Here is a 110,390-nt window from a genome sequence, read left to right as displayed (position 1 = left end):
GTTTTGTTTTGTTATTCTGGCTGTGGGGAAGGAAATGTCATTTCGGTCCCATCATTTTCCAGAATCTCATTTTATCTTTTCCTAATAAACCAGGACTTTTCACATTCAGGAATAACACATATGATTTCTGCCCACAGAGAAAGATTGTTTTATCATGGTGGTACAGGCATCTTTCTGAATTTTGACTCCTCTCTGTCCCCAAACATCTTGAATGACAGTGTTAAACAAAATGCAGGACCGATCTGCTTTTGGCCAACTTCATTTATGTGATTCGGTGCTGACAGGGCTTGCCTCTTTGGTGTGGTAGTGCAAAACCCATGTGGTCTCTTGTTCAGGATCCCCTTCCCCCTCCAGTGGCGGAAGGGCAGAGTGTTTCATTAGTTTAAAAGAAGAGACAGTTTCTTGCTTCTTTTATTCTTTTGTAGCAAGTAGTACTCTTCATCACTAGACCCAGTGTCTCAGCAAGACAATAATCATAATATAGATGATAATTGTCAAAATGCCTATGTGGTTCTATATTGCAAAATATATGAGACTCTTCACATAGCAGGTAGAAGAAGTAAACCATTTATTCAGACACCAAATAACCAGATCCCAAAACCAATATGTCCACAACATCACAGCAGAGAACTATTCCATCCCACAACCTTTTACCTCCTGCTGGGGCCTTGCTACCAAAAAGCAAACTCACAGCACAGCTATCACATGTCTGCTCTCTTTCCCTCAGCTCTAACTGTAGTAACTACTCTCTCAGCATTTCCTGTGACACAATTTCCTTTTCCTTTCAGCAAGCTCCTCCTACCAGATGTTACTTAGGCTTTCTGTGACATATGCAGGTCATATGGCCTAGTAACGAATGGGAAAGATCTTCAAATCTAAATTGCTATTAAATTTGGCCCAAAGATCTTTCTTATCCATTACATAGGGCAATGGGAGTTTTGGGATAACTGGTGTCAACAGAACTTTACACAACAATATAACAGGGATAACACAAGATAAGCATATAAAACAATGTCATCATCCCCCCCCTCCCTGAATGAATGGGGCTCAAAATCTTGGGGTAAGGAATGAAGGTCTAGGCTGGTTAAGTCCTGGGGATAGCTTGTATACATGAGCCCTGACTGCTTTCTCTGCTTTGTGTTACCTTTCCTGAACAGGTGACCAAGCACAGGCTTTGAGAGGGATGTATCTAGGCTTGGAGGTGATCTTTTGAGTTCAAGATGTTAGAGGTCCATTGCCAACTGGAGGCAGGAGGAAGTGTCTCCATTGGAGAAAATGAGTACCAGAGGAAAATATGGAATAAGATTGTTTGGAGTGAAGACATGAGGTCTGAGGGGCATCAGCTCCTTGTGTGCAGGCCTTTTTATGCTGTAAGTCACTGGGAAACCCACTGAAGTCTTGACCCTTGGCCCAATCAAGTTTTAGTGACAGCCTACGTGGCAGGGCCTTGAGTGAATGAGATATTATGCCATTAGCTCAAGTCATAGTCACCTAGTCATGAGGAAAGATATTAACTTAGCATGCCACATATGTGGATAAAAGATTAAATTCCACCAAGGTGGGAATTATTTGCCATTCTCAAAACAGGACAATAAAAAGAAGCACTTCCTATTATTGGTAATTCTTAATGTTATACAACATTTGTTGTCACTGTGGCACACAACAGGGTCTGTGTTTTCCTCTCTTTCCCATGTCATCCAGAAAGAAGTCAAGTCAGAGTCCTTATACCTACTAAGTTGAGAGGTGGGACCATCTCCTCTAGTTCCTCCTGGCTCTTCCCTACCTTCAGAAATGGAATTTAGTCTCAAGGACATGGTCAGCTGTACAATGAGCCTCAATCATCTCAGTCTTCTAGGGGAAATCTAAGTGAACCTTGAGTTCAAGTTTTAGTGTTCTGCTTGGGAATGTTATAGTTTCATCCATAAAACTAAACTGACCCAGATAGCCCCCTATGCTTCTTAACACTGATAATCTGTGAAATACCAAAGTCCTCTGAGTCATACCCCTGCGCACACTCTGATCTCCAGTAATAATATGCCCACAGACAAGGGGAGCAAACTCATTTACAAATAAAGAATGAAGTATCCACAGTGGTAGATAGGAAGATAGGACGCAGTTGGGGTTTTGTCACCTCTATTTAAAGGAAGGGAAGAAGTAGAGGCAGAAGGATAAAGAAGACACACCTCAGCCACTGTGTCTCACAGCCAATGGATTTGGGGGAAGTCCTCTACTTATTAGGCCTTTCCTCCAGTTGGGTTACTGTAGACACTGGTCATCTCTGGAGGTGCCCAGTTGCTTTTTACCCTGTTGAACAGTCTCTGCCCTGTCTCCTGGTCTCTGTGGTCAGAGTTCCTGTTTCTCTCCTCTCCATGCTGCCTGTCCTCATACACTGACATCCCATATTCTCATGTAAACCCTAAATAGCCATACTGCTTCCACCCTGGAGCTGTTTCATTAGTCCCTTGGGGGGGGTTGCAGGAGGGACTCGAGTTATTTATGTATACATATGGACAAATAATGACAATTCCTATTTTAGTAGAATTAAATCATGTTCTCTACATATGTGGCATGCTAAGTTTATACCTTTCGTCATGGTTAGGGTAACTATGACTTGAGCCAATGACACGATTTTCCCATTCGCCTAAGGCCCTGTCGCATAGGCTGTCCCTATATATGCTATACTAGTATATCTGTATCTCTATATATGAGTTTATAAATAGGTATGTATATGTATATGCATATGTATATTGAAAAATAGTTAGCCTGGACAATAACATTTTTGGAAATATCCTAACAAAAATCAGAACAATATTTATATATGATATATAATTAACACCAGACCCATCATCCTAAGATAATTACAGAAAGTTAAATACTTCCTTATCAAAAAGGAGAAAGAGGGTTGATAGATTTTCCAAGTATACACAGTATTAAAATACACAGGTTAAAACATACAAAAATACTTTTAGAACAACCAGACATCATTTTCACCAAGTAGAGGCTGACAATAGGTAAACACCCCTGGATTCATTGAAGCATATGAAAATGCGAAGATCCAAGAGTGGAATCAAAATGCCCTCCATGGGTAACATTTCAGTGAAATAAAAATATCTGCCATGTGTATAGAAATTTTTTCAGATTTACAAAGTGTTTTACAAATAATATTTCATTTTATCATCACAATAACCCTGGGAGGCAGGTGCTATTATGGGAGAAATGAAGCAGAGCTTAGCTGACTTGTCCAGGATCACACAACTAATAAGGGTCTGAAGATGAATTTGAGCTCAGGTCTACCTAACTCTGGGTCTAGTGCTCTATCCATCCCCTTACTACGTGAATTCAAACAAAAAGAAGCATCAAACAAATGGCCAATTCCATCGGAAAACTCCAATGACTAGTTTATAGAAACTTAAATTTATCATAGCAATTCAGACTCAGGTTATTGCTACCAGAAATTATGGAAATAAAATGACCTTTAATGACTCCAGACTTATTGATTAAATGATAAGAACAATAACTGTTATGTGCTACTGGAGATTGTGAAAACTGAGTAATTATAGAAAACCTAGAAAGACAGGATCATGTGGCACACTATCCTTCACAAACAAACAGATCCCCACACTACAAACACAGACCACAAACTATCCTTAAGAACCAATAAGCTATACTGGAACAGGAGTATTATCAAAGATAAAACCACTGCCCACAGTGACTCAGACATCTAATTAATTCATAACAATTTAAAAACAACTGTTCTCCTAGCTTTCTGTTGTAGTGAAGGACTAGAAACAAAGTGGGGAATGGATGCACATATCTTGGTATGTAAATGTAATGGAATATTATTCTATTAAAATAAATGTGATGGATTCAGAGAAACTTGGAAAGACTTCTCATTGTAAGACCTGAAACTGAGTGAAGTAGGATCAGAAGAACAACTGATGCAGTGACTACAATCATGTAAAAGAAAATGACTTTGAAAGAATACAGACTGCTGATCGAGGCAGGGGTCAGTCATGGCTGCAGAAGACTGATGATGAAGCATGCCATCCACCTCTTGATTGAAAGGTGATGTACTAGAAGTACAGAGCGAGATACATATTGTTAGACACAACCAATGCATTGTTGCTTTGTTTTACTTAGAGAAGTGGGGTGGGGGTGGGGATGTAGCAATGCAAAAAAGAAAAGGAAAAAGAGAACCAATGAAATATTTTAAAAATAAATAGAAGAGATGATTTCAGAAAAATCTGGGAAGTGTTATATGAACTGATGCCAAGTGAAGAAAGCAGAAGCAGAAGAACATTGTGTATAGTAGCAGCAATATTGTAACAATGATCAGCTGAGAAAGACAGCTCCTCTGATCAATATAATGATCCACGACAATTCCAAAGGATGCATTTTTTAAAAAAAAATCCTCTGGCTTTTTAATCTTATTTTTTCTCAATTACATATAAACCAAATTAACATTTTTTTAAAAAATTTTGTGTTCCAAATTCCCTCCCTCTCTCTCTCTCCCCTCCTTAAGAAGGCAAGTAATTTGATACAGATTATACATGTGCAGTCATGAAAAACATTTCCATATTAGCTATGTTTCAAAAACTAAGAATAATAAAGTTTTTTTAATGTACTTCAATATGCATTCAGATTCCATCAGTTCTTTCTCTGGAGGTGAATAGCATTTTTCATCATAACATTTCTTCAGAATTGTCTTGGATCATTGTATTGCTGAGAATAGTTAAGTCATTCACAGATGATCATCATTACAATATTGCTGTTAATGCGTACAATGTTTTCCTGGTTCTGCTCATTTCACTTTGCATCAGTTCATGTAAGCCTTCCCAGGTTTTTCTGAAAACATCCTGCTCGTCATTTCTATAGAATACAATAATATTCCATTATAATCATATATCACAATTTCAAAGGACTTGTGAGAAAAAAAAATGCTAAAAATGCTCCAAAGAGAGAACTGATGAACTCTGAATGCAGATTATTCTTTTCACTTAAAATTTTTTTTCTTGCTTTTTTTTTGCAACATGGCTAATATGGAAATATGTTTTGCATGACTTCACATATATAATCAAGGAATGGGAGAGGGCAGAGGGAGGCAGAGAATTTAGAACTCAAAATTTTAAAAAATGAATGTTAAAAAACATTTAAATGTAATTGGGAAATAGTTAAATAAATAAAATATATTTAAAATACATAGAAGAGCAGCAGGAAGTTAAGAAGAAGGCAAAGATAAGCAAGACAGTTTCGTTACCGTTGTGTTAAATTTCATATGTGCTTCTAAAAAACACCAAACTTTTCACAGTTGCATATGCAATCTTCTTTGATGTTCTTTGGGTAATGTGGGCACTGACCAACGAGGACCAAATCTTTAAAGCATATGCATTATACTCTTCCTGTTGCCAATCTTGCAAGCTCTGAGCTCCTTTTTCCCAAACTTCTACTCATCCTGACAGGTTGAACTACCAAAAGGAGGCTGAATACTTTTCCCCTCAGAGATCTAGGGGTAACCCTGAGGATCCAAGAGGTTTTCTAGTACTATGTTATCCCCAATATCAAATGACCCATTAACATCTCCCTCGTGTCAATTAACCAGTCAACATCACAGCTTTTCTGAAAGAGACATTTACCAAGAAGTTAGAGGAAGAACCAAAGCTCACATAAACAGTGAGCATATTCTCCCACTACACACATTTGTCCCTGAGAAGAGGAGTCTTGAGCTTGATGTGGTTACTACAAAACATTCCCCTTCACCATGAGGATGAGGGGTAGTATTTCCTTCCTGACCTTGACAATTCTTTTTTCCATTCTAGGAGTCCCAACCAAATTCACTTCTAGGTGTGGCATAAACGTTGGACGCATTGCCGCTTGGTTCCACAAACATGGTATCTTGGCTGCCAGGTCAATTCACTCTTGTTAATGTTCAGTCATTTTCAGTCCTTTCTCATTCTTCATGACCCCATTTGGGGTTTTCTTGGCAAAGATCCTGGAGCAGTTTGCCATTTCCTTCCCCAGCTCATTTCACAGATGAGGAAACTCAAGCAAACAGGGTTAAGTGACCTACTCAGTCATACAACTAATAAATGCCTGAAGCCAGATTTGAACTCAGGTCTTCCTGACTCCAGGCTTGCCATTCTGTCTACTGTGCCACTGTTTGGCTGGTTCAAATGGGTTATTATCCAGGGCTGGATCCTCACTGGATTTGACTACTATTGCCATCAACTCTGGTTACTGAGGGGATATATGATGGCTTTTCTGACCTTTCAAAGTTTACAAGGTCCTAACCTGGGCTATTCGGCATACCCATTCACTTAAGATCAAGAACGAATGATATACAAGAAACAGAAGAAATAGAGGAGTTATGTGTTCATAGATACATGGTGGTTGGGTGGCAGAGCAGAATTAAAAACTCCTCCTCCCCTGAAGGCCTACAGGCATTCTTGCTTCCCTTGCCACCAGACGAGAAAGAACAAGTTTATCCGTTTGAACCTTCTATGTATTGCACATTCAGTTCAGGCTTGGCAGCTAATTAAGATGCTTTTGTCACCGTGCAGTAAGTCAATAGGAAAGAGTTAGAGGATGCTTGTGCGTGCTCGGAAGCAGAGAGGGAAAGGACCCCTCGAACATTCATTTTCAGAAGTTGGCTCTCCAAGCCTCCACATAAATTGGCACGAGTCAGAGGATGTCGTATGTGATCTAAGGCCATCAAGGCTAGTCCACCCAATATTTGTCTTACAGTTACAACTGCTAAGTGGGCTGAGTGGGCCCACTAGGTTACAGCAATGCACCCTCTCCACAAAAGGACAGCTTTCAGCTCTGGACCCACAAACACAGCGGACTGGATTCAGTCCTGGAGAAGCCTAGACCTCTAGAAAAAAGGTCAGATCCTTTTCATTTCCCTTTGAGAAAACTTTAACCATAAGATAAAACCTAAAGTCTTCTCAAGTGGGAGAATAGAAAGGTACACAACATACAATGGAAATTGGGTATGAGGTCGGTATTTATTTCTTAAACAAAAGAAGTGCTTAATATAAAAGGCTCTGGAAAGTATGCATTGACTATAGACTTAAGCAATCACTAATTTATAACTTATAATGACCGCTATACTCTCTAGAGAATCTGAGACTTAAAGAGTATAAATATAAAATATACATATATTTTAGAATGTAAAGAATATAAATACAAAGCATTTGGCATGACTGTGGAATAGGCACTTTCGATTTCTCCTTGGCTTTACCTTGTTCTAATAATTCCCTCTAGATTCATGTGTTCTTGCAAGCCAGGCCAAGACTTGGGCTCCACCTCTTGTCAGTGGCTGTCTTCTCTGATGCAGAAACTCCCCTTGCTGCCAGTCAGCTCTGACTGAAGGACTCAGGATTTCCAACCTCTTGATCTCATAATGATGTCTCAAGACTGGACAGACCTCTTCAGATTGCTGCATTGTCACCTATGGTCTGGCACACACACCAAGATTGGTTGAGTCCCCCCACTCTAGCTGTATCACGGGAGTAGTCATTATGTTGCCAAAGTGAGAGAAGATGTCTACAGCATTCCTTACCCTTCTCAGGATAGATTCAAATAGTCCAGACACGATATGTAACTAGGAACTGGAGAGAGACTGGAGTGGGGGGGGGCGGGAGTGGGCGGTCCACTTCCTTTTAAAAAATCCATTGTATCAATGATTATTCTTGCACTGTGGCCAGTGAGGGGATTGCTTTGACATCTCAAACCACAAACCTTTCAGTGCTGAGTTCCATTTCTCTCTGCAGTTCCCAGAAGTTTCCAGCAGAGATCTGGCATACATCTCTTGTGATTGCCCCTAAAGGCCAATTCAAACCCCACTTCATTTGTATATGCAAATGTTCATACTGATGTTTGTCAAGTTCACAATTAAAAAAATTAATTTTTTGAAAAAAAATTAAATATAGACATCTAGCCGAAGAAACAAAAATCATGTGGAAACAGAATGAGCTAGATAGAATTCCTGTCATCTTGTCTGGATGTCTTATCTCATCTTATCATCTTATTGGAGTTATCTCAAAGTTGCTTTCAGCAAGCCTGGTACAGAGTGAGTTTACATATAAATAACTTTTATTCAATTACAAAAAAGCTCCCATTTCATCAACTTGTATAATGGTCCACAGAATATTAAATATAAGAAAAATTAGAAGGATAATGACTTGCTCTAGGATCATTTTTATTTCAACTCCAAAGAAAGATGAGAATGAGACAACAGTAAAAAATGTCATCATCATTTTATTACCATATATGATAAAAATGTTAAAATTAGAAATCTTTCTGATGAGCAGACATAACTTCACAAAGCAACAGAAAAGGCTGGCAATTAAGTATAGGCTCCCAGATTTGTTGAATGCAATTGAAAGTGCTTTACCTTCAGGTAAAGGTAGAGACACCTTCATAGGTGGAGCCAATAAAACATCTAAGATCGAAGAGGCAACTAGGTGGCACAGTGGTTAGAGTGGCACAATGGACCTGGCATCAGGAAGACTCATCTTTTTGAGTTCAATTCCAGCCTCAGACACTTACTATCTGTGTGACCCTGGGCAAGTCATTTAACCCTATTTACCTCAGTTTCCTCATCTTAGAAGGAAATGGCAAACTACTCCAGTGTCTTTGCCAAGGAAACCCTAAATGGAGTCACAAACAGTTGGACGTGACTGAACAAGACGAAAAGATCTAAGAGCAGATTCAAAAGATACTCTATGACTAAAATCCCGTGAATGGATTAATAGACTGGTTTGTACAATGGCAATTCAGGCTCAGGCCATTGTCACAAGAAATTATGGAAAAGTTATTCTTAATGAGTCCAGATATGTGAATCCATGCAGATTATACAATGAAACAATAGAAACTGGGCTAAAATTGAACAATTACAAAATACATAGAGAGACTTGCTCTTGTGGCCAAAATTATGCATCAGAAGTTCAGTCTCTTTAATAGACTAACAGACAGTAAATCCCCTTGTTACAAATGAGGACCTCAAAATATACTTCAGGATTCGACAAATACATTGAGAATAATACATAATGAAACTTCAGCATTATTATAGATAAAACCATTGTTTGTACGCACCCAGACAACAGAAGCCATAAAACATTAAAACAATATTTTTAATAGATGTTGACACACTGAATATCATAATCTCTAAACAACATAGAATGAAAAACATTGATAATATGGCGACCTAGTGACAGAAATCAAAACAGGGGGCACACTATGAGATATGTGTCCCAGCGTCCTTTCTGATCTTGGAATTGTCCTGAAGATGCTTCTTTCAGTGATCCTACAGAATATGAAATTACAGTCCAATACTTTTCCTCAATTACAAAATGCAATTGTGGATGAAAATCTACTCAGGCAGTCATCCATAAAACATTAAATATAAAAGAATAATAGGAAGGTAATAACTTGTTGCAGAACAATTTCTATCCGAATGCCCATGAGAAGAATAAGATAAAAATAGTTAGCAAGCGTTTCTTAAGCAGTTACTGTGTGCCAGGCACTGTGCTAAGGACTGGGGACACAAAGAAAGGGGAAAAAATGGTCTCTGCCCTTAAGGAACTCACATTCTAAAAGCAGACAACATATAAATTTTATGTGTGTGTGTGTGTGTGTGTGTGTGTATACATAGATGTGGATGCAGATGTGTGTGTATAGGACATATATCTATATGCCTATCTATTGATCTATCTTTTATCTATCTATCTATAGAGTGTAGGTGGAAGACTGTTGTTTGTCCTTCATTCTCAAGGAGGACTATGACGCTAGGAAGGTGATGCCATGAATGACTTGCAAGTAAATTGGATTTAAGTGAGACAGTGCCGTGCAAAGTCACCAGCCTCACTTTTCGCTCTGGAGCCATCTGGGTCCAGTGACAAGACATGAGTTAAGACAACTGGAGATGGAGGACAACCTCTAAGGGTATGCGCTGTGAGAGTATTAAGGGAGACTGCAAAAAGCTTTCTACAGAAGGTGGGATTTGACCCAAGTCTTAAAGGAAGCCAGGGAAGTCAGGAGATGGAGATGATGAGGTAGTGAAGGAAACATTCCAAATATGGGGAATAACCTTTGCAAAGGTGCAGGGTTGGGAAGTGGAGGGCACAGCTGGGTTGTGGGCTATATAGAAGGGAGTAAAGAGGGAGAAGACTGGAAAGGTAGGAAACAGCCAGGTTGGGAAGGTCTTTAAAAGCCAGAGGACTTTACATTTGATCCTAGAATAGGAAACCCCTGGAGTTTGTTGAGTAGGGGTGGTTGTTGGGGTGGTAGTTGTTGTTGTCGTTCGGTGTCGTTCGTCCTTCGTTCTTGAAGAAGACCAATGGCATCGGGAAAGTGATGCCTTGACTTACAAGTGAATTGGATTTAAATGAGGCATAGCTATGCAGAGTCATCAGCCTCACTCTCTCCTCCAGAGTCATTGGAGTCCAGGCAAGACAAAACTCAAGATGACTGGTGATGGCCCAGGAAACAAGTTTTACAGAACAAATCCTTTTATTAAGGGGATTTGTTCTGTGCAGTTTGGATTCAGCCAAAGAGCCACACTTGAGGACCTAGAGGGCCATATGAGGCCTTGAGGCCACAGGTTCCCCACCCCTACACCTAAACAATAACAGGGAAGTTGAGAAAAGGAAACAGTTTTGGGGGAAATGTGTATTTACATAGTTCTTCAAAGTTTGCGAAATTCTTAATATATATTATCTCATTTCCAACTAACAGCTACCCTGGGAAGTAGGTTCTATGAGTATACTGATGCTCAGTATACTTAGGTGACTCACTCATGATCACAATGACAGTAGTTTTTAGTAAGTCAGTCAATTAGCATTTATTAAGTAACTACTGTGTGCCAGGAAAGAGGAGGGGAAATAGTCCCTGCTCTCACAGTCTAATAGGAGAGACAACGTATAAATAACTATGTACAAAAAAGCTATATACAGGAGGAAACACTTAACAGAGGAAAGGTAGGAGAACTGGAGGGCTTGGGAAAGGCTCTTTGTAGAAGGGGGGATTTTAGCTTGGACTTAAAGCATACCAGGGAAGCATGGAGGTAGAGATGAGGAGAAATAGCATTTTAGGCGTGGGGCACAGCTGGTAAAAATGTTGCTAAAGGAACAGCGAGGAGATCGGTGTCATTAGGTCACAGAGTATGTTAAGAATAAGGGCACTGACGTGGCTGCCATTGGAAGCCTCCATCTTGCGGGAGCGAAACCAAAGCCACTCATGGGTGAGGAGGTTGGAGGCTCCTCAGGAGCGAGGACGTTCCCTTTGCCAATGTTCGACACATCACACTTGGAACATGGGGAATATATATTGCTAACTTCTTCAAGGGGCTCTTGGGCCAAAAAAATGTTAAAACAGATTCTAACGGTTGGTCTGGATGTTGCATTCCAGACAACTATTTTGTACAAACTGAAGCTGGGTGAAATAGTAACCACTATTATAGTTTCAAAGTAGAAATTGTAGAATACAAAAACATTAGATTCGTGGTGTGGGATGTAGGTGGCTGGGACAAGATTCCACGCCTATGGTGCCATTACTTCCAGAACACAAAGACAGATCTTTGTGGTTGACAGTAATGACAGAGAATGAGTGAATGGGGCCCGGGAAGAGCTGATGAGAATATTGGCAGAGGTTGAGCTTAGAGATGCCGTCTTATTAGTGTTTGCTAACAAACAGTATCTTCTCAATGCCATGAATGCAGCTGAAATCACAGACAAACTTGTACTGCATTCTTTTCCTCACAGATACTTGTACATCCAAGCAACCTGTGCCTCTGGTGGGGATGGACTCTATGAAGGCTGGACTGGTTGTCCAATCAGTTCTAAAACCAGAAATGAATCAACAAAAGTTCCTCCTCCCTCTTTCCTTCTCTCCCTCTTATTTCCTCCCTTTTCCCCTTTGCTTTACTTTCATGGGGCAAACTGTGCTTTGTGGTGTTGAGTTGAAGCTTTTTTTTTTTCCTATCCCTTGTCACAACTTGTATTATACCATGCTGTAAATGTGCTGTAAAAGGCCGGAAAACAGGTTTCCTATTTAATGTAAATAGTTTTTGTTTCCAATGGGGGCGGTTTCTGGCACTCCTATGTAATATTATTCAGTTTTTTCTATTGTAAAAAAAACTCACCATTTAGTACTGGGAAGGGATATTAAACACATGGGCACTTGGGTTATTCGGGGTTAATGTGCAGCAAGCACAGCTGAATGCTGCTCCTACTGGCTTGTGAGATCTGCATTGAGATCCATTTTGATGGTTGGTTTTTCAGTGTATTTTTTCAACGGTAAAAAATTTTCAAAAGACAAATAAAACACTTGAACACACAGAACAGAGAAATATGCTTAGTGTAGGTTTTGCAGTAACAACTTGAGTACCAGACCATCATAATTGTCTGCAGTTTCTCTTTTGAACATTGAGAAATGAAGACAAAAATCAAACAAGTGACAGATTTTGCATAGTTAAAATGGAATTCCAGGTAACGCTGTCTTTGGATATCTGTGTATTTCATAGAGTCTGTGCTTATATTTGTGCTTACGTGTATACTTATCAGGAAAAAAAACTCTGAGATTGTGGTTCAGAGAAGACTGCGCATTAGATCTTCAATCATAAACCGTTTATAACTAGACTCCCCCTTACTGCCCCCCCCCCCATAGTTCAGGTCAGGCTGTACTTAGTTCTCCATCACACTTGAATAACTTAGGAAGGGCACAATGATGGCTGGTTATAAACACTAAGAAGAGCTTTCTGACATATTTAGACAACAAAAAAGCCTTTTAATTTTGGTGAAGTGTGTGGTGCTTCTGTTTGAAACCTCTCCACAGTAAGAACAGCCTACATTAGCCCCAAAGCTTGGCTGGAGATATTTCAAAAACACAGTCGAGAACACCAGGCATTTCTCTATGGTGTCTAGGTTTTGAAAGAAAATAAATTGAGAATGAAAGCTTGGGGAGTCATTTCATTCTAGAAGTATTCAGGCCCATTTTGGACTGATCCCTCTATCTGTATACGTGTGAAATGTCCTTTACTACCCCTCATTACTGCAAGGCTCAGATTTGCCATCTGAAAAAAAAAGATCTTTACTTTTTTTCCCTTTTGTATTTTGATAAACACTGGAGAAGCTGGAGCTGTTAAACTTCATCTCAGGAAAAACTCGGAACTGGTTTGTTTGGTCTTGTGGAAACTTATTGCTTTCAATACACAATTAGTAATAAACTGTTTTGTATACTTGTTTTCTGTTTTCATCTTGACAAGCTCTGTCGTTAAACTATTAGAATGAAATCTCTGAACTATTAAAAAGAATGGAAGAATAAGAGCTTGGAAGAGAGTAAGGCACAAGAAGACTAGAGGATAGAAAGGGGCCAAGTTATAAAGGGCAGAATTTCAGAGGCAAGATTCCCATTATACTTTCCTACTTATACGTAAAAGTATCTATTTTTTAGAAATGGTAAGCATCTTTTATGATTCTCATTTAAATGAGGAAACTGAAGCCCAGAGAGATAAAATAACTTCCTCAAAATAATACAGTTAGTTTGTGGCAGAGACTCCCGGCTCAGGGCTTTTTGTCTCCATTTGAGAGCTGAATAAAGCACAGTATTAACTGGTTCACCATGAGGTTGAGAATGTACTAATCTCCAATGTCAATTCATAACTATTTATCATGCTTCCAGCTGGACTAAAGTATGACCTCTAGAAATAAGAGAAATCCACTACAGCTAGATTTGAGAAACAAGGAGTTAGTCATGTTCCCGTCGGTACGGAGGTATTTGATGTCTGAGGGTAAGGGGTATTTATATCTCTCTATATGCTTTCATTCATTCAGCAAATGTTTGGGTAACTACTCTGTGCTACAAAGATGATTAGATTGACAGATCCCTGCCTCCAAGGGCTTCTAATCTATATACTCATATCTATTCTAGGGAGGAACATCTAGATCGAAACCCTGACCATTTAGGGAAGGGGGGAGGGAATAAATATTTGTTAAGTGCCTGCTGTGTACCAAGCACTATGCTAAGTGCTTTATAAATAACTCATTTAATCCTCGAGACAATCCTGTGGGGTAGATGCTGTTATTATCCCTATTTTACAGAGGAGGAAACTAAGGCAGACAGAGGTTAAGTGACTTGCCTAGGGTCACACAGTCAGGAAGTGTCTGAAGCCATATTTGAACAAATCGTCTGCCTCCAGGCCCTTGATCCACTGTTCTACCTATCTGCCTAGGTCCATTAATGGCCACAAGCTGGACAGCAGCTGTGGACTGGATGTAGCACCCAACTTGGAATCAGGAAAATCTGGGCTCAGATCTCATCTCCAATACTTACTTATCTAAGTGGTCATGGAGTTAGCCTCTGTGAGCATCAGTTTTCTCATCTATAAAATGGGAAGAATACCTATAGCATCAACCTCGAAAGGGTCCATGTGAGGTTCAAATGAGACAATCTATGTAAAATGTTTTATAAATCTTAAAGCCTGTATAAATGTCTATTGTTATTACCTTTGTTGTGATTATTAGGGAGGGAAGGCAATAAGTGGCATGACAGGGTTGATGAAGCCTTTATTGGAAAGGAGGGGGAGAAGCCAAATCTAATCTCCCTTTCCCTTACTAACCTGTCCAGAAACCCAGCCGTGTTGTCATGACAACTCCCAACAGGCTCAAGCTGACTCCATAGCACCACAATTAATACAGACAGGAAGGGGCTGAACCCAGTAATATGGAACCCAGACCTAGGAACGGGGAGAAGTTGGTGCTCCACCACAGCAGTAAAAATCCACAGACCAACACCGAACGCGGTCCAAGTCGCCCAGAAAACTGTGGTGCACAAAACAGTAGAGAATTGTAATATATTGTGGATAACCTCATATTTGGAAAATGATGGCTTGGCCCATTCTATTTCATTACTGATTCTCCTCACCCTCTGTCTTAATCACTTTCTAGAAGGGCTGGATTACTCCCCTCCCCCATGCCCTCCTCCGCCTTCGCCCCCCACCCCCCCACTACTCTACTCCCACTGCTGATTCCTACCTGAAATCTTAATCTTGTGCAGAGAGGAGACAACTGAGCTGGTTGCCATGGGGACGCCAAGGCTATCACATAATACACAGAATGTTTTATGGCATATGGAGAATGAGCAGAGGGAGCTGGGCAACTCCCGAGAAACAATGAGCCCCAGCTTCTGCTGGCACATCCCCTGGCAGAAAATCAATTTAGGTTATGGGGAGATCTGGGGAGGTTGGACCAAAAGCTAAAGAGAAACAAATGTTTTCAAATGGGTTTCCATGGAGTAGAGGAAGGGAAGTCGTGGTCAACTTCAATATATCACCAACTGCCCCTGTTCTTTTTTTTTTTTGGCAGTAGCTGGGGTCCGGGATGGGGGGTAGGGGGAGAGGACAGCCAGATAAGGAGAGATCTGAGATACAATGGGGAGTCAAGGATTTTAAATAGTCACAGTGCCAATTTACTTTGAAGCATCTCTAATGGGGCAACTTTTAAGCATCTTTTTTTAACTTAAGCATCTTTTATTTTCTCTCTCTCTCTCTGTCTCTCTGTCTCTCTCTCTCTCTCTGTCTCTCTCTCTCTCTCTCTCTCTCTCTCTCTCTCTCTCTCTCTCACACACACACACACACACACACACACACACACACACACACACACACGCACGCACCATAGCTAAGCCGGGCACTTGGGTTTAGAACTGTGAGTCAGGGAGGTAGCGTGTGGGAGAGTGAAGGAGGTGCCCCTCACTTGCACACACACGGAGAGCTGTCATCACGGTCTATGTTCATTCAGTGAAGTGTACCCGAAGCAGGCTGAGAGGAGGAGGAAAAATGGAAGAGGAAGAATAGGAGAAAGAGGATAGGAGAGGATTACTGGGGGATGGGCAGAAGGGAAAGAGTAGTACCGTTAAAAGGAAAAGGATAGGCTCATATTTCAATTCCGGGAAAGATAATAACGATAGGTCATATTCGTATAGAGATTTTAAGGTTTCAAAGTGCATTAGATGTTATCTCATTTGATTTAAACAATCCTTTGAGACAGGGACTATGAGGAAGCTGAATACAGCATAGAGGGACAAGCACACCAGGTTTGGAGAAAGAGGACCCAGGTCAAAATCCCTGTTCTACACCTTACTCCCGGTGTGACCTTGAGCAAGATATTTAGCTATCGGGGCCTCAGTTCCTCCTACATGAGATGAAGGTGTTGGACTGGATGGCTTTGAAAGGGTGTGCCCTATTTATACTTCAACAAAGTTAAAGTTCTTAGGATCAAAGATAGGGACAATGATGCATAAAGATGAGGCCCTTTCAGGTCTAAACTAAGCGTTCCACACCTTGAAAGAGGTATGAGGCTTTGGCTATCCCCATGCATATGAAAAGACCAGAAAAGAAAATGATCTGCAACAGAGCCCAGAGTACCTTAACATCTTTGTCCCCAGACACTAATTTTCATAAGATCCCAGAAGAAATATGTGAGATGTAACTATGGTCACCATAAGCAAGCATGGGGTCCCTCAGTGAGGGAAACTTGCTATAAACCAGGAATAATTCTTGAAAAGGAGAGGCCATATCTATTCTATCCCTACTTGCCGGTGAGGGAAAAGCCTCGAGCCAAGATCCTGAGATCTCAGAGGAGAGTCTTCTGCCAATCCTAGGCTCTGAAAAAGTATGATAGTGCTCCCTATAAAAACGAAATGAAACATGGTAGCACAGAAAAAGTACAGTCACACCCAGCAGAGCCAGAGACTGGAGGTGTAGATACTGTAGCTCTCCCTGAAGAGTAAGCCAGGAAGTCTAGCAAGGTTGACCTGTCTACCAGAGACCTTGCACCCTATGAAGAGCCAAGCCAGTGGCCAAGTAACTCACTGGCCCACCAGTCAACCATTTCTGCAGCATCTGTGCCCAGTGAGTAGTTGTCTTTTGGCCAAAAGACCAGCTTAGCCCAGGGGATTGACCACAGTAGAGATTCCATGCCTTCTCTGTAAAGAGAAAGCCCAACTCAGATACTTGCCCATGTGAAACTCCATGCCCTATTCGGAACCCGTCCAGCTTAGTAGCAGAGTGACTCATCCTTCACTGATATCATGCTTCACAATGAAATTTGTAAGGAGAAAGAAAAGACAAGGCTCTCTAATTTCAGAGTTGTGAGTTACCTGGGCTCCCAGGTACTCCCTACAAGTATGCCTCATTACTATAGTACTTTACCCTTGTGCCCACTTAACTCAATATGGGTGTATTTGTAGGAGAGTGCACTTCAGGTGAGGGTGAGTAAATGCCTTCCCTAAGTTTGGGCAGCTAGGTGGCACAGTGGATAGAGCACTGGGCTTGGGATCAGGAAGACTCATCTTCATTTTCAAATCCAGCCTGACGCTAGCTGTGTGACTCTGGGAAAGTCACTTAAACCTGTTTGCCTCAGTTTCCTCATATGTAAAATGAGCTGGAGAAGGAAAGAGCAAACCACTCCAGTATCTCTGCCAAGAAACTCCTAATGGACTCACAAAAAATCAGACACAACTGAAATGATTTAACAATAAAAAAGCTTATTTAATAAGAGTTAATGGGAGGTACACTCATGAGGGCTCACAAGCTACACAGTGTTAGGACAATGCCCAATCGCAGGGATGCCCCTATATAACCTGAGGCAGCAGTTTCTGAATTAATCTCACTTAGGGCACCAATTTGAATTAGGGCTATTTCTTTGGGTTTTGCAGGACTCTTCTTAAAATGAAAAGAACTGACAAAGTTTTCCTACCCATTTTAATTCTGGTATTAAGCAACAAACACCTCTCCAAATGAATAATTCTTTGGTAAATCATGTACACACTAGCAAGGGGAAAAAATAGCCCCAACACAAAACATCCAAATGATATTTATTGAAGTTCAATAAGGATAAGGCAAATCTCTAAGTCTAGAAGTAGTACAATTCACTTTTGAAATAAAATTTTATTTCTTTCCAGTTACATGTAAAACAATTTTTAACATTCATTTTTAAAAATTTTGAGTTCCAAATTCTTTTCCTTCCCCCCCCCCAAAAGATGGTAAGAATTTGATATAGGTTATACATATGGAATCATGCAAAAACATATTTCTATATTAGTCACCTTGTGAAAGAAGACACAGACCAAAAAAACCCACAAAAAAATAAGAAAGTAAAAAATAGTATGCTTCAATCTGCATTCAGACTGCATCAGTTCTTTCTCTGGACGTGGATAGCATTTTTCATCATGAGTCCTTTGGAATCGTCTTGGATCATTGTGTTGCTGAGAAGAGCTAAATCATTCACAGGGGACCATTACTGTTACTGTGTACAGTAACAGTTCTGCTCACTTCACTTTGCTAGTATCAGTTCATATAAGTATTTCCAAGTTTTATGAAAGCATACTTATCGTCATTTCTTATAGCACAATAATATTCCTTTACAATCATATACCACAACTTGTTCAGCCATTCCCCAATTGATGGGCATCCCCTCAATTTCTGATTCTTTGTCACCAAAAAAGAGCTGCTATAAATAATATTGTATGAATAGGATCCCCCACCACACACACCTTTTTAAATCCCTTTGGAATACAGACCTAATAATGGTATTGCCAGATCAAAGGGTATGCAAAGTTTTATAGTCCTTTGGTCATAGTTCCAAATTACCTTCCAGAATGGTTGGATTAGCTCGCAACTCCACTCACAACAGTGCATTAGTGTCCTAATTTTCCTACATCTCCAACATTTATCATTTTCCTTTTCTGTCATATTAGCCAATCTGTTAAATGTGAGGTAGTGCCTCCCATTTTAATTTGCATTTCTCTAATCAGTAGCGATTAAGAGCATTTTTTCATATGACTATTGATAGCTTTAATTTCTTCATCTGAAAACTGCCTGTTCATATACTTTCACCATTTATCAATTGGGGAATGACTTGTATTCTTATAAATTTGACTCAGTTCTCTATATTTGAAAAATGAACTTTAACCAGAGACACTTGCTGTAAAATCTCTCCCTTCACCCCATTTTCTGCTTTCCTTCCAATCTTGGTTGCATTGATTTTGTTTGTATAAAACCTTTTTAATATAATCAAAATTATCCATTTTGCATACTGTAATGCTCTCTATCTCTTGTTTGGTCCTAAATTCTTCCTTTATCTATAGAGTCTAAATCATGCGCCCATTTTGACCTTATCTTGTTATGTGGTATAAGATGTTAGTCTATTCCTAGTTTTTGTCATACTGTTTTCTATTTTCCCGATACTTATTGTCAGATAGAGGGTTCTGGTCCAAAAAGCTTGAGTTTATCAAACACTAGATTACTATGATCTTTTATTACTGAGTATTGCATACCTAATTTGTTCCAGTGATTCACCACTCTATTTCTTAGCTAGTATCACCATTTTATAAGACAGTTTGAGATCTGGTATAGCTAGGCCACCTTCACATTTTTTGCATTAATTCCCTTGATATTTGTAACAACAATGTTGCTAGCAGCTGTTTTGTGGGTGAAGGACCTCCAGCACACAGAAGGGCTGCCAACACAGGTTCTCTGATCTGCTTTTCTAAGGAAAATAACTTTAAGGGGTTAACAATCTCACTTTAATTAAACATACATATATCATTCACTTAGTTCAGGGGGAAAAGATCAGCCCCCTGAACTTCAGAACAAATACAAACAGAAATTACAAACATACATTATAAACAGAGCAAATAACACAAGCCAGTCTATGTATATTGTTAAACCTGAAAGTTTGGTTGAAAGAGGCAAACAAGCTAGGTGATAGAAAAATCCACATTGTTTATTATTTTCCCTTAAAGCATAGCTAAGCTAGCTTACTTGTATGTACAAGGAGTCAGAGCATAAGCTCTGGCTGTCTGAAAAAAGCAATGAGAAAACTTTTATGCATTATTTTAGCAGACCCAGCAAGCCTGTGTTACCTTATTTTTATGACCCCCATGTATGTTTAACCATGATACAAGAAGAGGATTTTCCTTAATGGAATAGGTTTGTAAAGACAAGAGTGTTGACAAACGTCAGTTAAAGTATATACCCATAGAATATTAAGTGAGGTGGTCTTCTCAGGATTGGGGTCTCATTCCTTAATGGCTAACAGGGGAAAAAATGTCCTTAGTTCAGTCTGATCAGACCTTGTTGACAGAGGTAGAGGTATTTCCTGAGCAAACTTTTAGAGAACAAAGAAGCCTAGGTCCTGGATCTTCTTCCAGTTACTCATTAATTCAGGCTCTGGGTCTGGTTGAAATTAAAAATGATATAAAATGGTATAAAATGTTCCACAATAGCAATACAGAGTTACCAGAGAAGCACCAATATCTGGGTTATCAAAGCTGAGGGCATGGCTTCAATGGCTTGTCCAGAGTCTTCTTTCAATGAGTGTGACCCCAAAAGCAAAATGCCAACCTCAGAGCTCTTGTACTGTGTTCAGGACCTTGAGGGCTGGGGCCAACTTAGCATTTAGGGTGTGGGAAATCACTAACACCAGGGTGAGGGAAAATTCCTCAGCCACCAGCACCACATCATATACAAACCAATGATTCTCAACCTCCCCAGTGCTGAGAAGCATTCCAAGACAAAAGATCCCACTTTGCTTGCCCCATTCAAACAAAGGCCAGTCTCAACAAAGTCACTTGGTTGCCTTATGGGATCCCAAAAGAGAAGAACAGCAAAAAATCCTGCCCTGATTACCATTACAATATTCTTGATCTTTTGTTCGTCAAATGAATTTTGTTATTATTTTTTCTACCTCTATAAAATAATTCTTTGGTATTTTGATTTATATAGAACTGAATAAGTAAATTAATTTAGGTAGAATTGTCATTTTTTAATTTTAGCTCAACCTACCCATGAGGAATTAATATTTTTCCAATTGTTTAGTTCTGACTTTATTAGTGAGAAAAGTGTTTTGTAATTGTGTCCATATAGTTCCTAGATTGGTCTTGGCAGGTAGATTCTCAAGTATTTTATGTTGTCTGTAGTCACTCTAAATGGAATTTCTCTTTTTAGCTCTTGTTGCTGGACTTTGTTAGTAATATATAGAAATGTTAATGGTTTATGAGGGTTTATTTTATATCTTCCAATTTTAGTAAAGTTGTTCATTATTTCAACTAGTCTTTTTAGTTGATTCTCTAAGCATACCATCCTATCATCATCAAAGAGTGATATTTTGTTTCTCATTACCTCTTCTAATTCCTTCAATTTCTTTTTCTTCTCTTATTGCTATAGCTAGCATTTCTAGTACAATATTGAATAATAATGGTGGTAATGGGCATCCTTGCTTCAGCCATGATCTTGTTGCCCAATTCATTTTCTGGGAGGTAGGAGGAGAGGATGAGGAGAGACTGATAGTTTACCAAAATGGATTCCCAATTTTCTCCTTTTGCACAAGAAAAGTCCTGTCTCTGACCTTAGACTGTGCATTCCTCTGGGATAAGGACTGTCTTTTACCTTTCTTTGTATCCCCAGTACTTAGCACATATCCCCAGCACTTGGCATATAGTATGGGGTACTTGTAGGCAGTGTTTGCTCACTTCCCAGAGTTTCTAGGGCAGTGGTTGGTGAGGAAGCAAAGTGTTATCTGTTACCTCTACTCCTCCAGATCCATACTTTGGGATCTCTGAGCAATATAATTGGTTGTGAAGGCAAAGTGGGGAAAAAGGGAAGGTGGGGGTAGGAGGTGGAGAAAAAGTCTGACTCATTCCATGTCTGATTTTGGGGCTGTTCTCATAGAGATGGAAGTTTGCTCTTCATGGCCTTGGCTGGATTCTGAGAAACTCTCTTCTCATGGATGAGTCACCAGCTCATACAAAGAACAAAGCTGCCGAAGTTTGTTCATTGACTGAATTGCTGATTTGACTCAACCCTCCTGAATCTGTCTCTAAACCCTTAAGATTGCTATGCGTATAGTGAAAAGGTTAACATCCATTCAGGGCTTTAGGCCAAGTAGTTCATATCCTAAGGTTTATTACATTGCTGAGATGGGCCAGCAGGTAATTTTCTCAGAGGTATAAAGGGCTCTGATAAACACAGTTCTGTGAATATGATCATTGTGGTAGAAACAATATCTACTGGGGTCCCTGCTATGTAGGCTAGGCTAATCCTTTTCCTTAAAGGCAGGAAAGTTGTCTGAGGGATTTATTTGGTCTATAGGGCTAAGCTGTTGATGTAGAACTAGGTCCTGCCACATAGAATGGACTCATTTTGTCTAAGACCCTGCTCTATAGGCTGGGCTATTTTTCCCTAAAAGGCAGAGAAGTTTGTGTGCGTGTGTGTGTGTGTGTGTGTGTGTGTGTGTGTCTACACAAGGCCTACAGAGCCATTGTGCGGACCTCATTGTTGTATGCATGTGAAACCTGAACAGTCTACCAGCACCATGCCAGGAAACTGACTCGTTTCCATTTGAATTGTCTAAGGAAGATTCTGCAGATCACTTGGCAAGATAAGGTATCAGACACTGAGGTCCTTTCTCCAGCTGAACTGCTAAACATTCAATCTCTACTGCAGAGAGTGCAACTCCGATGAACTAGCCATGTTGTTTGAATGCCTAAAAGACTATTTTATGGAGAACTCACATAAGGTGAGAAGTCACACAGAGGTCAGAGGAAGCTATACAAGGACACTCTCAAGGACTCTGAAGAACTGTGTAATCAATTGCATGACATGGGAGACACTGGCAAAGGACTGCCCCGCACGGCGCGCCCACATCAAAGAGGGCATTGTGCTCTACAAGCAAAGCAAATTGAAGTAACTCCAAAGACATGGGAGATGCAAAAGATGTGTTCCTTGAGGACAAGGATGTGTTTGGCCTTTCTTTGTATCCCCAGTGCTTAGCACATAGTAAGAGGTGTTTGCTGGGCAGTCTGCTCACTTCCAAGAGTTTCTAGGGCACTGATTGATGAGGAAGCAAAGTGTTGTTACTTCTACTCTCCCAGATCTATACTTTGGGATCTTTGAGCAACGCATCCACACCCAGTCTTCTGAGCTCATATTGTTCTGATCAGCCACAGTGGGACACATGGTACCTTGACCCCAACATAGTGATGTCATTTTGCTCCTCTTCTAAAATGAAAGACAACAACCAATCAACCATTCATACATTCACATACACAAAAATATTGAAAAACAGTCAGCGCATATATATGCACATATAATTTATCTAAGACCTTTGCCATGTAGGAAAAAATGTTATCACAAACTGTTAGTTGCTTTAAATGCATTCTTCCCACTGAGCTTTGATTTTGGATTTGCCAGTGGGCCTTTTGACATACAAAAGGATAGTTTTTCCTTGATGGTTTTATGCTCGATATACCTTGCCTGGACCTTTGAATTCAAGGTCAAAGGTTTCAGTCTCAATTTTTCATTGGCATAAATTAATAATTTTATACTTGCCATTACAAATGACATTTTTATAACACTGAAGAGTCATGAGATGAAGGAACTATTTCATGTGTTTTATCTAAATTTCTTTTTTTATTATGCGCTTGGCAAAACTGAGTATTTCAATGTACAAAGAACAGAAAGAGAATACTGTCTATGAAGCCGGACTTCTGTTATGTCTAGTTTTCAAAAGTATATATTAAATATAACACTATAGTAATTTGTTTCATGTATTTTTTGATGGAGCCATATCACTTGGTATCCTTTATGTGCATGAAGTGATTCATAAGATATTTTGGTATGACTCCCTCTTTAACTTAGAAACCTTACCCAGTTCTATTTAGGAAAGAGGATAATGTGTCTAAGGCTAGACAGAACTGTAATATGGTTGAACTGTCTTTCTGTAAAATGCTACTTTTTATATCTGTAGCACTCCATTTAGGCTACCTTGCCACTCACAGGTCATTTTCCCCTGGGGACATCTACTCTATCACTGTACGCTCTATCCACCAGAGATTTTAATGCACTCACTAGTGCATTTTTCCATTACTCTAGCCAGTCAGCAGACAGAATTAACATAAGGCAAAAGCTCTTACTGAAATGGCATAACAAAAACAAAAACCCGGTAAAAAAACATGTCTCCCATGAATATGGTGAATGCTCTCCCACGAATACAGAGTCAGTGGCAAGATGTAACTGTAGCCAAGGCACAAAAGATGAGGGACAGGTCATTCCTCTAATGATGTGGGTTTGCTCATGTCTTCATAGTGCTCCTGCAGAACTTTCATCTGAGGGGAAGCTGATGAAGTATTTTGCCAGTGGATGTTGCTACAAAGGGGCGGTTTGGCTGAAGAGAGTTTACCTGTCCGTGCAGAACGGGCACAGACCATGCTTGACTCTACCCTCAGGACTGGGCCTTGGGCAATATCTTCCTTCTGATTATGCCTCCTACTTCCCTCTTCCTTCCTCAGCCTCAGGTATACATGTTCAAAGTGAACCTGCCAGTTGGAGATAAAGAGATAAGCTGGAGATTTGTATTTCCCTGCTACTTTGGGGAAGCAAATTAACACAGGTTATTCACGAAATTTGTAAAAGCTCTGAGTCCACAGGTGACTAGACAGTCACTAGACTAGAGAGGAGGCTCCCATCCAGTAACATTCTATAAAGTCAAATAGCTACTTTTTTGTTGTTGTTTAATCATTTTTAAGTTGTGTCCAACTCTCCATGACCCATTTGGGGTTTTCTTGGCAAAGATACTGCAGTGGTTATTTCCTTCTCCAGCTCATTTTACATATGAGGAAATTGAGGCAAACAGGGTTAAGTGACTTGCCCAAGGTCACACAGCTAGTTTGTAGCCAGATTTTAACTCAGGAAGATGAGTCTTTCTGACTCCAGGCCTGACACTATCCACTGCACCACCTAACTGCCCTTCCATTAACTACAGGCTATAAATTTCCCCTCACTTCCTTAAAAGTAAAATAAAGGAGTTGAACTAGTGATTCCTTCCCTGGAACCACAATTTTAGGAAGGTCTCCAGACCTGTTTCATCTCATTCATGCCTAGATTCACTCCCCAGACTCCTCCTCTTTTTCCTGACTTGCTACTTTGCCCTTCAAGGGTCCCCTTACTCCTTCCTTCTCCTACATGCTATCTTACCTTATTAGGATATAAGCTCCCTGAAGAGAGAGGGACCATTGGTTTGCTTGTATTTGTATCCCCAATTCTTAGCCTAGTGCCTGGCATGTGGGAAGCATTTAATAAATGATCTATGTGTCTTTGTGTCTGTGTGTCTATTTGTCTATCTATCTATCTGTCTGTCTTGTTGTTGTGTTTGTCCTTCTTTTTCAAAGAGGACCACAGCATCAGGGAAATGATGACATGACTTGCAGTTGACTTTGATTTGAGGGAGGGAGGGCTGTGCAAGGTCACCAGCCTCACTTTCTCCTTCAGAGCCATCTGGATCCAGTGACCTGATATTCACCAGGATGACTGGAGATGGCCCTGGATGCACTGGGAGTCCCTAGCCATTTTAGTCAAAGGCCTTTTCATGTACTCACTTAGAGTGAGGTAATGCCCATTCAGTGAATAGGCCTCTTTAAGAAGTGAGTCAAGGGATAGCCCCTTTAATTAGAAAAAAAAGGAAAAAAAATCAAGCTGGTAGGGCAAGACTCTCAGGGTTGTTGTTTCAAAGAGAAACAATTACCATTGACATTCACTGTAAGCCAGGAGGGCCCAAAATGCAGCCATTAAGTGGAGCTTGGGCAGGGACCTATTCATGAGCTTCACGATAAAGTGGGTTTACCAGATCACTGGATCCAGATGGCTCTGGAGTAGAAAGTGAGGCTTGTGACCTTGCACAGCCCTCCCTCACTCAAATCAAAGTCAACTGCAAGTCATGTCATCATTTCCCTGATGTCATGGTCCTCTTTGAAAATGAAGGACAAACACAACCTGTGAGCAGATCGAGCTGCCTGAAAGGGGACCCAGTTAGTTGGGTAACTCAGCTCATCCTGTCCCTCTCCCTCTCCCTTTCCTTCTCCTCCTCTCCAGAGAAAGGTAAATTTTCATCTGTCTGTCTAACCACTTACAGATGGTAATAGAACTGAAAGAGAAACAGAAAGTGGTGTAAATTCATCATTTTCCTAGCAGTTTCTCAGGATAGGGGTAGTTCAGTAACTCCCTGCTGGATCACCCCATAGCCCATAAGCAAGGCAGTGATCAAGCAAAAGAAAGATTCCAGCTATTGGAATTCTTACAGTCAGGTCTCATGCAAAGCTTTCTCCATTGCTGTAACCTCTCTCTCTCTCTCTCTCCCCCCCTCTCCCTCTCTCTCCCCCTCCCTCCCTTCCTCAGTTCCTCCCTATGACATTCAGACTTCCCCAGACAAGCATAATCCCATATAGACCCAATCATGATATAAAGTATTCTGTTTCTTCTTGAGCTGAAAAGAAACATCCTTCATGTCCCAGGAGATCTAAATGAACCCAGGGGGGAATTCATCTGAACCTGACCAAACATCCCATTTCACTAGTATTTCATGAGTGACTATGAAATGTTTGAGTCAATAACTATGGATCTTGTCTGGTCCTGCCATTTTATGTTTTACAGAGGAGTTAGAGTGTCTATGCTTTATTTAATGTAACTTTTCCCCTCTCATTATGTTAATGGTGTGCAAATTTTTATGTTTCTTAATTGATCCAACCTGGTTTTTTTGTTATTGTTGAACTTCTAGCAGTCATATAGATCACCAGAAATTTTTTACATTTTCCTCTTTTGAGGGATTTCCCTCTCACCTAATTTCTTTGCTTCTTAAGCTTCTGTAGCAAAGTTTTTGATTGACATTTAATGGATTATTTTGTTCTTTGCACTTCTTTGACTACTCATGTCACCTTTACCTTTTGCACTTTGCTTTTAATTGCCCATTAAGGAGAATTTCTAATACACTTTTATTTTCCAGATTCCCTTTCCAATGTTTCTTTTTTGTCAGCTTTAATCGGATGCTATAACATTCAAGTTGTCCACTACCCATACCAGCTCTTGTAATCTTCCATTGTCTTTCCACAGATCTTCGAGAGCTCTCTTCAATGGCTTCTGCCATTAGAGTGTATGAAACCTGTTCTTAAGATTATTCCTTGATACCCTCACATTTCTTCCTATGGTCCTAATTGTGGTGGCAGCAATTGCATGGTTTTCTTTATGTGTACAAGTCCTGAAGTACAGGATGTCCCAAAAGGATTAGTTCTGTTTTAAGCTTTAATAACTTAGCGTTTAAGCTTCAACAGCTTAAAACTTCCCTAAGACTTTTGGAACATGCTGCATCTTCATACTTTAGGTCAAATATTATGGGAAAATATGTTTATGAGGATTATAGCAAATGGCAACTTAAAAAATAATTCTTATAGTTGGACTCATGCCATCCAACCTAAAAAAAAAGAGCTTTAAAAAATTCTTAAAGTGCACGTCTTTTCAAATTCATTGGAGATCTGTTTTTGTCATGTGTTCAATTTTTTAAGAAAAGATTATTGCTATTTTGTTTTTACATTACTTACATTTCCATATATATACACATATACATGTATTCCATATACATATATACACACATATACATATATTTAATATGTATCTTCCCCTTCTCACTCCATTATAGCAAAGAATAAAAAGGAGAAGAAAAAAGTTCATCAAAACTAAACAACACTTTGATGCAGTGCTCCTCACAGATAGTCCCTATCCCCTGCAAAGAAGGGGTAGAAGTCCCTTCTCAACTCTTTTTATTTAGACTTCCTTTCTATCATTATGAGCTTGAAGACATCGACAAACAGGAACATTTGTCTAAAGAAAGAACAGAAAATGAGGACTACATATAAAGTTGTGAATCTCTACTATAAAATTTTTTTTAATTTACAGTTTAACATTGTACCTCCAATACATTCATAATTTACATTTGTAAGTCATAATTTTTAAGTCATCTCCTAATCCTTGGATACCTGCTGCAAAAAGTGATAGTATAAATTTTTTTGGCACAAGTCTTTTGATTTCTTTGCAGTATATGCAGATATAAGAGGCAACACAGGTTCAAAGGGTATACATAGTTTAGTGGCTTTTGGGGGACAATTCCAAAGTCATTTCTCAGATGATTGGGTCAATTCATAGCTCCACCAACAATGCCTTAGTGTGTCTGTCCTCCCACAGCCCCTTCCACATTGTCATTTTTTGGTATCTTTGTTAATCTGATGAGTATGAGGTGAAATCTCAGACTTGTTTTAATTTTCCTTTTTCTCATTATGAGCGATTTGGTATTTTTCATATGGTTGTTGAAAGGTTGACCTTATTCTTTTGAGATCTTCCTATTCATATCCTTTGACATTTATCTATTATGAAATAGTTCTTTTTTGAATGTTAGTATTGATTTCCCAGATATTGGATAATAGAGATATATCAAAGAAATGGGATATAGATATTCTTCTCAGTTAACTGTTTCCCTTCTTTTCTCTTCTGATTCTTAACTGCATTGATTTTGTTTGTGCAAAAATTTTTCAATTTTATGTAATCAAAATTGCCCATTTTAACTCCTGTGATTCTCTATATCAACTGGTTGGTCAATAACTCTTCACCTATCCATAGTTGTAAAAGGTAGCCCCTTCCAAAAACCTATTAATCTAACCTATTTATCGTATGAACTTTTATATGTAGGTCATTTATCCATCTGGAGCTTATTTTGGTATATAATCTGACATGTTTGTCTAACTAAAATTTCTGCCAGCAGGTTTCCCAGGAGTTTTTGTTAAATAATGAGTTCTTACTCAAATAGTTGGAGTTCTCAAGCTTGTTGAGCACTATTTTAATAGCCAGAAGAGTCTTTGGCTCAACTCTTCTAGTCCCATCACTTGTAACATGATTCTGATACACTTAAGGTTTAAATTGCCTCAGTTCTAATTATAGGGCAGCTAGATGGCACACTGGATAGAGTGCAGGGACTAGAGTCAGAAAGATCTGAGTTCAAATCCAGCTTCACACACTAACTAGCTATGTGACCCCGATCAAGTCACTTAATCCTGTTTGCCTCAGTTTCCTCATCTGTAAAATGAGCTGGAGAAGGAAATGGCAAACCACTACAGGATCTTTACCAAGAAAACCCCAGATGGGGTCATGAAGAGTTGGACACAACTAAAATGATTAAACAATTCTAGTTAGAGCTGGCTATTGAAACTTTCCAACAAGCTTCATGGAGATGTAGTTCTACCTTCCTCATCCTGAATAGGCCTTCCTGGCTAATGTTAGAACCCCCACTTTTTACTAGTGGTCCATGTTCCTTGACCTAATTGCACCCCCCATCTCCCACCCCAACCCCCAGTGATGTGACAGCTGCCATGGCAGGCGCATTGTCTGAAAACCCAGGGTGGCTCTAGGCCAGGCCTGTATAACATATGGCATGCCAATGGATTTTGAGTGACCCATGAAAAATGTAAAAGAAAGTAAAGATGTAAGGAGTGCTTTGTCTGTGCCCTGCTTACTAGCCTTTCAATAGTCACTTTTGTGCCTGTCATGTAACTTGGCGGGTGAGTCGCCACTGTGCACTTGTGACCCCTGGCAACCAACCATCGTCAGTCTGTCTGTCTGTAGTCTGAGAGAAGGGAATGTTGTATCTTGTCACTGTGTGTTCAGTCGTTACTGGCACTAGACAAGGACAAAGTGAGTGCAGCCATGTGTTAATGCACCTGATTCCCACTATGTGATGAGTGGCAACTACATGAGAGCTTTTTACCCTCCCTCACTGCACAACTGCCCTCCAGGCTGCATGAGTGTCTGGTGCTCCCTCCAAGGTCAGACACTCAGTTCAGTACTTCTTTGTACATGAGCAGTTGCTGTGGAGATTTTCTGGTTGTAACATTAAAGATTTTGGGGTGACTTTGTAAAATGAGCAATAAAAAGAAACAGAAGATCGAGTCAGAATGTAGAGTGTTTTATTTGGAATGGACAAATAGATGCTTGTTTACTTACACGAGAAACAAAACATTGTGCTTTGTTCGCTGACAAGTAATAGCTGTTCAGAAGGAATACAATCTTTGACACCATTTTGAATCAAAACATCCTGACTTAAGCAAATTTGACACCAATGAAAAACAAATTAAAGTGTCCAAATTGTTGAAAAATCTCAGTGGCAAACAATGGTTTTTCAAGAAAGTAAACTCAGAAAATGAGTTAGTTTTTAGATTCCTAATGAAATAGATTTCAAACATGATTCCAGAGTACAATGAACTGATTGCTAACAAGAAGTGTAATACGTCCCGTTGATTAAATGTAAACCATAAGAAAACCTGAAAAAATGTATTAAAACTTGTACCATTTAACAAAGTAATTTTTTATGTTAATGTGATTTCATGATGAATAAAAATCTTAAGTAATAAGTGTAATTCATTAGCATGAACTGAAATTTCCCTTTTTTATAATAAGTTAATTTATTTATTTTTAACTTTCAACATTCACTTCCCTAAGTTTTAAATTTTCTCTCCCTCCCTCCCCCCTCCCCAGGACGGCATGTAATCGAATATAGGCTCTACATATACATTCCTATTAAACATATTTTCACATTAATCATGTTGTATAAAAGAATTAGAATAAATGGGAGGAACTATGAGGAAGAAAAAAAGAAAATAGTCTGCTTTAATTTGCATTCAGACTCCATATTTTTTTCTCTGGATGTTGATGGCATTTTCTATCATTTGGAATTGTTGGAACTCCAGTCTTTTAGAATTGTTTTAGGTCCTTGCATTGCTGAGAAGAGCTAAGGCTATCAAAGTCAGTCATGAAACACTGTGGCTGTTACTATTTATAATGTTCTCCTGGTTCTGCTTACTTCACTCAGCATCAGTTCATATAAATCTTTACAGATTTTTTTCTGAAGTCTGCCTAGTCATCATTTCTTATAGCACAATAGTATTCCATTACGTTCATATACCACATCTTGTTCAGCCATTCCCCAATTGATGAATATCTCTTCAGTTTCCAGTTCTTGGCCACCACAAAAAGAGCTGCTATAAATATTTTCATACATGTGAGTCCTTTACCCATTTTTATGATCTCTTTGGGATACAGCCCTAGAAGTGGTATTACTGGGTCAAAGCATATGTACATTTTTATAGCCCTTTGATCATAGTTTCAAATTGCTCTCCAGAATGGTTGGATTAGTTCACAACTCCACCAAAAATTCAATTTTCCCACACCTTCTCCAACATTTATCATTTTCCTGTTCTGTCTTGTTAGCAAAATTTCCCTTTTTAAAAAATAGGGTTTATTAGTGGTCTCATGTCTCTGTGCTCCCCAAGCAATGCTGTCCTTATGTACTTACATCTATGTTATTGTGTATGCCTGAATTTTATGGTGGGTCCTCTTCCCTTCCCCTACATCATCATTGCTTGCAATAAAGCTTTGCATTAAACTGACTCCTTTCATTTTACATGTTATTCTCAGCACCCAAATTCATTAAGGGGTGGTTTTCCTCAATGTTTCTGGCTAGCCCATGAGCCTTTCATTAGACATAAACTGGGTACCCTAATTAGGACTTAATCTATTGATAGCCACCTACACTGGGGGAGTATGACACTGTTAGCCGACTTGTAGAAAGCAAGGGTCAATAAGGGGAACCCTATGTTCTCCCAGGAGAGACTCTTTTATGCCAGAAAGTGTTTATGCCAAAATTGACATGTTGGGGATTTTTTTTATTTGTAGCTTTTCTAGTTATTTTGTTTGCATACCTAATTCATTGATTTTTTCCTTTTTATCCTTTCCTGTTTAGTATTTAGAGACATAAATTTTCCTTTGGCTGCAGCCCAAAAGTTTTGATATACTGTCTCATTTTTGTCATTTTGTCATTTTCTATGGTTTATATGATTTGTTCTTTAATCCACTAAATTCTTTAGGATTAAATTATTTAGTCACTATTTAAATTTGAATCCTTTCTTCAAATATATTTATTAATTATAATTTTATTGCATTGTGTTCAGTAAAAGATATGTATAATACTTCTGCTTTTCTGCATTTGTTTTTAAAGCATTTTTGTTCTATGGTTAGTTTTTTACAGGTACCATAAATAGCTGATAGCTATGTATATTCTTTTTTATTCCTTTCTATAAGTGCCAGAGATCTATCATATCTAACTTGTAAAAGTTCACTCAGGTTCTTTCACATCTATATCTATATCTATATCTATATCTATATCTATATCTATATCTATATCTATATCTATATCTATCCATACCTAGATTTAGGTCTATAGATATAGATATATGTGCATATATACACATATATACAAACACATACATAGACACGTATATGTATGTATGTGTATATGTATGTATGTTATATAGCATTTTAAGGTTTGTAAAGCACTTTATAAATATTATCTCATTTTTTCCTCACAACAAATCTAGGAGGTAGGTGCTATTAATATCCCCATTTTACAGATAAGGAAACTAAGGCAAACAGAGGTTAAGTGACTTTCACAGGATCACAAAGCTGATAAATGTCTGAGGCTGGTTTTGAATTTAGAGCTTCCTGAATCCAGGTCTGGCATTGTACCCACCAAGCTTTCTAGCTGTCTTACTTTGATGCTATGCTATTTGGTATATGTATACTATATTAAATATTAATATTATTTCATTATCTTTGGTGTCTTTAAGTATAATGTTGTTTCTCTGCTTATCTCTTTCAACCAAGTCCGTTATTCTTGTCTGAGATCCTGATTAATATCCCTACTGTAAAAATTTATCTGAAGCATAGTAAATTCTGTTCCAGTCCCTCAATTTAGCTGTTAGAATCTTTATGTTTCAAGTGTGTTTCCTGTAAACAGGCTATTGCTAGATTTTGCTTTCTAATCCATTTTGCTATTCTCCAATTTATGGGTGAATTCATCCCATTCACATTTACTGTTATGTTTTCTAATTGCATATTTACTTCCATTATAACTTCTTATATTTTCACTCTTTTCCTCCAGGTGGCTGCTGCTTCTTCTTTTGCTCCTCCTTCTCTTCCTCCTCTTCCTTTTCCTTCTTCTTCTTTCAAAAAAGGAAGGACATGAAGAAAGAGAAGGAATTTGATCAACTCTAGTAATCTGTAACTGAAGTGTTCTCTTCCTACTCCTCTACCCCTCCTCTTATCACAACGCCCAAATCCTGATTTCTGGTTAATAAGAACCAGAACTTTCCTTTCCTTTTAATTCCTTTTTTATGATCAACTATCTAAAGCTGAAGTTTGTTTTGTTTATGACTATTCCCTTCCTGACTATTCTCTCTATTGTATTCTCTTCCACTCTTTCTTTATACTTGCCTACTTCCTTGTTGAGTTTGATGCATCTCTACATCAAATTCTTTGTTTATTTGTTTGTGTTCCACCCTCTTTTATCTGATTCAGACAAGAAGGAGATCATTAGATGCTTACTTCTCACACTCTTTATCTGTGTTTGTGTACTTACACAATTTATGCAAAATAACAAGCTCTTTCAGATGCTTCTTCATCTCTTCTCCAGTGTATTCCCTCTATCCTATATTTTATTTCTTCTCTTTAAATACACACAGCATAACATTACCATATTCAATTCCTGTTCTTATCTAATTTAAGTCCTTCTATGACCCTTGAAGACATTAGGATTTTGAAGCAACTCTTGTCTCTTTTCCTTCTATTAGAATGTAAGCATTTCATCATTGCTTAGTCCCTTCCAATTGGCTATATGGATTTGCCTTCCTGGTTTCCTCTTGAATCCTTTCTTTGCATTTCAAAGTTTTGGCTTAGCTCTGGTCTTTTCATAAGGAATGCTTAAAAGTCTCCTTTTTAATAAAAGGCTTATTTTTTAATTCTTGTAGAAGTACACTCATTTTTGCAGAGTAAGTTATTCTTTGTTGTGGGTCTTTATCTTTTGCCTTTTGGAATAGCATATTCCAAGTTTTTCTCTTCTATATCATTGTAGCTGTTAAGTCTTGTGTGATACTATGGTTCCTCATGACTTGAACTCATTCTTTCTAACTGCTTTTTTATCTCTTTATTTTATTTGTCCTTTTACTTGTTATCCTTTGTTCTTGATGAGGACCAAAATGACATCACTATGTTGGAGTCAAGCTATAATGTGTCCAACTATGGCTGATCAGATCAGTATGAGCTTGGAAGTCTCTACCACAAGTTGGGCACAATAGTCCATATGAACATTTGGGTTGAAGATGTCTCTAAATTTGTGCATCTCACATTTCTTTTAAGTTACTGCAATTCTGCTTTGCTGATAGGGCACAGCACCTTCTTTGATGCAGGTGTGCCATTCTGGGCAGTCCTTTGCCAGTGTCTCCCATGTCATGCAATCAATTCCAAAGTTCTTCAGAGAAATCTTGAGAGTGTCCTTGCATCACTTCTTCTGACTACTGTGTGAGTGCCTTCATTGTGTGAGTTCTTTTGTTGGTTTGGGTTTCTTTCAAAAGATGATCGGTGAATTCTAATTTCATGTGGCATAGAGCCAGGTAGACCTGAGCTCAAATCTGTACTCAGACATTTACTAGCTGTGTGACCTTGGGCAAGTCACTTCTGTTTGCCTCAGTTTCCTCATCTGTGAAATGGGGATGACAATAATAGCACATATCTCCTAGAGTTGTTATGAGGATCAAATGACATAATGATTGTAAAGCATTTAGCACAATGCCTAGCATAGAGTAAAAGCTATATTTAAGTTAGTTATTACTATTATTATTATAAAGATTTATCCAGCCTTCTCTTATGATTTCTTGAAATGAGATGTATTGATGGTAGCAGAAAAAAATACAACCAAGCTTTACCCCACAACTCTTCCACACAGATTTAGAAAATACACCACATAGAATGCTGATTGGGAAATCCAAGAAAAAAAATCATAGTCATTTTTCCAGCCCAAGTTGGCAAAAGGAGGCAGTAGATAATGGGGGTGGAATCTAGTCAGAAATAACTATGTAGAGCATTTCAACATAGGGAGAGGAAAAAGGGAAACTTCCTTTTTCAAGGGAAAAAGTAAGTTTCAGATCCAGGATAGAGGGTTCTGATCTTGTGTGGAGTCAAAAAATAGGTGCCAACTAGTTGCTCTGTCTCTTACTACCCAGTTCCAGGTCAGAAATTCAGAGCTAATACCAAAAAGGTAAGTCAGTGATTAAACCTTGACCAGGATCGGACTACATTGAGAGCGCTAAGATTTTGTAGGTCCCCAACTTGAGCTTTCCCTAATATCCTGGAAAAACTACATTCAAGATGCCAAGGAAGCAGTAGCAGGAGCCTCAATAATGCAAACTCAATCGAAACATTGCCTCCAAAAGTGCACAGAGTCTATCCCTAGCATAAATTTCAAAGTCAAGAAGTAGGCTGGAAGAAGGAAAAAACAAAAAAAGAATTCCACCATAAAAAGCTATTATACTTAAGGCACAAACCTAAGATAGGAGAAAAACTCAAAAACATCTACAAGCAAAGCCTCAAAGAAAGACAGTTTAGCCACAAGTTTAACTAGAAATCCTGGAAGAGATTAAGAATTAACAACAAAAAAGAATTTTAAATACTTTTATAAATTAAATGAGAATTTTTGAAGAAAAAAATTAGAAAAAGGAATGAAAGCTATGGAAGATAGAATTGGAATGGGAATTAACAGTTTGACATAAAAGATATAAAATTAGAATGGACCACAAAGAAGATAATGGGTCTATGAAAATACCTTTCTTCTCTATTTGGCTCTTGGATTTCTCTTGCCATAGTATTCAATATTCTTCATATCATATTCAGTATTTTCTTCTGTTTACTCATATTTTCAGTCTTACTTCTTGGATTGGGATCTTTTTTGCATGGGCACCACTCCAAGAACTCTTGGATGTGTTAGGTAGACCTAATTTTTTTTCCTATTATCTATGTCCATTTGCCTCAATCCTGGCTTCTGTCTAAATCTCCTAGTTGTCTACTATAGGTTTTAGTCTCATTCAATTTCTTTCTTCTTTTCCTTTCATGATCCTCAATTGAGAATCTTTTCCTGTCCTTTACTGTGACCCTTTCAAGCCCAAAAGACTGTTTGTGATCATGCTGACCTTAGGCCTACTGCATACCCTGGATGCCACCATCCCAGACACTAAATTGGTCATGGTGATCATGTAAGAGAGAGAAAGGAAGAAAGAGAGAAAGAAAAGAAAGAAGGGAGAAAGGAAAGAAAGAATTACCCCCTAGTAATAGCTGTAAAAGTTTTCTAATCTTTTTTATGGTATTATCTTTAGGCAATGTATCCATTTTGAGTTTCTTGTGGTATATAGTATAAGATGCTACTCTAAACCTTATTTCTGCCATACTGCTTTCCAATTTTCTAGCAATTTTTTGTCTGTTTTTTTTTGACACTTAGGAGCAACTCTATGATACCAATTGCCCATCAGATAAGTGATATTATCAGTGTCTAGTTGGCTAATGTTTCAGGGTTTGTGTCAGACCTTCATTACTAACAAGAGTCTCTGAGCTCACAAAGTATCTGCTATAAATCAACCTGTCATTATTTTACTTTCTTGTTATACCTCCCTTCATGGTAGGTGCCAGGTGGCACAGTGAATAGAGTTCTGGGTCTGGTGTCAGGAAGACTTGAGTTTGAATCTGGCCTCAGACAATTAATTACTAGTTGTATGACTTTAGGCAAATCACTTTACCTCTGTTTGTCTGTTTTTTCAACTTTAAAATAATATCATCTACCTCCCAGGGTTATTGTGGGGATCAAATGACATAATATATGTAAAGTACTTAGTACAGTGCCTGGCATACAGTAGGCACTTAATAAATGCTTGTTTCCTTCCTTTGTGCCATGAATGATGGCTTTGACTTGGGGTTGAGGTTATTGTTATTATCTCATTCTTATTTCGTTTGATGGAGTTCAGATAAAAATAGTCCTAGGAGAAGTTGCTATCATGCTATTATTCTGTTATATTTAATATTCTGAAGGATATTGCAGATATCAATAAAATGATTGGGTTTTTTTGTAACTGAATAAGTTAAATTTTTATGGACTAGTTTCATGTCCAGGAGGTTGTGGGTAGCAGTTCTGTCCATAATAATTCTCCATTTCCAATCAAGTTTCTTTCCGGAATTCTCAGGGATATTATGGTGTACTTGTATTTATAGCATAGGGATTTGTCTTGATAGTTTATAAAGGGTTATGGCTTGTGGTGAATAATTCTAGCTCTATGATTGCCTTTCTAGTTTGGAAACATACAAATATATTTCCCCCTCCATTCATTCCCCCCTCATTATCTCTTTAGAAAAATATAAAAAAATAATAGCATCGTACTTCAATCTTAATGAAAAATTTTATCAGTCTTTACCAATTTGGAAGAGATGATGCATTGAAATTTTTCTTTTCGCTCCATTCTTATTAGCCAGTTCCTAAAAGAGAGAGGCCTGATCAGCCAAGGAAAGCATTTTCCCTGATCTTTGTAATTAAATAAAAGTATAATTATTTAAACTCATCCTCTGTTGTTGTTTGTCCTTTATTTTTGAAGATAGCCAACAACATCAAGGGTGATGTCTTAACTTGCACACAAATTGGAAATTTGCAGTCATCAACCTTATTCTCTCTTCCTGAGTCATTGAAGTCCAGTGTCAGGACAAAAGTGAAGACAAGTGGCAATGCTTTGGGATGCAACAGATGACCTTGGCATCTTTGATGCCTAATTAAGCTCTAAACACTCCATATTGCCTGGTTTAGTGTCTTCATGTCTATTGGAACAAATCCTTTTTATCTGCCCATTCCACCAGGGGAAGTCTTCACATGCTTGGAGCAGACATCATCCTACTTCACCAACAAGTTTGAGGCCTGTCAGTTACCCTCAACCTGGTTAAGACAGTTTGCTGGAGTGTGGCCACTACATGTACTATACTTCTTGGAGCCATGGGTGAGAGTTGGGTGACAGGTGGAGATCAAAGGTGTATGAGGAGCCCTGAAAAGGGCTTAGCAAGCCCTCACACCAGTTACTAGTCCTCCTGAACAACCCATACGCCCCATTCTCTGTATAGACTCAGTGAAAGCATTCTACATACAACACCAGTAGCAGACAAGTCAACCGTGTTAATGTGTACCTCATCCTGTGCCTATATGTTATATCTCTATCTTTTGGAAGTGTTTGTTCCATGGAACTTAGAGATTATGAGTATTTGGTATGGTAACCTCATTAAAAGTGTGATTCTTTAGCTTTCGTGGTTCAATGTTATGCCCAGGTGGTTGTGGGTAACATTTTTGTCTGTGATAAAGATCCATTTCCACTTCAGTTTATTGCTGGAGTTATCCAGCATATTTGGAGGTCTATATTTGTAGTATTGGGGTTTGTCTGTCAATCCATTAAAGATAGCAATCTCCTAATGTACAATTCTAACCATCAGTCCCGTCTTCCTAAGTAGTTGGTAGGTGAATGAAAGCCATTCACCACCAGGAAACCAGAGCCTACCCAGGCACCTTGTCGTCTGCTTTGCTGATGCCCCCTTCTCACTACCTAGATCAAATGCCTTCTCCTACATCAGGGAAGATGGAAATCTACTAGGTGAATTTCAATGAAAACCTTTGCATAATAAATAGAAAGGATTGAAAAACCAGGACCGTGGTTTAATAAGTGCAGCCAACAATGCTTTTCTTTCATTTGGATCTCTGTGAGATATCTTTTTCAGCTGTGACAAAGCAGTAACACCAAATATCGAAATAAACTGAACTTAGAACCAGACTTCTGAATCACTGTACCATGAAGTGTTAAATCTAAATTTTAAAAAGTGATGGAGCATATTTAATCACGTTACTCTCACTAAAATGTTCTCTCTATAATTTTTTCTCACCACAAATTTTTTAGCAAGAGCAAAAAAAGGGGCTTCGTATTGTTAAAATAAAATGTTTTAAAATATTGCTTATTTCTTTGTCTCATTCTTTTAAATTTATATTTAAGTTTCTTTTATAATGAATATTATATTAGCCATGTAATATACATATAATTTATAAATATCCTATGTGTGTGCATGTATATATGTGTGTGTCATGCATGCTGAAGCATTTTTCCTGATAAAAATGTATGATCAGAAGAATTTTGAGGTCATTGTAATAAAGGATATGGCCACAGAACATTGACTATTTTCTTTTATTTTTTGGTCTCTGTGTCTATTTTCTATGAATGTGTTTATGTGTGTGTTGAGACAGAGAAGAAAAATTAGGGATTTTTTTCTATTCTCAGTAATTTTGGAATCATGTGCTATATTATGCCTTAGATCAAAGGTGTCAAACATTCTGCGCACAGGCGATACTCCCAGTGCTCCCAGTACCAGATTGAAATGTAATTGGGAAATATTTAAGAAAGTAAATAAAAATACAATAGAACATAGATAATACATGTTTTTTTAAAGTCAATATATGACCTTTAGGGATCCTCATATACAGTTTAGTGGCCCTTGTTTCTAATTGAGTTTGATATCACCACCCTAGATCAATTCTGAATCTGGCCATAATGAGTTTTTATAATCTTATCCAACTTTAAAGAGCAGAGTGATGTTTGGAGGTGGGGGCTTGGAGGGAAGGCAGAGGAGGAGAACTTTTTGTGCATGTGTCATATTGACCTTGATGAGACCACTGGACTAGTGATTGAGTATAATGCCACCTGGTGGGCAAAATAATATAATTACACTTCCTCGTTGGTTATTAAGGTAACATCCTGTCTTTCTATAGGCCTATGGAAGGCAGCACACAAGCTGGTGTGGGTTGCTTTTACTTTTGCAATGCCCCAAATGTCACATATGACATACCAGTAAAATGTCCTGCATAAAGCAAACCTGTATCACAGGATTCAAATGGAGAAACCATTGAAATTTTTCTTGAGTATGGAAGGCAGATAAAGAGATGGTCATGGGTGCAATGGCATCCATTGATGTCCTTTGCTGGCTTTGGCTTTCAAGGTACTGCTTTATTTCATTTGGTACCTGGTGATCTTTCTCACCCTAAAACTATACTTATAAGCCAGTCTTCATACCCCAGAGCAGCCCAGCTGCCACATAAGATAGTACCAAGGACAAATTTCTATTGCCAAGATTTCTAAACCATGTAAAAGAACATGGAGAGAAGCACAACAAATTATGCGTGTGATTGTGTCCATGTGGAAGTCAGAGCTCCAGATCTGAAGGGCTAAGCCTATCTCTTACCCTCCCATTGTCAACACTTAGATCTATGAATTAGAAACTGAGGTCATTGTGTTTCAAGAAAGATGAACAGTTGAGATCATCCTCCCCGTCCCTTGCTTTATTTGTACCTCAGAGCAATTGGCTTGTGCCTAAGAGGACACCAGAGCTTCAGAGGCACTGGCAAGGATCTATTGTTATGACTGTTATTATCAGTTGTTATTAGTGATAATGATGTTAAAGTAGAAAATGTGTCAGGACATTTCTGTCCCCAAATAGATTCTTGTAAGCAGCGGTGGGATTCAAATAAATTAACAACTGGTTCTCCCCAGAACTGAGCCAAGGCATCACGGCTGCAGCTGATGTGGCGGGCACAGGCCCCGCCCCTGCTAACAATCAGTTCACTGAATTCAACTTAAAATTAGGTACCAGTTCTGCTGGACCAGTGTGAACTGGCTGAATCCCACCACTGCTTGTAAGGTATTCATACAGGTGACCCAGTGAAAAGAGCATTAGACTTGGAGTCCAGAAGACTTGAGTTCAACTCCAGCCTTAGACATTTACCGTCTGTGTAACCTGCAGCAAGTCACTTAATCTCAGTTTCCTCATCTGTAAATTGGGGATGATAATAATAATAATTTATTTTTATTTGTTATATATAATCATAAATTTTATAATTATAAATTTTATAATAATATAATTAATATATAAATAATACATCTTGTATTTTTGTATAGTGTTGTATGTATATTGTATTGACTATTATTACACAATTACATTATATAATACATAATATAAACAAATAATAACTAACATATAATTATATAAATATAATTGTATGAGATTATAAAATTACAGAACTAAATTTATTATTATTATTAAACCTTCCTATAGTTGTTGTGAGGATAAAATGAGACAATATTTGTAAAGCACTTTGCAAACTTTAAAGAGTGATACAAATACTGGCTATCATTATTATACTGTTACAAATACTATGAAAAGGAGTTAAACCATACTTGTATGAGTCCCTGAAAACAAGACACAGCACACGGCAATGACTAGAGTGCTCAACTTGGAGTAAGGAAGATCTGAGTTCAAATGCTACCTCTGACATTTAATTAGCTAGATGACCACAGAAAATCCATTTAACCTTTCTGAGCCTCAGTAGTTCTCTGACAGACCATGGATTAGAGATGGACTGTGATCTCTGCTGCTGGAAGGAGTTCCACACTAATAATTAGAGTCAGCTAGGTGGTATATGAGTGGATAAAGAGCTAGGCCTACAGTCAAGAAGACCAAGTTCAAATTCAACCTCAGACACAAATTGTGTGACCCTGGGCAAGGCACTTAACCTCAATCTGCCGGTTTCCTTATCTGTAAAATGGGGATAAAAACAGTAACCACCTCCCAGAATTGTGAGGACCAAATGAGATCATATTTGTAAAATGCTTAGTACAGTGCCTGGCACATAGTTGTTAGGGTTATTTGTCCTTCATTTTTGAAGGGGACAGTGACTTCAAAGTGTCATATCTTGAGACTTGTGCATGAATTGGATTTAAGTGAGACAGAGTTGTACAAAGTCATCAACCTCACTTTCAGAGTCTTCGAAGTCCAGTGGCAGGATAAAAGTCAAGACCACTGGCAACGGCTGGGAATGCGGTGGATGAGCAGCCCTGAAAAGGGCTTGGCAAGCCCTCCCACCAGAGGTGCTTGTCCTTCATAGCTTGTTTCCTTCCTTTTCCTTCCAATCAAATCATAGGTACTCTTATAGACTTATAAAAATAAAATCATGGCAATGATAGTCTATTTCCTCAGTCCCGAGCACAGTGCCTTGCATATAGTAGAAATTTAACAAATATTTGTTGAATTTAATGAAGGATTATTGGCCTCAATAATATTAAAGCTGTGGAAAATCAGACTGAAGTCAATTGTCTCAGCAGCCAGAATGGCAACATATCTCTTCCTTGTATAGCACCAGAGAGCTACTATCCCCTGGTATCAATTCAAAAGGCAATGCTTCTAAATGCTCACATCACCAGGGGACTTCTATGCCAATAATAGATTACAGTAATGTATTTGGCATTATAATCTGTTTTGACCGATCCCACTCCTTCCCTCTCTCATCATGATGAATCATTCACAGTTCAAGCAATTCTTCCTTTGAAATATGTCTTACATCCGTCCCTTCCTTCCCATTTGATAGAAGCATAGAAGGTTAAAGCAGAATTTGGTACAAACTATAATTTTATGGGAAACAATAGATCAGCTAGTCCCTCTCCCGCTAAGGGGCCTCTAGCTCTAGGCTCATATGTTGATCAAGTTTAGTTCTAGAGGAACCTGTCCTATGGAAAAAAAAGGTCAAACTCTTTTCTTGCCCCTACCTAAAAGCTTAAAGCTCAGGTTTGATTCATTTTGAGGGTACCCCCCCAAAAAGGGATTAGAAAGCTACCCAAAGTACAATGTAGGTCAGATAAAAGACAGCTATTTATTTCCTTCACAGAAAAGAAATGATTAAAACATGAAAGAATCATAAGCATACGTTGACAAAGACTTAAAACATGAAACAGTAGTATATTATTCCCTATACTCTCCTTGGTGGAGATTTTGAATACTAAAGCATATGAAAGGTCCAGTGAGACTGCTGAATAGGCATTTCACCTTAACCTTGGCCTTGCACTTCAAGCTCCATGTCTTCTGGTAAGCCAATCTGGGGCTTGGGTGTTTCTTCCTTTTAATAATCATCATCTTCTCTGAGAAGCATGGTAGTAGCTGAAGGGAATACCTCCTATAATGCATCTAGAACAAAACGAGTTGCCCAAGAGTTCTCACCCTCTGAACCTTAAAAGATTGCCTTCCTGGGGGGGAGGGTGAAGCCAAAATGATGCTGTGAAAGGAAGGAACTACTGGAGCTCTCTCACAAATTCTGTCAGATATATCTAAAAAAGTGAATCTAAGCAGATTTGAGAGAGTTAGAAGCCACTAGTAGACTGAGAGGGGTAGGAGAGCTTGTTTTAACAATATGACTAGTAGCTGTTATGGGGGGTGAAAGACCAACACAAGCCCAACAACAGGCATGCTACCAGCATGCTGCGAAAGCCCAGGTTCTTTTGATCTGCTTTAGTAAGGAAAGCAACGTTAAGGGGTTGACAAGCTTACTTTAATTCAGCATACAAATATCCCTCACTTAGTTCAGGGGAAAAAGCCAGCACCATGAACTTCAGAGCAAATACAAACAAATTACAAACATCAGACAGACAGCCCAAATACAATTCATAGTTACCAACATCTAGGTTCAGCCTGGGAGCTCATAATAAGGGCTGGCCCAGAGTCACACGTGCCACCATGGCTGTGGGTAAGAGCTCCAAAAAGAGAAAGCCAACCCCTGGTTTTATATCTTTTTCAGGGTCAAGGGTGAGTCACTTGTGTGACCTAGAATCATCACAAAGAGGTGACTTAAACCCACATCATCTAAAAGCCTCTGATTCCCAAACATGTCACTCAAACTCATGTGTAAACTAGGCCCTCCCCTGAGGCAAGGAGGCCACCTAGGACTCCCAAATCTAATCAAAGAAACAAAGGCCAAACTCTTCAAGGACACTTGGTTGAACTGAGTGCTAAGAGCCCATTTTGTTTACCAACACAGAGCCAGGCATGTGCAAGGGCACCAGACCAAACCAATTGGAACAGCAGAAGAATACAGCCAGTGAACCAGTCTGGGAGGTGGCTGGGTGAGCAAAATGCCTGAGCAGGAACAGGCCCGGGGTGGAAGTACCAACTAGGCAGCAATCAAGCCCCAGACCTCTCAGCCCTGGATGGGAGTCTGTCAAAGCTATGGGAGATACCAGTGCAGAGATTTTGGCTGTGGGAGCAGCTAGCCCAGAGGCCTCCAACCCACAGTTTAAAGGTTTGAAACTCACCTTCTTAAACTTCCAGAAGCCATGATGGCCAGGTAAAACAGCTCCCATCCCTCCCTTGAATAAACCCAGAGAATACTCCCATGGGAGAAACAAAGGAGCCAGAAGTGGGGCTTCAATAGCAAGAGAAGTTGGAGAGAGGGCCCTTCCTGTGGTGGCAGAAGGAAACTAGTGCAGGAAGAGAGGTGTCCCAGAAGCCCTCACCTCAGCAGAACAATGAGAGTAATTGAGACCTGGTGGGGGGGAAGCTAACAAACGTCAACACCAGGACTCCAGATGTGGCTTTGCACAGCCAGGGGAAGTGGCAGACACCAGCACAGACAACAGCTGAGACCACCTATGCTGTAGAGCAGTCCTGCGGAAGAGGAGATTCCCAGCAGCCAGACCACCCCTCCCCCACACCTCACGAAACCAGAGGGCATAGCACATAAAGCCAGTGAGCAGGCCCACAGATTCCAACACAAGAAACTTGGGACAGAGCCCCCTGAGCCCCCAAAACAGAGATCCACTTTAGAAACCAGGAGGAAAAAAAACACGATGAAAAAACACGCTAAAAAGCCAAAGACTATTGATTCTTATTATGGAGACAGGGAAGATCAAAATACCAATTCAGAAAAGGACAGCATGGATGCTATGCCCATATCTGAAAACTCAAAAGGGAAAGTGAACTGGTCTCCAGGCAAAAAAGCATTCCTGGAAGAACTCAAGGAGGACATTAAAAACCAAATTAGGGAGGTAAAAGAAAAAATGGAGAAAAAATTCACTGATGAAAACACATCTTTAAAAAGTATAATTGGCAAAATGGTTAAGGAGAATCAGAATATAAATGGAGAAAATGCCCCATTGAAAAGTAAAATCAACCAAATGGAAAGGGAGATAGAGAAGCTAAAGGAAGAAAACAATACATTAAAAATCAGAATTGGGCAAGTAGAAGTTAACGGCTCTATGAGACATCAAGAATGAGTCAAACAAAATCTAAAGAATGAAAAAATAGAAGAAAACATGAAATATCTGATTGAAAAAAAAACTGACGTGGAAAATAGATCCAGGAGGGACAATCTAAGAATTATTGGTCTACTTGAAAGCCATGATGAAAAAAGCAGCCTGGACAATATCTTCCAAGAAATCCTTAAGGAAAATTGGCCCGAGGCCCTAGAACCAGAGGGTAAAATCCTCATCAAAAGAATCCACCTATCACCCCCTGAAAGAGATCCCAAATTGAAAACTCCAAGAAATATTATAGCCAAATTACAGAACTACCAGGTCAAGGAGAAAATACTGCAAGCAGCTAGAAAGAAACAATTCAAATATCACGGAACTACAATCAGGATCATACAGGATCTTTCAGCTTCTACATTAAATGACAGGAGAAATTGGAATATGATATTCTGAAAGGCAAAGGAGCTTGGACTACAACCAAGGATCAACTACCCAGCAAAATTGAGCATAATCTTCCAGGCAAGGAGATGGACATTCAAAGAAATAAGGGAATTCCAGACCTTCCTGATGAAAAGGCCAGAGCTCAATGGAAAATTTGATCTTCAAATACAAAACTCAAGAAAGACATAAAAAGGTAAACGGGGGGAGGGGAACCCTAGTTAATCAATAAGGTTAATTAGGTACATCTTTATCTAGGATTATTTTGTTTTACATATATGTCAATCTTGAGAATAGTACAGTTATTATGACAATTGAAAGGGATATTCATAGACTGTGGGTGTCAGTATAAAATAACTGACATAATGATAAATATATAATTAAGAAATATAAAGGGATGGTTCTGGGAGAAGAGGTAAGGAGGTAGTAGAAAAGTGTAAATTACATCACATGAAGAGGCACAAAACCATATTATAGTAGAGGGAAAGATGGTAGGGAGAAGTGCATGTATTTCAGCTTTACTCTCATCGGATTTGGTTCAAGAAGGGAATAACATACCCTGATAAGTATAGAAATCAAACTCGTCTTACAGGCAGTAGGAGGGGAAAGGAGAAAGAAAAGGGAGGGAGTGGTCAGAAGGGAGGGAAGAAGTAGCAAGGGGAAAAAGGTAAGATAAGGGAGGGGAATCAAGAGGGAGGGTAAACTGAAGAAGGCAGCAGTCAAAAGCAAAACTCTGTTGAGGAGTGGAAGGGAGAAGGGAGAAATAAAAGCATAAACAGGGGGGAAATAGGATAGAGAAAAAGACACAGATAGTAATCATAACTGTGAACGTGAATGGGATGAACTCTCCCATAAAACGGAAGCAGATAGCAGAATGGATTTAAAACCATAATCCTACAATATGCTGTTTAAAAGAAACACGTTTGAAACAGGGGGATATACACAGGGTAAAGGTAAAAGGCTACAGTAGAATATATTTTGCTTCAGCTAAAGTAAAAAAAAAGAAGCAGGGGTAGGAATCCTAATCTCAGACAGAGCAAATGCAAATTAAAAGAGATAAGGAAGCACACTATATCCTGCTAAAAGGCACCATAAACAAAGAAGCAATATCATTATTTAACATATATGCACAGAGTGGTATAGCATGCAAATTCTTAGAGGAGAGGTTGATGGAGTTACAGGAAGAAATAGACATCAAAACTAAAATAATGGGGGACCTCAACCTCCCCCTCTCTGAACTTGATAAGTCTAACCTCAAAATAAACAAGAAAGAAGTTAAGCAGGTGAATAGAATTTTAGAAAAGGCAGATCTGATAGACCTCTGGAGAAAACTGAATAGGGATAAAAAGGAATATACTTTTTTCTCACTGGTAAATGGCACATACTCAAAAATTGACCATGTACTAGGGCATAAAAATCTCACAATCCAGGGCAGAAAGGAAGAAGTACTTAAAGTATCCTTTTCAAATCATGATACAATAAAAATTATTTGTAATAAAGAACCATGGAAAATAAGCTAAAAATTAATTGGAAGCTAAATAATCTAATTCTAAAGAATGAGTGAGCCAAAGAATAAATCATAGAAACAATTAATAACTTCATTCAAGGGAATGACAATAATGAGACAACATACCAAACCTTATGGGATGCAGCAAAAGCAGTTCTTAGGGGAAGTTTTATATCTCTAAATGCTTACATGAATAAAATAGAAGAAAAGGAGATCAATGAATTGGGCATGCAACTGAAAAAGCTAGAAAAAAACAAATTGAAAATCCCCAATTAAATAACAAATTAGAAATACTGAAAATCAAAGGAGAGATTAATAAAATTGAAATCAAGAATACTATTAAATTAATAAATAAAACCAAGAGATAGTTTTATGAAAAAACCAATAAAATTGATAAACCTTTGGTCAATTTGATTAAAAAAAAGAAAGAAGAAAACCAAATTACCAGTATCAAAAATGAAAAGGGTAAATTTGCCTCCGATGAAGAGGAAATTAAAACAATAATTAGGAATTATTTTGTCCAATTGTATGTCCATAAATTCGACAACTTTAGTGATATGGATGATTATTTACAAAACTATAAATTGCCCAGCTTAACAGAAGAGGAAGTAAAATACCTAAATAACCCCATCTCAGAAAAATAAATTGAGCAAGTCATCAATGAACTCCCTAGGAAAAAATCTCCAGGGCCAGATGGTTTTACATGTGAATTCTATCAAACATTTAAAGAACCATTAATTCCTATACTTTATAGACTATTTGGGAAAATAGGTGAAGAAGTTCTCCCAAATTCTTTTTATGACACACATATGGTACTAGTACCCAAACCAGGAAGAGTCAAAAACAGAGAAAGAAAATTATAGACCAATTTCCCTAATCAATATTGATGCAAAAATTTTAAATAAAGTATTAGCAAAAAGATTGCAGCAGCTTATCACGAGAATAACACACTATGACCAGGTAGGATTTATTCCAGGAATGCAAGATTGGTTCAATATTAGGAAAACTATCAGCATAATTGATCATGTCAACCACAAAACTAGAAGAAACCATATTATCATCTCAATAGATGCAGAAAAAGCCTTTGACAAGATACAACATCCATTCCTATTAAAAACACTAGAAAGCATAAGAATAAATGCAGCCTTCCTTAAAACTATAAATGGCATCTACCTAAAACCATCAACAAGCATTACTTGTAATGGGGATAAGCTAGATGCATTTCCAATAAGATCAGGAGTGAAAAAGGGATGTCCATTATCACCCCTCTTATTCAATTTTGTACTAGAAATGTTAGCTGTAGCAATAAGAGAAGAAAAAGAAATTGAAAGAATTAGAATAGGCAAAGAAGAAACTAAACTATCACTTTTTGCCGACAATATGAAGATTTACTTAGAGAATCCTAGAGAGTCAAGTAAAAAACTACTTGAAATAATAAACAACTTCAGCAAAGTTGCAGGATATAAAATAAACCCACATAAATCCTCAGCATTCCCATACATTATTAACAAAGTCCAACAGCAAGAGATAGAGAAGTTCCTTCTAAAGTTACTGTAGACACTATAAAATATTTGGGAGTCTACCTGCCAAGACAAACCCAGGGCCTATATGAACATCATTATGAAATACTTTTCACACAAATAAAGTAAGATCTAATTAAATAGAATATCAGTGGCTGGGAGTTAGGCTGAGCTAATATAATAAAAATGACAATTTTACCTAAATTAATTTACTTATTCAGTGCCATACCAATCGAACTACCAAAAATTTATTTTACAGAGCCGGATAAAATAATAACAAAATTGATCTGGAAGAACAAGAGGTCTAAAATATCTAGGTAATTAATGAAAAGAAATGCTAGGGAAGGTGGCCTAGCCATACCAGATATTAAACTGTACTCTAAAGCAGCAGTCATCAAAACTACTTGGTACTGGCTGAGAAGCAGAGTGGTGAATCAGTGGAATAGGTTAGGTACACAAGATGCAGAAGTCACTGACTATAGCAATCTACTCTTTGATAAACCCAAAGAATCCACCTTCTGGGCTAAGAATTCACCATTTCACAAAAACTGCTGGGAAATTGGGAAATAGTAGGGCAGAAACCAGGCATAGACCAATATCTTACACCATATACCAAAATAAAGTCAAAATGGATTCATGATTTAGCAATAAAGGCTAATACTATAAGCATTTTGGGAGAGCAAGGAATGGTTTACCTATCAGATTTATGGGAAGGCAAAGAATTCATGACACAAGAGATAGAGAACATTACAAAATGCAAAATGAATGTTAAATTGAAAAGTTTTTGTATAAAAAAGCCAATACAACAAAGATTAAGAGGGAAACAAAAAATTGGGAGAAAATCTTTACAACCAATGTCTCTGATAAAGGCCTGATCTCTAAAATATACAGGGAACTGAGCCAAATTTATAGGAATACAAGTCATTCCCCAGTTGAGAAATGGTCAAAGTATATGAACAGGCAGTTTTCAGAGGAAGAAATTAAATATATCTATAAGCATATGAAAAAATGCTCTAAATCATTATTAATTAGAGAAATGCAAATCAAAACAACTCTTAGGTACCACATCTCTCCTGTCAAATTGACTAAAATGACAAAACAGGAAAATGATAAATGCTGGTTAAGATGTGGGAAAACTGGAACACTGTTACATTGCCGGTGGAGTTGTGAGCTGATCCAGCCATTCTGGAGAGCAATTTGAAACTACGCCCAAAGGGCTATAAAAATGTTCATACCCTTTGACCCAGCAATACCGCTTCTAGGGCTGTATGCCAAAGAGATCACACAAGTAGGAAAGGGTCCCATATGTACAAAAATATTTATAGCAGCTCTTTTTGTAGTAGCAAAGAATTGGAAATCAAGGGGATGCCCATCAATTGGGGAATGGCTGAACAACTTGTGGTATATGAATGTAATGGAATACTATTGTGCTATAAGAAATGGGGAAGATAGGGACTTCATATTAATCTGGAAAAACCTACGTGATCTGATGCTGAGTGAGCAGAGAAGAACTAGGAGAACATTATATACAACCACAGATATATTGATCGAGTGATGACTAACTTTGATAGATTTGCCTCTCCTCAGCAATACAAGATTCAAAGACAACTCCAAAGGACTTATGATGGAATAAGCTAGCTACATCCAGAGAAAGAACTATGGAGTTTGAATGCAGATTGAGGCGAACTATTTGCTCTCCTCTTTTTTTTCTCTTTTGTTTTTGTTTTTTTGTTTTTGTTTTTTTTTTTGTTTTGTTTCTTCTTTCTCTTGATTCATTCCATTGGTCATAATTCTTCTTTACAACTTGACTATTGTGTAAATAAGTTTAATGTGAAGTTATATGTAGAAGATATATCAGATTCTATGCCATCTGGGGGAGGAGGGGGTGAGGGAGAGGAAGAAAATCTGGAACTCAAAATCACGTGGATCTGAGTGTTGTAAACTAAAAATAAAAAATCTTAATTTAATAAAAAAAGATTGCCTTCCAGGATGGAAATATCCATCTTAGAATTTCTATTGGGAACTTTGTAAACTGTGCATACCCTTTGAACCAACTATAGCCAAATAGAACAAAAAAAGCAATAATAAATATATGTACAATAAAATACTATATATGTATAATATACATATACAAAATAAATATGTACCAAAGTATTTATAGCATATAATGGCCAGAAATTGGAAACTAGGGGACTGGAGGATAGTCAAATTATAGCATATGAATGTAATGGAATATTGCTGTGCTATACAAAATGGACATTCTCAGAGGAAACTGTGAAGATGACTGTGAATTGATACAGAGTGGAGTGAGAATTAAAACAATTTAGATGATTACAACAATATTATAGATAAAAATAATTTTGAAGGACTTTAGAACTCTGATCCATGCCATATCAAATGACAAGTCCAGTAGACTGGAGATGAAATGCATCCCTCACTGCCTGCCAGAGAGCTGATGAACTTAAAATGGAGAGAGACTTACATTTTTGGCCATGGCCCACGAGGAAATTTGGTTGATTGGACTATGTATGTTTCTGATGAAGACTCTTTTTTTTAATTTTCAATTTTTGCTTACTAAGAGAGAAATGGGAGGGACAAATTATAAATACATATAAAAATAAATGTGTAACAGTGATTACCTTGGCCCACACTGTCCACAGGCTAGGTTTTTCACATTTCACCCCCTCCCTCAGGGATCTCTGTTACTCTTTTTTAAAAAAAAAATTATTTAATTTTAGTTTTCAACATTCACTTCCCTAAGCTTTTGAGTTTTAAATTTTCTCCACCACCCTCTCCTCCACTTCTCTAAGAAGCATGCAATGTGATAAAGGCTCTACATATACATTCTTATTAAACGTATTTTCACATTAGTCATCTTGCAAAGAAAAATTAGAATGAATGGGAGAAACCACAAGAAAGAAAAAACAAAACAACAACAAAGAAGAGAGAACAAATAGTATCCTTCAATCTGCATTCAGACTCCATAGTTCTTTCTCTGGCTGTGGATAGCATTTTCTGTCATGAGTCTTTTGGAGTTGTCTTAGAACTGAGAAGAACAAAGTCTATCAAAGTTAGTCATCACACAGTATGGCTGTTACTGTGTACAACGTTCTCTTGTTTTTGCTCCCTCTGTTACTCTTAATGGGGACTGGGGGGTGGTAGTTTGTCTAGTCTCTCTGCTATTGGCTCAAGCTCCCTCTAAAGACATCTCCCAATTGTAGGGGGAACCCTGCACCCTGGTTCTATTCAATCACTTACATGGAATTAAGTGGTTAATTGGATCAGCTTTTACAAAGAAATATTTACTCCAAAGGTATAGCAAGAGTAAACATATATTCCCCCTAAAATTGAGCACGTAATCCCTTCCCACACTACTTTATACTCTGGGAATGGGAAAAGGATTAGGTTTAGAGCTTGGCTTAGTTCTTATATAGCATGGTTCCAAATTTCAAGGCCAAAGCTTCCCTTGGGCTCAAGTTCTAGGTACTATGTCTTCTCTGGACTCTCCTGCTGAGCTGGCAGGAACATTCAGCCCCAGATCCTACCACCAAAGTTGCCATGGCTTGAGTTCCTAAGCCCTGTGAGAATTCCACTCCCTGCACCTAGAACTGAAAGGGCAAAATGAACAGATCAAAACAATGCCCCCCATCCCCAAACCATTTCTTGGGGCCACAGGGTAAAAGAGGAGAGCAGAAGGTAGCCCTTTCCCTACTCACTAGTTCAGTTCATGGCATGCATGCTATGAGTAAACTTGGATCTTCACCCTCTCCATTTGCCACAGGAAAGTGAAAGAGAGTGTCCAAGTCCTGTCATTATAAAGACACAAACTGTTCTGGCCATGTAACCAATGGAAAGATGCTATCTCGCCCATAGTGAGGAAACTCAGAATGTCTTCTAGAAGCAGGTCCCTGGCATTTCCCATGTGAGTGCTTCATTTTAGATGATCTTGGCATGCACAAAGCAAAACCCTCCTGGTTCCAAATATATTTTGTTCATTTTTTAAAAATACAGAATTGCTGTTTTGTCACACATGCTTGGAAAAAGAAATACAAAGCAGAAAAAGGCCACTCGGGTCTAGAGATCCCTAGTCAGGCTCATCATGTGCCCTAGCTCTAGTTGCCATGTGCAAGTAGCTACCATAGGTACTGGAGGTGCTGGTGGAAAAGCTCCTTTCTTCTTTCCCCCTTGGGAAATTCCAAAGGAAGTTCCACTTCACATGTTCTGAAGAAAGGAAGGAAAAAAGAAATTTTTTTCTCCCTTGAAAGTCTAAATGAGAGGCTCTTCCAGCTTCAGTGGCCAATTTTCTTTGAAACAAACATCCCTTGTGTCTCTCGAAAGACCAGGGGATCAATAAAAGGTTTGGTTCATCATTCCCAAGCACAAGTCCTTCAGTGCTAATCCATATTATCCCTAGAAGCAGCCAGCAGAGCCCATCTCAGCCCTATCAATGCTCCAATAGGGTGTACTTTAGTATGAGAAGATTGCTGAAAGGGGTGCCATGGATGAAGAAACAAAGGCCTGTAGACTTCAAGATTATTCAGTCCAATCCTTCATGATATAGCTTGGACCCCAAATCCAATGCTCTTTCCAAATACCTTGCCTTCATACTAATTTAAGTGTTATTACTTAATGGCATCCAGTGAAGAAAAGTCTAATAAGAAGATTTGTATAAACGGATACAGAAGTAGAACTAGAAAAATAAACATAGACACATGATACAGCGATGTAAACGGAAAGAACCCCCTCGAAAACCTTAAAAACTGAACACTATGTAATTATGACAACCAAGCTTAGCCCCAAAGAAAAGATGAGAAAGCATGGAGGACTATGGGATTGGAATGTTGCTGATATTGTCAGGCTCAGCTGATATATTGGTTAGTTTTGCTGAACTGATTTTTTCCCTTTTATTCTTTGTTACAAGGGATAGTTTGTTGGGAAAAGGATGCATTTAAAAGTGAAGGTTAGGCAAAAGCAAAAAGATAAAAATAAAACTTTAAAAAAGAAGTAAACCTGACCACATCCACTAGGAGAAAAAACAATTTTGATAATTCAATGAATCAGTGTTTTATTTTTATCAATGTAAGTATTCATTCCCTCCAATGATGCAAGATCACAAACCCTCCACACCATCTCTCACTGTGAAACTCATGAATATTTATTCTCTTGTAAATCCTTCGTGGGAGGTAGGAGAAACTAATTCTATGGAATCATTCTCTAGAGGTCTTGACATTGTGTACATAACAGTGGAGTCCGTGGGCTACAGTTATACCATTCATTATTTCTTACTCTCAAAAGCTGACCAGCCCACTTTCTTTTCTATTTATACATTTCTTTGATAAATTCTTTTAAACTGCTTCTTCTGCATAACTCTTCACTAGAAATATTGCTGTAGCAAACTTGCTGTCATACTGCATCTCTCCATAGCCCCTTGAGTGACCTGTGACTTGATTTCTTCTGAGTCTGTAATATTCCAAGTGTCACAAACATATAGCAGCCTCAAAAGAAGAATATTAGTGAAATAAAGATGTTTCAGGGAGAAGCTTCTGGATAGTAAATGCATGTGTACCTTCCTAAAAGGAATCCAGTCCATACTCCTCTTCCAAATCTATTCTGGACCAACCTCATTGTCCTTTTGTAGTGTCTGTCAAAAGGACTATTCCTTCTCAGTCTCCTTTGCTAAATCTTCATCTATATCACACACACTATCTGTGGGTGTCCCCAAGTCTCTGTCTTGGGCTCTTTTCTATACTATCTCACTGGTATCTCATCATCTCCCATGAGTTCAATCATCATCTCTGTGCAGATGATTCCTAGTTCTATACATCCAGCCCTAGTTCTTTCCTGGGTACCAGTTCTGCATCACCAACTGCCTGCATCTCAAACTTAACATGTCTAAAATAGAACTAATTTCTCATGTTTTGTCTTGTCTTCCCTCCCCTCTTTTCATCTTCTAGTTTGTCCCCTTCCCTCTGCTCCCCTCCCCTTCCCTTCCCCTCTCTTTCATTCTTGGAGGGGATGAATTCTCTCCCCCCAACTCTTCCCTCTTCATGCTTTCCCTGTACTGTTGAGGGCACACCATCCTCCCAATCACCCAGACTATGACTTCAATGGCATCATTGATTTTTCACTCTTTCTCCACATGTCCAGTCTTGTCAAAGCTTGCCACATATACCTTAACATCAGTTATCTATATTCCCTTCTTTCCACTCACACAGCTGCTACCTTAGTATATAGGCCCTCATCATTTTTCACCTGGACCACTTCCATAGATTTCTAATTGACTTCCTTGTTTCAAGTCTCTCTCCAGCCCATCCTCCACTCAGTTGTTATGGACTATCCTGAAGTATAGGTTTGACTCTGTCACCTTCCTACTCAATAAACCCCATTGTCTTCTTATTACTTCCAGGATCAAATCCTCTATTTGGCTGAAGCTCTTCATAATATGGACTTTTCAAACTTAACCCATTTTCTTGTACTTTTCTCCTCTCCATGCGTTCTATGATCCAGCTATACTGGCTTACTTGCTATTCCTCAAGCACAGTTCAAATATTCAATTTAAATCCCACTTTTTGATGGAGGCTTTTGTGAGTGACCCCCTCCCTACCCCTCCCTTCCATCCCTTAGTGCCTTCCTTTCTGAGATAATGTACCATTTACTCTGTTTATATCACGTATGTGCCTAATTATTTATATTTTGTCTTCTCCATTAGGATGTGACCTCTTTGAGGGCAGGAGCTATTTTTCCCCAACACTTAACACAGTGCCTGGAAAATAGTAAACTCTTAACAAATGTTTTCCCGCTGATTGTAGATGAAGAAGCTCTTTGGGCTGTCATATTGTCATAGTGTTATATTTGAAAATTAAGGTAAACTGAGAGACAATGGTCTGAGAATGAACAATTTATTAGTGAGGCTAACAGTAACCGATAAATTGGATCAATGGCCTCTCTCAATGACCAAAGACCCTAAGGTAGGGATCACCAGCCTTAATATAGTTTTGGGGCATACAGAGTTTGGTAGAAAGAGAAGACAATATGATTGGTAATGGGGTGGATAGTATGATGGGGGTAAGGACAACATGATTGGATGTTTTAAAGAAGGCTGGCTAACACACCCACAAAAGGATAGTGACCACTTCTCTCTGATAATTAATGAATATTGTTTTATGAGATCCATCAGCATCTTGCAGGCCTTGTTAGTAGACCTGACTTAGCAGACTCCCTGGCACCTAGAAGGGTTTGTTAGGGAGATAAGACTGAAGGGCAGGCAAGGATGGACAATATACTTTTTGGGGATGATAACAAGTTAACTTGTAACTTTAAACTAATTCAGGGGAAAGGCTGCATTCCTGAGCTTAAGTCAGGGATGGAGAAATGTGGCTTGAGCAATTATACAAAATGGGGCAGTAATACAGAATATGGTCAATTACAGAATAGAATCAACTATTAAATAATACAGAAAATTTTAGTTTCTTCAATTATTTGGACAATAGGTATTCTTTATTCATTTTTTTTGTTTTTCCTGTGCGTATAGTTAGGCCAGCTTCTTGTGAAGGATTATGGATCTCTTTCCATTAGCTCTACCATGTTCTGGGACCTCATGCAATCAGCATCATGTCTTTCACCAGCAAGATCATCTGCATGGCCTCATCATCAATGGATAATCTAGTACCTTGAACATAGCAGGCTCTCAATAAATGACTGTTAATTGGTTGATGAACAAGTAGGTACACATATAATTGATCCAGTAATGACTTCCAGTAGCATGTCATTTCCCATCAAAATATGAGCAATTCCATTTATTTATATTGTTATTTGGAGCTCACTGTGTCTAATACCTGACTCTTTACTTAGAGTAAGTATTCATGATATATGTGTCAGCCTTCTGTGTAGTCTACATTCCTTTGACCCCTCTCATTCCTTATTGCTGACTCTCATTTTCCAATGTATTTCTCTTCACTTCATCTTTGCAAAGAAAGTTGCCAAATATCAAAGAATGTGTTGATTTAATTTGGAGAGTCCTATTCAATTTATAAATAGAATTTCTCTAGTTCTTCACAATCTGCAATAGACATCGATATATAAGCTGCAATTATTTTCATTGTACTCTTTTTGCAAATCCATATCATAAGCATTGCTCCCCGAAACAATAATTCTTGTTGCCTTTGGATACACAATAAAATCAACTTCAATAATTTCTTTATTTACTTTTCCAAGTAAAACCTGGGAACCATCCTTCCATTTAGCTACAATACCATCCTGTCTTTTAGTTATATCTATGGTGAGAATGTCAAGATTAATACAATTATACTTAGAGTATATCCCCTCACTGATCATTAGACAACCCCTTCACATTTAAAGTACCAATAGCCAATTAAAATTTAGGTACAGTCTAAAGATTATATGATTTTTTAGCACTCTTCACCTGATATTCCATCACCCTGACACAGTCATTGCAGAATACAAAGAAAGATTGAGGGCCAGTTTGCATTTTTCTTCATTTCATAAGTTGCCTTGGTCAAAGCATTCATCACAAAGTGGCCAGTCTATTGCTGATAAGACTCTTGGGTACTTAGGCTGATCCTCTAGAAAACAGACTGTCCGTTGCTGAAACTGTACTCAAATTCTTTCCTGGGTGGAAGAAAGTGCTGGATCTTACATTCCACTAGCATAGCTTTCAAGAACCCAAGGTCTGACAATTAATAACTTCATGCAAGAGAATGACAATAATGAGACAACATACCAAAACTTATGGGATGCAGTATCTGGGGGTGGAGCCAAGATGGCATCTGGAAAATAGGGACTTGCTTAAGCTCTCCCCCAGGTCCTTCCAAACACCTATAAAAATGGCTCTGAACAAATTCTAGAGCTGCAGAACCCACGAAATAGCAGAGGGCTCCAGCCCAGGACATCCTAGATGGTCACTGGGAAGGGTCTATCGCACAGAGGTGGGAGTGGAGCAGAGCAGAGCCCAGCATGGGCTGCACCAAGACTAACCAGACCAGGAGCCAGGCAGAACAGGCCATAGGGCCCAATTTGCTGTGGCAGTTACCAGACTTCTCAACTCACAAACACCAAAGACAACAGAGAAGGTTAGTTGGAAAAGCTGCTGGGAAAGAGTGAAAGGAGTTTGCGGTTTGGCCACTGCCCAGGGGGCAGCAGACGTGGTGCAGCTATGGAACTACAGCTGTAGTTGTTTCCACCCCAGGCCCACCTGGTGGGAGGAATTAAGTGGTGGATCCTAGCGGGAGTGCAGAGCCTGCTTAGATATAGGTTGCAGTCCAGGTTGGTGGTTCTTGGGGGAGGAGGAGCACTGGTGTGGCAGAGTGTGCTGTGGAGAAATAGCTCTGAAAACAAGAGTGCAAAGAAAATACTACCTTAAAAATTAGATTGGAGCAAGTGGAAGCTAGTGACTTGATGAGAAATCAAGATATTATAAAACAGAATCAAAGGAATGAAAAAATGGAAGACAATGTGAAATATCTCCTTGGAAAAACCACTGACCCAGAAAATAGATCCAGGAAAGATAATTTTAAAATTATTGGGCTACCTGAAAACCATGATCAAAAAAAGAGCCTAGATATAATCTTTCAAGAAATTATCAAGGAAAACTGCCCTGATATTCTAGAGTCAGAGGGTAAAATAGAAATTGAAAGAATCCGCCAATCACCTCTTGAAAAAGATCCTCAAAAGAAGACTCCTGGGAACATTGTTGCTAAATTCCAGAGCTCCCAGATGAAGGAGAAAATACTGCAGGCAGCCAGAAAGAAACAATTTGAGTATTGTGGAAACACAATCAGGATAATACAAGATCTAGCAGCTTCTACAATAAGGGATCGTAGGGCTTGGAATATGATATTCCGGAGGTCAATGGAGCTAGGATTAAAACCAAGAATCACCTACCCAGCAAAACTGAGTATCATGCTCAAAGGCAAAATATGGATTTTCAATAAAATAGAGGACTTTCAAGCTTTCTCGGTGAAAAGACCAGAGCTGAATAGAAAATTTGACTTTCAAACACAAGAATCAAGAGAAGCACGAAAAGGTAAACAAAAAAGAGAAATCATAAGGGACTTACTAAAGTTGAACTGTTTTGTTTACATTCCTACATGGAAAGATGATATGTGTAATTCAGGAGACTTTTTCAGTATTAGGGGAGTTGAAGGGAATATACATGTATATATAGACAGAGGGCACAGGGTGAGTTGAATATGAAGGGATGATATCTAAAAAAAATCAAATTAAGGGACGAGAGAGGAATATATTTAGAGAGGGAGAAATGGAGAGATAGAATGGGGTAAATCGTCTCACATAAAAGTGGCAAGAAAAGGGGGTGGAGCCAAGATGGTGGCATGAAAGCAGGGACTTACTTACGTTCCCCCCCCAAATCCCTCCAAACACCTGTAAAAATGGCTCTGAACAAATTCTGGAGCTGTGGAACCCACAAAATAGCAGAGGGAAACAGATCTCCACCCCAGGAGAGCCTGGATGGTTGCCAGAAAGGATCTATCACATGGTGCTGAGAGAGAAGGGCAGCCCAGCGTGGGCCACGCAGGGACAGACCAGACCCGGAGTCAGCCAGCTGGAAGAGGCCTTGGGGCCATGAAACAGTGAGCTGTGGCAGTTACCAGACTTCTCAACCCACCAATGCCAAAGAGCAGATTAGGGAGAAACTGCAGGATTGAGTTCAGAGCGGTCCAGCTGCCAGCTCTGGGGGTGGAGGAGGTCATTCAGCAGTGGCCATAACAGCAGCTGGAAGCTCCTGAGGCTGCCTCCAGAGTGCCAGCTTCAGTGGCTTCCCAGTCCCTAGCTCACAAGGTGGGAGGAATCTAGCAGCAGATCAGAGCGGGAATGCAAGGAGCACTTTGGGGGCACAAAGGCAGATTCTCTTGCTGTGCCTTGCTTGGATCTGAATTGTGGTCCTGCTTGGCAGTTTGTGGGGGAAGAGGAACACTGCTGTGACAGAGCCTGGGGTGATGGTGGAGTAGAAGTAGCTCTGAAAACAGCCATGCTTGGACCCTAAAGCTTGGGACAAAGTACTCTCTACTCTATAAGCAGTCATTTCCTGACAAAAAGTTCCAGGGTCAAGTAGTTGGCTGGGATCATGAACAGGAAGTGAAAATGAACTCAGACTCAAACTCAGACTCAAACTCAAACTTTAGATTCCTTTTTGGTTGACAAAGAAGATTAAATTATACAGCCAGAAGAAGTAAACAAAGTTGAAGAGCCTAGATCAAAAGCCTCCAAGAAAAATATGAATTGGTCTCAGGCCATGGAAGAGCTCAAAAAGGCTTTGGAAAAGCAAGTAAGAGAAGTAGAGGAAAAATTGGGAAGAGAAATGAGAGTGATGCAAGAAAACTATGGAAAACAAGTCAACAACTTGGTAAAGGAGACCCAAAAAAATACTGAAGAAAATAAGACCTTAAAGAATAGACTAACCTAAATGGCAAAAGAGCTCCAAAAAGCCAATGAGGAAAAGAATGCCTTGAAAGGCAGAATTCCAAAAGACCACTGAAGAGAATCCCACCTTAAAAATTAGATTGGAGCAAGTGGAAGCTAGTGACTTTATGAGAAGTCAAGACATTATAAAACAGAACCAAAAGAATGAAAAAATGGAAGACAATGTGAAATATCTCATTGGAAAAACCACTGACCTGGAGTATAGATTCAGAAGAGATAATTTAAAAATTATTGGACTTCCTAAAAACCAAGATCAAAAAAAGAGCCTAGATATCATCTTTCAAGAAATTATCAAGGAGAACTGCCCTGATATTCTAGAGTCAGAGGGTAAAATAGAAATTGAAAGAATCCACCAATTGCCTCTCGAAAAAGATCCCCAAAAGAAAACTCCTAGGAATGTTGTTGCCAAATTCCAGAGTTTCCAGGTCAAGGAGAAAATATTGAAAGCAGCCAGAAAGAAACAATTTGAATATTGTGGAAACACAATCAGAGTAACACAAGATCTAGCAGCTTCTATATTAAGGGACTGTAGGTCTTGGAATATGATATTCTGGAGGTCAATGGAGCTAGGATTAAAACCAAGAATCACCTACCCAGCAAAACTGAGTATCATGCTCAAAGGCAAAATATGGATTTTCAATGAAATAGAGGACTTTCAAGCTTTCTCAATGAAAAGACCAGAGCTGAATAGAAAATTTGACTTTAAAATACAAGAATCAAGAGAAGCATGAAAAGGTAAACAAGAAAGAGAATTCATACAGACCTTACTAAAGTTGAACTGTTATGTTTACATTCCTATATGGAAAGATTATGTGTGTAATTCAGAAGACTTTCTCAGTATTAGGGGAGTTGAAGGGAATATAGACAGGGGGCACAGGATGAGTTGAATATGAAGGGATGACATCTAAAAAAATGAAATAAATTTAAGGGGTGAGAGAGTAATACATTGAGAGAGGGAGAGAGAGAGAGAGAGAGATAGAATGTGTAAATTATCTCCTATAAAAATGGCAAATAAAAGCAGTTCTGTTGGAAGGGAAGAGGGGACAGGGGGGAGGAATGAGTGAATCTTACTCTCATCAGATTCAACTTGAGGAGGGAATAACATACACACTCAATTGGGTAGCTTACTCCACAGGAAAGTAAATGGAAGGGAATAAAAAAGGGAGGGATGATAGAAAGGAGGGCAGATGGGGGAGGAGGTAATCAAAAGCAAACACTTTTGAAAAGGGACAGGGTCAAGGGAGAAAATTGAATAAAGGGGAACAGGATAGGATGGAAGGAAATAAAGTTAGCCTTTCACAACATGAGCATTGCGGAAGTGTTTTACATAAAGATACATGTATGATATATGTTGAATTGCTTGCCTTCCTAGGGAGGGTGAGTGGGAAGAGGAAAGGAGAGAGAATTTAGAACTCAAAGTTTTAAAAGCAGTTGTTCAAAAAAAAGTTGTTTTTGCATGCAGCTAGGAAATAAGATATACAGGCAATGGGGCATAGAAATCTATCTTGCCCTACGAGAAAGTAAGGGGATGGAGTGGGGTGACAGAATGGAGGACTGACTGTGGAATGGGGCAATCAGAATATATACCATCATGGAGTGGGGGGGAGGGTAGAAATGGGGAGAAAATTTGTAATTCAAAATCTCATGGAAATCAATGATGAAAACTAAAAATATTAAATAATTAATATAAAATTAAAAAATCTGTTACTAAAGCACTCATATAACATTAAATTCTTTTGACCCTGCCTAAAGTTTACAATAGCAAAAAAAACCTTATTGGATGCAGCAATAGCAATGCTTAGGGGAAGTTTTATATCTCTAAATGCTTACATGAATAAAATAGAAGAAAAGGAGATCGATGAAATGGGCAAACAACTGAAAAAGCTAGAAATAGAACAAATTGAAAATCCCCAATTAGATACCAAATTAGAAACACTGAAAATCAAAGGAGATATTAATAAAATCGAAATCAAGAAAACTATTGAACTAATAAATAACACTAAGAGCTGGTTTTATGAAAAGACCAATAAAATTGATAAACCCTTGGTCAATTTGATTAAAAAAGAAAGAAGAAAACCAAATTACTAGTATCAAAAATGAAAAGGGTGAGTTCACCTCCAAAGAAGATGAAATTAAAACAATAATTAGGAATTATTTTGCCCAATTGTATGCCCATAAATTTGATAACCTCAGGGAAATGGATGACTATTTACAAAAATATAAATTGCCCAACTTAACAGAAGAGGAAGTAAAATATCTAAATAACCCCAACTCAGAAAAAGAAGTTGAGCAAGTCATCAATGAACTCCTTAGGAAAAAATCTCCAGGGCCAGATGGTTTTACATGTGAATTCTATCAAACATTTAGAGAACCATTAATTCCTATACTTTGTAGACTATTTGGGAAAATAGGTGAAGAAGGAGTTCTCCCAAATTCTTTTTATGACACACATATGGTACTAGTACCCAAACCAGGAAGAGTCAAAAACAGAGAAAGAAAATTATAGACCAATTTCCCTAATCAATATTGATGCAAAAATTTTAAATAAAATATTAGCAAAAAGATTGCAGCAACTTATCACGAGCATAATACACTATGACCAGGTAGGATTTATTCCAGGAATGCAAGATTGGTTGAACATTAGGAAAACTATCAGAATAATTGATCATATCAACAACAAAACTAGCAGAAACCATATGGTCATCTCAATAGATGCAGAAAAAGCTTTTGATAAAATACAACACCCATTCCTATTAAAAATACTAGAAAACATAGGAATAAATGGAGCCTTCCTTAAAATTATAAATAGCATCTACCTAAAACCATCAGCAAGCATTATATGTAATGGGGATAAGCTAGATGCATTCCCAATAAGATCCAGGGTGAAACAACGATGTCCATTATCACCCCTATTATTCAATTTGTTACTAGAAATGTTAGCTTCTGCATTAAGAGGAGAAAAAGAAATTGAAGGAATTAGAATAGGCAAAGAAGAAGCTTTTGCTGATGATATGATGATTTACTTAGAGATTCAAGTAAAAAACTACTTGAAATAATAAACAATTTTAGCAAAGTTGCAGGATATAAAATAAACCCACACAAATCCTTGGCATTCCTTTGTATTACTGACAAAGCCCAACAGCAAGAGATAAAAAGAGAAGTTGCATTTAAAGTTACTGTTGATACTATAAAATATTTGGGAGTCTACCTGCCAAGAAAAACCCAAGGCCTATATGAACACTGTTATGAAACACTTCTCACACAAATTAAGGCAGATCTAACTAAATGGAATAACATCAGTGGCTGGGGGTTAGGCCAAGCTAATATAATAAAAATGACAATTTTATCTAAATTAATTTGCTTATTCAGTGCCATACCTATCGAACCACCAAAAAATCATTTTTAGAGCTGAGTAAAATAGTAACAAAATTCATCTGGAAGAACAAAAAGTCCAGAATATCAAGGGAATTAGTGAAAAGAAATGCTAGGGAAGGTGGTCTAGCCAAACCAGATATCAAAATGTACTATAAAGCAGCAGTCATCAAAACTACCTGGTATGGGCTAAGAAACAGAGGGTTAGATACACAAGATGCAGAAGTCACTGTCTATAGCAATCTACTTTTTGATAAACCCAAAGAATCCAGCTTCTGGGCTAAAAATTAACTATTTCATAAAAACTGCTGGGAATCTAAGAGTTGTTTTGATTTGCATTTCTCTAATCAGTAGTGATCCAGAGCATTTTTTCATATGCCTATAGATAGCTTTAATTTCTTACTCTGAAAATTACCTGTTCATATCCTTTGACCATTTCTCAATTGGGGAATGGCTTGTATTCCTATATATTTGGCTCAGTTGCCTGTATATTTTAGAAATGAGGCCTTTATCAGAGATACTAGTTGCAAAGATTTTCTCCCAATTTTCTGCTTCCCTCCTAATTTTTGTTGCATTGGCTTTTTTTGTACAAAAGCTTTTCAATTTAACATAATCAAAATTATCCATGTTGCATTTTGTAATGCTATCTCTTGTTGGGTCATGAATTCTTTTCTTTTTCATAAATCTGATAAGTAAACTATTCCTTGCTCTCCCAAATTACTTATAATATCAGCTTTTACTCCTAAATCATGAACCCATTTTGACTTTATTCTGGTATATGGTGTAAGATATTGGTCTGTGCCTGGTTTCTGCCCTACCATTTTCCAATTTTCCCAGCAGTTTTTGTGAAATAGTGAATTCTTAGCCCAGAAGCTGGCCTATAGTCAGTGACTTCTCCATCTTGTGTACCTATCCTATTCCACTGATCCACACCTCTGTTTCTTAGCCAGTACCAGGTAGTTTTGATGACTGCTGCTCTGTAGTACAGTTTAATATCTGGTATGGCTAGGCCACCTTCTCTAGCATTTTTTTTTTTCATTAATACCCTAGATATTCTAGACCTCTTGTTTTTCCAGATGAATTTTGTTATTATTTTGTCCAGCTCAGTAAAATAATTTTTTGGTAGTTCGATTGGTATGGCACTGAATAGATAAATTAATTTAGGTTAAATTGTCATTTTTATTATATTAGCTCAGCCCAACCATGAGCAACTGATATTTTTCCATTTATTTAGATCTGACTTTATTCACATGAAAAGTGTTTCATAGTTGTGTTCGTATAGGCCCTGGGTTTGTCTTGGCAAATAGACTCCCAAATATTTTATAGTGTCTACGGTAACTTTGAATGGAATTTCTCTTTCTATCTCTTGCTGTTGGGCTTTGTCAGTAATGTATAGGAATGCTGAGGATTTATGAGGGTTTATTTTATATCCTGCAACTTTGCTAAAGTTGTTTATTATTTCAAGTAGTTTTTTACTTGATTCACTAGGATTCTCTAAATAAATCATCATATCATCTGCAAAAAGTGATAATTTAGTTTCTTCTTTTCCTATTCTAATTCCTTCAATTTCTTTTTCTTCTCTTATTGCTACAGCTAACGTTTCTAGTACCAAATTGAATAATAGGGGTGATAATGGACATCCTTGTTTCACCCCTGATCTTATTGGGAATGCATCTAGCTTATCCCCATTACAAATAATGCTTGTTGATGGTTTTAGGTAGATGTTCTTTATAATTTTAAGGAAGGTTCCATTTATTCCTATGCTTTCTAGTGTTTTTAATAGGAATGGGTGTTGTACTTTGTCAAAGGCTTTTTCTGCGTCTATTGAGATGATCATATGGTTTCTGCTAGTTTTGTTGTTGATATGGTCAATTATGCTAATAGTTTTCCTAATATTGAACCAGCCTTGCATTCCTGGAATAAATCCTACCTAGTCATAGTGTATTATTCTCGTGATGAGTAGCTGCAATCTTTTTGCTAATATTTTATTTAAAATTTTTGCATCAATATTCATTAGAGAAATTGGTCTATAATTTTCTTTCTCTGTTTTGACTCTACCTGGTTTGGGTATTAGTACCATATATATGTCATAAAAAGAATTTGATAGGACTCCTTCTTCACCTATTTTCCCGAATAGTCTACAAAGTATTGGAATTAGTTGTTCTTTAAATGTTTGATAGAATTCACATGTAAAACAGTCTGGCCCTGGAGATTTTTTCCTAGGGAGTTCATTGATGGCATGCTCAATTTCTTTTTCTGAGATGGGGTTATTTAGAAATTTTACTTCCTTTTCTGTTAACCTGGGCAGTTTATGTTTTTGTAGATATTCATCCATATCTCTAAGGTTGTCAAATTTATGGGCATACAATTGGGCAAAATAATTCCTAATTATTGTTTTAGTTTCCTCTTCATTAGAGGTGAACTCACCCTTTTCATTTTTGATACTGGTAATTTGATTTTCTTCTTTCTTTTTTTTAATCAAATTGGCCAAAGGGTTATCAATTTTATTGTTTTTTTTTTCATAAAACCAGCTCTTTGTTTTATTTATTAATTCAATAGTTTTCTTGGTTTCAATTTTATTAATCTCTCCTTTGATTTTCAGTATTTCTAATTTGGTATTTAATTGGGGGTTTTCAATTTGCTCTTTTTCTAGCTTTTTCAGCTGTATGCCCAGATCATTGATCTCCTTTTTTCCCTATTTTATCCATGTAAGCATTTAGGGATATAAAACTTCCCCTAAGAACTGCATCTCTCCTGTAAGATTGGCTAAAATAACAAAGCACAAGGATGAGAAATGCTGGAGAGGTTGTGGGAAAATTGGAACATTGTTACATTGCTGGAGTTGTGAGATGATCCAGCCATTTTGGAGAGTAATTTGGAACTATGCCCAAAGAGCCATAGGAATGTTTATACCCTTTGACCCAGCAATACCACTTCTAGGGTTATATCCCAAAGAAATCACACAAGAGGGAAAGGGACCCATATGTACAAAGATATTTATAGTGGCTCTTTTTGTGGTAGCCAAGATTTGGAAATCAAAGGGATGCCCATCAACTGGGGAATGGCTGAACAAGCTGCGGTATATGAAGGTAATGGAATACTATTGTGCCATAAGAACTGGGGATGATACAGACTTGGTAACAACCTGGAAAAACCTACACGACATAATGCTGAGCGCGCAGAGCAGAGCCAGGAGAACATTGTACATAACCACAGATATATGGATTCCGTGAGGACCAACCCTGACAGACTTCGTTCTTCTCAGCAACACAAGGTGCAAGGACAACTCCAAGGGACTCACGATGGAGAATGCTATCTACATCCAGAGAAAGAACTGTGAAGTTTGAATGCAGATTGAGGCACACTACATGCTCGCCTTTTTTCTTCTCTTTTGTTTTTGTTTTTGGGGTTTTGTGTTTTTTTTGGTTCTGTTTCTTCTTTCTCATGATTCATTCCATTGGTCATAATTCTTCTCCACAACTTGACTAACATATAAATTAATTCAATGCTAAGTTATACATGGTAGTTATATGAGATTCCAGGCTGTCTTGGGAAGGGAGGGGGGAGGGAGGGGAGAAAATCTGGAACTCAAAATTATGTAGAACCGTGTGTTGTAAACTAAAAATAAAAAAAAAATTTAAAAAAACTGCTGGGAAAATTGGAAAATAGTATGGCAGAAACTGGGCATAGATCCATATCTTATACCATATACCAAAATAAAGTCAAAATGGGTACATGATTTAGGAATAAATGCTGCTACTATAAGCAATTTGGCAGAGCAAGGAATAGTTTACTTGTCAGATTTATGGGAAAGGGAAGAATTCATGACCCAACAAGAGATAGAGAGCATTATAAAATGCAAAATGGATAATTTTGATTATGTAAAATTGAAATGTTTTTGTACAAAAAAAGCCAATACAACAAAGATTAGGAGGGAGGCAGAAAATTGGGAGAAAATCTTTACAACTAGTGTCACTGATAAAGGCCTCATCTCCAAAATATACAGGGAACTAAGCCAAATTTATAAGAATACAAGTCATTCCACAATTGAGAAATGGTCAAAGGATATGAACAGGCAGTTTTCAGAGGAAGAAATTAAAGATATCTATAGGCATATGAAAAAAAATGCTCTAAATCACTATTGATCAGAGAAATGCAAATCAAAACAACTCTTAGGTACCACATCTCTCCTGTCAGATTGGCTAACATGACAAAACAGGAAAATGATAAATGCTGGAGAGGATGTGGGAAAGTTGGAACATTGTGACATTGTTGGTGGAGTTGTGAACTGATCCAGCCATTTTGGAGCACAATTTGGAACTGTGCCCAAAGGGCTATAAAAATGTTCATACCCTTTGACCCAGCAATACCACTCCTAGGGTTATATCCCAAAGAGATCACACAAGTGGGAAAGGGACCTGTATGTACAAAAATATTTATAGCAGCTCTTTTTATGGCTGCAAAGAATTGGAAATCAGGGGGATGCCCATCAATTGGGAAATGGCTGAACAAGTTGTAGTATATAAATGTAATGGAACACTATTGTGCTATAAGAAATAAGGAAGATACAGACTTCATAATAACCTAGAAAGACCTACATGATCTGATGCTGAGTGAGAGGAACGGAACCGGGAGAACATTATACACAACCACAGACGTATTGATTCTGTGATGACTAACTTTGATAGATTTGCCTCCCCTCAGCAATACAAGGCTGAAAGACAGCTCCAAAGGACTCGTGATGGAAAAAGCTAGCTACATCCAGAGAAAGAACTGTGGAGTCTGAATGCAGATTGATAAAAAGTATTTGCTCTCTTTTTTTTCCTCTTTTTTTTTTTTTTGGTTTTGTTTCTTCTCTCTCATGATTCATTCCATTGGTCATAATTCTTCTTTGCAACTTGACTATTGTGTAAATAAGTTTAATGTGAAGGTTTATGTAGAATCTATATCAGACTGCATGCCATCTTGGGGGTGTGGAGAGAGGAGGGGAGGGAAGGGAAGAAAATTTGAAACTTGAGAACATGTAAAACGAGGCATGGTAAACTAAACATAAAAAGTCTAATTAAAAAAAAAAACCATGGTCTGGTATTTTTAATATTGAGGAAAGGCAGCATTGGGCATAGCTAAGTATCTACCTTATGTTATAGGAAAACACATTTCAAAAAGATAAATATGATTCCATGGTAATATCAATGAGATCTTTCTTGTAGTGTTCCCACCACGGGACATAATAAAATTGTAGGTTCATAAACTTAGATCTAGAAAGAATGTTACAGGTATCTAGTCCTCTCCTTTAATTTTACAGATGAGGAAATTGAGGCCCAGAGAGGTTAAGAGATTTTTACAAGATAGTCTTTTGTATTCTAGGCTGGAGAATCTAAGGGGTAACACAACTAATGATGGATATGAGATGCCCCCCAAAATGAAATTCTTATGATACAATTATGAACAATCGCAATGAGCACAAAAGGAGCTAACACGAAGGTTATAGATTTAGAACTACAAAGTCATCTAATCAAGCCACTTCATTTTATTTTTTATGCTTTATGTGTCTTTATGTTTTAGATATGTTTCTAGCATGCAGAACTTGGTTTTATTTTCTTATCTATTCTGTCATTTTCTTATATTTAATTGGGTTATTTAATTCATTCACATTTTAGGTAATTATTATTAGATTGGATTTTCTTCCATTTCTTTCTTTTTAAATTAATTCTATCTTCTTCTAAGGAAGTAGTTTGTCTCTAAGATTAGTTTTGCTTACATGACTTTAATGCTAATGTAGTGTCATATTGGATCAATAGGTGAATGGGATTCTGGGAGTTATAGGTTTTCCTCAGCCTGGAAAGAAGATGAAACATAATAAAATCTATGCTGGAGGAAGGGAGTTCAGGAGCACAGGAAGTTTGGAAAGTGTGTCTCTGCATCCAGAGGAGAGATGTAGCTGCAGGATTGAAGAGCCAGAATACCAAAGAGATGCTACATCTCATAACTGGCCATTAACATAAACAGCTGTAGCCTTTACACACTCACTGATCCACTTATGGAACAATATGCTCAGAAAGAACCCTGACTGACTCTTCCTTCCCCAGGATGCTGCTGAGACTTGATGAATTGCTTCCAATTCTGTTTCCTACTCTGTTTTATTGCTGTTTGGAAATAGGCATTGATTATTCTTAAGGATTTTCTCATTCTTTTCAATTTCTTTTACTTTTTATTTGTACTTTAACAAAGTAATAGATAAATATAAGGTGATTTTAATTGCATTATGGGTGAATGTCTTAGAGATGGGGAAACCTCTGGCCATTTGGATACATAGAAAAATTTTGCAAGTCAGGGATTTTCATCTCTGGCAAAAAGTTGTTTGAGATATATATATGTATGTATATGTGTGTATGTGTGTACGTATATGTATATATTATATATACATTTTTAAAGTTGTTAGATAATTTTCTCTCTAACTGGGGGCTTGAGCTATTAAAATTTTATTAATAACTAGTATTAATCTGTATTTTTAAAAAACTCTCTGAACTAGTAGAGAATCCATGTGGATCCAGGCCATTGCCCTTGGGCTAAAAATTGCAAGCTTATCTAATATCTCCAGCAGCTTTAAACAAAGGCAGCTTGGGAAATTTCCATCTCTTCCTCTTGTGGAAGAAAACTCTGTACTCTGCATTTTAGGCATAAGCCTACCAATTTTTATTAATTTAGATTATTCTAATCTAAGCATTTCTGCTTAGGGTGCAAGAAGACCATAGATGATCGGAACTACACACAACTCTAGAAATCTCTCTCATACACACAAGCCATTTCTAAGTTACAGTTATAGCATTCTCTGAGAAATATAAAATTGCACAATGATAAAATGTAATTATAGCACTCAGGGCAAAGTTCAGATAACATTTTCCTCCATCAAACAGAGCAACAGTCAATTAACTCTCAGCATACCCTCGGAAAATTATTTTCCTAAAACCATTCAATCCTTTGACCCCACCTTTTAAAGATTCCCCCTTCCAGATGGTCAAAGCTGAACCCCAGAGATGTTTCCACTAATTGAAGTTATAAAAAAGACTTCTCTTTGTTTGATGATTACCCTTAACCTGGTCAAGGTGGGATTATTTAAGGGCCTCTGGCCTTTGCCTGGTCATCGCCTCAATTACTTCTGGGAGAAGTCTTTCTTGGACCAATCTGAAAGGAGGAAAATGGGATGTTGATAGTTAAAGAAAGACTGATAATAAAGCTTCTCTTTAATATTAGTCCAAAGGATTTAAACTAGAATAATTTTTAATTGATTCCTTAATATTTCTTTTTAAAAAGGGGGAGATTTCAGTCTATTTTCACAGTGTTGAAAAGGAGGAAAGGGAAGAGAGAGGTGTGACCAGAGGGAAACTAAGGCCCCAAACCAAGCCCCATGGAAAGGCACAGGCATGGTAGGGAGAATTTCTTCTATTTTATGAAGGGAATGAAGAAAGTCATTATCAGACAAACTTTGCCCTCCATCCTCAGCAACATCCTCTGGTGATTTCATTAATCTATCTCCATGAATTCTTCTTCTACCCTCCCTGACTCCCATTTACCTACTCTATACCAAATTTTTTGAATTCATCTAAGTTATTCATTTCTCTTGTTTTCCCTTCTCTTTCATTAGCCCTGCCCTTTCATGCCCCAATAAACACGTGGTTGGAAATTGCCACTCTCCTACCACCCCCAGCCTTTTGGCTTAAATGCCATTCTTCTGTGGCACTCTATTGTTATTATTTTTATGTTTGGCACCTTTTTCTAAGAAACTTTCATTTTATATTCTTCCTTATTTCTGGTCCTTTAAAGTCTATTTTGAATTCCGTTCTCTCACTCATGGGCTATAACCTAACCCTTCTCTATTCTGTCTATAGTCTCTCATTAGAGGTAGCAAACTTCTAGATGCCATATTTGAGCTCCCTTCTCTAAGTTACTTCTGCTTCACTGTTTCTATAGATCTTACTCCATCCTCCCTTGCATATTTATTTATTTAGTATCTTGTTTGGTTTTTAATAGTATCTTTCTCTGTCATGCCATTTAAAAAATATAAATTCATGAAAGATTTTATACCATTTAATGACTTCAAATACCAAGTCGTGGGGCCTGGTCCTATTCCCTAATCTCTCACGACTCCTAAAACCAAGTGAACCTGCCTTTTGTTTTCTTGGATGTTGGTTGTCTCTGGGAGCCTGTATATATTTCCTCTCCCAGGATGGGATGCAGTCCTAGAAATCACCACCCTGTTTGGAGAAGGTAGTTTATTATTCCCAATTTCCCCAGATAAAACCTATCATAAAGTCCCTACCTCTCACCAGACATAACCCTCCCCTTGCCCCAGAAACACACCTTAATGATACTTTTAAATTGCCCCTTCTGAGCTAAAATTCCAGAATACGTTATAATAAGCATAGGACTGACTTTTCACTTTTATGTGGAGAAAGACCTGAAAATTATAATTATCCCAACTAGAATCCCATCTTCTACAGGAAGCCTTTTGGAACCTCTCTTAATTTAGTGCCTTCCATCTTTTAATCATTCGCTATTTTCCATAGCTTGTTTGTACATCTTTGTTTGTTTGCTGTCTCCCCCCATTAGATTGTGAGCTTCTTGAGAGTGTGGCCTCTCTTTTGTCTCTCTTTGCATCTGCAATGCTTAGCACAGTGCCTGGCACTGCCTATCTCCTGTTAACTTTGTTGACTGACTGACTGATGGTCTCAGTGTAAGTCAACAGGGTCTGCTAACAAGGCAGTGTACTCCCTCCTTTCTTTGGAAATGTATGGGATTATGGATGCAAAGGGTTGCGTATGCTGTCACATGGGATTGTGACATCAGTTGGTTTTTCTTCACTGTTCTGCTTTGTTAAAAGGCAAGACTCATTCATGATTGGGTAAGAAACAGCATATCCAGAATGACCACTTATCCAACCACAGGTTCGACCTCCAGAGCCCCTGCCCTTGGGAATTTGATTCATTCAGTATTGGGACTACTATCCTGGGTCGAGATGACCTGATTGGTAAATCAACAAGCTCAGATATCTAACCAGTTCAGACCACTAGAACATGTTTTCAGCTACCTACCCTAACCATATCCCTGTCATTCATCTCGTTGCTCTTTAAATACCACCATTCCCTCCACCTCTTGTCCTAGAAAATGTAATCAAATCAAGTTTACTTTTGTTTCTGGACAGGATGTCCCAATTGACTTTCCTATGGCTTCATTCACCATGCTGAGTCTCAGTTCTCTGATTGAAACTCTTCCCTGGCCATCCTTCTTCTATATGTGTTGGCTTCCCCTATTAGAATTTAAACTGCTTGAGAGCAGGCATTGTTTCACTTTTATATATGTATCTTTAGCACAATGCTTGGCACATAGTAACTTCTTAATAAGCACTTTTCATTCATTCACAAATTATATAGATATAATGATTTTTCCCATCACAATCATTTCTGGATATATTGGATCATATCATATAAATAAACATATATGTGTATATATATATATATATGATATGTACCCACGCATACATGCAGGTATACTGCAGCGTAATTTTAGCCTGCAGTAATAGAAGTATAATATCTAAATTATAGGACATGGGATACAATTAAACTGTTTGTTCTCTTTCTGAAACCCATTCAAACCACATCTGGGATATCATATTCAATTCTGGGCACAAGAGGGACGCTAACAAAAGGAAGTTATCTAGAAAAAGGCAACCAGAATTGTGAGGGGCAAAGAACATCCCTTAAGACACGTCTGGCATAGTGAAATAATGTCCATAATAATGATACTGTGTCACTGAGAAAAAGAAATATTATGTTCTATATACTCGGTTTAAGAAGGCAAGGGAATGCACTGTGAGTGTGGAAAGATTTCCATCCAAAATGGCTGAAGATTTCTTATTTGATTTTTTTTTTCACATTTTGTCACTTAGATGAATAAGGTTGTGGAGACAGGCCAATGGGCCCAGTCCTTAGGAACAGGGGCCGCCTTCGAAAGACCTTATATGACCTTGGCCTGCTTTCTTTGTGGACCTTTCCTCTTTGTCTGATTCCTTTGCTGATGGCATCCAGCAAGAGACAATGCTACACCCTTATAGATTACGGAGAGGTCTTAGATTAACTCCTTCTGAAGCCAACATGTGACCCTGTGAAGACTCACCTCAATCCTTTGTCTGGGCATTTACTCTTTCATTTTAGGTGGAAAAATTGAAGGTTACTATTTTATGAGTTTCAAAAGGTTAAGAGAACAAATCATTCAGGTGTCTGGGTGTCTAAAAGAGAGGTGAAACACTCAAGAGTGGAGAATGAGATGTGTGCGTGCGTGTGTGTGTGTATGTATACACACCCATATAATTTTGGTCATGGCCAATGTGGAAGTTTATTTTGTTTGACTACTTATATTTGTAACGGGGGGTTGTTTTTCTTTCTTCTTTTTAAATAAGAAATAAATCTTCACTATGTACATAACAGGCTGCAGAATGAAGTGAGCAGAATTAGGAGGACAATTTATTCAACAATTTTATAAAAACATTATAAATATTATAACATATAAAGATGAACAATTAAGAAAGACTTAAGAACACGGATCAATACGATGACTCATCAAGATTCCAGGGAACTGGTGATAAAACATGTTGCTCATCTTCTGGCAGAGAGGCAATGAAGCAAAGGTGCAGCATAAGGCACATTTTCAGATGTGATCGATACGAGAATTCATTTTGCTTGTCTATACCTATTTGATAGAAGGGTTTTCTTTTTCTTTTTTTTTAATCTGGAGGGATTTTGTGGAAAGCAGAAAGAAGGGATAGTGATAGAGTTACCAAAATGAAAAAAAAGATAAGAAAAGAAGGTCACTGAAGTATTTTTTAAATGTGCAAAAGAAAACAGAAGTGAGTAGGAAACACAGATAATCAGGGTAGCTGTGAAAATGGCATGTCGATGATGGTACATATATAACCTATTGTTTGCTGTCTTGGCGAGGGGGGACTGGAGAAGGGAGGGAGAAAAATTTGGAACTCAAAATCTTACAAAAATGAATGTTGAAAACTGTCTTTCCATGTATTGGAAAAAATAAAATACTATTTACATAAAAAAAATTTTAAAAGAAAATAGCATGTTGAGATTTTTTGTATACTTAGAGAGGGAAGCCATCTGGGGATGGCACAGATTTGTGCCTCCGTGTGACCTTTTCTGGTTTACTTTGTGTATGGAAATGCACATTTTATTTGGTTTTTATTCATTTCTGAACAAAAAGGAATGAAAAGAAAACAAAAAAGGAATTGTAGGTGGTAGAAGGCAGGATGAGTCAGTGGAAAGAATGAGAGGGGTGTGAAGTCCCAGAGCATGAGTGTGGGTCCTGACCTTCCAACTGCCACCCGGGTGACATCAGGCCTCAGTTTGTTCATCACTGGGTGATCAGGAAGGTTCTCTCCAGCTTGGAATCTTTTTCTCCATTGTAGTGAGTGGTGCAGCAGTGAGCAAAGTCATTGCATTAAATCTCCTGTGCAAACTCCAGGTTCTATAACCAAAAATAGAAAATAAATGTGAAACCTTATCAGGGTAGGAGCATCCTTCCCCTTCTCTCCACAAACCACTTACCTGAGGTCCTCCTTTACCATCTACATATACATACACACACACACACACACACACACACACACACACACACACACACACACACACAGATTCTCACTTGGACAGGACAGATGGTGGCACTGAGGAAAGCACACTGGGTCTGAATTATCTGAATAATTTCCTTAACTTCTCACTTGATTTTGGCAAAATTTCTGGGATGCAGCTAAAGCAGTCCTGCAGGGAAACATTCTATCCACTTAGTGGTTCTGTTACTATGGGTGAATCACTTCTCTGTCTCTTTGAGCCTCAGTTTCCTCATCCCTCAAAATCACATGCCTTTTCCCCTTTGCACTGCCTCTTCTTCTGTCATCTCTGCTGGGTTCTTCTTGCTCACATGTCTGTTTCCTTGCCCACTTTTCCCTCTGTCTCAACTAGCTGGAGCTCTTTGTCTCAACTTTCTGCCTCCCTCCCCCCTAACCCCACCCCATGCCCTCCACCCTCCATCCCACAATGGCTCTTGGTGTACATGCACTCTTTATCTTTTCTTTCATTTTCAATTAGGGGAAGGGTGGGAATGGGAGAGAGAAGGTTGATTTTTGCTGATTGAAAAAATGTAATGTAATAATTTTTTAAAGTCAAATGGGAAATTATATTTTATCCTAGAGGCAGTAGGAAGCCACTGGAGTTGATCGAGTAGGGAAGTCACATGTTCAGATCTATGAGACATTTACATAAAGATGCTAGTTAAGCCCATGAATGCTGATAGCTGATGAGGAGAGAGACAGAGACAGAGACAGACAGAAACACAGAGACAGAGACAAAGACAGAGACAGGAGAGAGAGACAGAGACAGAGACAGAGAAGGGGAGAGAGAGAGAAAGAGACAGAGACAGAGAAGGGGAGAGAGAGAGAAAGAGACAGAAAAGAGGAGAGAGAGAGAGAGAGAGAGAGAAAGAGAGAGAGAGAGAGATTATAGAAGGAGAAGAGAAGAGGACAACCTTGGAGAATACCCATCATATGGATAAAGAACCAGTAAAGGAGAATGAGGAGTATGCAGAGAGGTAGGAAGAGAACCAAGAGACAGTCCTACCCAATGCAGCATACAGATCTATAACTAGGAAAATTTTTGCCAGTGAAGAGAAAAACCTGACAATAGATGCAATCACTCTGGAAGAAGAAGTAATTCATCTTGTCCCTTTATGGATTTTGGGGAAGGTGGTTTTCATGAGAAATTACAGAACCTGGGGATGTTTGATGCTGTAGGTTGGCATGAGCCAGAGGAAGACAATGAGATGAGGTGCAAGACTGGTGGTGGTCACCACAGGGAGGAAACATGCATCATAACTTAAAATATAAGAATGAGAAGGATCTTGGCAAGGGATGAAGTACACCTAACAAGGTGCACAGTAAAAACATACTTGCCTGAAAGGTTGTAAATCTAATCAAAAGGACTTTAAGATGAAAAAAGGAAGGGGAAAGGGAAAACTATCCACATAGAACTAATGAACTTGGTACCATAAAAGGCAGCAGCTACAATACAGGAGGAAAAAAAACAAAAGAGAACCAATAATTTATGGGAAATGAAATACAAGGCCTCAGATGTCTATACATAAATGTACCAAGTATGGGTAATAAACAGAAAATAGAGGTTCTAGTGCAGGGAGGAAATGTTGACCTCCTAGGCATCATTGAGACATGGTTGAATGAGATTCATGACTGGAATTTAGCTCTGGAAGTATATACTTTATTCAAAAAGAAAAAAAATAGATAAAGAGGGATGCAGAAGCACTGCATAGTGTTAATATATTCATGAAGAAAATCTGACAACTGAGGGGAGAAACATGATGGAGCCGACGAAGGTAAACACAAAGATAATATTGTCATAAGAACATATTTCAGATCACGTTGGCAGGAGCCATGAGATGAGGAGATTGGAAAACAGATCACAAACTGGGCACAGGAGCACAATATTGTATTTAAAAAGAACTTGAATTATCTGGACATCTTCTGGCATTACCTGCCACAAAAGCATAGCAGCTGATAAATCACAAATTAATAATAATAATAATAATATTTAGCATTCATACGGCACCTTAAGGTGTTCAAAGTGCTTTACAAATATTAATTCATTTTCTCACAACAACCCTGGGAAGTAGGGGCTATTATTATATTCATTTTACTAATAAAGATACTGAAGCAGGCAGATGATAAGTGACTTGCCCAGGGTCACGTGGGTAGTAAATGTGTAAAGCTGGATTTGAATTCAGACTCCTGAGTTTCTTGACTCTAGGCTCAGCACTCTGAACCTAGATTGCTGTGCAATCTTGTTGGTGTTATATCGTTCAGTTGTATCCGGCTCTTTGGGATCCTGTGGACAGCATGGTCCGTGGGGTTTTCTTGGCAAAGATACTAGAACGGTTTGCCATTTCCTTGTCCAGCTCACTTGATAGATGAAGAAACTCAGGTCACTTCAGACCCAAGCACTCTATCCACCAAACCATCTAGCTGTCTCTATAGAGAGGAAAACATACCTCAAAATATAGAGGAAATGACAAGGGAAGTGGACATTTCGGACCTGACTCTGATCTATTGCTGAAAGAGAAAGAAGAGGGATCTTGGGAGTAAGTGACCATTCCACCCTAGATTATAGAAGTAAGGGAGAGATTGTACTAGATGGCCCCAAATTCCCTTCTGGCTATTAGTTTCTGTAATTTTTTGCGATTATGATCATTTTTTATGATTCATCGGTTTTTGAATTTTTATTTTTTGTTGTTGTTCAGTCATTTCAGTCATGTCTGACTCTTCATGACCCCATTTGGGGTTTTCTTGGCAAAGATACTGGCGTGGTTTGCCTTTTCCTTTTTTTTTTTTTAGCTCATTTTACAAATAAGGAAATGGGGGCAAATGGGGTCACACAGTTAGTAAGTGTTTGAGGCCAGGTTTGAACTTAGGAAGATCAGTCTTCCTGACTCCAGGTCTAGCACTCTATTTATTTTTAAACATTGTTTTCTTTTTAAATTTTGAATTCCAAATTCTCTTCCTCCCTCCCACCACCTCCTATTCTCACCAAGAAGGCAAGCAATATAATATCAATTATACATGTGAAATAATGCAAAACATATTTCCGTATTAGCCATATATTTTTAAAAGCAAGAAGAATAAAGAAAGTAAGAAAAGTTTACTTCAATTTTCATTCAGAGTTCATCAGTTTTCACTTTTTTCATCATGACGGACATTTTCTTCGATCATAGCATTGATCAGAGTAGCCATGTCTTTTATAGTTGGTCATCATTACGACATTGCTGCTATTGTGCACAATGATTTCCCAGTTTTTCTCACTTCACTTTGCATCAGTTTGTATAGGTCTTGCCATGTTTTTCTGAAACCATCACACACCCCTCCCTGCCCCAGCCATTTCTTGGAACACATTAGTATTCCATCATAATCATATGCCACAATTCATTCAGCCATTCCCCAGCTGATGACCATCCCCTCAATGTCCAATTCTTTACCATCACAAAAAGAGCTGCTATAAATATTTTTGTATATATAGCTCCTTTTCCTTTTATCTTCTTTAGGATACTGACTTAGTAGTGGTATTACTGGGTCAAAGGTTAGGCATAGTTTTATAGCCCTTTGGACATAGTTCAAATTGTTCTCCAGTTCACTACTCCACTAGTAGTTCATTACTATACCTATTTTTCCCTCATGCCCTCCAGCATTTGTAATTTCTGATAGGTATGAGGTGGTACCTCAGAGTTGTTTTAATTTACATTTTTTTCTCTAATCAACGGTGATTTAGAACATTTTTTCATTAGATTGTAGATAGCTTTGATTTTTTCTTCTGAAGAAATCTGTTTACATCTTTTGACCTTTATCAGTTGGGGAATGGCTCTTATTTTTATAAATTTGACTCAGTTTCTCTATTCAACACACATTTGAAAAATTAGGCCTTTATCAGAGGTGGTTGGTATAAACATTTTGATATTACTTGATTGTCTATGGTACCTTTTAGCATAATGCAGTTTCCCTGATTATCCTTTTAAATAGGTCTATTTTTTCTTTTGTTTTGTGTGAGATCATGATTGCTACTTTTTTTTTAAACTTCACCTGAAGCATATTCATTCTGCTTTAGTCCTTCATTTTAACTCTGTGTGTGTCTCCTGTAAAAAACATATTGTTGGATTCTGATTTTTAATCCATTCTGTTGTTTCCATTTTATGAGTGAACTCATCTCATTCACATTCACAGTTACGATTAGTAACCATGTATTTGTCTCCATCTCATTTCTGTTTCTTTTCTCTCTTTTTTTATCCTGTCCCTTCTCAAAAGTCTATTTTGCTTCTAACCACTGCTTCCTTTAATCTGCCCTCTTTTTTATCACTGCCCCCTTTCTCTTATCCCCTTCCCTCCTATTTCTCTATTGTGTAAGTTACATTTCTATATTCCACTAAGTGTGTGTGTGTGTGTGTGTGTGTGTGTGTGTGTGTGTATTCTCTCTTTGAGCCAATTCCAGTGAGAGTGAAGTTAAAATATTATCTGCCATCCCTCCCCCCATTTTCCCCTCCATTGTAAAATCTCTTCCGTGTGTACCTCTTTTTTTGTGAGAAAATTTTTCCCATTCTATCTTTCTCTTCTGCCTTCTCCCCATGTATCCCTCTTTCTCATCTCTACATTTTTTTTGGAGATCATTCCAACATCATCAACTCACATCTATGTTTTCTCTCTGTCTAAACTCCTTTTAACTGCCTTAATAATGATAAAGTTCTTGAGAGTTACATGTATCATCCTCCCATATAGGAATGTAAATAGTTTATCTTTATTGAGTCTCTTATGATTACTCTTTCATGTTTAGCTTTCTATGCTTCTCTTGAATCTTGTGTTTGAATGTCAAATTTTCTATTCAGCTCTGGTCTTTAGGTGATTCTTGGTTTTAATCCTAGCTCCTTTGACCTCTGGAATATCATATTCCAAGTCCTTTGATCCCTTAATATCGAAGCTGCTAGATCTTGTGTTATCCTGATTGTGTTTTCATAATACTCGAATTGTTTCTTTCTAGTTGCTTTCAATATTTTCTCCTTGATCTAGGAATTCTGGAATTTGGCTACAATATTCTTAGGAGTTTTCCTTTTCGGATCTTTCTCTAGAGGTGATTGGTAGATTCTTTCAATTTCTATTTTACCCTCTGGTTCTAGAATATCAGGGCAATTATCCTTGATAATTTCTTGAAAGATGATGTCTAGGCTCTGTTTTTGATCATGGCTTTCAGGTAATCTAATAATTTTTTAATTTTCTCTTCGGGATCTATTTTCCAGGTCAGTGGTTTTTCCAATGAGATATTTCACATTGTCTTCTATTTTTTCATTCTTTTGGTTCTGTTTTATAATTTTTTGATTTCTCATAATGTCATTAGCTTCCATTTGCTCCATTCTAATTTTTAAGAAATTACTTTCTTCAGTGGTCTTTTGGACCTCCTTTTCCATTTGGCTAATTCTGTCTTTTAAGACATTCTTCTCGTTGGCTTTTTGGAGCTCTTTTGCCATTTGGGTTAGTCTATTTTTAAGTTGTTATTTTCTTCTGTATTTTGGGGGGTCTCCTTTAGCAAGTTGTTGACTTGTTTTCATGATTTTCTTGCATCACTCTCATTTCTCTTCCCAATTTTTCCTCTACTTCTCTTAGTTGCTTTTCCAAATCCTTTTTGAGCTCTTCCATGGCCTGAGCCCAATTCATATTTTTCTTGGAGACTTTTGATGTAGGCTCTTTGACTTTGTTGTCTTCTTCTGGCTCTATGTTTTGGTCTTTGTCACCAAAGTAAGATTCTATAGTCTGAGTTTTTTATGTTGTCTCCTCATTTTCCCAGCCAATTACTTGACTTTTGAGCTCTTTATCAAGATATGACTCTGCTTCCAGAGTGGAGAGTGCTCTGTCCCAAGCTTTAGGGGTTTTGCACAGCTGTTTTCTGAGCTACTTGTAGGCACCTGTAAATTTTCAGTTCTTCTGAGGTGGTATGATCCAAGGAGAGGTGTTTACTCCCCTACTGGACTGTGCTCTGGTCTGTGAGTGACCACAAGCACTCTTTTTTGCCTTATAACTGCTAGGAGGACTTCTTCTCCACAGCCACCACAAGCTCTGCCACACCAGTGCTCTTTCTTACCCCAGGACTGTGACCCAGATCCAAGCAGGGCAAAGCAAGAGAATCCTGCCTCAGCATCAGCAAAGAGATCCCTGCACTCCTGCTCTAATCAGCTGCTCGATTGGCCCCACCATCTGTGGACCTGGAGCTCCAAAAGCATCCACTGCTGCTGCTGTCATGCCGACACTACAGCCACCTCCACCACCCTGGGGCTGGACCATGCCCTTCTCTCACCCAGGTCCAGCAGAGTTTTCCTACTGCCTGCTAAGTTGTCTTTGGCATTTGTGGGTTGAGAAGTCTGGAAACCATCACAGCTCTGTGATTCAGTGCCACAAGGCCTGCCCAGTCTGTGCCATTGCAGCCCATGCTGGGCTGTGCTCCACTCCCAGGATGGTGCGATAGACCCTTTCTAGCGACCATCAAGGCTGTCTTGGGCTGAAGACTTGTTTTGCTCTGTTATTTCATGGGTTCTGTAGCTCTGGAATTTGTTTAGAGTTATTTTTTACAGGTATTTGGAGGGATTTGTGGGAGAGCTCAAGCAAGTCCCTGCTTTTACTCCTGCAATTCTAATTTTCTTCAGTGAGATTTTGTACCTATGTTTTCAACTGGCCAATTTTGCTTTACAAGGAGTTCTTCTCTTCAGTGGATTTCTATGCCTCTTTTACCATTTGGCCAATTCTATTTTTAAGGTCTTTTCAGTATTTTTGTGTCTCTTTTACCAAGCTATTAGAACTCTTCATAATTTTCTTGCATCACTCTCATTTCTTTTCCTATTTTTTCTCTATCACTATCTGTTCTTTTTTGTTTTTGTTTTTGTGTTTTTTTTTTTAAATGCAATTTATTTATTTAACATATTTGGTTTTCAGCATTGATTTTCACAACAGTTTGAATTACAAATTTTCTCCCCATTTCTACCCTCCCCCCCCACTCCAAGATGGCTTATATTCTGGTTGCCCTGTTCCCCAGTCAGCCCTCCCCTCTATCACCCCCCTCCCCTCTCATCCCCTTTTCCCTTCCTTTCTTGTAGGGCAAGATAAATTTCTACGCACCATTGCCTGTGTATCTTATTTTTTAGTTGCATACAAAAAGTTTTTTTGTTTTTGAACATCTGATTTTAAAACTTTGAGTTCCAAATTCCCTTCCCTCTTCCCTTCTCACCCACCCTCCCTAAGAAGTTGAGCAATTCAACCTAGGCCACACATGTATTATTATGTATAACCCTTCCACAATACTCATGTTGTGAAAGGCTAACTACATTTTGCTCCTTCCCAACCCATCCCGCTTTATTGAATTTTCTCCCTTGACCCTGTCCCCTTTCCAAAGTGTTTGTTTTGATTACCTCCACCCCCATCTGCCCTCCACTCCATCATCCCCCCGCCTTTTATTTTTTTTTATCTTCCTCCGTCTTCTTTCCTGTGGGGTAAGATACCCAACTGAGTATGTATGGTATTCCCCCTCAGGCCAAATCTGATGAGAGCAAGGTTCACTCATTCCCCCCTCACCTGCCCTCTCCTCTCCTCCCATAGAACTGCTTCCTCTTGCCACCTTTATGCGAGATAATCCACCCCATTCTATCTCTCCCTATCTCCCTCTCTCAGTATGTTACTCTCTCATCCCTTAATTTCATTTTATTTCTTTTAGCTATCTTCCCTTCATCCTCAACTCACCCTGTGTCTGCTCTCTCTCTTTTACATATATATATATATATATATATAAACACGTATATATATATATACACATACATACACATACATACATATACACATAGATACATACATACATACACATTCACATATATATATATATATATATATATATACATATATATATATACATGCATATTCCCTTCAACTACCCTAATACTGAGGTCTCATGAATCATACTCATCATCTTTCCATGTAGGAATGTAAACAAAACAGTTCAACTTTAGTGAGTCCCTTGCAATTTCCGTTTCTTGATTACCTTTTCATGCTTCTCTTGATTCTTGTGTTTGAAAGTCAAATTTTCTATTCAGTTCTGGTCTTTTCACTGAGAAAGCTTGAAAGTCCTCTATTTTATTGAAACTCCATATTTTGCCTTGGAACATGATACTCAGTTTTGCTGGGTAGGTGATTCTAGGTTTTAATCCTAGCTCCATTGACCTCCGGAATATCGCATTCCAAGCCCTTCGATCTCTTAATGTAGAAGCTGCCAGATCTTGGGTTATTCTGATTGGGTTTCCACAATACTCAAATTGTTTCTTTCTGGCTACTTGCAGTATTTTCTCCTTGATCTGGGAGCTCTGGAATTTGGCCACAATATTCCTAGGAGATTTCTTTTTGGGATCTATTTGAGGAGGCGATCGATGGATTCTTTCAATTTCTATTTTGCCCTGTGGCTCTAGAATATCAGGGCAGTTCTCCTTGATAATTTCCTGAAAGATGGTATCTAGGCTCTTTTTTTGATCATGGCTTTCAGGTAGTCCAATAATTTTTAAATTATCTCTCCTGGATCTATTTTCCAGGTCAGTGGTTTTTCCAAGGAGATATTTCACATTGTCTTCCATTTTTTCATTCCTCTGGTTCTGTTTTATAATATCCTGATTTCTCATAAAGTCACTAGCTTCCACTTGCTCCAATCTAATTTTTAAAGTAGTATTTTCTTCAGTGGTCTTTTGGACCTCCTTTTCCATTTGGCTAATTCTGCCTTTCAAGGCATTCTTCTCCTCATTGGCTTTTTGGAGCTCTTTTGCCATTTGAGTTAGTCTGTTTTTTAAGGTGTTGTTTTCTTCAGTGTATTTTTCAGTATTTTTTTGGGTCTCCTTTAGCAAGTCATTGACTTGTTTTTCATGGTTTTCTCGCATCCTTCTCATTTCTCTTCCCAATTTTTCCTCTACTTCTCTAACTTGCTTTTCCAAATCCTTTTTGAGTTCTTCTATGGCCTGGGGCCAGTTCATGTTTTTCTTGGAGGCTTTGGTTGTAGGCTCTATGACTTTGTTGTCTTCTTTAGGCTGTATGTTTTGGTCTTCTTTGTCACCAAAGAAAGAATCCAAAGTCTGAGACTGAATCTGGGCGCGTTTTCGCTGCCTGGCCATATTCCCAACCAACTAACTTGACCCTTGAGTTTTTCAGTGGGGTATGACTGCTTGTAGACTAATGAGTTCTATGTTCTACGTTTGGGGGGGAGGTGCCAGCTCTGTCAGAGCCGCACTCCTCCTTCCCCAAGGACCCCCAGTCCAGACTGGGCTTAGATCTTCAGCAGGCTATTGCACTCCTGCTCTGATCCGCCACTTAATTCCTCCCACCAGGTGGGCCTGGAGCCGGAAGTAACAACAGCTGTAGCTGCCCCACCTCCGCTGCCCCCGGGGCTGGAAGCCGAACCGCGAACTCCTTCCACTCCCGCAGCTTTTCCCACTAACCTTCTCCGCAGTCTTTGGTGTTTGTGGGTCGAGGGGTCTGGTAACTGCCGCAGCTCACATATTCAGGGCGCTAGGGCCCCCTGCGCCCGGCTTCTGGTCTGGATCGTCCACGCCGCTCAGGCTGGGCTCTGCTCCACTCCGTTCCCAGCTCCCAGCTCCGTGTGGAATAGACCTCACCCAGAGACCATCCAGGCTGTCCTGGGCTGGAGCCCTGCTTCCCTCTGCTGTTCTGTGGGTTCTGCCTTTCTAGAATTGGTTCAGAGCCATTTTTATAGGTTTTTGGAGGGACTCAGGTACGGAGCTCACTTTAGTGCATGCTTACCAGCCGCCATCTTGGCTCCGCCCCCCTTGTTTTTGTTTTTTGAGGTAATTGGGGTTAGGGTCACACAACTAGTAAGTGTCAAGTGTCTGAGGCTGGATTTTAACTCAGGTCCTCCTGCCTCTAGAGCCAATGCTCTATCTACTTTGCCTCCTAGCTGCCTTCTTATCTCTTTTTTTAACTCCTCTAGGAATTCTTGTTGGGTGTGAATCCAATTAGCATTTTTCTTTGAGGCTTTTTTTGTAGTTGTTTTCACATTGTTGTCTTCTGAGTTTATGTCTTGGTCTTCCCTGACACTGTACTAGCTTTTTATGATCAATTTTTTTCTGTTGTTTGCTCATTCATCCAGCCTATTTCTTGACTTTGAGTTTTATGTTAAAGTTAGGCTCTGCTCACCTGAGGTTGGGGAGTCACTGTCAAAAGTGTAAAGTATTTTTTTTTTGTGCTGCTGTTTTCAGAGCTCGTTCCAGGGGTTTGTAATTTTTTGATGCTTCCAAGGTGGTGTGATCCTAGAAAAGGTGTGGTCACTGCTCTCCTGATTTATACTCTAGTCTTTACCCAAGAAGGGCCTCCAGTCCCTGCAGCCACCAGCTCTAGAGTTCTCTTTGCCTTGGCACTATGACCAGGGCCTATGCTCCCTTTTGACTGACCCTAAATGCTCCTCTCCACCCTGGAATTGCAACTCAGAATTGCATATGGTCAATAGTGTTACCAATCACCACCAGCTGAATCCAATTCCAGCAACAGGTCTCCTGTAATCTCTTTTTGACCAGCTGTCTGATACCCTTACCATCTCTGGGCTGAGAGCTCCCGAAGTTGCTGCTGCAGTCACAATTGCCACTTGGTATGAGGGAGTCAGACAGGTCTCCCAGATTTCTCCTGCTGACCACTTAAGTGGCCAGAAAAATGTCTTACCCTAACCTTTTGTTAGCTCTGCCACTCTAAAATTTGATATGAGGTGGGGTTTTCTTTTTGTCTTAAAATGCTCTTTATTTAAAATTCTTATCATTACTTGGATCACTAGCAACTTCTTTTTTTAAAAAAAAAACCTTTTATTTGTTTTTAGTTTTCAACATTCACTTTTATAAGATTTTGAGTTCTAAATTTTTCTCTCCTGCCCCCCAACCCAAGATGGCATGCAATCAGATATAGGCTATACATGTATACATTTAAAGTTATTTGGAAGGGAATGTTGGGAGAGCTCAGGTGGGTGGCTGCCCCTAATCCCCCCCTCTTGGCTCTGCCCTCCCTCCTTATCATTCATTGTTAAGGATCATCTGCTTCACTGTTTCCCAGTGCTAATGAAGATAATTGAAATTTCACAGCAATATTTATTAATATAGATCATAGATTTAGAGGCCATTCAGTCCAACTCCTTCATTTTTCAGATCAGGAAACTGAGGGTAAGAGTGGTTATAAGATTTGCCCAGACTCATATAGTTAGTGTTTGAAGCAAAATTTACAATCAGGTCTTGACTCCAAACCCAGTGCCCTATCTACTGTACCACCATGAATAAAAAGTGTCTAACCTAGAAATGACATATAAACCCTTACTGTGAAGATTTGGCATTGTTTAAAACAAAAGAAAAATAACCCCATGCTTTGACTATATTCCCAAAGTTTTGGTATGTTGCCTCATGGTTGTCATTTTCTTTTATAAAATTATTTATTGCTTATATGATTTCTACTTTGACCCAACTCATGCTTTAAGATTATTTTATTTAGTTTCCATTTAAATCTAAATCCTTTCTTCAAATTCCTCTTAGATCCCAACATTTCATGATTGTTAGATGCTTTTTCCTTCATTACATTCTATTATAATTTTAGCATAATTTTGTACTTTTTATGAAAAAGAGGAAGGTAAAGAAAAAGGGAATGTAATATACACTAATAATTTATAACTTGATTAATCTAATCTGACTCCTCTGTCCTTCTTCTCTTCCCCTAGCCCAGATCCAGATCTCTGGGTTCTTCTTCTTTTTATTTCCCTCCCCAATAGTCCTCTATAATTGAAGTTTGTTTTGCTTTGACTCTTCCCTCCCTGATTTTACCTTCATTCTTAACACCCCTTTCCCCTGTACCTATTCCCGCCTATTTCCTCATTGACTTTGATGTAATTCTATGGCAAATGGTGTATGTACATATGTGTATATGTGTGTGTATGTATGTGTGTGTGTGTTTAATCTTTTACCCAGTTCAGATAAAAAGGAGGTTCCTCTAATCCCTACCTTATTTGTATATTCTTCTTCTGACATGTCCCAATTATGAGGTATAAATTGCTCCCTCTTTTTCCTCATTTCTTTCCTAATATATTTCTTTCTTCCCTCCCTTTTCCTTATACCTAGAGCAAGCAAAATGGGACAAAACCAAACCCAGGCCCTTCAGTTGTCTTACTTTGCTCCCTAAACAAAGAGAGATCCTGAAGGGATACTAGTATTTTCTTCCCCTCTCAGTATGTAAGCACTCAACCATCACTGAGCCTTTCAAATTGCTCAAATGCACTCGTCTCTTTCTGTTGTCTCCTATATTTGTGTTTCAAAGATTATATACAGTGTTGGTTTTCTCAACAAGAATGCTTGAAAGTTTATTGGAGGTCAATTTTCCCCACTATAAGATTATATTCAGTTTTTCAAGTTAGGTTATTCTTGGTTATATGTCTTTTTCTTTTGCACTCTGGTCTATATTCTAAGCTTTCCTTTCTTTTACAATAAATACTGCACAATCTTGAGTGATCCTGACCCCAGTTCCTTGCATTTGTTCTCTTTCTTCCTGGATGCTTACAATATTTCTTTAACCAGGAAGTTCTGAATTTTGGCCATGGCACTTCTAGGTGTATTCAGTTTGGGGTTTCTTTCTAGAGGTGACTGTTGGATTCTTTGTCTTTATTTTTTTTTGCCCTCTGGCTTTAATGATATGGGCAGTTTTTAAAAAAATTATTTCTTGAAATATAATATCTGGGCTATTTTGGGGGGGGCATGATTTTTCAGGGAATCCAGTGATTCTTAAATGACCTTCTTAGTCCTGTTTTATAGGTAATTTGTTCTTGTTAATAGATACTGTACATGATCTTCTAATTTTTAGTCTTTTAGATTTATTCTCATATTTCTTCTTGTTTCATAGAATCACTAAGTTCTGTTTGCTCCATTCTATTATTTTTGTGTTCCCTTATTAGATAAGTTTTTCACTTTCTTTTCTAAACTACTTTTTCACTTTCCAAATGCTCTAATTCTGTTGTTTAATATTCTCCTCATTTCCATTCTTTTTATAGGTTTCTACTTTTCTTTATTGTGGGATGAGTTTCCTCTTCTGGCATTTTCTCTTAGAATTCTTTTGTAATCCACAGCATTTCTTAATTGTATCAGAGGTTTTGCTCTACTTATTCAAGTCTTAATCTACCTTGCCTGGATCGGGACTTTGTGCCAGGAGTAGGTTCCATTCCTTCTGACACTCTTGGATGGAGTGGCTTGTTTTATCTTTGACCCAATTATCAGGGTGAGACACTACTCTAAGGGCTAGAGCTTGCCCTTGCTTAAGTCCAGATTGCTGGACTTCTAGTCCAGTTGGGGTAGCTTGATAATCCCTGATTGGGAAGCTGCCTGGGGCCAGACCCTGTCTCCTTTTTCAGTCCTGGCCTGGGACCTGATCCTGGCCACTGGCATAGTTAGGGACCTCAGCTGATTTTTGGCACAGCCCATACCAGGAATTCACTCTGGACTTGGTCCATCTCCTGATAAAGACTCAACCCAGAGCTCATGCCAGCTTCAGATCCTTTTCCCCTTATGGTGAATTTTGCAGGTTTCTGGCCATCTCTTCATGCAGTCCTAGTCCAGATGAAAGCAGTCACTGGTATTTCTCCTTGTTTTGTTGAATTTTTAATTTTTCTAGCAATCTTTGTCAATATTCCTTAGGTGTTTCCTTATAGGGATTTAGCTGAAAGCTTCTCCGTCACTAATTTTGCCTTAAGTCAACAAAGTCATCTTCATATCTCCACAACTTGCAGAATATTTTGATCAAAAGTACTTAAGAAATGTTGATTCAACCATTCTGGAAAACAATTTTGAATTATTCTAGGAATGTGACTAAAATGTCCAGGCATATTCCCCAAAGAGGTCAATGATAAAAAGAATAGTCTACAATGCTGCAAAATATTTTCAGCAATATTTTTTGTACCAGTAAAGAACTAGAGACAAAACAGATGCGCATTACTTGCAGAATGGCTACATAAGTAAGTGGTGACATATGAATGCAATAGAAAAGGAATAGGAACACAATGGAACATCACTGTGCTACAAGAAATGACTACATGGAAGTGTGTTTTGCATGACTACACATGTACAACCCATGGCAAATTGCTTACCTTCTCAATGCGGGGGGAAAGAGGGAGGAAGAGAATTTGGAACTCAAAATTGAAAAACAAATGTTAAAATTGTTTTTACATGTAATTGGGGAAAAGTAAAATATTAAACTAAAAATTTTTAAATTAAATTAAAAACTAAAATATTAAATTCAAAAATAAAATATTAAATTTTTTAAAATAACTATGATATGATAGCTAGATAGCTACCAGACGCTGTGCTAAGCACTAGGGATACAAATATAAGCAAGAAAATAGTCCCTACCCTACAGCAACTTACATTCTAATTGGGGAAGACAAAAATTAAAGGAGAGATAGAAAGGGAGAGAGGGGGACTCACTAATCAGGAGGCAAGGCCTGAGGGCAGAGGCTTCTCTAGTATGGCAATGCAGCAGCTGAGGAGAAGGAGACTGGAGAGAGATAGGTAATAATGAAGGGTGAAATGACTTGCCCAGGGTCATACAGGTGCCACGTAGGAGGATCAGGATATGAACCCAGGTCCTCTAACTCCAAATTCAAAGGCATTTAATCTTTCCGAGCTTTGGTTTCCTCATCTCTAAAGTCAAAATAATGCCACCTACCTGTAATGGTAATTAAGGTGGGACATTTTTTTTTTACTGTTTTCTCTTTTAGAATGCTAAAGTAATCAAGTAAGTGCCTTTGATTAAGTCTTACTAGGTGCTGAGCCCTAGGCCTACACCCTTTTGCTGATTAGGTATGAAGCCTTCGGGGCTCTAAGAAAGGTATATAAACTCAGAGAAGAGTGCTGGTGTGGAGACTCTGGGAAGCCAACAAGGAGCACCCCCCCCCCCCTTGAAGAAATCCAGATGATGCTTCTCTGGTAACCATGCATTACTATGGATAGACTGGTTTGTGTTATTTGTTCTGTTTATATAATGTATGTTTGTAATTTCTGTTTGTATTGTCTCTGAAGTTCAGGGTGGTGGCTTTTCCCCCTGAACTAAGTGAATGAAATATGTATGTTTGATTAAAGTGAGATTGTTAACCCCTTAAAGTTGCTTTCCTTAGAAAAGCAGATAAAAAAAAAAAAGAAAATCGGGTCAGAGAACCTGTGCTGGCAGCTTTCTATGTGATGGTCTTGTTGGTCTTACACAGGCACAGCAGCTGTTAGCAACATTGTTGCTACACTACCCCACAGGATTTTTGTGAGGGTTAAATTAGTTAATACCTACAAAGCACTTTGCACCCTTAAGTGAGTGTGGAGAGATGTTGGCCTTCCGAGGATAGGCATTGGTGACCATTGGTGACTGGGAATTGGAAGAAGCCAGAAAGAAGTATCGGCACACCGAGGGAGGTAGTTGTAAACCTATGAGAAATAAGAGGTAGCACTGAAAGATCTTGACACTTTAAAGGTCTAGGAGTAGGTAAAGAGCTGGGGGATAGAAACCTATACTGAAAAAGAGAGACAGGCAAGCTCCTTTCTTGCCCAGACAGAATAAATTAATCCACAATTCCCAATCAGACAGTGGCTGCTAACAGACTCTTGACATGCTGGTCCAACTTCCCGGAAGCATTGTGTCCCAATTTGACAAAAGAATGCAAAAATCCCAGGATGCCAATTATGCAAATCACTTCAAATATTCCCATTCCCTAAAGCTCCTCAGGAGATCTCTTTAGCAATTTGGAGTTCAACGATATGAGACAAAGCAGGAGTGGGAGGACAATTTGGTGTCTAGTTTAGAGCTGAAGGAGAAGGTCTGTTTCCAGGGGTGGGATCATACCTATCTAAATGTTCGTGCTTTTGCTGCCATATGCATATACGTATGTGTGTTTATGTATGTTTGTGGATGTATAGCATTTCTTCTGAGACCTTGTTGTTGTCGTTCAGTCATTTTGGTCATGTCAGACTCTCCACGACCTCATTTGGGGTTTTCTTGGCAAAGATATTCGAGTGTTTTGCCCTTTCCTTCTCCAGCTCATTTTACAGATGAGGAAACTGAGGCAAACAGGGTTAAGCAACTTGCCCAAGGTCACACAGCTAGTAAGAGTCTGGGGTCAGATTTGAACTCAGGTGTTCCTGACTCCAGGCCTGGCACTCTACCCTCTGTGCCACCTAGCTCTGAGACTTTAGCCTCCACTGTTGGGCTGATTCTATTAGGAGTAGAAGATGTAATTATTTAATGTGACCTCCCTGACTTGTCCAACCTTCATTTTTGTCTTATGATGAGAGCTCCACGACAGAACTCTGATCCTTTGAAAAAAAATCTCTCTTCCCCCAGTAGCACAGACACCATCCAGAGCCTTTACTCTGCCCTTCTCAATTGGGATAGAATCTAAGAAAAGGAGATCCGGAAACAGTCATCCCTGACTATTCCTTCAAAGCCCGTTTGATCAACTGCCAAATCTTTTGCCTAAAGTAAACCCTTCTTTCCACTGGCACAGCCTGTATCCAAGATCAAGCCCTCATCACCTCTCACCTGGACTATTGCAATCACCTCCTCACTAGTCTCCCTTCCACCAGTCTCTGCATTCTCCATTCTATCCTCCACACAGCTGCCAGCTTGGCATTCCATAACACAAACCTGACAGTCACATTCCCCTCCCAGGCCCTCCTCTGCTCATAAATCTTCCATGGGTCCCTGTTGCCTCCCTTGGCCTGAAATTTAAAGCCCTCCGCAACCTTGCTACATTTCCAGTATTATTTCGTATTGCTCCCCCTCCCACACTTTGTTCCAGTCAAACGCGTCTGCTAGCTGCTTTCCATTAGTGATGCCTTACCTCCTCCTTCTGGTTCTTCACATCTGGACTGTGCTCTGCTCCTCACCCCTGCCTCAAAGAATCCTTTCAAAGCACTGCTTAGGCACTGCCTCCTACACTAGGCCTTTCCTGACTTCCTGTTATTAGCTTTCTCTCCCCCTTTTAGAGTTACATTGCACAGCTTTATACATAGCTGATATTTACTTGTGTACATGGGGTATTCCTCCTCTTTCCCATCCCCTCATCCCCCCCCCCCAAAACATGAACTCCTTGAGGGCAAAAACTGTCTCTTTTTTTGTCTTCAGCACAGTCTTTCATATAGTAGGTGCTTAATACATGCTTGTTGAATTGAATAAAATAGATGTACAGTCAGAGAGGACCCTCAAAGTACACCAAGGAGATCAAAGATAAAAAGTATTTTTAAAAGTTTTATTTTTCCAATTACATGAAAAAATTTTTAACATTCATTTTTAAAATTTTTGAGTTTCAAATTCTTTCCCTTCCTTATTCCCCTCCCCACTCATTGAGAAGGCAACCAATTTGATATAGGTTATACATGTGCAGTCATGCAAAACATATTTCCAGATTACAAAGACAGAGTATACATATGTACACGCATACATATATAAAGTGCTGATGAGAAAAAAGAAAGGCTTGTTTGCTTTGCCCTTCTCTACCACTTATGAGTTGATATGGAGAAACTCCTCAGAGTTTAGCCAAGAGAGATGAACCAAATGTCTTAGCCAAGAGAGATGACCTAACTATCTGTGCAGATCCCCGGCTTAAGAGAACTTCTTTAGGCTGAAAAGAGGTATAGCACTACTTTAGAACGCACCTAAGGAGCAGCCAATGTGGGTAACTTGTAACATCTAGCAGGTGATTTGCAATGTAGACTGTTCTTTGAGGGGACCAACGACATCAAGACCTCCATCCGGAGTCACAAGTTGCCCTGGGAACACGGGTTTCCCTGCTCATGTGCCTGCCTCTTGGCTAAGTTCCTGTAACTTTGTGCTGTTTTCTTTCACAGACACTGAGTGCATTTGTGGGAGAGTATGACCCAGGTTTCTGGATGTACTATTATGTTATGATTATTATTGCTTTGCATTCTATTGAGTAGATATTTCATGATTAAGAATAAATGGTATCCTCTTAACTGATTTATTTAAATGGAAGCACACAGGTAAGGGCTCAGGAACTAAAGTTCTGAAGTAACCACAACAGGGTCACCCCTAGGCCTCTGAGAGTGAGTTGTAGCAGAATGATCACCCTTTTCTGAAAACCTCCAAACTTCCAGCATGAACAAATTTGAGGAGCAAGGCAAACCAGAGAGAGAAGAGGAGGTAGAATACCAAGGCCCACGTGCCATACCCACAGCAATGCCCATATGCATCCACCATAATCCAAAACCACGTGTTCTTTCCTGTGTAAATGAAAATCTTTTTTTTTTTAAGTGATTACAGATCTCTTCCGGGAGGCTCGTTAGTGGTTTGGAGCTTGATGCACTAGCACAATGTCATCTGCAAACAGGAGCATCTATCTGGAAAACTTCAACATCCACTTCAACTTGAACTCTTATGAATCTCTTCCATCATGGAAGTGAACACCTTTGGTGAGCACGTATCTCTGCTACATGACTTCTCAGACGTTTATGACCAGAAAGTTGCTAAACAAAGTTATTTCTATTGTTGTATCTTTCAAAAATAAGAAATGATTTTGCTGCATGGTTGAGATATACCTCATTGTAAAAAAAAAGTCTCTTAAACATAATGCTCTACCAAATAAAATGCTTGATGATCAACAAAAATGACGGGATCTTACATTCTGGGCATTTTTAGCCATTTGGGAAATGTTGAGGTATGATCCATTTTTAAATATTCCATGTAAAAGTCTGTTCCCTATTAATACCTTCATCAAAGATGCCTTCAATTCATGAACAGATCATTCCCAAAAAGATTTTGTAGATATGGGAAAGCAAACAGAATTTCACAACTGTTAGTATTTTCTTAGTCACCTTTTTTTTTGTGTGGTAATAATAAAGGCTAAGATATTTTTACATGCTTTTGGTTTCTTCTCCCCCTTCAGACACCTTGCATATCAGTCCCTCGACAACCTCACATTGCATTGCCTCTAACATGGACAGAGTCACTTAGTCCAATCCAGCTGCTTCTCCTGTTTGTTGTCGACTGACACTTCTATCTCCCCTTGAATTCCTGTGAAATTAGGGTCCAGGTGTGGTGTTTCAACTGACCCTAGTAAGCAAAAAGAGTCTGTTATAATAATCTTTGCAGATCTTTTCCCTTTTTATTCTGTTTGTTGACCTTAAATTTTTATCCTTACATGCCCCTGAAAGTATTTTGCTCAGTTAGAACTCTTGCCAAACTTTCTTTAAACTGATTTTGATAATGCCCATAATTATCCATCTTTCTTCATAAGGTTTTACAAATGACTTATTATTCTCAGCCAGCCTTGACTTTGGCCCCCACCTCCTTCTGTTTGGCAAATTTGCTGACTCAGGTGCTTTCTGTGATCTTTTGATTTTTCTTGTCATGGCAATAGATTTGCACCAGTTAAACTTTTATAAAAAATTATACAAAAGTTTAATTTCATAGGGGAGAAGTTTTCTATAAAACAGTTGGTGTCAGTGTCATATCTGCTGTTCATTTCCTGTTTTAAATGATAAATTACTTATTTAAATAGTTCATGATTCAGTTATTTCAATTATGTGCTATATCTTTTTCTCACAGTTATTTTTTCTTCTTCCTTTTTTGCTAATTTGGATTTTACCCTGACAAGTCAGTGGTCTGATAATGGTTTCAGGTATGATTCTCACATCAGTAACAAGTCTTTTCCTATCTTTTAAAATGTAATCTGTTTCTTTTGGAGGGCTGTTACTTGGCACTCATCCTTTCTAGTGTCTACCAATTCTTTTCTCAGAGAAAGTGTTCATGATTTAAAGGTGTGAGGCTTCACTTAGAGAGCATGTCTATTTCTATGCAGAACTGAGACAAACGATACAGATCAGCAATGAGTTAGGCCCAAAGATAAATGGAACGAGGAGAGAGGACTAGATTGCCTTTGAGGAATGTTAAGCTTCCTTTAATGACTATGAATTTTCCCCAGAAATAAAGGTTTATCATTTTAACACCACCATTTTAATGACATTGCTGTACAAATGTGAGAAATGGTATGTAATAGTTTCTGAAAAATTAAAGATGGATGACACCCAGAAGAAAATAGAGAGATGCATGGGTGAAGGTGAGCAGGCTAGAATATATAAATAATAAGGGGCTCAGAACAGTAGGAGGAAACGATGTTGTTAAGAAATGTATGATAGGAAGAATAGAGGGGCTGGTCATATGGGCAGGACAAGGAATAACATGCCAGCATGTTCTTCTGGTATGTTTGTTATGTCAGGAAAATCCCAAGAAGACATCTTGAACATTGAGTGGACATTCTGTGGCCAGCTGAATGGAAGACATGGACAAGAGTCACACAGGATGGGACTGGCACACATGGATTGAGTCTTGCATCTCTGGAGGGAATTTCCAAACCAATGAGCTCACAGATTCTTTTGAGTATACCAAAATATTTGTAGTAGCACTTTTTGTGGCAACAGAAAGCTAGAAGGAAAGTAGGTACCTATCAATGGCTAAGCAAACTGGGGTGAGTGTATGTGGTAAAATATTATTTTGTCTTAAGAAATAATGAATATGGGGAATTCAGAGACACTTAGATGGACTTAAATGAACTGATTCAGAGTGAATTAAACAGAGCTAGGAAAATAATCTATGCAATGAATAGGACAATGCCAATGATGATGTTAAAAGATGGTCATACTCTAATTAAATGTAATGACCAATCTCCAACCTTGAGAACTGATGATGGAACACACTTCCCTCCCCCAGATGGGGCACTAGAGAGTCTGTTGTTATGTTTAATTGTTTTTAGTTGTTAGCAGGGAGGGTTCAATGGGTAGGGAAGTAGGATGGAAGGATAGAGGGGAATGTTTAAAAGGAAAAGGAATGTCATATAAAAACAAAATAATAAAAAATATTCAAAGGTAGGGGGGCCCTCAGTAAGGACTGAGCCTAGGTATTACATATTCCTGTCCCTCTTACCTCCACACCTTTGGGGGAAAAGTCCGTGCTTGCTACTCAGGGGCCTGTTCTTGGCACTCAGTTTAGGGGAAAGTTTTATAATGCTATCTACGTTTAGCTCTGTTTTCTCTTTGTTGATTGCCAGCTTATAAGTAGTTTTGCAATAATCTGCGGAGTAGAGGAGTACAATAGGATTATTCAAAGGCTCCCTTACAGGTAAAAACATTTGGGGCCCTCTGTTTCTCCCCTTTCCTGAAACCTGATCAGGTTTCCCCAATGGTGTTGAGTATGGAGGGGCGGAGGGAAAAGAGCCAAGGTTTCCCAGTGGAACCATAAGGCTTTAGGTTGAGAAAACCTCATGGGGATTCTGTCTTTCCCAGGCTTGGATTATAAGACAATGCTTGGATATATCTGCCTCTTGGGATCCTGTGTGAGGGAGAAATCATCTCAGGGGTTGCTTATGTGAGGTTATGGACTATCTCAGCAAGAAAGGACCTCTTGTGGACATGCCTTTTCTAAGACCCATTTGTTACCAGGCCAAGCCTGCCTGCCACCCCTGTCCAGGAGGATGTTTCCACAATTCTTTTTTGTGTCTTATCCTCCAGCTATATTTGCTGTTTTCTAGGCTCTCCTAGGTCCAGTTTGAGAAACTGCATCAAAAATAAATTTACCCAATCCCTTGAGCTTATTTGGAGAAATAAATTTGGTTTGAAAATATTTTGTAACAAAAATCATTCTCTGTGGATGGAGAGAGGAGGGAAAACTGCAAGGAAACAGCTCCCTTTCATAAATTTGCTTATTGGAGATGAGACATTTCTTCAGAGAGAGGGAGGAAATGGGAAACGGGCTCTAAGGGACAACCCAAACTTTGAAGCACATACTAAGTATTTATGTATGTATGGAAGGAATATGAAGGGGTGTGGGTGTGCATGTGCGCATGCATGTGTGTGCATGTGTGGCTTGAATTAAGATATATAAGATATATAAGACAATAGTGTTGTTGACTAGCCTTGGACAAGAAATGGGAGACCTGTAGCTGCCACAGATTAGCTAGCTGTGCATCTGATGGGTAGAGTGCTAGACTTGAAGTCAGGAAGACTTGTGTGGGGGCTTAATCTCTTTCAGCCTCAGTTTCTTTGACTGTAAAATGGGGATAATAATAGAATATATCTTCCAGGCTTCTTGTGAGGAGCCAAAGACATACCATGGGGAAGGACATTTTGTATACCTTAAAGCCCTACATAAATGCTAGTTGTTAATTATAATCTGTGACCTTCAACAATTTATTTTAACTCCTCTGTGTCTATTTCCCTTCTATAAAATGAGGTTTACTGTACCTGACCTGCTTACCTCAAAAGGCTGTTCTTAAAATCAAATGAAATAATAGTTCTTAATTATGACAGCGCTCCGATGGGTCTGCCCCTAACGTGTTGCTTTTGTCCATTTCTTCTGGGGAATCTACCACAATAGTTCCACCCAATGCTCTGGATCCCTTTTCTTCTTCTCTTGACATTGTGTGGATATCAATGGAGTCTGCCAACTGTCCATCTGTCACTCTCACCACACGACATCTCTGACGATCACTCTTTCTGCATAATTCTTCATTTGCAATCTGTTACATCCTGCTCACACCCACCATGCACCTCTCCATTGTCCTCATTGAGGGTGATTCTCAGCCTTAGTTCTTCAGAGACTGTGGTATTCTATGACTCAACTGAATAACATCACCAATAGAATATTGGTGTCAAAAAATGGGCTTTTGTTCTTTCAAAAGAAATCCGGCCCACTCTCCTCCTCCTATTCAATTTTGGACTCAATTCACTGATAGTTTTCAGTGCCTATCTGTGATAGGGTTGACATTTTTTTCTGACACAGCTTCTCTGACTTCTTCCCCCCATGCAACCTGATTGGCTTCAGCTTCCCCAACACAACTTCCAAGCCTGGAGCACAGAAGGTTCAATCCCTGTTTAGTGAGTGCCTCTCAGACTTGGTGGGTGCCTGACACTACCTGATTTGCCATACCTTGATGACATTGACAAGCTGTGTCCACAAAGGGAGCCATGTCCGGAGGAGCTAAATGCCACCATATCCTTTCTATATATCCTTGCTATGTTTGAACAAAGTAAATCTCCTTGGCTTAATGACTCACGAGGGCTACATTTTGTCACTTCAAACCTGAACTGAACCTGAACAGGATGTGGCTTTAGAGCCACACCCACAGTACTGTCCAGGACATATGGCTATCTATCCAACTACTATTTCTTTAACAATGGAGATTCATCATCCACTTGGCTTTTCTGAACTTTTTTGAGAGATTATGGATCTTAATTAGGAGGCTTTGCAATGTTCCAGGGCTTGATGAAATCAGAGCATAATTATGTGCTGATATAACAATCTACAAACAGGAGCATGTGGAGAACCTATGGGAAAAAATCATCCAGAATCTTGGTTTTGATGAGGATGTGTCTCTTATTTAAACTTCCCTTGATGTTACTATTCAGAGGGGTCATTGAACAAAGCTGTCTTTATGGCTCCATTTTGTAAGGAAGTTTCAGGCAACTTGGTAGAGGAGAGTTTGGAACAAAGTCTTCTGCTTTATCTAATCAAATGCTTTCTTCTTGCAAATAAACAATAAGCACAATAAGGCATTGTGCTCCTTGCATCATTCAACCAATTGTGAGACAACAAACGTGGCCTCCGGTAGAATATTAGTAGAGACAGCTAGGCACAATTGTTAGAGCACTGGGCATAGAGTCAGGAACACCTGAGTTAAATCCCATCTCAGATTCTAGCTGTGTGACCCTGGGCAAGTCACTTAACCTCTGCCTGGCTCAGCTTCCACCTCCCAGGGTTGTGAGGATCCAATGAGATAATAATTGTAAAGTACTTGGCACAATGTTTGGCAAATGGTAGGCACTTAATAAATGCTAGTTTTCTTCCTTCCTTCCTTCCTTCCTTCCCCTACCTTTCTCTTTCTTTCTTTCTTTCTTTCTTTCTTTCTTTCTTTCTTTCTTTCTTTCTTTCTTTCTTTCTTTCTTTCTTTCTTTCTTTCTTCCTTCCTTTCTTCCTTTCTCTCTCTCTCTCTCTCTCCCTTCCTTCCTTTCTTTCTTCCTTCCTTCCTTCCTTCCTTCCTTCGTAGCAAATGCCTGACTATTCCCTTCTCACACTTTATCCAGGATACCCTTGATGTATATGTAGGTTATTCTAATAAAAATTTTATAGCAATGGGAAAGTAGGCATATGGGTCAGTAGTTATTTATATCCTCTTGTTCTCCATTTTTTGGTATTAGTAATAAAGATTATAATGATGATGATGATGTCTGGGAAAGCCCCATACAAAACAAAAAATTGCACACAGGCAGCCATCATGGAAGGGCATTAAATGGAAAGCAAATAAGTCCAAAAACATTTTCTGCATGGGCAGATGGACCTGAGTCTTGTTTAAAGCAAGACAGTCATAGGTTCACAGAATCACTTTCTTTTAGAGTCGTTAGGGACCTCAGCAACTAGACCAGTTCATAACTGAAAAGGAGCCTGCTCTATAACACAGCCAAGTGGCGGTCATCCAGCCTTGGCTTGAAGATCTCCAAGGAGAGGCAACTCTCTACCACTTGGGGCAGACCCTTACTCTTAGGGAAGTTTTCCAGACATGAAACCTAAACTTGCCCCTCTGCAGCTTCTACTCGTCATTCCTGCTCTGCTCTTTGGACCAAACAGAACATGTCAAACCCCATTTCCACACAACAACATAACAACCCTTCAAACACTTGAAGACAACTTTCATATTCCAATCCCTTCCATCAAGTCTTCTCCAAGCTACCCACCTCCAATTCCTTCAGCTGATCTTCATATAGCATGGACGCAAGGCCCCAGGCAGCTAGGTGGCAGAGGGGATAGAGCATTGGGTTTGCAATCAGGAAGACTCATCTTCACGAATTCAAATCTGGCCTCAGACACTGACCCTGAGCAAGTCCCTTAACCCTGTTTGCCTCAGTTCCACATTTGTAAAATGACCTGAAGAAAGAAGTGGCAAACCACTCCAGTATCTTTGCAAAAGAAAACCCCAAAATAGGGTCACAAAGAGTTAGATATTATTGAAATGACCGAACAACAAGAAGAAGGTCTTTTTGCCATCTTGGTTGTTTTCTTCTGGAATCTGTTCATCTTCTCAGTGTTCAGATTTCCTACCCCTACACACACACACACACACACACACACACACACACACACACACTCAAACTCTATTCCCCTCCCCATCCATTCCCTTGCAAGGCGCTCCTCATAATAATAACTGACATTCCTATACTTCTCAGAGTTTTTTGAGCCCTTCAATAACCCTATGAGATAAGTACCATTGGTATTATTTTCCCAGTTTTACAGATGAAGACTTACCTGTCCACTCTCATACTGCTGGTATCCGAAGTGAAATTTGATTCCAGGTCTTCCTGACTCCAAATTTAACATTATGTTCAGTACACCACATGACTTCTTGTGATTGTTGCTCCTCTCCAGATTTCTTCACCTTACTCAGTTACATTTCTGGAGCCCAGATAAAACCTCCTGTTGTTACCATCAGTTTCCAGATTTTCTGAATAGGCTACCTTTCCGCTCAGTTATCCTCCCCTCATCCGCCAGGTGGCAGTGAAGGTTATTTGATGTCAAGGGACATGCTGGTAACTTCAGCTGCCACAGAACTCCACTTCCCAACTTCCCTATTTCTACAAGTTTTACATTTATCTACTTCTTGGTGGGGGAAGGGTGATTGCCTGTTGCCGTCTTTGGAACTAAGTTAGACGAACTGAATTGCGGAAATGTCCTACCTATCTTGTCCTTGCAGTCAGCTTCTTTGTCTTCACTATCTGTAACGGTCTCTCATGCCAGTTTGCCCTAAGAATAGAGTTACTTAAAACAATCTAAATTCCTTTAATTTCATGGCTTTTTAGCTCTGCTTATTAAGTGCCAGGGCCACGTCTAGCTTACCCTTCACTTGAAATGGGCATGGAAAATCCATTGAGGGGAAACCAAACCACAGGGCTTTCACTTAATAATCAGCATCTCTAACAAAACTCCAAAGATCTGAGAGCTTGGAAATCACAAATACTCCAATAGAGCCATAATTTTATTGATACAGGTATTCTTGCCATCCATGAAGATTGCAGCACCCATCTACACCTGCCCAGTCTGGGAGAATATTGTCCATGTCCTCCACTTTTTGTTTTTTTCTTGTCATTAACACATAGACTATCCATATTAACCCTCACTCACCAAATGTGATCAACCCATCTCCTTTTTTCACTTATACCTTTCTCTGATTCAATTTGATTCAATAAGCATTTTTTAAATGCCCGCTCTATGTGAAAAGAACTGTATTAGGTTCTGAGGATGCAAAGACAAAACAAAATAAGAAGCATTCGCCTCCCTCAAAGAGCTTACAATCCACTTCTGGGGTGGGGAGAAGATACTACATGTGCACAGATAAGTAATTTCAAGAAGAAGAGAACTCTAACAATAAGGGAAGAACCAGGAAATCCTCATATAGGAGTTGGCACTTGAGCTGGGCCTTTGATGACATTCTTTACTCCACTTATTCATAATTCTCTGTTTGCAATGTGTTGCAACCTATTCACACCCACTATATGCCTTTCCACTGACCTCAGAGTGACACTCTTTTTTAACTCTTCAGAGACTAGTAACCTATTTCTCACATCCATACCACAATACCAGAAGAATACTGATATGAAAAAAAATGGACCTTTAAGTGGAAATTTAGGTCTTTAAAAACTTTTTGTGGCCCTGGATTCCTGAACTCCTAGTTCAAATTATCACCGCTAAGAAGACTCTTAAGAGACTCTAGCAGACTCTATCCTAGAGTTCACCAATGTGGTGATGTTTTTTCTGGACTTATTTTTGGAGAATTATGAGAGAGAAGGAGAGTTAGAAGAGGAGAGCTCATTCTCCAGGATCAAGCAGTGTGTCCAGTGTCCAGAGGCCTGTCCTTCCACTGCCTCCTGCGATCTTGATGGGCTGCATTAGTAGCCAGACTGATTGGAATTGTGAGATTCCAAAGACAATGTTGGAAAAACAGTGCAAGCACCACGCTGGGGCAACTCCTCATCCTCCTTCCTCCTTCCAGGTAAGGAAGCAGCTCCCCACTGGGGACAGTTGGTCAGTTCATTAGAGTTTTGTCTCTCCTCCGTTTCTCTGAAGGGGAAGTAAAAATAAAGAGAAGCTGTTTCTGCCTCTTTATGAGCATCCAACAAACCTTCCTCCTTGTTGCTCACTCTCTTTTCATTGTTACAGTTCATTCCCTTTTGTGTAAAAGAAATTCTAATGGTTACTAAATCCTCATCGGGAATAATTTATACTAGCCTGAGTAGAGATTGGGAGAGAGGTTTGGATCTCTGTAAAGGCACAGAAGACAGGCCTGCTTCAGTGTAGCTGAGACAGGAAGAAAGAGAAGACAAGGCCATTCAGAAGACCCACATGAAATGGAGGCAATATTTAAATGAGGCTCCTAGGCAAGCATAAGTTTTCACAAACATGAGAGCATCTAAGCAGGGAGAGAATAGTGTAGAGATATGTTGTTGTTTGTTCTTTTTTTTAAGAGGATCAATGACATCACAGGGTGATTTCTTGATTTGCCTTGAATTGGACTTAAGTGAGGCAGAGTTGCAGAAAATCATCAGCCTAACTGTCTCTTTCAGAGTCAGTGGCAAGACAAAAGTCAAGGTGACTGGCAATGGCTCAGGATGCAGAGGATGACCTTGGCATCTTCAATGTCTGACTGAGATCTAAGCACTCCACAGTGTCTGCTTCAGCCACCTTCATGGCCGTTGGAACAAATTCTTCTCATCTGCCCATTCCACAAGGGGAATCTTTGCATTCTTGGGGAGGATGCTCCACTAACTCACCAATGGGTCTGAGGTCCATTGGTTACCCTCAACCTGGTTTACCTATCTGCCAAAGACCAAGTGTGGCTGCTGAGCATGCTACAGCTTCTTGGAGCCACAGATGAGAATTGAATTCCAGGTAGACACCAAAAGTGGATGAAAATCCCTGAAAAGAGCTTGGCAAGCCCTCATACCAGAGGTTATAGTCCTCCCTAAACACCCCATACACCCCAGTGTAGAGACATACATACCCCTGGACCTACTAGCAATAAGTCCTTGAGGCAAAACAAGTCAAGCTTGGGAAGAGGCTGATTTTTTATCCATGGGGATGTCCATTGCTCACCACATGGGAGAACTTGGTCCAGTACCTACAAGAACCCAGAACTAGGGTCTATTTGTGAGAGAGATCCTGCAACCCCTGGACTATAATGGTCTCTGGCATGGCACGTGGCACATAATCCCTGCATATTTCCTTATGATTGGTCACTCTCCTCTTAAATTGAATCATTTGCAATTTCCCAAGGGCAATTCAGCCTGTTCTTCTCCTCCTGTTCAATTATGGGCTCAATGCACTGTCCATTTTCAGTGTCCACATGGATACTGGTAGGTGAGCTCTATAGATGATATATATCAATAAATGAGCTCCATGGGGTTATCTATCTAGCTGCATATTGTAGTCTGGAAAAGTCATTCTTTGTAGCAAGTATCTTGCTACAAAGAATGACTATTTAAATATTGACAATAGACCTATATTCCAACTGGAATAAATATTTTTTTCTCTGGAAGCAAAATAAAGTTCTTTGGGGTTTTCCCAATAGTAACTCTTAGGGGCCCATTGACTCCGAACCACATTAACTCTAGGCACTTTAAAAAGTGAGTTCCAAAAGATGGAGCAAAGGAATTGTGGTTGGCTCCTGCAGAGAAAAATCTCAAAATCTGGATGAGAATTACAAAATAGATTCAAGAGTTTGAACTGCCAGCTTTTTAATGGGAGACCAGCTTCTGCTTGCAAACAGGGTGACATTTTGCAAAGGTTACAATGGAGAACATGCCTGATTGGACCTAGAGTAGAATGTTATCAGGATCTCTGCCAAGAAATTACTTTTCTCCCATGGGTTTTTCTTTGCATTGGTTTTCTGGGGAGTAGCCTAAGATTTTCAATGAAAAAGTACCATAGTTTCAATTTCCTTCCAAAATTGAGGAGAGGAAGTGAATTTTGGCAGAGGAGACAATGTGCCCAAGCCTGGTGTTAAAACTTTTCCTTGAAATCTCACAAAAGTCTTACCAAATATTCTGGGGAGGATATTCCAAAATAAAAATCTCATGTTTCAAATTATAAAAAAAAAACCTGGCAAAGGTTTTCAATGAAATCTACTCCCCCCAAAAATTGAAGCACCCACCATTAATAACAATATCATTACCAGGAGTTTAATGGTAAAAGGAGAGTTGGGGAGAGAGAGTAGAGAAGGAATGTAAATTAGTGCAAGTAAGACCAGGAATTTAGTGAGAAGTCTTTTAATTTCTCATTTTTTGTAAGAAATAAGACATTTTATTTTTGTAATGAAAATTGTCATTCAATAAATTTTTTATGAAATCTGAAGTAAAAAATGATTGTACAGTGTTAATAGAGATGCAAACCAACTATACGAGGATCATTTTAGTGAATTATCTGGCACTTTGCATATAAGAAAAATAAAGGCATTATTCTTCTTGGTCCAAGTTAGGAAAACCATTTTTAAGAAAGATTCTGACTGGACAGAATTTAAAATGGCAATCTCTATTTTCAGAAAGCTCATTTTACAGCAGGAAAGTAGATTTACAAAAATCACCCTTTTAAAAGTGAGACCTATTTTCAAAATAGATGTAAAATTTCCATTTCTTTTAAAGAGGTTTTCACTAGTTTGTTGTCCACTGCTGCAGGCTAAGATTCCTTTCTTATTATGAAAGACTTCATAGACATTGGACAGATTGCCATTCATTCCTTTTTTCATCTTTTCAGAAAGAAACCAGCATACTTGCTAGACTAAAACTGACATCTTTAAAGGCACGCAATAAAAAAATTCCCAAAATGATTGTAAGGAAGCCACTCAGCGCCAATAATGTCATTGACAGGCGTGTTTTGCCACTCTTTAAAAAGAATAGCTGAACAAGTTAAAATAGACTTAGTGAAGAATATACAATGTGTTGGAGTCACTATAAGTGGATTAAATATATCCAGGGCCCTCTTTAAATAATTGATGTGTGTACCTGCCCAGAGTTTAAGGCTTAGCAACAGAATCCAGGACAGCAGGAGCCTCAACATAAGCTTTCTTGCAAAAGTTTTTAATAGCCATGCTAGACCTTGAACACAATAGGTAGAAAATATTCCAATTAAATAAGAGATTGTTATGTAAACAAGTACGTTTTTTGTCTGTTCATGTAGAGGATCTACCGCAAAAATTAATATCAAAGTCAGACGACCATAAAAACTAAATTCCCTAGCTTATGAGACATCTCATTTAAGGGTTCTAACTTCCTTTTTGGGGGTATGAATTTCCATAACAGAAGACACTAAAATACTTAATATCCATTTTTTCCAATGAAGATGAAGTCTTTCATTTAGAAAGCATGATGATAGCTAATGACTTTGCGCAACTCTGCCTCACTTGCAAGTCAAGATATCACCTTCGTGATGTCATTGGTCCTCTTTGAGAATGAAGGACAAACAAAAATGACAAAAGGATGGCATTTATTAGAACATTAAGAACTCTTAATGAAGTCACCAATATGGCTGGTACAAATGAATAAACAGCAAAGTCGACCACCTCATCTGCTTCTGGTTGGCCAGCTCATCCCAACCACTCTTTAAGATATGTGTTGCAAGTGCTCCCCTCCTTTCTGAAGTATGTTCAGTCACTATTCCTGGTGACTATATGGAAGCTTGAAGGGGTGTGGTTTCTGGCCATATGTGACTTATCTCTGGACCAGAATTCAATGGATATACTAAAAAGGCCACTCCTTCCTCTAGATTACTTTCTTCATGGCTTTAAAGCATGAGGACAAGTCTTTGAGCTATCTGGAAGACTAGGAGGTGATGTCTTGATCCTACCCTGCTATCCAACATGAACACATGTCCTGCAAAACCAAGACAATTCATAGAATGGAGCTGCCTCTCTTTCATGTCTTCTTTCCTTTGGTACCAGGCCTTGTGAGAAAAGCAAAAGCTTGGAGGCCCATTGGTCTCAGTATTAGCAGCAACTCCTGGCAAGGCAGCTGTACTGGTATTCCCTAAAGAAGCAGTCGCTGACAACAAAGGGGAACACTTGTATTAGGCAGTTCAATCAGTGTCAGGAAAGACTGGTTCAGCAGAGGGAAGAGTGGGCTGGAGCCAAGAGTCTATATCATAAAGAAAAATACCACCAAGGAGGAGATCAATGTTAGACTATTCTTAGGTGAAATGGCAAGTTGGCAGCCTTGCAAAAACTGTTTCCTGCCTCAGTGAGGTTTGAATACTTGCTTTCCAATGGAATCACTAATGTAATTGATGTAAATACATAAGCAATAAAGTTGCCTGCCTTAACTTCTTCCATTGACCAGTCCAACCGATTTCACTAGTCATGCTAACTTAGTGAATTCTGTTCTAATCATTCTGTAATTCACACTACGATTTTTTTTGTACTTAGCATTTTGTTTTTGGTATAGGAATAAAGGATCCATACATACCACATTCATGTATGTACATTAGGTATCTTTCTAAATTTCCCCCTCTTGGGGTAGGGGGAACTCTAGACTAAAGCAAAAAATAGAACTAACTGTCCCAAGAGTCCTCAGAGTTGAGGTGATGAATCAATGAATATGAGAACTCAGAATCCTACTTTCCATATTGAGGAATCAGGTTTCCCAGCAACAAATTTAGTACATATGCATGGACAACTTGACTTGCTCTCATTAACATTAAATTCATATGTGGGTTGAGTGAGGAGTCAAGGATAACATTGAGGTTGCAAACCTAAGTGGTTGGAAGGATGGTGGTATCTTCAATAGTGTGTTGGTAATCAAAATGGGCTCCTTAGCACTTAGTTCAACAAGTGCCCTTGAAGAGTTTGGCCTTTGTTTCCTTTGATTAATTCAGTGTCTTTGATTGAGTCTTACTAGATGCGAAGCCCCAGGCCCAAACCCCTATTAGCTGTAAAACCTTAGTGGGTATGGATTGGCAACTAAAGTGCGGCCCAAGGTGGGGCTAACTCCTGGGAGGGCCTAGTTTGCATGTCTGGGAGAGCAGAGGCTTTTAGACCACATGGGTTTAAGTCTACCTCTTTGTGACGATTCTAGGTCACATGGGTGAGTCGCATATGTGACTCACCCCTGACGCTGAAAAAGATATAAAAACCAGGGGTTGTCTGTCTGTTCTTGGGAGCTCCTCCTTACAGCAGTGGTGGCATGTGACTCTAGGCCAGCCCTTGTTCTGAGCTCCCGGGCTGAACCTAGATGTTGGTAACTATGAATCTGTATTGGGTCTGTCTGTTGATGTTTGTAATTTGTTTGTATTTTGTTCTGAAGTTCATGATGCTGGCTTTTTCCCCTGAACTAAACGACTGATATTTGTATGCTGAATTAAAGTGAGCTTGTCAACCCCTTTAACCTTGCTTTCCTTAGTTAAGCAGATCAAAAGAACCTGTGCTGTTGGCAGCTTTCCAGGTGCTGGCTGTGGGTGGATCTTACACCCCCACAGAAGCTGCTAGCCGGATTGTGGAAACAAATGGCATAGTCGGCAGGGGTTGGCTGTCTGTTCTTTGGAGCTCTCTGCCACAGCAGTGGTGGCATGTGACTCTGGGCCAGTCCTTGTTCTGAGCTCTCGGGCTGAACCTAGATGTTGGTAACTATGAATCTGTATTTGGTCTGTCTGTTGATGTTTGTAATTTGTTTGTAATTTGCTCTGAAGTTCAGGGTGCTGGTTTTTGTCCCTGAACTAAGTGAATGCTGTCTGTATGCTGGATTAAAGTAAGCTTGTCAGCCCTTTCACCTTGCTTTCCTTAGTTAAGCAGACTAAAAGAACCTGTGCTTTCCCAGCGTGTCGGCAGCTTTCTGGGTGCTGGCTATGGGTGGATCTTACACCCCCACAGAAGTTGCTAGCCGGATTGTTGAAACAAATAGAAATAGAGAAGTTCAGAAGAGTCAGGAATATGATGAAAACATTAAAAATTGACATTGTTCTTCTCTGGCTAGTTTGATGAGATCCTTCTTTTTAAAGATAAAACTTCCCTCCAATGAAAATGCTAAAGTTCATACTCAGTCCCAGGCAAACATAAAAGTCATGTTTTTCCATGGCCCTGGTTCATCTAATTAGTTAATAAACTATTCAGGTGAGTCACATTGATAAGAACAGTGAAATTTCTTGTGCTGGGGGCAAGGTTGTATAATCTTCAGTTCTGAGACTTATATCCCTACTTGGGCCACTGAGTGGCTACAACTGCACTCCTTTTCCTTGAGCATTCCATTGGCGTGAACAGGAGCCCATAGGCTCCAGGGCAATGACCAGGTACACTGCCTTACATATGAGGGAGTACTATTTTGAGTTTGAGCCACAGAGGTTACCATTACCTTGGGCAATGGCATTGTAGGGGAAAGTCATTTAATCTTTCTGCAGTTCCATTTCTTCATCTATTAAATGGACATAAGAAAATCTGTTTATCTAACTCATAAGGATGTAAGGGGAAAAAGATTATACAAATATAAAATTCCCAAATTAACAAAATGAAGAATGGAGATCTTAAAGAATTCAATTTCAGGGGCAGCTAGGTGGTGCAGAGCCCTGGGGTCAGGAGGACCTGAGTTCAAATCTGGCCTCAGACACTTGACACATTTACTAGCTGTGTGACATTGGGCAAGTTACTTAACCCCAATTGCTCTGCCTTCCCCTCTCAAAAAAAACCAAATAAACAAGAATTCAATTTCAGAAAAAAAAATAAATCAAGCAAGCCATAAGTGATCTACCAAAAGGGAAAAAATGGTCTAGATGGATTTATAAATGAATTTTATCAAATGTTTAAAGAGCAATTAACACATATTTCATAAAAATTATTTTCAAAAATTAAAAAAGAATTATGTGAGATGATGATCTGAAAATTCTTTCCCCAAAATGAACATTCTATCAATGCAAAACATATTCTTGTGTCTACTGTCTGCTACCAAATGCATTTCTTCCTTCACCTCCTTTTAGGTTTAAAAAAAAAAAGGTTTTTTTTAAAAAAGACACTGACTCTTTGATCCCACGAGATATCTAATTTAAGATATCTATCTAATTTAATTTAAAGACATATAATTAATATCTAATCAAATAGTCATTGATGCTCTTTGCTCAATCCTGGACCATCTCTTCCTCTACATTCTCTAACTTCAAGTCCTTATAAATTCTTGCATGTTTAATTATCATCTTTATGTAGATGACTCCCAGAGCTATCTTCTCTCCAATACTCCAGTCCCACATCATTAATTGTTTATTGGACATTTCAACACATTAATTGTTATTGGACATTTCAACATGTCCAAAATAGAACTCATTATCATTCCCCACCCAGACTCATGACTCTTCTAAACTTCTCTGTTTCTATTGAAGACACCACCATCCTTCCAGTCACCTAGGTTTGCAACCTCAATGTTATCCTTGACTCTTCACTCAAGTCACATATGAAATCAGTTGACAAGTCTTGTGGGCTCTACCTCTACTACATTTTTCCAATTTATCCCCTTCTCTCCCACCTACAGTCGCCCACCTACTTCAGGGCATCATCAACTCTTGGACTATTGCATTAGGCTGATTGGTCTCCCTACATCAAGTCCCTTCCTTCTCCGATCCACATTCCACAAATACTCACTACCTCTAAGATTCTAGGCCAGTTACATAACCACCCTGTGCTTCATTTTTCTCATCTGTAAAATGGGGTTTGATGGCTTTTCTTCCAGGTCTAGTTCTATGACATTATAACTCCAAAGTAGCCAAAGTGACATACGTTAAGCACAGGTATAACCATGTCCCTCTTTCCTTCTCCCCTCACCCCCACCTCCCCAATCAATAAGCTCAGGTGACTTCCTAGGATCAAATGCAAATTCCTTTCTTTTACATTTAAAGTCTTTCACAACTTGGCTCCAGCCAACCAACTTTCCAGTGTTACACGTGGCTCCCCTCCACGTGCTTTATGGTTGAGCCAGATACTTTGGTTGAGCCATATGAAATGGTCTTGCTGTTTCTCACACATATTTAATTTTCTGTCTCCACATCTTTGCAAAGGTTTGTCCACCATGTTTGGAATGTCCTTCCTCCTCACCTCTGCCTTTTAGAATCTCTAGCTTCCTTCAAAGCTTCAAGCATCACCTCCTACAGGAGACCCTTCTTGATCCTTCCAGCTTCTGCTTCTACCACTAAAATTATACTTTGTGTATATTTTGTATAGACTTATACAAGGTGCTGCCCTTTTAAGATGTGAGCCATATGACCACTGAAATGGGAAGAAAAAGCATTGTTGTGAAAAGGAGAAGAAACAAATCACCTTGGTAAGAATTTAAGGTAATACCTCTCTCGCAGGTGTGCAGTTTAGTTGGCTTAAAATGGGTAGGAAAAGAATTTTTGTTTAATTAAAAACTTGTCAAATCTATGTATCAAGAAACACAGTTTTCAAATGGTATATGAGAATTTGGGTTGCCAAAAAGAGCAGAAAATGAATTTTTAACTAATA

At 38.7% G+C, this 110,390-nt stretch overlaps 2 pseudogenes; one reads left to right on the top strand and one right to left on the bottom strand.

Moving 5' to 3' along the window:
- Positions 1-11,314: 11,314 nt before the first annotated feature.
- On the top strand, positions 11,315-11,892 carry LOC118848453 (annotated as a pseudogene).
- Positions 11,893-24,105: 12,213 nt separating this feature from the next.
- On the bottom strand, positions 24,106-107,983 carry LOC118847017 (annotated as a pseudogene).
- Between the last annotated feature and the right edge of the window lie 2,407 nt (positions 107,984-110,390).

This window comes from Trichosurus vulpecula, chromosome 4 (genome assembly GCF_011100635.1).
Source record: "Trichosurus vulpecula isolate mTriVul1 chromosome 4, mTriVul1.pri, whole genome shotgun sequence".
Lineage (NCBI taxonomy): Eukaryota > Metazoa > Chordata > Mammalia > Diprotodontia > Phalangeridae > Trichosurus > Trichosurus vulpecula.
This window is presented reverse-complemented; position numbering and strand designations above follow the sequence as displayed.